This window comes from Leptidea sinapis, chromosome 26 (assembly GCF_905404315.1).
Source record: "Leptidea sinapis chromosome 26, ilLepSina1.1, whole genome shotgun sequence".
NCBI classification, from domain to species: Eukaryota; Metazoa; Arthropoda; class Insecta; order Lepidoptera; family Pieridae; genus Leptidea; species Leptidea sinapis.
In genome coordinates, this window is record NC_066290.1 from 11603663 (window position 1) to 11725558 (window position 121896).

The 121896-nt window shown below is 35.1% G+C and overlaps 1 protein-coding gene across 3 annotated transcripts; it reads left to right on the forward strand.

Annotated features, from left to right (window-relative positions):
• Positions 1 to 11808: 11808 nt before the first annotated feature.
• Positions 11809 to 121579, forward strand: LOC126972449 (glycogen-binding subunit 76A). 3 transcript variants are annotated; one of them, XM_050819226.1, is made up of 2 exons: positions 11809 to 11947; positions 118987 to 121579. In XM_050819226.1, the coding sequence occupies exon 2, from the start codon at positions 118993 to 118995 to the stop codon at positions 120607 to 120609; it is 1617 nt and encodes a 538-aa protein (XP_050675183.1). In that variant the 5' UTR covers positions 11809 to 11947; positions 118987 to 118992; the 3' UTR covers positions 120610 to 121579. The 3 variants fall into 3 exon arrangements, with proteins under 3 accessions (XP_050675183.1, XP_050675182.1, XP_050675181.1); XM_050819225.1 differs by lacking the exon at positions 11809 to 11947 and adding an exon at positions 30861 to 30981; XM_050819224.1 differs by lacking the exon at positions 11809 to 11947 and adding an exon at positions 76776 to 77044.
• The last annotated feature ends 317 nt before the right edge of the window (positions 121580 to 121896 follow it).

Consider the following 121896-nt stretch of genomic DNA (forward strand, 5'->3'; position numbering starts at 1 on the left):
CTCCACAGTGCGGTTTTCAAGGAACATTCTTCCACTTACTACAAAATTGTGGAATGAGCATCCTTGTGCGGTGTTTCCTGGACGATACGACATGGGTACTTTCAAAAAAAGTGCGTACACCTTCCATAAAGGCCGACAATACTCCTGTAATTCCTCTGGTGTTGCAAGAGAATGTGGGCTGCGGTGATGACTTAACACCAGATGACCCGTACGCACATTTGTACCCCTTCTCCATAAAAAGCATGACTCATTCACTCAGAATAAATGGGCCTTACCATGTAAATGACCTGTTAAATCGACCGTTCTTGTGGGAACAAAAATAATGATCCATTATATAGGTACTAAAAACTAATACCTAGGCCTCGTTCTCAATCAACTAGTGATGCTGTGATCTCCAAAGAGAACAGTACTTAAATGATGATTAAAACTGCACAGTCATCAAACCACTGACTTGGATGAAATATTTTTAGAGCCTTCCGGTAACTTTACTACGTGTAATTTATTTATTATATAGGTAGTAAGCCGCCTTTGAGCACAATAACTACATTGGTAATGTCTTTTAATAAACTTGTTTTTTTTTTTTTACAAAAAACTCTTCATCCTGGATATCTAAAAAAATCCTGTATACTGCACCGACCTAACACTTCATCATCTTCGCATATTTTTTTTTTGTTTTTTATGGAATAGGAGAACAAACGAGCGTACGGGTCACCTGTTGTTAAGTGATCACCGCCGCCCACAATCTCTTGCAACACCAGAGGAATCACAGGAGCGTTGCCGGCCTTTAAGGAAGGTGTACGCCCTTTTTTTGAAGGTACCCATGTCGTATCGTCCCGGAAACACCACACAAGGAAGTTCATTCCACAGCTTTGTAGTACGTGGAAGAAAGCTCCTTGTAAACCGCACTGTGTATCCTAGCCTAATATCCTAGCTTGTGGCGTGTCGTGCGAAGGTGGAATTAGGCGGCAGGAATCAGGTTGAACAGCTCTTCGGAACACTCTCCGTGATAAATGCGGTAGAAGACACACAATGAAGCGACGTCTCTACGCAACGTAAAGTGATCCAGCCGTTCACAGAGCACTGGGTCCCCGACAATTCGAGCTGCTCTGCGTTGCACGCGGTCAAGGTTCTTTGAAGCCAATTTGGCTTTGCCCTCCAAATGGCCACGAAATTGGCAATCGCTCGAGATTTCGAGATCCAGTATTCCGATACTAGGCGAGGCTTTAAGGGAAGTGTTGTCGAAGAGCGGTGATACGACAAATGGGGTTGTTTTAGTGGTAAATACGCAAACTTGAGTCTTCTGGGGGTTAAATTGGACAAGGTTCAATTTACCCCATTCCGCGACCTTCTCAAGAGAGGACTAGAATATAGATAGATAGAAGACACAAGTTTCTCCCGGTACTGGTAGACGATTTCCCGAGAGAGACCTGCATGGCCCGTGTATACTGCATCACCAGTGCTGTCGTCTGCATAGCAATGAATGTTGGAGGTGTCCAACATATCATTGATATGCAGAAGAAACAGCGTAGGAGATAGTACACAGCCTTGGGGCACTCCAGCATTCAGGAGCTTTGGGTTCAAGCAATGTCCGTCGACAAAGAACTGTATGCTGAGCCCAGTGAGTAAGCTGGATGTCCACTTGCACAAGCTCCCGGGAAGCCCAAATGATGGAAGTTTTGAGAAGAGCGCCTTGTGCCATACACGATGTATCGCCTTCGCTATATCCAGGCTAACTGCCAGGCCTTCCCCCTTGCTCTCAATAGCCGCAGCCCATCTATGTGTTAGGTATACCAGAAGATCGCCTGCCGACCGACCATGGCGAAAGCCGTATTGTCGGTCGTTGATCAACTGGTAACCCTCTAGGTATACCAAGAGCTGACGGCTAATTATGCTCTCCATGATTTTGGAGAGCAGAGAGGATCGGATGGACAAGGGCTGACTTCCATGAGTCAGGCCTTTGGAATAAGAGTGCCGGAATAAACGCGTTAGCACCGGCGTCAACTCAGGGGCACACGTTCTAAGCACGATTGGAGAAAAACCATCCGGCCCACTCGATTTCCTGACGTCCAACGAAAACAGAGCTCGCCTAACAGTTTTCTGTCTGAACTGTACTTCAGGCATAGAGCTCTGACACCACGGGATGGTCGGCGGTGTTTTTCCGTTGTCGTCAAGAGTCGAGTTGGAAGCGAAAAGAGCGCACAGGAGATCGGCTTTCTCTTTTGCTGCATGGGCCAGGGTGTCAATCCTCATGTGCTATGGCGGCATGGACGGCTGGCTGAAGTTACGAAGAGCAGCTTTCGACAACGACCAGAACTTGCGTGTTCCGGTCGGGTAACTGGAAAGCTGCTCGCCGATACTGACGACGTGTTTTGACTTTGCACGGGCGATTTTCCGCTTAAAAAATCTGGAGGCACGGTTGTATTTCCTCTTAAGAACTATGCAGCTCGGATCCTTTGTGCCCAGCGCCGCAACCCAAGTTCGATACGCCTGTTTTTTGCAGTCAGATGCTGCTTTAACTGACGCATCGAACCAGGGCTGTGATCTGCCACCGATGGGTACTACAGAGTTTGGTATAAAAATGTCCATACCCTGTAGCATCACATCGGCTACTGCAACGGCGCAGGCACTAGGATCATCTGAAGGGAAACAAACCTTGCCCCAAGGGTAGGATGCAAAAAGGAACGCATCCTATCCCAATCCAAACGCGGCGGATTGCTGGTGGTCTGCGACGTTGGCGTCGGATAGGCACTACACTTTGGTATTTGGTATGTTTTATGGGATTAAACAAATACGATTAACTTAGTTGGAAAGAGCGCTCGCACGGAACGCGAGAGGTCGCGGGTTCGAGTCCAGCATCGTTCATAAAAAAAAATATTTTCAGTTTTTTTTTGTGTAATTAATCCCGGAAGTGAGAGTCATTACTTTAAAACATAACAAACTAGTTTACATTTGCAAGAATCTCGTGTAAATTTTGCTAATATACAAACATTGAGGTTGAGCAGGTTATCAACTGTAAAGTAGATCCTGTAGATGAAGCCACAACCTCGAGAGTTGAACAGAACAATCAATCAATTTTATCAACGATACAACAACGGTTGGCTCAGTTGGAAAGAGCGCTCGCACGGAACGCTAGAGGTCGTGGGTTCAAGTCCCGCATCGTTCATAAAATTTTGTTTTCAGTTTTATTTGTGCATATATTCTTTTGTTATGACTTATTTGTATGACTTAATATTGGATTGTTTAGGTTTTTTCATGATATGAACGTCTACATTCTATGAACAAATGAATACAATAGCATAAAAAATATATAAATCTCATTCAAAATTATCTCTTTTGGCGATCATACAATCCTTTGAACCGTAAAGAGCACTTACTAACTATTGAAACACGCAAATCATCACTGTTAATTTTAGAGATTTGTTAAGGGACTCCAATATATCATCAATCATAACCAAGCGGATTCAGAATGAGACTAGATGACGGCTGGCTTCAGCCCTGGTGAAGTCAGAAACGTTCATTGGAGTTACTATTCCTTGTCCTCGATCGAGCTTTATGACTCGATTCTGAGCCTTGTTGAAAGGAACATTCTTGATTCACGGACTAGTAAAAAAAGAAGGACTCCGCACCGTGATATTAGCAAGTGAAGCACCTTTATGCTAGTGTATGTGCGGTTACGGGGGATACCAGTTACACAATTTTTTGTCCCTTAAATAATCATATATCCACAAATACTTTTATAGTATTGTTTTTACACTTTTTCACAACGCAAGACGGCATTTTTAAAATATTTTATTGCGACGCAAACTGATGTGTCACAGACGATGGCAAATCTCATAATGGCGGCCGATCGGCTTGTATTAGTGTAGGTGTATGCGTGGGGCTATGTATTTACACGTTTACCGGCTTGTTTTGGTGCCTCACTGTTATGTAAGGTGACACGGAGTCCTTCTTTTTTTACTCGTCCGTGTCTTGATTATGGACAATATGGTTCTGTTAAGACCTTAATATTATTATTTTCGTGATTAATCACGTTCTTATCAGTCTTATCTTATGCCGATTTTTTTGACACCTTTCTGGAAAAATATGACTCAGACACTCCTTGTTAATTCTCACTCTCCTATCAATTCATAAGCTTCTACAGAGCAGGCTAGCGAAACTCTCTAAGAAAATAGCGCTTCACTCGATTGTATGAAATGTGCAGTCATTGACAGGTTGACAGATGACGGCTATAATTTTTTTAAAAAAGGAGATAGCTGAAATCCACCAGGTTTTAAGCAACTGTTCAGTTTCAAACATACTTCGTGGTCAATCGCGATACTGTAATTACTACTATTTCAAACTTATTTCAAATGACTGCACGTTTCATACTGAACTGAATTCAATTTTTACTTAGGCAGTCCCGCCTCGTATTACGTAGTATTTACATCCTCTTTGCTATAGAGCTTTGAGTAAAAACAATGATATTTAAAAGTATAGATAGGTTATGTAGACAACATTCGGTGTTTGAAAATGATACACTAACGCATACATGTTTCATTTAACATTGCAATAGCACACTACATTACGATTGCACGTCAAAGAAGGATAGTTAATGCAATTATCACAAATGAGAAAGAGATAACTCTAATTTGCTAATTGCTTCGTATTTGTATAGAAAAATACAGTTAATTCATCAGATATGACTTTTTTACCGTACACCGTGATATATGCTTAAATTACGATTCATTCATGAGTTCATGTAGTAAAAGCTATAAAGTAGTAAAACTGCATTGAAATTAGGTAGATAATGTGTCATTGATTTTATAAAAAAAATAATTTAATATTGATTATATTTAGCCATATTGATGATATCAATTATTTATACATAAAATAATAAAAAACACACAGACACCAAAACAAAACCGAAAGGTATCTACAGCAAGATTTTTACAATTTTACTAACGACGGCTCCCAAAAAGTTTTAAGATAACAATTATCATTTCTTGTATCTTATATTATTATGAATGTCTTTTTGTTGAGGGTTTTTTACAATAAGGTGATGGGAGAAGAAGAAAATGATCCATTGATTCTTCTGCAGTTAGCAAGGGATATACTGAAAGGGATAGTGTTACTGAAAAACTCCTACGTAAACAAATTTTCACTCACAGTCTACATCCGCTACCTACCCTAAAATTTGTTTTAGTAGTTTGATAATTCAGCTACATATATACTTGTTAATTAAAAATTATTACATTTCGTATTACATTCACTGCAACAACGAATTTTTACATCATTTCCTAAAATATTCTACCTCGATCAACCCGCAACAGACAGCATCAATATTTTGTCTTTTGTGTACATTAATCTATGATCGGCTTGGCGGCGTTCGGCGTTGTCATGGCGACATATATATATTTATTTTGTTACATAAATAATGAAATCAAATAAAATTTTCTAATTCATGATTTCTTAACTGTGGTATGTAATTCTATGATTTTTTTACTTTCGTAATTAGTGCATCTTCCCATAACACAAGACGGCATTTTAATGTTGTACCTATATCAAATTGTAAGCAATTCTGTCAACAACAAACGCGTGTGTACCGTTTTCGTATCGAGAGAGCGACTACGACCAAAGGAACCAATTGACTCAATTTAGACCATTAATTTTCGGCGCGCCAGTGACATATCTACCTCTTTTAATACTATATAATATCATTAGTGAAAACGGGGTCATTCCGATTGTTAAAATGTTGCTAAAATACTTAGTAATTTTTTTGTCACCAGTAAATATTTTTTGTGTGTTTTTCCTTTGTAGGTTCTTATGGTTATGGTTTGTAAAGTGGCTTTGTTACAGTTCAGTGCAGCCCTGTTTCACTGTGACCAATGTAATAAATTATGATAGCTACAGGTAGATAACTGTAGCTCACTGATAACATTGATTCTTTTCATGAATGTTATTAAAAGCAAGTTTAGTTCTTGTTATAGTTTTTAATGCATGTTTTCAAATTCAAATTCAAATATTTTTATTCAAAATAGGATGTAACATCACTTATTGAAAGTCAAAAAACTACCACCCATTCCAAAATGAATGCCTCAGACCTGAGAAGAATGGGCGCAACAAACTCAGCGGGATTTTTTTTTCATCGAATAAATATGTTTACAAAGTAATATTGTACAATTAAACTTGTTATTTAATAGCCTGAGGGCGGTCACTCCATTCCCAATCTGTGGTATCATTAAGAAAGTCATTTATGTTATAGTAACCTTTACAACACAAACGTTTTTTAACAATTCTTTTGAATAACGTTATACTTTTGTTTTGAACATTTTCTGGGATCTTGTTGTAAAAGCATATACATCGCCCCACAAAAGACATACTAACTCGACTTAGCCGAGTAGTAAGCATCATAAGTTTATGTCTGTTCCTGGTGTTAACATTATGGTTATGACAGTTTCTGGCAAATTCACTTATGTGCATATGAACATACATTACATTATCAAGATTATATTGAGAAGCAACAGTCAAGATGTTAATTTCTTAGACTTGAATTTTGCTCTCAATGATTCTTTAGGACCTAGGTTATAAATAGCGCGAACAGCCCTCTTCTGGAGCACAAATATTGTATTAATATCGGCAGCGTTGCCCCATAGCAATATACCATAGGACATAATACTATGGAAATAACTAAAGTATACTAGTCGCGCCGTATCTATGTCAGTTAATTGTCTAATCTTTTTAACCGCGTATGCTGCAGAACTAAGTCTGTTCGCCAATCCTTCAATATGGGGGCCCCATTGTAATTTGTTCTTTTCATTCATTTCATTAATTGTTATGTTCTATTAAAGTTGGTTCAGCTATTTACTAACGGTAAATATAAATACTTAATGGGGTTTCAAATTGAATGTGAATATTTTATATTTATTTTGTTAGCAGTTGTCCCGAAAACTGGTAACAATATAATACTGCCGATTACTTCAAATAAATTTTTGATTATTAATTACAGTGAGAGACACACGCACACATAAATATGCACGCATGCAGACACATTCACAATTCATTATAAAAAAAACAATTGTGCACGCACATTCACGCAATATGCATCCTAGACTAAAAAATCAAAGATGCATTAATTATTACTAATTCACTTTAAAAAAACACACTCATGTTTATTTTTCTTTATAATAAAAATAACACAAACATGCATGCACAAAAAAACAACGTATCATGTATTATATATTTACTAAAAACAACACGAACAAACTCACGTTCATAAACATATATCTATGTCGCAAGTATGTTGTCAAAGCCGTGATATAACAATTTCACTAATGATATTATAATAAAATATTGGAATTTGAATTTATATCTTCTACCGCGAAAAAGTGATAAACCATAGACTAACCAAATACCTAAATAAATTTCAGCTTCTTTCTAATAATCAGTATGGATTTAGAAGTGGAAAATCCACCGAAGATGCTGTACTGGAACTTTCTAATACGGTTATTAACCACTGGGATAAATAACCACATAAATACAAAACACTAGGCATATTTTTAGACCTATCCAAAGCCTTCGACACTGTTTCCATACCCATTCTTCTCTCAAAGCTAGAACACCTTGGTATTCGTGGAACGGCACACAGTCTCTTCAGGAGTTATCTTACAGGTCGTAAACAAATAACAAAGCTTGAAAGTTACCAGAGCAACCAGGACACTCTCACTTTCGGTGTCCCCCAGGGCAGTGTCTTGGGTCCCCCACTTTTTCTTATATACATGAATGAGCTGTGTCAGTTATCCTTACCCAACTGCAAAATTATAGCTTATGCCGATGACACAGCTCTAATTGTTCATGGTAGGGACTGGACTGATACTTGCCTCAATTCTGAGTATGCCTTGACCACAGTTATGAGGTGGCTGACCAAAAATCTCCTTATTCTAAACGTCAATAAAACCAAATTTATCACTTTTTCTAATACAAAATCTAGTCAGCCTTCTACACTTCTAAATATTTTTTGTGTGTTTTTCCTTTGTAGGTACTTATGGTTATGGTTTGTAAAGTGGCTTTGTTACAGTTCAGTGCAGCCCTGTTTCACTGTGACAAATGTAATAAATTATGATAGCTACAGGTAGATAACTGTAGCTCACTGATAACATTGATTCTTTTCATGAATCTTATTAAAAGCAAGTTTAGTTCTTGTTATAGTTCTTAATACATGTTTTCAAATTCAAATTCAAATATTTTTATTCAAAATAGGATGTAACATCACTTATTGAAAGTCAAAAAACTACCACCCATTCCAAAATGAATGCCTCAGACCTGAGAAGAATGGGCGCAACAAACTCAGCGGGATTTTTTTTTCATCGAATAAATATGTTTACAAAGTAATATTGTACAATTAAACTTGTTATTTAATAGCCTGAGGGCGGTCACTCCATTCCCAATCTGTGGTATCATTAAGAAAGTCATTTATGTTATAGTAACCTTTACCACACAAACGTTTTTAACAATTCTTTTGAATAACGTTATACTTTTGTTTCGAACATTTTCTGGGATCTTGTTGTAAAAGCATATACATCGCCCAACAAAAGACATACTAACTCGACTTAGCCGAGTAGTAGGCATTATAAGTTTATGTCTGTTCCTGGTGTTAACATTATGGTTATGACAGTTTCTGGCAAATTCACTTATTTGCCTATGAACATACATTACATTATCAAGATTATATTGAGAAGCAACAGTCAAGATGTTAATTTCTTAGACTTGAATTTTGCTCTCAATGATTCTTTAGGACCTAGGTTATAAATAGCGCGAACAGCCCTCTTCTGGAGCACAAATATTGTATTAATATCGGCAGCGTTGCCCCATAGCAATATACCATAGGACATAATACTATGGAAATAACTAAAGTATACTAGTCGCGCCGTATCTATGTCAGTTAATTGTCTAATCTTTTTAACCGCGTATGCTGCAGAACTAAGTCTGTTCGCCAATCCTTCAATATGGGGGCCCCATTGTAATTTGTTCTTTTCATTCATTTCATTAATTGTTATGTTCTATTAAAGTTGGTTCAGCTATTTACTAACGGTAAATATAAATACTTAATGGGGTTTCAAATTGAATGTGAATATTTTATATTTATTTTGTTAGCAGTTGTCCCGAAAACTGGTAACAATATAATACTGCCGATTACTTCAAATAAATTTTTGATTATTAATTACAGTGAGAGACACACGCACACATAAATATGCACGCATGCAGACACATTCACAATTCATTATAAAAAAAACAATTGTGCACGCACATTCACGCAATATGCATCCTAGACTAAAAAATCAAAGATGCATTAATTATTACTAATTCACTTTAAAAAAACACACTCATGTTTATTTTTCTTTATAATAAAAATAACACAAACATGCATGCACAAAAAAACAACGTATCATGTATTATATATTTACTAAAAACAACACGAACAAACTCACGTTCATAAACATATATCTATGTCGCAAGTATGTTGTCAAAGCCGTGATATAACAATTTCACTAATGATATTAAAATAAAATATTGGAATTTGAATTTATATCTTCTACCGCGAAAAAGTGATAAACCATAGACCAACCAAATACCTAAATAAATTTCAGCTTCTTTCTAATAATCAGTATGGATTTAGAAGTGGAAAATCCACCGAAGATGCTGTACTGGAACTTTCTAATACGGTTATTAACCACTGGGATAAATAACCACATAAATACAAAACACTAGGCATATTTTTAGACCTATCCAAAGCTTTCGACACTGTTTCCATTCCCATTCTTCTCTCAAAGCTAGAACACCTTGGTATTAGTGGAACGGCACACAGTCTCTTCAGGAGTTATCTTACAGGTCGTAAACAAATAACAAAGCTTGAAAGTTACCAGAGCAACCAGGAGACTCTCACTTTCGGTGTCCCCCAGGGCAGTGTCTTGGGTCCCCCACTTTTTCTTATATACATGAATGAGCTGTGTCAGTTATCCTTACCCAACTGCAAAATTATAGCTTATGCCGATGACACAGCTCTAATTGTTCATGGTAGGGACTGGACTGATACTTGCCTCAATTCTGAGTATGCCTTGACCACAGTTATGAGGTGGCTGACCAAAAATCTCCTTACTCTAAACGTCAATAAAACCAAATTTATCACTTTTTCTAATACAAAATCTAGTCAGCCTTCTACACCGATTGAAATTCGTGCGCATACCTGTCCAAACCGACACGGAAACTGTGGTTGTCAACAAATAGAAAACACTGCTACTATTAAATATCTTGGAGTTACTCTTGATAGCAATCTGAAATGGAAGCAATATATTGATTTAACTGTAGCTCGTGTAAGAAAACTAATATATATATTTAAAAAGCTCAGAGCCGCAGCCGATTTCAGCTGTTTAATAACTGTGTACTTTTCGCTTGCCCAGTCTGTTCTAGGGTACTGCCTTACGGTATGGGGTGGTGCCGGTAAAACAGCCATGCTAAGGGTCGAGCGTGCGCAGAGAGCAGTTCTGAAAGTGCTAGCAAGGAAACCAATCCGATATCCGACAACCGATTTGTATACCCTTTGCCAGGTCCTCTCAGTTAGACAGCTATTTATATTTCAAACTGCTCTTCGCAAACACTCCGAAATTACCTTTGACCCTAAATGCTGTACCACACGCCGCTCAAATAGGGTATGTAATATTGATTCACGTAGAACCATAGCTGCAAGTCGCCATTACAAACACATAAGCTCTAAAATTTATAACAAAATCAACAAAAGCTTAAACATCTTCCCACTGACCAAGAGGAAATGTAAAGCGAAACTTGACTCCTGGTTAAAAACATTAGATTATGAAGATACAGAGAAACTTGTGGATGTGTAAAATATTCATCACTCCCTCACACACCTAAGAAAACCACACACAGCACAAATGTAACAAACTTCACTTACTATATACGTATCTCTAACACTCACCCACACACTTCACCCAAAACTAAACACATAATATAATGATAATGATGTATATATTTCAAATCACATGTCCTGTACTATTTTTGAATATCTTTTATTAATTACCGTACTCTGTTTACTATTTAGATCTTTGTGCATGGAACATCATTCCTTATTGTATTCGGAGAAGGGCGTTGTTAGCTGCGCTGCAGTTTATACTTTTGCAGTTATCATCGTTTTTACTTGTTTGTATTATCTTTGTTAAATTGTTCCAAATAAAAGTTTTATTATATATTTATTTATTATTATCTTTAAATAAATTCCACGTCTAAATGTGCTAGTATTATATTTTACCGTTTACCACCAATTCGGAAAAGGTGAGCAATGAGATGAAGTGGCAAGACATTTCTTGCGAGTGCCCCTAAATTAATTTTTTTTAAGAAACACTTTTTTGTAATAGTACCTAGTACGTTTTTAGACTCAGATCAAATTTCCTGTGACATACAGATACACATACTTGAGAGAGAATATAAGAGAGATCCTATAAGCAGAGAGTTTACACTCAAACCTGCGGAATCCTAAACATAAGCATTACAAATGTAACATTAACGGATTATTACAAAATTAGATACAATCATTATGTATATTGTATGTTAAAAACTACAAAACGAGTTGCTTCAATGAGTTTAAGTGTATTCATTAATGCAGCAATGAAGAATGAATAATGCGCACTTTTCAGTCTGAAAGTAACGTAATAATAGTTATAAGTAACGTCGTAATCGAATGGTCGTAAATCGCAGTTGTGCGACGCATGCGCAGTAAGCCGGCGACCGACCTTCTCGTGTCCTCGCATCGAACAGTCGCAGAAGCTTCGATGGTGTTCGTGTAGGTAAATAATAACACTCTCACTTTCGTCAACACGAAAGTTTGTTAACAGTGTGGTGATGTTAAAATATTAGTGGACTCTATAAGTGACATTTCATTCACGCTTCGGGAGTTGAAAAGGTAAAATTAGCATTTAAAATAACAGTGGTATAAATATGCTGTTAAGTGTTGATGATACATTGAGTAAGTAATTGGAAATATACATTTAATTATGTTTATGTAAATTTAATTTACAAGAATGTATGCTTTGAATGCGTGCATTGATAAATTTCTCTGTTATCAAAACTGACCTTGAACCTTGACCTATGTCAACGTACGCTATTGACTCCATTCATTCGCATAATGGTAATATTATTTCTGCTATTTTTAGCGCAGCGGTAATGAGCAGTAGAATATTTTTGTGTCTAGACTAAGAGGATTATTATCGTTTACTGATATGATAAATTATAAAAAAGAAATAACTGGAAATAAAAAGTAATACTTAGTTACAAAAACTAAAAATTACGCCTAATAGAAACTACTAACATGTAGAAAATAATTAAACAATTTGTTATTTTAATTTAAGTAATCCCTTTTATTTCTTCTGTTTCATCTTATATATAAAACTCTCGTGTCACAATGTTAGTTACCTTACTCCTCCGAAACGGCTTTACTGATTTTTACCAAATTTTATATGCATATTCAGTAGGTCTGGGAATCGGCTACTATCTATTTTTCATCCCTCTAAATGTTAAGGGTCCACCCCTATATTTAATTTTTTATTTTTTTGGATGTATTTTTTTTTTATTTTTTTATGATACAGCATTAAAAAATACATACAACCCTAAATTTTCAACCCTCTACGATCAACCCCTATTTTTGTATCGCGATTTTTATATTATTCTATTCCATCCACAAATCCGCTATAGGGTTGCAAGATTGCAATGGATCAATACTTACAATAATAATTGTAGTACGATAAATTTGGTAGGTCTGAGAATCGGTTGCATCTACTTTTTACACCCCAAAATTTTTTTTATCACTTTATATGGCAATACAACGTTTGCTGGGTCAGCTAGTAATATATAATACCGTTACTTTCTTTTTCATTTTGACAGTCAAAGACAGCATGTGATATAATGAAACATTAACTTTAAATATGCTTTCTGCAACTGGCGGCAAATATACGTAGATATTATATAAGCACCAAAGTTTATGGATATTATTTAACCCCCCTATAATATAATTTTTAAATAACTACCAACTAGGAATAGCGTGATAAACAAAAAAAAAGTGAGTGTTGGGTTTTTAAATAAATTAAGTAAAATATTTATTTAAATTAATATAATATTTTAAAAAACTGCATCAGTTATCCAGCGCTGCACATTACTGCAGCACAATGTCAGCGTGTGTATGTGTCAGAGACTTGTATTTGATCACATACAACAATTATGGTTGCTTTTATATATATAGATATATAGATATAGTATTGTTTTACTGTATATTTTTTGTCAAATTCATTTCAGTGTTTTAAACTGTGTGATCAAATAAAATAATTTCCTTTCATTCTTTCTTTAATGTTTCTACATATATTTTTTTAATTCTGACGGGTTAAAGTTATGATTTGGAGTCAACTTTGTGATTTTTTTCTATCGAGGAAATATTGTGACATCATACTTCCACGTCATTCAGTCGCTAGATCATATTCTGAATTAAAACATATTATTTCTACATGATTGATATAGAATTGGATCACTTGCCGTTGCGTAGAGACGTCACTTCATTGCGTATCTTATACCGCGTTTATCACAGGGAGTGTTCCGAAGAGCTGTTTCACCTGACCCCTGCCGCCGAATTCCACCTTTGCATGTAACGCAACAAATTAGGATATCATCCCCACCGTCTGGATGTGTGGCGGTCCTCCACAGTGCGGTTTTCAAGGAGCTTTCTTCCACGTACTACAAAGCTTTCGAATGAGCTCTCTTGTGCGGTGTTTCCGGGAGGATACGAAAAGGGTACCTTCAAAAAAAGCGCGTATACCTTCCAACGCTCCTGTGACTCCTCTGGTGTTGCAGGAGAATGTAGGCAGCGGTGATCACTTAATACCTCGTGACCTGTACGCTCGTTTGTCCTATTTTTCAATAAAAATAACCTTATATATAAACCGTATAGACCTGAGTGAATTAAAGATTTTTTTTTATTTTGCACAATGCGATACATTTTGGATCTACTATATTGCCAATCTTGCAAGTTGCAGCATCTCCCGTAGACTCACTGCTTCTGTCACGTTTATAATCCCGGGTTTAGGTGTATTCTGGTAAAAGAATTATATAAAAGCAAGGTCGCAAGTGCGTGTGGTGTCGCACCAGAATAGCACCACCCCATCTCCTTCCGTGGGTGTCGTAACAGGTGACTAAGGGATACAAACAACGGAGGCAGAGCAGCAGCATCCTTTCGAGATGCACCAATACTTACTGCGATCGCCTACCCGTCTGCCAACCATGGTGATTATGGCAAAAAAACCCCATATTGGGGGAGGCCTTTGACCAGCAGTAGTCCAAGTAGTACCTACCATGTGTCCAATTTCGTTCTTGAACAATTCTGTAAATTAATATATTGTTTTACCTCAGCCATGTGGTCTAAGGCACACTTGTTTCGCACACTTTTTCATTTAATTAATGTCTCCTTCTTATTTAAAGTTCTCTGGTTACTGTAGTTTCTCCCGACTACGTTAAAAATTTACGAACCCAATAAGACAATAACTATTGATATTGAAGGATTATAAACTCCCTAAGCATATTAAGTATATATTTTTGGTTAGAAGAAAAAATAAATTAAATAATTCTCTTATACCCTTACACTTAAACCCGGGATTATAAACGTGACAGAAGCAGTGAGTCTACGGGAGATGCTGCAACTTGCAAGATTGGCTATTGTAGATCCAAAATGTATCGCATTGTCCAAAATAAAAAAAATCTTCAATTCACTCAGGTCTATACGGTTTATATATAAGGTTATTTTTATTGAAAAGGAGGACAAACGAGCGTACAGGTCACGAGGTATTAAGTGATCATGAAATCTAGTTTATAATTTTTAAAATAAAACAATAAACACAGAAGAGCTACTTGATAGATTTCAATTAAATCTTCTAAGTTTTATTCCTTAGACACTTGGCCCTTATCGAAAAAATATTGCGATATTATTATGTTCATTTGATATAAAGTTATTAAAGTTTTAAGAAACGATGATTTTTATAAGCACTTGCTCAGTTATGTGTGTACGCGGAAGAAGTCACGGGTAACAGCTAGTCATAGATAAACGTAACATAACAAAATAACAATTACAAATCTAACTAAGTTTTTTGGCCACCGTTGACCAACTGTGGTCAACGGTGGCCAAAAAACTATAGAAAAAAAAATCTACTCTGTGGCTAACAAAATTCGGAGCACCCTAAAGATAGATTAAATATGATGCTAGCTGACCTGACAGACGTTGTTCTTTACATAATAAATAAAATACTGTTTTTTATGAATTTCTCAATAATATTTCATAATATCAAGAATTATTACGTAAAATTTGCTCCCTGCTGTTATTATAATTAAATTGTTTTACAGCAGAACTGTCAAACCGTGCGTCAATAAATTCTCTCATACAAAACAAATATTGGAAATAAAAATAATTATGGGTCGCATATCTCTCAGGTTGGACTAAACTGCACTTCATGAAGTCATCCCCAATCCGTTCATTAGTTTAGGAGTTCACTGGAAACAAACATCACGACACTGGACTTATCTATACATTTAAATAAAATTGGAGTGTCTGTTTGTAATATTGAAATAACCATTTTTTACTACATGTATATACACCAAAATATATTTTTATTTTACAATTTTTGTCTGTCTGTCTGTTTGTTCCGGCTAATCTCTGAAATAATGGACCGATTTTGACGGGACTTTTATTGGCAGGTAGCTGATGTAATAAGGAGTAACTTAGGCTACGTTTATTTTAGAAAAACATTGATTTTAGAAAAATAAAATAATGTTGCAATGTCCAAGAAACGGTCTAACTCTAAAAATAATTTATATGGCAACACAACGTTTGCCGGGTCAGCTAATACTAGCTAATATATACATATTAAGATTGTTTGATACAGGTTGTAATTTAAGGCGAAGAGTAAGCAGAAAACACGCAAACATGGTGTTTTTAGACAAGTTTTGTGGTGAAAGTATAGCATTTCGAGCTATGAACACTACTTAATCCTGTTACACATATCCTTAAGTCTTATTTGTAGGTTGCTAATGCTTGCTGTTGATTATAGTTAACACTGCCGAGCCTTTTTGAACTACCACTTTTCTTCGAAGTTAAACAAGTTTTTTGTCATGGCGTGATGCATATTTTTGGTACTTCTCTCAGAAAAGTTTTTCTTATAGCTTGTACTTTTTGTGGAGGTGTTTCATTTATTCGGATTAGAAGTGACAAGAATTTTGATAATATTGGCTTTGTTACATAGATGGCGGGCCGGCAGCGGTGAACTCATATCGCTCAAGGTCACTGGCATTTATTGTCGCCTTAAATGACAAGATCCACCAACGCAGCACAAAATAATTCAGATGAATGTATATTTGCACACTTCATGCAATATAAAGTATTATTATGTAAAGTACCAGCGATTTTAACTGTTCTTGCGTGCCAATATTATCTGCACTTATGTCATTTACCGTTTTTCTCATGAGAATTGCATCCACTGAGTTTACTAGTTGAATAGTTCTCAGAAAAATATCTACTTGAAGTACAAAATTAAATCTAATAATTGCGTAATGTGTGCTTTGAATAGCTTAGGGTTATGCTTTAGGTATAACTTAATTATAATAGTTATTGTACACTAGTTCTTACCGACATCGCAAGGGTATATTTTAATACTTGTTTAAGCCGAGGCACTCTTTAAATAATGTTTGAAATAAACATTTATTATACAAGATGGCCGAGAAGTTGACGTCCAAAGCTAAAATTTGAAAGCCTCATGGTGTTGAGTATCCGAATCACCCCTATGTATGTTCTACGATTTTGCGTAGTTTAGGAGATGGTTTTTTTCCCCTTTTATCCGCTTTTTTCACCTAATTGTGGTTTAGGACTTTTTCTAATTTTTTTGAACACTTTTAGTTAATTTTATTGTTGATAATTATTAACTACAGTTGCAATAACCACATAAGAAACTATGAATAGTTAAGACAATACGAAACTAGTTTAGAATTGAGTCGTAAGCTGTTCAAGATAACTGCTCCAGCTAAATTCATGAAAATATTCAAGGTATCAAAAAAAAAAAAAAAATGGGAGCCCATGGCTTCTAACTATTTTTAAAATCTTCCCAGAACATTGGCCCATAAAATGAGCCAAATTCAAATCTTAGCTTTTGACGTCAACTTCTCTGCCACCCAATATGCATGGCGGCCTGGTATGAATTCGTCATATCAGTTTTATTATTCTTACAAATTTCGTCAGAAATATATTTGGCTTTTAAGATACAACCCGTAGACAGACAAATGGATGACACGCGCTTAGATAAACAGTGGAATCATAATGATTTTCGTTGGTTGTACTTCAATTACGGAAGTCGAAGTATAAGAATTTAAAATAACGCCTTACTAAATTTCAACAGCAAAGTTTTGCTCATCAACTTTGACTCTACGATGTTTGATAGGAGATTTCTGTGTAAAATAACAAAATTTTCCTCTGGAATTTGTAATTGGAAATGACAAGATTTTTATTTATTTTTTCTATCCTATTATACGTTAATTTATTTTTTATAAGCATATTTACAACTAGTGTTTAGTCAAATTGAACAAGGTTTATTTTACCCTATTCCCTGACCTTCGCAATAGAAAACTCGATTAACAATATACACCATTTTTCACCTCTTTCAATAGAATTAAACAGCCTAGTCAATGCTTATCTATATAGAAATAGAAAAACACTTTATTAGCAATAAAAAAAAACAAGTTTCAATAGTATAGTAGATACTTATAATTTCGGAAAAAAGGAGCTGTGACATACGACAGACTTGACAAATCTATAAGGGTTCCTTCCATATTTTGCCATTTGGCTACGGAACCCTAAAAAACGTTAGAAAAAGTTGTGAGGCACAATTTACACGGTTTATTTATAATCTTCAGAGAGGATAAACGAAACAGTGGAAATGCTACTCATGCCACATAACTATATGCATATCATGCAACGGTCCTAAATCTGACGCTCTCGTGTTACGCTAAAATCTGACATTTATACGGATAGAATCCCGCGCGGCCATCAATAGCTTATTTACCTAAACTATTTTTATAAATAGTGTTATGCTTATGCACTAAATCGTCTTGAGTCCCACTTAAATATAGAAGAATTAATTAGCTTTTAGTGTTAGACTTCAATGATGTCTTGATTAAGAAAACAGGTGACATTTTTGGCGTGCATCGTGAGTTAATCTGCCAAGTTCGCTTTATCAAGATTACATTCGGAATATCACATGTTTGGTTGTTATATATATTTGCAAAATGATTAAGGCCCCGGCACTCTGAGCGAGGTCCCTGTTTCGAATCCCGATAGGCGCAAACATAACATCATCATCAGCTAGAAGACGTCCACTGGACAAAGGCCTCTCCCAAAGATCACCATTACGATCGGTCTTGCGCTGCCCTCATCCAACGTATTCCGGCGATCTTGACCAGATCGTCGGTCCATCTTGTAGGGGGCCTATCAACACTGCGTATTCCGGTACGTGGTCGCCATTCAAAGACCTCACTGCCCCAAAGGCCATCTGTCCGTCGAGCTATGTCATAGTTCACAGCCACTTCAGTTTCGCAATCATTTTATATTTTAACCATAGATAATTAATACATCTGGATAGAACCTCTTGCTGCTGATGAAAACAGGCCAGATTTATTACACAATGGAAAGAGCGCTCGCTCGGAACACGAGAGGTCGCGGATACGAGTCCCGCATCGTTCATAAAATTTTATTTTCAATTTTTTTTTTGTGTAATTAATCCCAAAAGTGAGGGTTATTTTACGTTTACTTACGTTTACTATAACAAATTGTTCAGGTTTATTACTTTAGCGTGCGTGATAAGCTACGTCTTACACTCGCGATTTGAATGTCACTTTGTGTTAGGGTGCGTGCATTGCGCATAATAGAGGTTAACAGTCAGCCTCAATTTTTTTCGACGTTATCACAGCTGTCACAGTCTATGTAGGCGTAAATATGATCTAAGATCTTAACATATGTATACCATACCTATAACGGTTAAAGAATTTATTTCTCATAATAATTTACAAATTCACTATTAGAGAACACAATTTTATAATTTAAATATAAAAGTAAATGCCGGTAAGCTTAGTTTAAATATAGTAAATAAAAATAAAAATTTAGTAAAAAAAAATAAAATTAAAATAAAGTTAAAATAATATACGACGAATATGGATGTATGTTCTATGTTTATTATATAATTTGTTTAAAGTGTCTCATTAATATTTTTTTTGGAAGAGGAGGACGAACGAGCATACGTGTCACCTGATGGTAAGTGATCACCTCAGCCCATATATCTTGTAACACCAGAGGAATGTTTATAACACTACAAGAGTGTTGCCAACCTTATAAAGCACTAGCTGACCCGACAGACGTTGTTCTGTTCATATTAAAAAAAACTCTTGCGGATGGAAATTCGTAAAATCCGTACTTAGCTGACCTCTACTCAGCGAAAGGAATATTCCTGCCAAATTTCAATTCTCTACGCCTAATGGTTCCAGATATATCGTGATGAGTACACTATATACGTGGAAATCTCTTATATATATATTGAACCTACCTACATAGGAGTGCATATGAATTCGATAACTGAAATCGAACTGGGGGCATTGAGGTGAGAGCCTACGATACTACCGAATGCATGCTTTAACAATTTTGCTCTGTGCTTCACCGGGGCATAAAAATAATAGGTCCCAGGCCCAAGAGTGTCGTATGAGGCGACTTAAGGCATTCGCCATATGTGAGGCTCCTTTGCACAGGATACCGGCTGGATATGGGCACAACGGCGCCTTTTCCTGCCGTGAAGCAGTAATGTGTAAGCATTATTGTGTTCCATTCTGAAGGGCGCCGTAGCTAGTGAAATTACTTGGCAAATGAGACTTAACATCTTATGTCACAAGTCAGTCAAGCCGCTCAGAATTTTGGGTTTCTCAAGACGATTTTTCTGAACATATATTAAATTTTTATAAATGTACTGACAATGAACTTAAATAATATTTATTTCTTTAAATTTTTCTTTGAGTGACTGTCTATAACCAAGCTGATATATAGCCCATACTAAAATACGTATTTGCATGTCTGTCCACACAACCAGTGGGAGGCTCCTTTGCAGAGGAAGCCGGCTAGATTATGGGTACCACAACGGCGCCTATTTCTGCCGTGTGGCAGTTATGTGTAAACATTACTGTGTTTTGGTCTGGAGGGCGCCGTAGCTAGTGAAATTACTGGGCAAATGAGACTTAACATCTTATGTCTCAAGGTGACGACCGCAAGTGTAGTGCCTCTCAGTATTTTAATGTTTTTCAAGAATCCTGAGCAGCAATGCATTGTAATGGGCAGGATGTATTAATTACCATCAGCTGAACGTCCTGCTCGTCTCGTCCCTTATTGTCGATTGCTAAGTTAATTGAAATTATACGCATAAATTTAGACGTACTGTCACTGGCACCGATAGTATTATAATATCTGTAACAGTAAGTAGTCGTTCACGTGTACGTCTGGGTGAGTAGCGGGTACGCGGTAGACCGCAATACATCTCAATTTCATGTTGCTTTGTTTTATCTGCTTTTACATAAATGGTCTAATATAGGTAATAGCTTAGTCCTTAGATCATCTATATTTCTAGATAGATTATGACTGCTGTGAAAACGTCGAAAAAAATTTACTTGAGAACTAACCTTTAAGGCCGCTATTCCAAGAAATCGACAAATTTGCGTGCTGTCAAAAACTACCATCCATTCCAAAAAGTATGCCTCAGACCTGAGAAGAACGGGCGTAACAAACTCAGCGGAATTCTTGTTTTCAGAGGGACTGCTGTCAAACGAGATTTCCAAAGGTCTTGAAACGCCGGTATAACTAAAACAATAATAAAATGTAACTTTTACGCAAATATTTAATGTAAAAACAAAATTGCAATTACACATGTTTTAAACCAATAAAAAGTGTTTTACTGAAAAGTTTATTAATTACTTATGAAAATTAAGAATATTTATTAAGTAAAACAAATCTTATAACTATATTTACAATACTACGACTACATAAAATTAAAACTATCATTACGTGGAAGCGTACCAAGAATACTGGCAGCATTACCGCGTTGGATAGCAAGGCTGATCCGTTGACCGAAATAGCTGCCAGCGCTTGTAGCCTTATTGAGGCGCGAAGATAGTATTTTGAACATTCTCCGCGCCTCTGGGCCCCACGGGCGAAGTGTCTCGACACCAAACGGCACAAAGGTGTATGACTCACTGAGACCAACATATTTGCGACGCTTGCTGTCTTCGGCAGTCGAAGCAGCAGCCCCAGCACCAACTGACGTAACTTGGACATGAGAAGGAGCCAGAGTGTCGACGCAAGTAGCGTCCCACACCAGCGCCCTTCCCCGTGCCCACGCCACCAGCGTCATTCCATCAGGACGCTTGCCATCGCGGCGGGTAATACCATTTGGCTCTAAAACAGCTGGTATATTAAGAGCGGCAAATGCCCTGCGGATGACTTCATTAATGCTGGCGTGACGACTGATACGGCCTGCCGATTTTAGGCAGGATTACCCGTGGCGTCCAAGAACATCTACCTGAACGCCACATCTACATTGATGTGGTTCATTCAGTTTTATACCTAGCCGGAGTGATACGCATATTGACAATGTCATATTGTCAAGTAGCGTTCCAATCGGCGCAGAAGGCAAGGCTTGTAACCAAAAGCCCGACTTATTTTGTGTCACAGCCAAAAGACGAGCACGCTCTGTTATGTCAGTAGATGAGATCAAAAGATCATCAAAGGCTGTCTTACAAAGAAGTGCGTCCCATGCTTTTTGACACTTTAAATCGTCTGGAAAATTTTGAATATTTGCAATATTTAGCCAAGCATTGTTAGCTTCGTTCAAATACACAATCTCTGAGTTACCTGGTACATGATTTACAATTCTAGTAACCAAAGACTGCGCACTATGAACTGAAGATAGAAATGCTGGTAAGGGCACGCCCGAAACTTTGCGAGTACCCAAACCACCAAACCGTATCGGTAAAGAGGCTTGAGACCGATCTGTAAACGCGTCAAATCAATCACATCAAGCAAATTTGGAAATTTCCATAACGGGCTAGACCTTAAGAGGTACGTAAATTTTTTAACAAATAAACAAGACTGAATAATAGTTAAGGCCATATGAGAATTAATTTTCAATAATCTGTCCGAAACCTTATTAAGTTTTTTAATGTGATCGTTTAAGATCGTTGGAATTGAAACAGGAAATAATGGAGCTCCAAGAAGGTGAAGAGAATTCTTATCCAAAATCTTATCTTTTCGCCGATAAAAAGCTCGCATTTCGAAAAATTTTACTCAAGGCCGATTGAGCTAAAACTTTCTATTACAACTTTCAAATCATCTAAAACAGAGTCCACTTCACCACCCAAAGTACCATCATCCAAGTACCAAACATTAAATTTTGATTTTAGTTTTGTTATGGCGGAATGAATGGCAAGGCTAAATATTGCTGGACCAAGAGGGTCGCCTTGCTGACAGCCAACGGAAGACCAAATATTATGATTTTTGAATAACAATTTGGATGGTTTACTATAACATTGCCAAATATAATAATAGATTGAAGGAATTGAATTTTTAACTTCTCTCAGCAGAGCTCCCCTGTCAACAGAGTTAAAAGCATTTTTCACATCTAATTTTAGAAAGAAATCACCAGAGTTCCTCTCCAAAAAAGTTCGCGCAGCGTGGACTGCAGCTTCGCAACCACTTTTGCAGCCGAAACCCAACTGAGTTGGAATGAATTTAGTTGATAGTAAAGGAGAAATATGTTAACAACAAATTTTAGAAACAAGGCGTCGAAATGTGCAGCCCACGGCTATAGGACGAATACCACCATCTTTTTTCTTAAGAGCACATATATTCGCACCATATAAAATTTCGGTAATTTCGGTATTAACTTTTCCAGAAAGCATGAGATTTACTAAGAGAACAATGTCCTCAAGCAAAGCTCTACCCGCATCCCCCGTGGAAGGACATCCAGATCTTTAAGATGCTGGGGTGTCAGTCCATCGGGGCCGCCGGCAGAACCAGCCTTAAAGGACATTATTGCTTTTAGTACATCACCATCATTAGCCTGTAGATGATTATCGGAAAAAGATGGTTCCGGAATAACACAATTAGCATCTGGTGATGGGTGTTTACTTTGTAAAGCCAAAAGTATTTTATTTGAGTCGGGTGCCAGGATATCATTTGAAAAAAGTATAGATGCAGCACCTTTCACGTCACCGTCATTAACTTTCTGTTCTACTTTTAGAAAAAGGTTGAATTTTGAATTTTGGTTACTATTTAAAATATTGCCAAAGATATTTGGATCAGAACAATTTGATTTTATTTTCTGTGTGAGTGAACTGTGGTCATCTTTTTTTAAAGTTGAATATGCGAAAACAAATGCTCCCAACTATCTTTTGAATTTTGGTTTACTGTAGATCGAATGACTTTGGAGAGTGCAGTTGCAACAGTAATTTTGGAATTCGCTTTACTAATGGAACCGAATTCTTTAATTTTCCTAATAATTCCGAAAAATTTGTTGTAACATGATATGCGTTATTTGTCGAAGGCAAGGTGCTATGACGTATATCCGAAACTAACGCGGAACGGTGCTTTTTACCGGTGTGAATTTTTAAGCCTCTTGCACCTCTAAAATAACGTGTAGGAGAGCATAGGTCACATTTCACAAGATCACTGGCTTGGCTACAAACATTGTTTATGTTTTGATTATTATCACTCATTAATTCACTATTCACTATTGGTCTATTTAACAGTCACTTCACACACAAGCTCAGCTATTGGTCCGCGTATGACACGAAGTGCGCGTTGCTATGTGCAGAAGACAAAATCTGAAAACAATAAACTTATGAAAATAGTTTTAAACAAGCAAGGTGCATTCAATCATTCAAAATACAATTACCAATACCCATATTGGGAACAATTAATTTCAATGATATTTCTTCAACACACTTGTTCGTAAAGTGAGCCTTAGTTCTTAGTGCCATAAACCAAATTGTCGAATGTACAAATTTGAAAATGCTCATAAAGAGGCGTATAGGACGTTTAGCGTTCGGGATGTGGGCTATTACATACTCGAGCCTTTTCTTTACCTTTTCCGAATTCGTGTGTTCTCTTTCCCAACTGTCAAAAATAATGTCTTCTAAAAAGAAAAAACCAACCACGAAGTTTTTACAATAAAAAATTAATAGAAGTTTTTATGATTCATGCAAATATTTCTAAAAAGAAGCTAATAATTTTTTTTCAATATCAGATTTAATCATTTGATTCAATAAGTTCGTTTAGATTTCATTTCATTTTATCTCATTAATTTTCATTTTCTTTTCATATGAATAAAAAAAATCTACTAACGACTTGGCTGTATGGGTATTTTGCCTACCCAGAATGGGTGAAGAAAACAAAAAAAATCTTTGCTTATATTATTTTACGGTTGGCGCCATTTTCCAATAATTTTGTTGAGTTTATTGTGTTTTTATTAATAAATTTTCAGTGGCTTCTTTATTGTTAAAAAGAAACTGTATTAGCCGGTAAAATTGAAAATCATCGCAACTGTTGAGTAATTAGGGGTATTAAAATACGAATGTGGGTGTGATAATATTATCACATGAGTGTATTAATACCTAATTGCATACAAGACCGAATCTACAACCATAATATGAATCCTCTATAAAAGATTCTGAAACAGTTAGCTTTTTTTATGGAATAGGACAACAAACTAGCGTAAGGGTCACCTGGTGTTAAGTGATCACCGCCGCCCACATTCTCTTGCAACACCAGAGGAATCACAAGAGCGTTGCCGGCCTTTAAGGAAGGTGTATGCGCTTTTTTTGAAGTTGCCCATGTCGTATCGTCCCGGAAACACCGCACAAGGATGCTTTGTAGTACGAGGAAGAAAACTCCTTGAAAATCGCACTTTGGAGGACCGCCACACATCCAGATGGTTGGGATGATAACCTAACTTGTGGCTTGTCGTGAGTCGTTTTAGCTTACTGGTAACATTAAAAAAGCCAATCCTAGTAACCGTAATATCATCCAAAGGAGTGTTATTATGAAAACGGATGATATAATTTTGTACTGAATTTCTATACAACACTCGTTTGGATGATGTAATGGCTCTTAGGACATTGGGTGTTTCAATGTTGGCAATAAACTAACTGTTTTAGAATCTTTTATAGAGGATTTAAAGCATGGGTGTAGATTATATTATTTTACACGTGTGTGTGTGTGTTCGGGTTTTGGACCTAAGAACGATTTAATAAGGCTGACTTTACGAGCGTGTTGAATAAATAATAGTTCTATGACGCTTGTAAGGCACGGACTAGTAAAAAAAGAAGGACTCCGCGCCGTGATATTAGCAAGTGAAGCACCTTTATGCTAGTGTGTGTGCGGTTACGGGGTATACCAGTTACACAATTTTTTCTCCCTTAAATAATCATATATCCACAAATACTTTTATATTACTGTTTTTACACTTTCACAAGGCACGACGGCATTTTTTAAATATTTTATTGCGACGCAAACTTATGTGTCACAGACGATGGCAATTCTCATAATGGCGGCCGATCGGCTTGTATTAGTGTAAGTGTGTGCGTGGGGCTATGTATTTACACGTTTACCGGCTTGTTTTGGTGCCTCACTGTTATGTAAGGTGACACGAAGTCCTAATTTTTTTACTCGTCCGTGTTGTAAGGATATTTCGTATTACGATTAACTCTTATATTATACTTGATAATAATGGTAAACAAAAGCTTAATTAACCAAACAAACTGCTTACCTCCTGCCATATTCTTTGAGAGCTTTATTTCAGCCCACTGTACGATCAGCTCTCCATCCCTCGTACCACAAAACTCATAGCGATAACTAAGCGACAGTCGCGACGAAACATTTACTAATATTTATCAAGTCTCAGCGAACACAATCGTATACTATTATATATTCTTTGACACAATATCTAGTATATAAAATTCTCGTGTCCCGGTGTTTGTTACCAAACTTCTCCGAAACGGCTGAACTGATTTGTATTAAATTTTGTGTGCATCAATCGATGCCATTGCCACCAAAGGCCAACAGCTATTTTTTATACCCCTAAATGATAAGGATGAACCCACCCCTAAATATATTTTATTTATTTTTTTGACATTATTTCCATTTTTATTTTATTATGATTCAACAATGAGGAATACAATATACAACTTCAAATTTGCGCCCTTCTACGATCTACAACTATTTTTGTATCGCGTTTTTCATATTATTCTGTTCCATCCACGAAACCGCTATAGGGTGGCAAGATGGCAATCGAATACAATAATTGTAGGTCTAAAAATGTGCAACCCATTTTTATACCTCAAAAATTTTAATTATTGAATTATTGTTCAGTAGCGGTGAGGAAAACTGATGTGATGTACTACGGACGAACTATGGTTATTAACTTTTAATGATTTTAGAAACTTTACACGTCAACTTTGAATGCAGTGTTGCGTATATTAAAACGACAAGATGGTGTCTCTCAGAGAAAAATCTCAGCAAGAGTAATATAATAAAATTCAAATTGAAGTTGAAATTTATAGAGGAAAGGGGGTGAGGGGAACAGTAATTTTCCAATGTCAAAGTCATTACACAGATGTTGCCACCCAACAATTTTTTTTGAAAATACTTTATACGGCAAAACAACGTTTGTTGGATGAGTTAGTAATATTGTATATTTTGACGACCCTTATTGTAGTCATACATATATTGATACCTAAAATATAAGTTGAGTTTATTTACGGCATATTATATAAAAGCTCGAAAGTTGAGTCCGTCAGTTTACTTAACAATTAAGAGTATGTTCCGATATGCACTGCGATCACTGTACAGTGTGACGTCAATTTACTATACTGTGAAGCCGTTCCTTTATAGCCAGTTATATTGGTAACTATTTTAAACGGAACGCAATCCCGTATACTTTCAGCCGCATTTTTTGACTAGTTCATTAAAAAAAACTGTTGTTGGAGTACTGTCAAATTAAATATATTTTAACTAAGACTTTAGGCACTCGAGTGGTTTTGACTGATCACGTGATCAAAGTACTGCGAGTACCTTACCTCGAAAACGCCAGTGCTCACAGTAGAATATGGCGGCGATTTATGACGTCATATATTTCACTAGGGTACTGCGGCAGTAAACTGGCAGTCCATAAATGAACGAATTTTTCTACAGTGATAGCACTGTGCAGTACTCGCAGTGCATATCGGAACATACCCTAAGTTGTGTGTGCAATTATGTGCCAACTTTTAAGCGTGGAGTACAAACGTTGACATTTTATTTAACATTGGCATGTAAAATAAATTGACGTCGCGAATTCTCACAACTGATCTCTGCAGATATTTAAATATTGATTTTAACAGAGTGATAGACGTTCGTGTACAGACAAAATCTTGAATTTCTGATCCATTTAATGTTCACAGTCCTTTCAAATATTTAGAGTTGAGATACAAATTGCATATCTTATTTGCCCACTAACTTTGTAATTTAAATTAGTTATATTTTTAAAGTGATACCTCACTCCAAGGATTAATACAAAAATAAAATTTGAAAAACAAAATTTTATGAACGATGCGGGACTCGACAACCTGAGAGTTGAATAAAGGATACAAGATTTTATGACGATACGTCACTCAAACGGTTGGCTCAGTTGGTTAGAGCACTGGCACGGAACGCCAGAGGTTGTGGGTTTGGGTCCCGCATCGTTCATAAAATTATGTTTTTCAATTTTTATTTCTAATTTAAAGCTCGTTGTACGATCGATTGCTTATAAAACCATTAATTTAACAAAATTAAATTATGTATTACTGTAGTGCAATAAATATTCATTGAAACTGCACCGCTGCATAAAAAATCCATAGGACATGAGTGTGTGCCCAAATAAGGATATACTTTACTAGATTTTAGACGGTTTTTAGATTAAGGCTCCGCTGCACCCCAACTAGATACCGAAGGCGTAGTCGCAAAGTGCGGCAACTAATACTGTCATTGCCCAAGTGGGCGTTCTCGAATCAGTCTCGAACAATGTGTGAAGTTGACGTGCCACTTGTTCTGTTAACTTTGCTAATAATTTAAACTAAAATGCCGGGTAGCGTATTAAAACTTTGTAAAAATAATACTACAATAATAACAAAGACACTAGGATCACATATCATCAGTAAGTATTTAATAATTTCAATGTAAAATAACGCGAAGCGTATGTTACAAAATTTGAAAGATGCCATTGAGTGTCAAGATGCCACGCACATAAGCATCTAATAGTTGCCGTAATAAAAAAGCTATTGTTTTAAGGTTCTTCTAGTTCGGTATCTAGTTGGAGCTCAGTAGAGACCAATGCTTAATCTAAGTCTTTTACCTTGTATTTCCGTGAAAGGTATTACCGCGTCGCTAAGCAACGCCCACGCAGTTCCAATCTATTATCAATATATGCAACTTTATTCGAATTTAATTCAATTTAAACAAAACACAAAGAAAACTATTAGCCGCATTCCACGAATAACAACTGAAATAAAATTAACTTAATTCAGCTGCAAAATTGTAATGTTTACGTGTGCCAATTTTTCAGATGAACCCGCCTACTGCTCCTCAGCGAGATGCTATTTTTAGTAGGATGTGACATTGTTTTAATGAGGGTATCAAACTGGAAAATTTCCATACTGTTAACCCCGAGGTGATAACGAGAGAAAGTACATTTCGAGCTCTGGCCTGCATAAATTGCATTACTGATAATTGTTACTAGTTTTAATTGGAATGTCTAGTCTTTGTCTACTCTATGTTAAGCGTGCGATTGTATTCTAACTGCCTTATTCATTATAAAACGCTTTTCGAAGGTATAAAGCTATATAGCTTAACTTAACTAATATTAGTTAAAACGTGTTTTAAGCCTATCGATCGTTCGATAAAATTCCTTATTCATATTCGTTAGATAAATCTTCCATAACAAATACGTCTCTATAGTACGCAATGTTGCCATTTCGTACAAAAAAACATGATTTTAACTAAAATGAGAAAATGGAAACAGACATCTTTTCAATGACAATTATTTGTCAGTTGTCAAAAGTTCAAACTTGAAAAATCAAAGTTTTGTAGTCTGTCGGTTGTCAATCTATGACGGATATCCAACATATTTGAGCGGGAAGCTATTAAATCACATTATATAACGAACAGCTGATCGATGTCTGCCATGTTTTTTTGCATTCGAGTGCTTAAAATAGGTTTATAGAGGGGTCCTAGCTACTATAAGTCACTTCAGCTTTATCAAAGCGATAATGGGCGTTTTAGCTCTAATATGCGATTATGAATACCATTTTTTAACAAGCGTATATTAGCGATGTTTTAAATCACCGCTAAGTCATTATGAATAAGACATTAAAGCTTCTCGAACATTCCCTTTATTTTCTAGTGATTCTTATTTAATTAACTAGAATTTTCTTTCGCTAACGCGAGTGGAACTGTGTTTTTACATTAGATTTTTGCATAAAAGTTACATTTTTATTTTAGTTAACCGGACGTTTCAAGACCTTTCTAGATCTCGCGTTTTCAGGGGGACTCACAATTACACGCGTTTTAATCCTTTAAAAGTGTTTTATTCAAATAGATGTTATTCTTTTACTAGTCGAAATTATATTAATTAATAATTAATCCCAAAAGTTACGTATATCACTAAACAATAACAGCTGTTTAAATTTGCAAGAGCGATATCTCAAGTCAATTTCCTAATATTCAATAATTGGGGTTGAGCAGGTTTTCAACTGTAAAATAGATCCTGTAAATGGAGCCTCAAGCTGAGAGTTGAAATAGACATAACAAGATGTCGGTCGATTTGTCACTAGGATGGTTGGCTCAGTTGGAAGAGCGCTCGGACGGACTGAATTTGTATAGTCGTAAGTTGATCTTCTTGTGTCTTGTTTTTCATAAGGTTATTACAGTAAAAAGAAGTAAGAAAGATTCAAAAACTACGTCACATTTTAACATAGACGGGTGTTAACTAAATATGACATTTCTGAACAGGGGACAGGCGCTTCAATAGCTTTGTGACGTCATATGCTAAAATCTAAAAACTCTATCTAAGGTCTATTATTTAAAACTAAATTCTATATAAAGAAATCGATGCAAAATGTAAAACTATTATTTTGAATAGAAGTATTTCATGAGCATTACTTAAAACACTGTAAAATACACTACTGTATCGTAGAATTTTTTTGATTTCATTCTTTTTTTATGGAAATAAGGGACGAGACGATCAAGACGTTCCACTGATGGTGACTAAATACGCCCTGCCCATTACAATGCAGTGCCGCTCAAGATTCTTGAAAATCCCAATAATTCTGAGCGGTACTACTATTGCGCTCATCACCTTGAGACATAAGATGTTAAGTATCATTTGCCCAGTAATTTCACTATTAGCTACGGCGCCCTTCAGACCGAAACACAGTAATGCTTACACATAACTGCTTCACGGCAGAAATAGGCACCGTTGTGGTACCCATAATCTAACCGGCATCCTGTGCAAAGGAGCTTCCCACTGGTATGACACACTCCCACAACAATTATAGATTCGCTTTCGTTTTCTGCACGGTTCGTTTGTCTATACTCTAGTATATTGTGAGACAATGGTTTATCATACAGCATGACGTAGGAGATTTAAAATCTTCCCGGACAATGCGGGCCCTCGTCTCAGCTAGTTGTCACTTTAGTATGAGGTGTCATATGGACGGTACGTGCTCACATCTCCGTAAACTGTGATAAAAATACTATCGTTATATTGTTGTTTAAAAGACAATTGGTGCTAGAGTGACTATGACATGGATTTACGGGTAAGAATGATTTATTTTTGAATATTTGATTTGAAAACTATTCGGGATTACAATCACCGTCTTTTGTTTTAATTTTTTTTTATGATAATAAGAGACGAGAAGATAACCTTCAGCTGATGGTGATTGATACACTCTTCCCATTACAATGCAGTGGCGCTCAGGATTCTTGAAAAACACCAAAAATTCTGAGCGGCACTACAACTGTGCTCATCACCTTGAGACATAAGATGTTAAGTCTCATTTGCCCAGTAATTACACTATATGCTACGGCGCCCTTCAGACCGAAACACAGTAATGCTTACACATTACTGCTTCACGGCAGAAATAGGCGCCGTTGTGGTACCCACAATCTAGCTGGAATCCTGTGCAAAGGAGCCTCCCACTAGTGGGACACACTCCCACACTTGACAATGGTTTATTATACAGCTCATCCTCCTACTCGCGTCGTATTCCTCATTGCTGAGGGTCGTGTTTTCTGTGAGGAGTCAACTTTTTGACAATAGTTCGCCATCTGTGTCTGTCTTTGGCTACGTGCAGTGCGTCATGAAGTCCGATATTCAGAGATGTGCGGATTTGGTCAGACAGTCTTATAGAGCTGCGACCTTTGCGACATCAGTTGTTCGAGGTTGTGGCCATCTTTTCTTTCTTTTTTATAAAAAAGGAGTTTGGAGTATACTCCAAAAATTTTAATTATCGATTTTTTTATTACTTCATATGGCTATACAAATTTATGTGTTTGGTCGGTCAGGTAGTAATATATCAATATCAAAAATCCCGCCCTACGGACATAATACTAATAAGGCAATGAAGTGTATCTATGTAGAAATCATACTGGTGATGGGAAGTGAAGAGCGCGGGGTGAAGAACTAGCGATTTATGAATTAAATTTTTTGTTGAACGTAGTATGTCAACGATTTACTATTTTCATCGGATAAATTATTTTTGAAGTAATAGTTAGGGACAAATTATCAGAGTGAAATTTTACTACAATACACGCAGATTCTAGCCATTCTATACCTTTAGTATCATACTTCAGCTACCAAAACTCAAAAGCCTCTTTAACTCATAATATGTCTACTGAACCATAAGCAATGGACGAGAGTCAAATAAATTTCAATAAGTATGTATAAGTTATAAAATTGCAAAAAAAATAATTCCTTTCTAATTGTACAAAAATAATTTAATTATATTTAAAATATATAACTACACACACTTTTGAAGATATACTTCTTTAGGCGCGTTATGAAAAAATGATGAGAGTGACGCGCATCTTAGAAAAGATGCGCGCGCATCACTGCAACAAAAGTGACAGGGTGAAGTTGGTTCCTAAAATTTTCTGACGTTTGAGACATTCATTATTTTTTTTGGTTTCTTTGTCTATTATAAGGATAGGCAAAGGGTTCAAGCCCGTACAGCCGTATTCGTTATTTTCATCACTGTAGGTGTGTGAGGTAGGTAATCAACAGTGCCCAGTACGTTATAAATTATGCCCCGCGGATAGTTTTTTTTTATAACCGATTTAAAACAAACTATATAGCTGTTTACTCATTTGAAAGTAGAAAAGAAATCATGAACTATTTTCCCGTAACATTCTAGTTTTAGGAAAATTATTAAAGTAAGCGTTACTTTGCGGAAATCCACAATTATCCAAGTATTTTGAGTTTTCTTTAGTGTTAATTCCATCAATATTTGCCCTTAAACAATTCGACACGTGTTTCTCCTCTACACGAGGCATCCTCAGGAGATGTTGACTCGCCAAATTCAGTTTCGTGCCAGAGATTGGCGTTTAAGGACAATTACTGGCGGAATTAATACTAAAGAAAACTCAAAACACTTGGATAATGCTAGTATTAAGAAATTTGCTAGCGAATGCTATGCGACTTAAGTAAGAAATGTATTAAATTAGTCAAATTTTCATGAGGCATTATAATCTTCAATTATTTCAATCGTTTATGATTAGTAATAAATATTATTCCATGTTTAATATCATTTTTTATTAATAATAATTATAAAGTATTTATTCCGTTACTTTATACAATAAAAAGTTGAGGATTGTTAATTATTGAAACATGCATTTTTTTCCACGGGAAAATAATTCACTACCTTTTTTATGGATTGTAACACACCAAATTTATATTGACGTTTAAAGAATCCCATTATCTCTACAACTGACCATAAATCATTAATAATCGGATTAAAATCGGCTCTAGTAAAAACGGTACGATCAGGTTGAGCTCTGATGAAGTTAGATGTGTTTATTTCCTACCACGTTTGTATTGCTTGTGTAGAGTTTTCTGTGGAACCATTAGCCGAGGTTGGTTTAAGGATTTAAAAAAAATCCTGCGTACAGAGTACACATGTGAGAAGTGAAACGTGCATTGTACATGAACCTCTAAGCTGCATATGAAGTCCTGGTACATGTTGCTAAGATGACACATGATTTCAACGGCTATGAATGACATTACTATCACCGCTGCCATATTTATGTTCTCCTGGTGTCTATATAATTATGTAGTAATAAACTGAAATTTAGACGAGGTCTATAGATATATGCTAAGTCTATAGTTGTAATGTTGCTTGATAGTAAAAAACGAGAGAGAAACTGAAGCGATTGTTGTTATTCGTATGTGAACAAACCTTTATTGAAGTGCGAGGAAACTTCATCCTATCAATGGCGTATCAATCTTCAGATTATGCCGAAAGATTCTTATAATAGCTATATAACTTTTACCATACATTTTACCAGTGGGAGGCTCCTTCGCACCGGATGCCGGCTAGATTATGGATACCACAACGGTGCCTATAAATACCGTGAAGCATTACTGTGTTTCGGTCTGAAGGGCGCCGTAGCTAATGAAATTACTTGGCAAATGAGACAACTTATTACCAAGGCGCAGTTGTAGTGCCGCTCAGAATTTTTGGGTTTTTCAAGAATCCTGATCGGCACTACATTGTAATGGGCAGGGCATATCAATAACCATCAGCTGAATGTCCTGCTCGTCTCGTCCCTTATTTTCATAAAAAAATATATATATTCAGTTATAAATGAATATCAATGAATTGCATTCTTAAAGTTGTTAATTGCTGTTATTAATGCAACTTATCGGAGTCACATGTTATGGATATGTAAACAATATGTAATAATAAACACACCAATGTTTGTTTTGATGTCAGCTGTTGTGAAATTTTCGTTATTACTTTCTATTTTCAAGAATAATCAATTTAAATGTTTATTTTTCTCTCAAAGTCGGATATCTTATTTATATAACTAGCTGACGCGACAGACGTTGTTCTGTACTAAATAAATAAATGCTGTTTTTCATTTATTCGTTAATAATATTTCATAACATCAAGAATTCTTTCGTAAAATATGCTCCCTGTTTTAATGAATTTTTTTCACAGCAGAACTGTCAAACCGTGTGTCAATAAATGCTCTCATAAAAAATATGTCCGTACAAACAAATATTGAAAATAAAAATAATTATGGGTCGCAAATCGAAATAATACTATCCTATCTCTCAAGTTGGATTAAACTGCACTCCATGAAGTAATCCCCATTAAAATCCGTTCATTACTTTGGAAGTCCATCGCAGACAAACAACGTGACACGTAATTTATATAATATACTAGCTGCCCCGACAGACGTTGTTCTGTAGATTATAAAAATAAAATATACAGTTTTATAGGAATTTGCCAATAATATTTCAAAATATCAAGATTTATTTCGTAAAAAATGCTCCTGTTATAATGAAATTGTTTCACAGCGGAACTGTCAAACCGTGCGTCACTAAATTCTCTCATAGAAAATATGTCCATACAAAACAAATATTGAAAATAAAAATTTTTTTCACGGTCCCAAATCGAAATAAAAACTATCCTATCTCTCAAGTTGAACCAAACTGCACTCCATGAAGTAATCCCCATTAAAATCCGTTCATTAGTTTAGGAGTCCATTGAGGACAAACATTGTGACACGAGATTTATATATATTAAGATTAAGATAAGACTAGCTGACCCAGCAAACGGTTGTATTGCCGATATTAAAATCGCGATACAAAAGTAACTGTTGATAGTAGATGGGTGAAAATTTGAAGTTGTATGTATTTTTTAATGCTGACTGCTTCATAATCAAACAAATTAAAAAAAATGTCAAAAAATTAAAAAATTATAAAATTTCGTGTGGACCACCCTTAACATTTAGGGGGATGAAAAATAGATGTTACCTACCCAATATGCACTCAAAATTTCATGAGAATCGGTCAAGCCGTTTCGGAGGAGTTCGGTCCCGCACACCGTTACACGAGAATTTTATATATTAGATTAAGATATGAAAATGACATTTCTGTGAGGCACAATGACTTGTAAATTATTGAATGTTTCGGGATACACGTATTTATGGACCTATATCGATACAGACATACAGCATATTGATTCTTCTGCATTTTAGTTAGATCACACCGAAATAATTTTTTTTTTTAATCGCTAGACACTTTTGTTTATTTATATTATCGAAATAGATAGGAATGCTATTGTATCACATTAAATTACAATTGCTGACCCGACAAACACTGTTTTGCCATTTAAGTACTCAGCGCCCGCTCATTGTATGAATTGTCATATGTAATGAAATGTCATTGACTGAATTATTTCTATTGCGAATATATAGTTATTTCTAGGTCAAAAATATAAGTACCGAAAAAGTAATCGCCTTAAATTATATACTAAAATCTACTCCGAAACACGCCGCATTATTTTATGAGTATTATTCCGATCGGTTTCAGGAAAAAAACAGCTCTCCATTTATTAGTCTATGATTATTAGGCTAAAGATTAGCATGGCTTAACATTGCACAAAATAGAAGGTTCGGTTCGAAATCAAACTAACTAGAATGGCCATAAGTTCCGTTACAAATAAAATACTTTTATTTTTTATGGCATAATATAATTTTATAAATTGATGTCTTAGTAATAAATAAAACAAACCTTTAATCTTGGCTTTAATTAAGGTCTTTAATCTGTCTGGCTACGAATCTATGGCACGTACTATTTCCATGGTATATAGACACTGCATGTGTTAAATATTTCTGATGTCTTCGCTATGTCTTTTAGAGCACGTCGTGTCATCTGAAACTGAAATAAATGTTTATTGGACTCGTTAAGAATCTTTTTATATATAGCGCACGGTATGAAAAATAGATGGATAGTCAAGACACGCACATTTTTTTAGCTTTTTAGTTCTAATGCCCACTCCATATTCACGCGAGATCTTCATCGATAAACTCGGCAAGAATCTCAGTGAAATTCTCGGCGAGAGCTTCTTTGGTACACAATCGCAAGGTTCTCAATACAGTTCTCACCCTCAATGATGATGGACGCAGAAGTAGTCTGCGACAAGCTTATTTTTTTTAACCGACTTCAAAAAAGGAGGAGGTTCTCAATTCGTCTGGTTTTTTTTTGTTACTTCAAAACTTTCGACTGGGTGAACCGATTTTGATAATTCTTTTTTTATTTGAAAGCTGGCGCTTCTTGTATGGTCTCATTGTAATTTGGTCCAGATCTGACAATGGTATCCATGAGAAAAATCATAATAGTCTTAAATTTGCTATACATACGTATACCAAATTGGATGATAAATTTACGAATAACTCAATATCGTGCCAACCGATTTCGGTGATTCTTTTTTATTGGAAAGGATATACTTCAAAGATAGTTTTGTGAGAGTTTGGTTAGGTTCTGATAACGGAATCCATGGCAAAGTAACGGAACTCTTCAATTAAGCGCTTATGTTCATTGCATTGAAAAATTTAGTATATCTGCACAAATTAAGACAAGTTGTTAGTTAGTGTACTTCAAATTCACTAAAAATAAAAAATAAAAACTTTTAACGAAAACAACCGACTTCAAAAACACTATTCCAAAACATATATCTATTGTTTATTCGTATATGCACTAAAAAGTATAAAAGTAATTGCGTATTTTTATACAATCTAATTCTAGTTACGATTATTGTAATTTATGGAATCGGTGTCCTTCCGCCTCTCACTTCCTCACGACTAGTGTCTTTTAAGTCTGTTGTTTTTTTGTTAAATATTTTTTTTGTTACTCAATTCTATGTGTAAAATTATAAAGGTGCTAAAACGTCTCCACGGATATTTAGTTTATTTTTATAATCTTTAAAACTTATATTCCACAATATCGGTTCTGTTTGAAAATATTGTAGGAATGTCAATTCTAATACGTTCGTACAAACCCGGCTCATATTGATACTCAGTGAATACCACGCAAAAATAGTTATAATCAACGAGACCCTCGGTACGGACACTGAGAAACATGCGAGTGTGGAGTCAATGGAAGTTCTCGTCTGTTCTCGCATTCTCAGCTCTTTTGTCTCGCGCTAAAAAACCAACAAAATTGGAGAACAAGGCGAGAACTTGCGAAAAATATGTGAATCTGTTTCACATTGACACGTGAATGTGGAGCGGGCTTAACAGTAAGCGGCCTTCCCGATCATTAATAGAGATCGACAGAGTGTGTTGGTATATCTATCGATGATTCGGTATGTGTTTATTTATTACACTTTTTGATACCACATTAATAAAATATAACTTAACTACTAACATACATAACTACATCAAATGGTGCGAATGGCGGCCTTATCACTATTTAGTTATCTCTTCTAGGCAACCAATTCGGTATACGAATGCAGTTACGATTGATACCACAAAAACCGAGCTATTGTATTCTTTTGACTATAACCGACGGCTCCATAACCACTTTGTGCAAGTCAGTCAATACAATTTTGTTTTCTTTAAGATTATTTCCCCATTCCAGTATTGTGATTATATAATAACCTCGAATAATTATGTAAAATGGCGGGAATCGATATTGTTACTGACATAATAAACGCGTTCCAAATTCAAATTCTGAAAAATAAAAAGTTTTTAAGTTATAACAATATTTATGGTCAACCTAGTTATTTACAACTTTAGTCTAAGTTAATTAGATTTATCAATCGACTTGTTTGTTTGTTTCAACACTTGGTTTATGACTGACTCTAGGAGTCTTCTTGTTTATTACTATCTAATTAATTACTCAAACACATTGACTTATTTTTCTCAATAACATTCAAGAATAATTATCCAAATGTTATGAGTTTTTCTTGGGTGTTGATTTTGCTATGTATAAAAGAGAATGTAGGTGTGTATGTGTAATTACCAGTAGGAGGCTCCTTTGCACAGGATGCCGGCTAGATTATGGGTGCCACAACGACGCCTATTTCTGTCGCGAAGCAGTAATGTGTAAGCATTATTGTGTTTCGGTCTGAAGTGCGCCGTTGCTAGCGAAATTTGCTGCGCAAATGAGACTTGACATCTAAAGGTGACGAGCGCAGTTGTAGTGCCGCTCAGAATTTTTATGAAAATACGGGACGATACGAGCAGGACGTTCAGCTAATGGTAATTGATACGCCCTCCCCATTACAATACCATTGGGAGGCTCCTTTGCACCGGATACCGGCTAGATTATGGGCACCACAACGCCGCTTATTTCTGCTGTGAAGCAGTAATGTGTAAGCCTTACTTTGTTTCGGTCTGAAGGGCGCCGTAGCTAGTGAAATTACTGGGCAAATGAGACTAAACATTTTATGTCTCAAGGAGATGAGCGCAATTGTAGTGCCGCTCAGAATTTTTGGGCTTTTCAAGAATCGTGAGCGGCACTGCATCATCAGCTAAACGTCCTGCTCGTCTCGTCCCTTATTTTCATAAAAAAACCTCAGTATAATATATACTTAGTTGCTTAATTAATCTATTCTGTTTACGTTGAAGTAATTATAAGTTATTTGAATAACACCCACGGTAACTTAGTTTTATACTTAACTTAGTTTAATACAAAGGTTATCTAACAAATACATATAATCTTAGTGTCCTCTAATAAAATAATGTGTAGACTAATCAATTATATAATTATGTTAATTGGTTTTTTATCCTATTTATTTGTTATTGTGGCTACTTTCTTATTTGAACTTTGACTTGGACAATTAGGTACGTAAGTTATCTGTAAAAACAAGTAAATCCATTGAACAACATTATATTACGAATATAATAATAATATATATTGACACACTTTTACACAGATTATCTTGCCCCAAACTAGACATAGACTGTACTATGGGTACAAGACAATGATATATTTAATACAATATTATTACTTAAACATACATAGATATCCTACGGCAAAATATATACGGCAACAAACACCCATATTCATCATATAAATGATTGCACCTACCGGGATTTGAACGTGGGACCTCTAGCTTAGTAGTCAGTCACTGACCATTCGGCTATATAGGTCGTCAATTATTGCTTAGTAGATATAAAATGAATTATTTATAACCATGTTATGCCTTCGGTAAGGCAGTACGCGTTTAACCATTGATCATGCCGGTCCCAGTTACCATTAACCATTCGTCTATAACCATTACAGGGCTGGTCCGGGTAATCATTTTAACCAATAAATAGTAGAGATCCGTGTATTTACCATTTAAACCATTAAGATAGTAATTTAAAAAGTGTTATAGATTAGCTTAGTACCGTAAATGAATAAATATATATCTACCCCATGGGTAGGAATGCAGTCTCCTCAGCTCTCGGATCACCTTATGTTAAGTGATCACCGCCGCCTTCAACTCTTGAAGAACCAGATTAATCACAGGAGCATTTGCTGAAGGTACCCATGTCTCATTCCACGGCTTGATTGTACGTGGAAGTAAGTTCCTTGAAATACGCACTGTGGACGAACGCCACACATCCAGATGATGGGGATGATATCCTAATTTGTGTGTTCAGTAGTTTTCGCACTATAACCGAATAAAAAAAGGGCTCCCCATTTATTAGTAGATACATATAGATTTGAGAAAAAACATAGCTTACGTTGTCATGAGGTAAACTACCTGTATATTGAATTTTGAGAAATGATTTTTTTTATTATTATACATATTATTCCGGAATATGCTTTTTTATTATGAGTACATACAAGCACACAATATTAAAAAGTAATCTTGCATACGTATTGATTTAAAAAAATATTCGACATTGATTTAGATCAATATTTAATAAAAATAAGAAAATTATATTTTTTTAAATTCATTACCTAATACTTTTTATTAATTTCAAATTATTTACATATGAATTAATAATTAATAACACTATTTATATAAAAAATAATAAAATAAAACTTAAGTAATCTAATAAAATTAATTAATTACAAATAGTAGTAGTACTAAATATCATTAAGAACGCTGTCGGCAGGTAAGGTGCCCATGAAGGTGGCAAAGTTACCTCTTTGTAAGGCCAAACTTATCCTTTGACAGAGGTACGTAGTACCAGATCTAGGGTCACCTGTTAAATCGGTTAGACGCCTGGATAACTCTTTTATGAGTTTTTGTGCCGATGAACCCCAAGGACCCAACGTCTCCACTCCAAAGGGAACTAATATGTATCCATCACCGAGTGATGCATATTTCCTCCGCTTTAGGTTTTCGGCAGTTTCCGCCGCTGCACCTCCCGCCGTTGCACCTCCCGCTCTATATGTATGTTCAATATGAGTGGGGGCTACCGTGTCCACATAAGTCGTATCCTACACCAGTGGCTTTCCACGACTCCAAGGAATCAACGTCATGCCATCAGGCCTCTTAACATCATCACGTGAAATTCCATTCGGCTCTAGGATAGCCGGCACGTTGACGGTAGTATAGGCCCGACGCAAGACGTCGTTTAAGGCGGCATGGCGGGAGAGATGGCCCGCACTGCGGCGGCAGGATAAGCCATGGTGACCAAGGCTGTCTACATTGCGTCCGGCACATATGGGGAACTGTTCTAGGGATACCCAGGCGTAAACCAACTGCGATTGAGAAGCTGAAATTATCGAGAAGTGTCCCTATGTTAGTCGGAGTGGAGTAAGGAGTGGCCTGAAGCCAGTACCCTGAATCTCGTTCGCTAGCAGTAATAAAACGAGCCTGATCCGAAATATTGTGACTTGATAATAATATCCTTTTGTGAATTAATTTGCACTGTGGCTCATCCCAAAGCTTTTGTGATCCCATGTTGAAAGGGAAAATTTCACTTGGACAGGCAACTTTCCAAGCATTGCTGGTAAGTATATATTTGATATTTTTCTGATGCCAATTCCACCAAAACGTATAGGCAGTGAGGCCTGGCACCAAGAAATATCAGACATTGAACAATTTGAAAAAAATGTTTAATGTAACGTTATCAAGAATTAACACGTTTATAAACTTGTTATAATTAAACCTGTACGTCATATTATTTCATTGTAAAATGGTATATTAAACGATATTAATGTATGTAAAAGATAGTTAATGTATTATAAACTATTATTTATCTTGTAGTTATCGCTTTCTTTATTTTAAATTAAAACATAAAGTGCTTGTTTACTTTACTTGATTGATTAATGTTATTGTTATAAGAACAAACATTCCAGAACATTCTTTAATGAAGGGTCTTTTGTTTTTGTTTTGTTTGTGTGTCTTTTGTGATATTCTTTCTTATATACCTTTCATTGTATACATTTAACAATTACATAACTTTATTTGCCTTTACATATTATGTATTTTTTAACTTTTTGTACGACTTCTATATATATATAATGAAAATGGTCTTTGTTTGAGGCTCAATCACGCCTAAACCACTGATCATATCGACATGAAACTACCACCATTCGATGCGAAATTTATCCTAGATAGTTTATGGCTACTTATTTTTCAAATTCCAACGTTCCTTCATTAATTCGTTTCCTTTTAAAATTCACCCAGCGAAGCGGGCGGGAACGGCTAATGTATCTATAATATAATAATATTGAGACACCTTTACACAAATTATCTCGCCCCAAACTAGGCATAGCCTGTATGTACTATGGGTACAAGAAAACGATATATTTAATACAATATACTTACTTAAACATACATAAATACATATAAACTTCTATGACTCGGAAACAAACATCCATATTCTTCATATAAATGATTGCACCTACCGGGATTCGAACCCGGGACCTCTAGCTCATAGTCAGGGTCACTAACCATTCGGCTATATGGAACGTATGGCGTGATTTTTATATACATGCTGTAACTGCCTATAAATGTAATTATATGATCCTTAGCACCTAAGACTTGATTACTGTTAATGTATCACATGTTAATTTGTTGGTAGTTCAGAAATAATTAAATAAATAAAAAAAACAACCGACTTCAAAAACACTATTCCAATTCCTATTTTGAACATAAATATTTGCATTTCAATAATTATTAATCGGTTGTCAGGTCGTCTATTTGTCTATGGTGTTGTTAACGTTGAATTCAACCATTCATAATAATATATGTTACCGCAATTCAAGTCTACCTTCCCATAGCCATGACTAAATTCAAAAACACTTTATTCATGTAGGTCACAGAAATGACACTTATGAATGTCAAAAAAAAAAATAAAAATATTGTTTCTTCTTGAATTTACCGCTACTTCGTAAAGGGTTGAGATAATGAGAAGAAGTAGCAAGAAACTCATTGCCACTCTTTTAAGTCAAGATTTACATTTTAGTTGTTTTACAAATCATTTCAATTACAATATATGCAAAGTGACGCAACAAAAATACTCAAAGAGTTAATGAGTATAGTAGATGCATCAATCCACACATACCGTACATAAATAGAGGCATTATGTGAGCATTTCATAAAATAAAATATATAATAACTTTAACTTTAAAGGAAATAATAATAATAAAAAAACACATCAAGCAGACGTCCAGGCCCACGAGTAGCACCCGTTCACGAGCATGACGCATGGACAAGCCATCGCCTCCCTCGACCATATTTTAGGGAAGGGAACGACCCGCCCCACGTCGCCGCCACAAGCAGCGGTATTTAAGCGAGCATGACGATACCTGTCACGAGAAATCTACCGAATAACAAAACAATTCAAGTTCATCTACATATTATGCAATACTTACTAAATAGATGACTAGATGGCTCTAGTACTGGAATGTACAATAGTTTTAAAACACGCTATTGGTATTTATTGCAAATGTGTACTTAATTAAATATCAAATAATTTGACATCACACTTAAAGCGAATCTGCGGTGGTACCCCCTCCGGCTTCCTTCGGCCCCTTCAAGTGTAAACTATAAACATGTCTGTGGACTGTGGTACAATGTCACACAGTTGCGTCCGTTGTATAATTAGCCTTGCTCATGTGTGGAGGAGTATTCTGTGACGTGCTGGTCACGAGGTGAAACGGTCACGCTTTTTGCGTCATTCTCTTGTTGCAGACTCGTTTTCAGTGCTACTTTTACTTGTAACAGGTACAAATCATTTTGCTGTTTTTCAACGGCAACTTTTTCTGCCGTGAAGCAGTAATGTGTAAGCATTTTTGTATTTCAATTTGAAAGGCGCCGAAGCTAGTGAAATTACTAGATAATGAGACTTAACATGTTATGTTCGGATAGGGCTATAGGCGCTATTTATAACCTTTTTTTTTATGAAAAAACGGGACGAGACTAGCTGGACGTTCAGCTGATGGTAATTGATACGCCCTGCAAATTACAATGCAGTGCCGCTCAGGATTCTTGAAAAGCCCAAAAATTCTGAGTGGCACTACAATTGCGCTCGTCACCTTGAGACATAAGATGTTAAGTCTCATTTGCGCAATAATTTCACTAGTTACGGCGCCCTTCAGACCGAACCGAATAACTTTAATAATAATATATCTTAGATAATTTTTCGTCTACATAATATATTCTCTTGCTGTTAGGCAATGCATGATAATAGGCCAGGTTTATTACTTTAGTGTGCATGACAGCTATGTCTCACACTCGCGATACGTCAGTAAATTTTTTTAGTGATGATAATAGATGTTATCTGTTCACAACTATTTTTGACGTGTTTACAGTTGTCATGGACTACCTATGTACTTTGTACCGCTACGTGTTTCTGAGAAAACAGACATACATACACACCGAAGCCATCCAAATTTAATTCCTTTAGTATAAAAGTATGTCACTATAAAATAAGGGACCTTGAAATTATAATGATGGTTGTTAAGTATTTTTGGCAAGCTTTCTGGTTTAGTGGTTATGGTGCCCAGACTGCAGAACTGAAGTATTCGGGTGTACACACGCCTGGGACTATTAATTCTTGTGTGATGAACATTATAGTTAAGATTTGCAATTGCGATTTCCACTATTCAAACAGTACAAATCGCATTAAAATCCAAGTAGGTACCTAAAAGACAAATGTCTTTATTATAAACTTGATATTAAAAAAAAACACTTACACTTAATGATTTTTAGGTTGTTTTGACGTTCACTTTCTTGTCGTATTTCTCAGTATTCCGGTTAGATCATTTAAAACTAAATATACCGTTGTAATCTAGAGTTTATAAGGAATTAATCAATATATGTTTCTATAATAAACACCGTATTTCGTGGTGGACCCATTCGTCGAACAAAAAAAATGTCTCCTTTAATTTTAATCATATAAGAATCGTCATGAAATCTGGTGCGCGTTTTAGGATACATTGCCAAAATCTGTGGTTGCCAAAAACGCAATTGTTTATATTTAGTGGCCACACCTCTCTTTATATAAAAACAATGGCCACACCTTCTTCAGTTATTAATAATGAACGCTATAAATCTTATGTAACTATTGACCTGAGCAATGCTTTTTGAGTGTAGATATACACATCGTTAAGATGGGAGCTGTGATCGTTCACGAATCTTGATTTTTTTTTCATAAATATCAGGGACGAGACGAGCAGGACGTTCAGCTGATGGTAATTGAAACGCCCTGCCCATTACAATGCAATGCCGCTCAGGATTATTGAAAAACCCAAAACTTTTGACAGGCACTACAACTGCACTCGTCACCTTGAGACATGAGATGTCAAGTCTCATTTGCCCAGTAATTTCACTAGCTACGACGTCCTTCAGACCGAAACACAGTCATGCTTACACATGACTGCTTCACGCCGTTGTGATACCCATAATCTAGCCGGCATCCTGTACAAAGCAGCCTCCCACTGGTAATAATACCTTATGATTAAATTATATCTTCGAAGAATCATTCTAGAACCTATACTGGGGTTGCCTGGTTTCTGTAGTGCATCGGGAATATTCGCAACGGCGCGAGTAGATTTTATTTACGCAACTATGTCCAAAAGTTGTGGTTCACTGGTGCGTAGAATGTGATGCAGCACCACCTGCATCCTGAAGATGGTTGGCCTTCAGATAAATGAGTCACTTATCTGTGATTATTATTTACCTAATTTATATTTTAAAACTTAATTATTTATGTTACTGATCTGTGGTTTTGATTTTTTTTACTTGTATAGCGGATTATCTATATTAGGATGATAAATTTAAATTGTTGATAGAATAGTTAATAGATATATATATAAATGATTTATTAATAAATATTCGTTATATTATGACCAGTGGACCCAACAGACGTTGTCCTGTACACATGTTTTAAATTTGAAAAATCGGTCCAGCCGTTAGGAGCAGTTCACTAACATACACATGAGCAGGAGAATTATATTATATGGGCGGAATTGAGAATCTAAACCAATCTCAAATTCACTGAAACAAACAAAAAAGTCATCAAAATCAATCCAGCCGTTTAGGAGGTAGTTTAATTGTGAATCTAAACCATTTTCGAGTCCACCTGAAGACACACACCAATCTCAAATTCACTGGAACACACAAAAATATCATCAAAATCGGTCCAGCCGTTTAGGAGGTAGTTCAATTGTGAATCTAAACCATTCTCGAATCCACCTGAATACACACAGAAAGTTTCATTAGAATCGATCCAGCCGTCTAGGAGGAATTCAGTGACATACACACGCACACAAGAATTATATATATAAAGATAATCATACAATCTTATTTATGCATAAAATCCTAACTTTTATCTACCACTTTCTCCACCTTCATCTTGATGTATGGTCTTCGGAATCAAGATAATATTACTATGTACTTGGTCCGTTAATGATATTTTTGTGCCAAGTTTTATCGTTATACTTTTGAGACAACCTAAGACAGCTGTGCCGCAATCTGAAAGATCATAATATCCTGTAATAGGTTTATGAACTCCATTCATGCCATCGTTTGGTCTCGGGTAAACTATTGCTCTAATATATATCTCTATATCTATCTGGAATATTGTTTTAATTCACATTTTTTTTCTGGTTGTACTAAAATAACATTTTAAAAGGTGAGACAAAACAGGAATAAAAATCAAAATGGGACGAAACAGGAATATGGGACGAAAACCCGGGACGAAACAGGAACAAATCCTCTGCTGCTCTACCTCTAATGGAATGGAGAAGTACTGACTCACATAATATTAAAAAGTGGTTTGTTAAGATTAAGTTTAGAATTTAGATATAAATTTCTAACTAGTTATATCCTTGTACTAGAAAGAAACTAAAACAACTCTCTATATTCTCCATTATTTTAAAAATACCAAAAAAATCATGGCTTTACCATTTACTGAACACATTTTTGAAAAAATAATAAAAATAAAAACATTGTTCTAATTTACCCACATGACTAGAGAATAAATGGCAAATTTCGATCAATTCACATTTTAATTTATAAATCGCTTGTTCCTCACCCCGCGCTCCTCAGTCCCCGCCACCTATATCATTCCTTTGATACACTTTCATTAATAAATATTATGTCCATAATTTTAGGTCGGATTTTTGAAAGATTTAATATCTAATATCAGCACAGTTATTTTCCAGGACAAAAACTGACTTTATCATTATTACCATCTCTTAGCTATTCCATTTTCTATCTCTTATTTATTAAAAAAAAGCTAATTTGAGTTAGAATTTCTATACTTTGATTTAAGAAATGAATTACTTACATGGGCAAAAGAAATATTTGTATCTCTTAAATCTGTTGTAAATTGATGGCGACTCAATTTAGAACCAATTCTCTCTTGTTTGTTGTTATTAACAATGACGCAATGGCGCAATGCGCATGCGCAATGCGCATCAAGTGCACCAAAATGGCGGACGTCTAAAGTGTCTGCGTCGGTTGATTATTTTTAACAATGTTTTTAATGTTACTTTGAGAACTTGCGTTGTTTAATTTTTGTGTTTTGTAAAATTGTAAACTATTGTATAAGAATATGAAATGTATGCATATTCTATTGTTGTCATTTATTGGTATCACTGAAGGTCAGGCAAGATTTGCAGGAGCCGCCCTGCGCGACAAACAAGACCGTTATCGGGTCGACGAACTTACAAAACTATTATATATAGAATACTGTACTATTTATAAAGACCAGATTTTATTGGCTTATAAATATCAAGCCAAAATATTTCTTGGTGCAAGGATTGAAAGATTTCATTTTAAATGCAGCTGTTAGTAATCAATTTGGTGAATTAGTAGAGATTTTAAATTTAATTTAAAATCTCGAATGTGTTTATCGTAATTTCTTTTTTTTCTTTTATGATAAAACTTAAGTTTTAACATTTCAATTAAAATGTAGCCTTAGGCTAATGCGCAATTTAGTTTTCAAATTAACTTAATTTACTAAGTAGAGTAAAACTAAGAAACCGTAAAGTCTGATGCAAAATTAAATTTTTTTACCACATTAGTCCTAAGTCTTTCGACTCAGTTATTTAAATGAAAATAACACCTAAATCATGTATGATCATTAGTAGCAAAAATCTTTCGCAACCCACGGTGGAGAATTTTTGAGTAATTTTGATTAACTTTAGTAAATTTTTTTTTTACCTCGTTTTAGATATAATTATTGTTAATTAAGTAGAGATCTGCATTATTTTTAAATGAAATAAAGGTAATAAAGCATTCTATAATATTTAAAGAAGGTTAAGGAGTTTTTAACCGACTTCGAAAAAGGAGGAGGAGAGGAGGAGTTTTTGTCTTTATCCATTACAAACAAAAATACATACATAAAATTAATCTGTAATTTAATTTTTTTATTAGGCATAGCCACTACATGCATGTACTACAAGTACAAGTTTATATTAATTATAAACTTAAGTTTATATGATGTTTATACAAAAAATATTGAGGCGCTATGATATGGGAGTCAAAAGAAATAAATTAATATAATTTATTAAAAAATAAGGCATCTTGTACTAACGGTACGTTTTGCGCAATTGACAGCTACATTTTTTTGACAGTGACAGTAATTTTTTATATGGATGTTCAGACACGATCAAAATATCTATACCTACTCAAATAAGTAATTCAGTAGTAATTCACAATAAGATGATTATCGTTTTTTGATACGAAAATCAGTAGGTATCTTTAAAAGATTCAATACTTGCTTAAAAAAAGAATGAATTGTGAATCCTCAATAATTATTAGGTGCTGGCCAACCTTCCACATACCTATATATTATTATAATATCTTTTAGCAGACAGTAGCTAGGCACAGATAAAAGATACAAATTATTGATTGAACAATAGATATTGATTAAGAATATTAGGTTATATTTTACTTTTATGTATATCTTTTTTCTCCCACTTACTTACGATTTGCTTTTTTCTTAGTTTAGTTACGTTCTACAATTATTAATAAGTTTCCATAACGTACGCCACTTCTTTCAGTGGGTCCCAAAATACATGCAAACTCGCATCCTCCTTTACACGCCCAAACAATTTTTACAACGAGTTATAATTAGACTCATATAAACCCTTTCACAGTTATTTTTTTAAATGATAAATGTATTTATTTACTGAATGATAGTCTTTTAGTCACCACCGAGTCATAAAAATATATCCGTTGATACAGTGGATGCGGCATTTCGGAAATCTATTTAAAAATAGTTTTGTTTTAACGTCGATGGCGTTTTGCCAAACAGTTCCGTTTGTAAGACTTTAGTGACGTACATTTATGTAATGATGAAATTTATTATCGGATGCTCAATCATTTCAATATATTAATAATATCATTTGGATGGATTACTTTCTCCCATGTGTTGGATACAACATGAAGATTCAACATGAACACTGAAGATTCCTATAAGATGTTGCTAGGTTAGCTGATTACGTAATAACCTAAGATAGAAGGACCCCTAAATTTAATAGGATTAGAATATAATTTTATTGATGATCATAAATTTAATGTGAAAAAATCTTTATGAAATAAAAAGTGTAAAAGACAGAAAATTATGTCAGCCAAAGTTTAAAAATTATTATGGAGGTCGTCTAAGTGTATATTACTAAAGGTTTTTAATGTACAATTACTCAGGCAAATACCAAAAATGAGCAAGTGTTTGTGTACCAGTGGGAGGCTCCTTTGCACAGGAAGCCGGCTAGATTATGGGTACCACAACGGCGCCTATTTCTGCCGTGAAACAGTAATGTGTAAGCATTACTGTGTTTCGGTCTGAAGGGCGTCGTAGCTAGTGAAATTACTGGGCAAATGAGGCTTAACATCTTATGTCTCAAGATGACGAGCGCAATTGTAGTGCCGCTCAGAATTTTTGGGATTTTTGAGAATCTTGAGCGGCACTGCGTTGTAATGGGCATGGCGTATCAATTACCATCAGCTGAACGTCCTGCTCGTCTCGTCCAAAAAGTCTTACTTTTAGAAAATGTGTAAGTTCTTAATATAATCTGTATATAGGTATATATTTATTTCATTTGTTAAGTGTTCATTGTACAAAGTATTGTTTTAAATAAGAGCGTTATCTCGCCATCAAACGTTAAAGTTTCACGAGTACAATATGTTTAGACTTATCTTTGTATACTGTTTTATAAATAAAACAATAGTAGGGACTGAATAAATTGATTGACATGGATCTCCCAATATTTTACGGTAGAAGAAATGAGTTTTTTTTAATGGAATAGGAGGACAAACGAGCGTACGGGTCACCTGGTGTGATCACAAGTGATCACCGCCGCCCACATTCTCTTGCAACACCAGATGAGTCACAAGAGCGTTGCCGGCCTTTAAGGAAGGTGTACGCGCTTTTTTTTAAGGTCGTATCGTCCCGGAAACACCGCACAAGGAAGCTCATTCCACAGCTTAGTAGTACGAGGAAGAGAGCTCCTTGAAAACCGCACTGTGGAGGACCACCACACATCCAGATGGTGGGGATGATATCCTAATTAGTGGCGTGTCGAGCGAAGGTGGAAGATAGAACTTCAAAAAGGAAGAGGTTCTCAATTCGATTTTTTTATGTATGATACCGATTACGCTGAGATTTATGATCTAATTTACGTAATTCTTCTTTAGTTCGATACGCAATAGATGCCATTTGAACCCATAATTTTTTTATATAATTTGCCCCAGTAGTTTTCATTGTACTTATCAATTTTTGATTACGTGGATGATGTTATTGTGTTTTAGGAGTTTTCATTCAGGTTGATTATGTATTATTATTATTAATTGACACTAAAAAGTAAAAACAAAACTACGCTTAAAAAACCGACTTCAAAATATATTTTATATTTTATACTTTTCAGTTTCTGAAGTTTTTTTTTAAACATAGTTTTTTTTTACAAGTTATGTATTTCATGGCATAAATCAATATTTGGCAAATAGTTTAGGTAACACAATAAACTTACCACCTTTTATGATGTAATGGCGGGAAGCGAACGTTCTAGAACATACAACTAGCATTACATCAGTTATATAGGTATCCATTTACCAGTTGTAACTGGTTTACTTGAACGAGAATTCCGTCTCGACTCCTGTGCGTAGTTAAATACAAACGTGTTTATATTATGCAGTGTCTTTTTTTAGTCAATTTTAAAAAGGAACGATTGTTGGTACCTATGTTATAATTGTATATTATAAACTTTTAAAAATTACCCGAAGGAGTAACAGAAACTAGCAAACTAGCAAATTCTTTTAAGGCGACACTATATGCCAGCGACCTTGAGCGATATGAATTCACGGCTGCAGGTCCGCAATGTATGTAATAAAGCCGATATTTTCAAAATTCTTACTAATCTGAATAAATGTACCTACACAAAAAAGTACATGCAAATTTTACATATTATATTGTAATTGAAATGATTTGTAAGTCGATGGAAATGTAAATATTGATATAAAAGAGTGGCAATGAGTTTCTTGCTACTTCTTCTCATTAGCTCAACCCTTTACCAAGTAGCGGTAGATTCAATAAGAAAAATATTTTTTTGACATCCATAAGTGTCATTTCCGTGACCTACATGAATAAAGTTATTTTGATTTGATTTGAATAACTTTTCTGAGAATAGTACTAAATAAATGTGACGCATGCCGAGAAAAAACTTGTTTAACTGCAAAGAAAAGTGGTAGATCAAAATAGCCCTGGAGTGTTAACTATAACCAACAGCAAACATTAGCAACCTACAAATAAGACTTAAGCCTATGTGTAATATGATAAAATAGTGTTCATAGCTCCAAATGCTATATTTTCACCACCAAAACTTGTCTAAAAACACCTTGTTTGCGTGTTTTCTGCTTACCCTTCGCCTTGTAAACTCTTTAATGATAAAAAAAAAATGATTTTTTTTTTTTTATGGAATAGGAGGACAAACGAGCGTACGGGTCACCTGGTGTTAAGTGATCACCGCCGCCCACAATCTCCTGCAACACCAGAGGAATCACAAGAGCGTTGCCGGCCTTTAAGGAAGGTGTACGCGCTTTTCTTGAAGGTACCCATGTCGTATCGTCCCGGAAACACCGCACACGGAAGCTCATTCCACAGCTTCGTGGTACGAGGAAGAAAGCTCCTTGAAAACCGCACTGTGGAGGACCGCCACACATCCAGATGGTGGGGATGAAATCCTAACTTGTGGCGTGTCGTGCGAAGGTGGAATTCGGCGGCAGGAATCAGGTTGAACAGCTCTTCGGAACACTCCCCGTGATAGATGCGGTAGAAAACACACAATGAAGCGACGTCTCTACGCAACGCCAAATGATCCAGCCGTTCACAGAGTACTGGGTTCCCGACAATTCGAGCTGCTCTGCGTTGCACGCGGTCAAATGGATCGAGCTGATACTGGGGTGCGCCAGACCAGAGATGACAGCAATACTCCATGTGAGGCCGGACCTGCGCTTTGTAGAGCGCTAGAATGTGGGCCGGCTTGAAGTATTGCCGTGCTCTATTTATGACGCCCAGTTTCTTTGAAGCCAGTTTGGCTTTGCCCTCCAGATGGCCACGGAATTGGCAATTGCTCGAGATTTCGAGACCCAGTATTCCGATACTAGGCGAGGCTTTAAGGGAAGTGTTCTCGAAGAGCGGTGATACGGCAAATGGGGTTTTTTTTAGTGGTAAACGCGCAAACTTGAGTCTTCTGGGGGTTAAATTGGACAAGGTTCAACTTACCCCATTCCGCGACCTTCTCGAGAGACTAAGATGTATCGTTTGATAAATTTTTATATTTTTTCTTGATTTGTTAATTTAATGGTTTAATCTATTTGTATCTACCTATATAATATTCTCTCTTTATATTATATTATATTTAAGTATATTTAATTTTTTTTATCAAATATCGCATTTTGTTTAAAAATATCCATGTAGCCACACGGACTAGTAAAAAAACAAGCCGATTAACGTGTAAATACATAGCACCACGCACACACTTACACTACAACAGGCCGATAGGCGGCCATTATGAGAATTATCATCGTCTGTGACAGATCAGTTTGCGTCTCAGTTAAATATTTTAAAAATGCCGTCGTGCGTTGTGAAAAAGTGTAAAAACGATACTATATAAGTATTTGTGGCCATATATGATTATTTAAGGGAGAAAAAATTGTGTAACTAGTATCCCCTGTAACCGCACACCCACTAGCATAACAGTGCTTCACTTGCTAATATCACGGCGCGCAGTCCTTCTTTTTTTACTCGTCCGTGTGTAGGGCAAATCTAGTTTATAATGTTTAAAAATAAAGGAAACTATAGGTTTTTAACTAATGTTAAGTATGAATTGTAAAAAGTTTTGTACAACCATTTGTTTCTGAAAAAAAAAGAAGAAACCCTATTATTATAGCTTCCGTTAGTCGGTTCTGAAGTCTGTAACACCACTATAGACATACAACAATACTTAATCTAAGATAATAAGACAAATTTTCATCATTACATTTTTTTTATCAAATCAAATTAAAATCACTTAATTGATTCAATTCAAGAAAATTATACTTACCTATGAATGCCAATTTTTCTTCTTCTTACCACCACTTCGGAAAAGGTAGGGCTTTAATGAGAAGAAGTGGCAAGAAACTTATTGCCACTCTTTTGAATCAACATATACAGCTTCATCGGGTTTCGAATTATTTTAATTATACTGTATAACGTAATGAAATGAAATAAAATGAAATTATTTACTTTGCTTTGGAAAAGGGTATGTCCAGATCTTAAATATTACAATGTGTCCTCTAACCAGCTTATATTTAAAAGCATGCAAAAATTTAACACTTATTTAAATATTCATTAATACTATAAATATTATTTTCAAGCGGCCATTTAAACAGTCTTGGTATAAACATTTTCTTTGACAGTATTTTCAAGTTATCAGCCAATCTATATAAAAATGAATCGCTGTTCGTTAGTGTCGCTAAAACTCGAGAACCGCTGGACCGATTTGGCTAATTTTGGTCTTAAATTAATTGTGGAAGTCGAGAGAAGGATTAAAAGGTATATTAAAGGAATAAATATGAAAATACTCGGAATTAAAAAAAGCACAACAATTTTGTTTTTTTTCCCGTCGTTTAGAAATCAAATTTAAAGAATAGTTTAAAATGAATAACTAGTTAGAATTCTTATATCTTTCTAACTTTCTCAGGAGGTAAATAATAAACTTAATTTTAGCTAACTATACTTGGTAGATTTACTACACTTGTTAACTATCTCAGATTATTTTTATGTAGATTGATAAATCTTAGGTTTTGTTAAACTAAGCTAAGGTTTAAGTTTTGTCACAAATTAAAATTCTTAAAAAAACATTATTTTATTTATTATATACAGAACAACATCTGTCGGGTCAACTAGTTTGTTATATAATATTATACACATGTTATGGCTATTTTTAAGAAAAAGTGTTGTTTTAGGACAATATTTCAAAACCAATCTATGCGGCTGTCTTGTTGCTCTAGCATTCACCTCAACAGCTGACGTGAAAAGATATCTGTGGTTACACACAAATTTGCAAGCCTCGAAAATGTACATACATGGTAGATTTAGCAGATTATATTTTTTAAATAGCGTTTTGTAAAAGTGCCTAGGCCCTCACACATAATTTGGTGTGTCATACGCACCTTCTGGCTGTACCAGTTACTGTTTTACCAGTGGGAGGCTCCTTTGCACGGATGCCGGCTAGATTATGGGTACCACAACGGCGCCTATTTCTGCCGTGAAGCAGTGATATGTAAACATTATTGTGTATCGGCTTGAAGGGCGCCGTAGCTAGTTAAATTACTGGGCAGATGAGACTTAACATCGTATGTCTCAAGGTGACGAGTGCAATTGTTGTGGTACACGGAATTTCACAAGAATCTTTAGTGGTACTGCATTGTAATGAGCAGGGCGTATCAATTACCATCAGCTGCTCGTCTCGTCCCTTACTGACATAAATAAAAATCCTTAAGTCAGCAAGCACTAACTACATACAAAACTCTGTTCTGCAACATCTGCCTCGCTATAATTAAGCTTATTATAATTTAAATATGTTTGTTTGGTCCAAAGTACCTACAGCTAAAAAAGAATAATAAATGCATTGCGACTTAAAAATAACTGGAAAACATAAAAAAACACAAAAATAATAGGACAGGTAGCGCCGAGTGGTAGTTAAAACCTGTATTCTGTCAACCTTCTTACAGCTCATTTAAAACATTGTAGACACTGGTATGAACCGCTAAGATCGCGCGGTCGTTCTCTAACAAGATGGACCGACCAAATTAAATACTCGTCACTAAATTCTTCACGGTTGTAAGATAAGCGCTAGATAGAAACTGGGGGAGGCAGATCATTACCACGATCCTCAGAGATGAGGGATCCCATAGAGAGAGCCACTGGTACACTCTTTCTTCAGCCTACCACAGGATGCCGGGTAGGTGAGTAGATATATTTCAGATTTGTACGGCATTAACTTTTTATAAATTATTGCATTAAGTACAATTATTATCTATGAATAAAATACTTTTATGTTTTTACAAATCACCCCCCGGACCACGGAAAGAGAGGGTGTTGCAAACCTCGATTTTTTCCCTTTGTCGCATGATTTTTGTACGGCGTTGTGGAATAATGGTCTAATCCATGCTGTATTGAAAGAGTATGAAACTGATGTCGTACAGACTGAAATGGCCAAATTTACCCTGGAAATTGTCAGAAAATCAAAAAAAATTACCGAATTTGTGGCGCACCATTTTTTACGGCACTGCGCGCTTTCTTATTATTTTTAATAGATCTATCGATGGTAAAAATGCCGTTAAAAATATATGACCAAAATGTACTCTGCCTGCACTTTTGAATTCTCACCAGCACTCAGTTTGACAGCTTACAAGTGACGGCATAGAACTGAATCTTATTATTTTATACTCTTATATCGTCCTATATACGTCACCTGGTCGTTCATATGACCCACCCATTTTTTTGTGTATGGGCCTGTAGTCCAATACCAGAGCGACGCGTTTTTCTTTCGCAAACCAGAAATATTGTTTCGTTTTCAATGACACCGTAGCTTGTAAGATTGCCATGCCATTGGTCTTTGTTTGGGGCTCTGATCGTATTGATATAAAACTACCACTATTCGATGCGAAATTTATAGTAGATGGTTTATGCCTGCTTATTTGTTTATTGTGTTCGTAAGATGAATAAAATTTAATTTATTTTCTTTTAAAATTCGCCCGGCGAAGCGGGCGGAAATGGCTAGTCTATCTATATATACATATTTATATAGTGAAAATGGTCATTGTTTGAGACTCTTTCACGCGTAAACCGCTGATGGTATCGACATGAAATTTATCTTTTCTTTAATGTTATCTAGGTTTATGGCTACTTATTTTTTGAATACCAACGTTCCTTCCTTTTAAAATTCGTCCAGCGAAACGGTTGGGAACGGCTAGTATATATATATATATATATACTTATCGTCATTTAGTATCTTCATATACTTTCATTCTGTGGCGACAAGCATCTGTTTTTTGGCTATTGTAGTAGGAGTGACAGTTCAAAACGCGATGACAATGACAGTTGCTTATCACTGACATATCTTTTATTTTCGCAAGGGTATATAATGGATTGATTCGAGGTTGACACTGTTGATCTTGTTACGACAAATTGATCGGACGTGTTTTTTTCTATAAAACGAACTAACAAGAATCAAAAATATTTTTGCTTTATTTCTGAGTCGGAGGTATAATACTACTATGAGCTAGTGAAATAACACGGGTAATGAAACTGTCTCAAAGTGATTAGCGAAATTGCGATGCCTCTCGGAATATTATTGTCAATCAACCCTAAGCGGCAATGCATTGTAATGGGCAGAACATGGTTTTCTCATTGTTACTTTTTCCATTTGATTTGGATAGGGTTTAAAATCATATATTGGACGCCAAAAATTTGCAGTAATTCGTAATAATGCGCTTCAGAGAGAGCTTCCTGAGAAGCTCCGGCACAAGAAACTCAGCGGGCTTGTTTTTTCCATAAAAATATGGTTACAATGTAATATCGTACAATAACAATATTAATTATATTTAATTGCGGCTATTGCCCGAGTTGTTCGCTCCATTCCCAATCTGTGGTATCATTAAGAAAGTCATTTACGTTATAATAACCTTTATAACAATTCTTTTCAATTTCATAACACATTTGTTCTTATTAAATCTTGTACACTGTGATCATGTTGTAAAAGAGTTCCTACTTTTTTTTAAGACAGTAAGGGACGATACGAGCAGGACGTTCAGCTGATGGTAATTGATTCGCCCTGCCCATTACAATGGAGGATGCGTAGATGAAGTAAAGCGCCGTATGACGATAGCAAGACCTGCGATGGACAAATTGAAGAAAATATGAAAGAAAAGAAAAGAAAATATGAAAACAGAAACATAACAAAAGTTATGAAAATCCGGCGCGAACACTTGTTTTTCTCATATTTTATGCTGCAGAGACGTGGACTTTGCGACAAGTCGAGAAAAAGAAAATTGATGCTCTGGAGATGTGGTGCTGGAGGAGAATTCTGGGAGTTTCATGGACCGAGTTTCGCACCAACGTCTTCATTCTCCAAGAAATTGGCATAAAACAACGCCTTTCGGTGTAAACACAGAGTCGCATACTTAAGTTCTTCGGACACGTCTCCCGGCGCGAGAGTGAGTCCATTGTGGCCTTGTCGTGCAGGGCGAAGTGGAGGGTACCAGAGGGCGAGGGAAAAGTGGCGAATGCTCGTGGGGCGAATCACATCTGCCGCTCAGGATTATAGAAAAACCCCTAAAGTTCTGAGCCTGCAGTTCTGATTGTAGTGCCTCGTGTAGCGCTCGTCACCTTGAGACATAAGATGTCAAGTGTCATTTGCCCAGTAATTTCACTAGCTACGGCGCCCTTCAGACCGAAACACAGTAATGTTTACACATTACTGCTCAACAGCAGAAATAAGATTAGCATTTAATAAATCTATGCCATATTACAATTAAATTCAGAGCACATTCTACATATAGGATAAAAATATCGTACAACTCTCTACGCTCCTGTGACTCCTCTAGTGTGGCAAGAGAATCATGTGGTGATCACTTAACACCAGGTGACACGTATTTTATCCCCCTCTTCCATAAAAAAAACGGGTAGCACTTCGGCCGTGTCAGCAGAGCTGAAAACTTGAACATTAACGTTGTGCATTTTTGAATATTGGAATTGCTTTATTTATCAATATAACAGCATAAAAGTACTCGCATTTATATGTGGTTAAATACAATATTCATTTATTGCCGTATCGAACAATACAAGCACAAAAATGACAATTTATATTACATAAAAAGTTTAACACTTCAGAACTATTACAATTATTTTACATTTAAAAGTTTATCTCTCAGAAGAATCAACTTTCATCCATAATTTCAGTGACTGTCTTACGAAATTACGATCAGGTCACGTGTCCTGACGCGAGTTTAATATTTAAGGCGAGGTTTTTCCAACACTTTAGGCAAAAAGCGCATTATAACATAAAACCCATCCCAAGAAAAGTGCTCAACGCCGCTAAAGAAGCTATTCACTCCAAAATAGGAACTCTCAGACCTGCGATGTTTGGACGTGTAGGTAAAGGTGAGACAATCTAAAATTAAAACCAAACACATTAAGGCTTATCATGTCTGTTCTCAATTTACTGTTATTCTATAAAGTATGAATACATAATCTTAATTGACAGCTAGCTAAATTGATGACTTGATATTTAGTCTAGATATAGTCTTAATAAACCTTGCACTATCTGTAGATAGTCTAAACAACAACTTGGTAAGTCTGCCTATATTGTATAGTTAGTTATTCTAGGTTATTATAAACATCTGCAAATGAAGGGTATGTTCCCATAAGCACTGCGAGCACTGCACAGTGCTATCACTGTAGAAAAATTCGTTCCGTTATTGACTGCCAGTATACTGCCGCAGTACCCTAGTGAAATATATGCCGTCATAAATCGCTGCCATATTCTACTGTGAGCACTGGCGATTTCGAGGTAAGGTACTCGCAGTACTTTGATCCCGTGATCAGTCAAAAACCACTCGAGTGCCTAACGTTATATAAACAATACCTACAATTTAATCCCAAATATTTTTAATTTGACAGTACTCCAACAACAGTTATTTTTTAATGAACTAGAAAACTTTAATACACTCATTTGAATGCTGCGTCAAAAAATGCGGCTGACAGTATACGGGATTGCGTTCCGTTTTAAATAGTAACCAGTATAACTAACTATAAAGGAACGGCTTCACAGTATATTAAATTGACGTCAAACTCTACAGTGGTCGCAGTGCATATCGGAACATACCCTTAGTCTGGCCATAAATACAATAAACAATAAAAAACATATTACATTTGAATTTCGAATCTGTCATTTTTATATGATTCTTCATTGAGTTTTCTCATTTTGGCGCCAATACATTGTACAATATTTTGCGATATTAAAATGGAGTGGGGTGATAAAGAGAACCGAATCGCTGTGATTGCATTACACAGAGTAGGTATGGAGCCAAATGCAATTATTAAAACTCTCCATACGTTTGGTATTAGTAAAATGTTTGTGTACCGGGCTATTAATGAGACCTCCTCTGTTTGTGACAGAAAATGATCTGGCCGTCCACGTAGTGTTCGTACGAAAAAGGTAATCAAAGCAGTAAGGGAAAGAATTTGAAGAAATCCTGCCCGAAAGTCAAAATATTTTATCTCGGGAGATGAAGATAGATGACTTGGGACATGCAGTCTTTATAATTTTATTGATAACTGGCTTCAACGTTTAAAAGACTGTAATGCAGCCAATGGGGGACCACTTCGAATAAGCTTTTTATATTTTAAATCGTTTTATATTTATGTATTAAACTAACACACTGTAAAAGTATTAAATGATATTTGCAACAGATTTTTTTTTTAATTTTTTCAGTATTTGTAGCAAGATTAGGTATGATAGCTGTGTGAATATGTATTGGCATTTATCATTTTTAGATGTAATTTAGGGGTAGTAATCTTAATGTAAACTGGATGAGCGAGGAATTCCCATCACAAGTCTTCTTGGGAATTCATTAGAATTTACTGGGAAGCCTTGGTAGACATAATTGGTACTTATTGCAGAAATAATTGACGTACAATAAACAGGTACACTCACATTCACGTTCAAAAATTGTCTAAAGCAAAACACTGCCTACGAATAGACGTATCAGGCAGAGTTTTCGTTCAGTTGTATTCTGAACACTTCTTCGATATACTCCCCATGATAAATGTGGTATAAGATATCCAATGAAGCGACGTCTCCACGCAACGTCAAGTATCTAGCCGTTCACAGAGCACTGGATCCTCGACAATTCGAGCGACGCTACGTTGCACGCGGTCAAATGGTTCGACCTGATACTGGGGAGAGACCTGATCAGAGATGACAGCTTTACTGTATTTTACGGCTTATTTCATCACAGAAACTTTTCGAACTGTGGATACAAATTCATAAATTACTTTTATTCGAATCTCGAAAACGAAGTTTAACATTTTACATAAAGCGAACAATAACAGTTTAAAAAAAAATCGCGAACAGTTTATGTGTCACGTTGACATCGTCAGATCTAGACCAAATTGCAATGGGACCACACGGGAAGCACCAGCTTTCAAATAAAAAAAGAATTATCAAAATTGGTTCACACCATCGAAAGTTCTGAGGTAACAATCATAAAGAAATATACCTACGAATAGAGAACCACAATTGCTTGGATGACACACATACAAACATTATAGAGGTATAGTCTTTGACAAAAAAATCTAATTAACTTCAAACTTAAAAATTAAATGAATTGCGGTCGAATTTCGACCTCTGGGCGACCACTAGTAATAATTCATTCATCATCATTAAATTCCTGTATCCCCTAGCTGGGGCAGGGGGCATCCACAGTGCATCTCCATCGCGAGCGGTCCTGAGAATCTCTTTTAATTTCATTCCAGGTCTTTCCGATGTCCTTCGCTTCGTCAATGACAGTCTGCCGGGTTTGCTTTGGACGGCCACGTTTGCGTTTTCCTTGAGGGTTCCAATCTAGGGCTTGCCTCGTTATATGGTTGGGATCCCTCCGAAGTGTGTAGCCTATCCATTTGCGGCATTTTATTTGTTGGTCGATTGGGACTTCACGACAGCGTTGCCAAAGATGATCGTTGGAAATTTTGTCGGGCCAGTGAATACCGAGGACATTTCGAAGGCAACGAAAACCTGAAGTTGATGAGAGATGGGCTTGGTGACCTTCCACGTCCACACCCATACATCAATACGGTCTTCACGTTGCACCGGAATATTTTGAGCTTAACTCGCTTAGTATCTAATAATTAGACAGCGACAATCGAAAATCTTCACCTTCTTTACAACATAAATATAAAACCTTAAACTTTAACAGCACAATTAATGCCAATAAATTATAATGACATAAAAATACACCGGAAGTTAAAAGTCGTAACGACTTTCTTCTATAACTGTATTAGAACGAGAGTTAGAATTATATTCATAAATAAACTCTCCCATATATATAAATGATTTAGTACATTTCGATGGCGCAACAGAAGTATTAAATTGCTTTAAGATAAGGTAGCTGGCTCTATTTCTGTAACGGTTTCGAAGCGGTTTATTTTCATACGGGTTGGGGAACTCGAGAGACATTCGATTATTCAACCTGTATACCATTATCCCTTTACGGCCGTTCCCAATATTCAGTCTATCTCTTACTTGAGATAAAAATCGTAACTATCGTTGACTTTTCTGTCCAAATAAACTTATCGACGATAACTCACCTTATCCGTAGACGATGTGTGTCAATAGAACGACTTATATTTTACCAGCGATAGAAGGTAAGCTATAAAAGTTTGTACGGAAATTGAAATTCACGCGTCCCAATATAAGGCGATAAGAATAACTTATCGGGTATATTGGGACAGCTACAGATTATTATTAATTTATCTCTATCTGTAGATAGTATATTGGGAACGGCCGTTAGTTAATCGTATAACTTTTAAGATACAACATTTCATTTCAAATCATCTACAAAACAATTCTAAAACCTATCTGGGCGTATGGATAGCGAAAAACTCGAATATACTGCAAATATAACAAAATACAGCTGATAAGGAACCATATTATTAGTGGAACAGTGGATACACAATTGTAGACAAAAACGAAAACGCTTGTTGAGGAAATAGAACATAGAGCGATGGAATACAACTTTAAGATCAACACTTTTGGGCTTAGAATAAGGATTGGTCTCCGCTGCGCTCCAACCAGATAGTTTTATATAAAGTAGGTTATTTAAGTTTAAGTAAGTCAGTTGTATTTAGTATATATAATATTATATTCCCTGCGAGATAGAATTAGAAATGAGGAGATCCGTAGGAGCAGCAAAGTTACCGACATAGTCCAAATGATTGCGAAAATGAAGTGGCAGTTGGCAGGGCACAAAGTGCGACGGACAGATGGCCGTTGAGGCAGTAAAGTCTTCGAATGGCGATCACGTACCGGAAGACGCAGTGTTGGTAGCCCCCTACAAAATGGACCGACGATCTGGTCAAGATCGCCGGAATACGTTGGATAAGGGCAGCGCAGGACCGATCGTCGTGGAAATCTTTGGGGGAGGCCTTTGTCCAGCAGTGGACGTCTTCCAGGTGATGATGATGATGATGTAATATTAATTATATATAATTTAATTAACCTAGCTATCGTATTAGGTTACCCTGTAATGATAGTTTTAAGATGTCTAATAAATGAATAAAACAAAAGTCATTTACAATCACGTATGAAACTCTCCTGGTAGATTTAGATAATCTGTGTTAGAGAAGAATCCCTCATTGCAAGTTATCGATAACTAAGTTATACAAAACAATATTCATTAAAAACTTAAAAATAATGAGGTTAAATGCCACGTCAGTGTCCACGCGGACGAAGTCGTGGGCACCAGCTTCTATCGTTAAAAACGATATCTTCAGTTTCAAAAAGTATTTCTACTTCTAAAATCTGTTGTAATACTTTACAAACTATACTTACTAGCTGATGCCCGCGATTTCGTCCGCGCAGTTAAAGGGTTTTTAAAAATAATAAGCAAGTTTGGAATTGAATATTATCTAATGTCCTATTCCAGTTCCGGTTCCCGTTTTCGCTCCCGTTACCAACATATTATATAAATCTTATTTCGAGGAAGATTGCTATGGCAAACGAAACCTACTATTGTTATAGCTGATCGACGTGAATTTCAGTTTTTCACAAATCTCGCGAGAACCATCGATTTTTCCGGGATAAAATGTAGCTTATGTCCTTTTTCAAGCTCTAGTCTATCGCTGTACCAAATTTCATTAAAATCGGTTCTGTATCTCCAGTGTAAAAGCGTAACAAACAAACTTACATTTACATTTATAATATTAGTAGGGATTTATACGGAAGTTATGGAGACTTACTGCATCAATTGACTGTTCTAAATTTTTTTTATTAAAATTTCACACTAAATATTTAGATCCAATTTCCTACGCCTATTGTGTACGACTCTTGGAATGTCATTTAAGTCTATACCTACCGAATTGTATTGCAATAACAAATTTACCGACTATGCGATAAATCTCTGGAATGTTGATTTAACACGTCCATTGCCTATTCCGAACCACAGGTAGAAAGTAACCGTTGCGTTAACTATTCAAACTATTCTATACAATGCATATTGTCGTGGCCGTTTCTAAATAAGTATTTAGTTTTACAATAACATTCAAGAATGCTTCGCAGTCCCAGTCTAAACAAAATATAAAATTGATGCGTAGGTGTTTTGTCGTGTAGGACGTAGGTATATACTTTGAAACTGCATTGCGCACCTATGCTACTAATGGGACTCTACTTTTTTAACCGACTTCAAAAAGGAGGAGGTTATCAATTCGATCAGTATTTTTTTATGTATGTACACCGATTACTCTGAGATTTATGATCAGATTTACTTAATTTTTAGTTCTATGCAGAATAGATGCCATTTGATCCCATAAAGATTTTACATAGTTTGGCCCAGTAGTTTTAAATTTTTGTTTACCTCGATGATATAATTGTTTTTTGTGTACGGCTTTTTTAGGAGTTTTCATTCAGAACTGAAGCTAAAAAGTAAAAAATTAAAAAAAAAACTACGTTTAAAAAAACCGAGTGAATAGTTTCAAATAACTAAATTTAGTTATTTGAAACTTCTCAGTTTTAGAAGTCGGCTTTTTTAAACGTAGTTTTTTTTATTTTTTCTCCTGCGCATGAAACCGCTAAAAATCCGTGTTGGAGTCTGTATCTTACAAAAAAGGCAACTGTTCGAAAAGGCTGTTAACAAAATGATTCATTTATCATCTCTAGTTTTATTCAATCAATATTTACCTAATTGACCTCTAATAGTGTCAATTATTTTTTAAGTTTTATTTAAAACGATATTGTTAATTACGTGATAGCTATTTCGTTTAATATAAAACATCGTTAAAAATATTCCTAACATTATATTAATGTATGTTCACATTAAGAATTCTGTAACACGTATTTAGTTCTAAGTACTTACTTTAAGTACCCTAATCCCTTAAGGAGTTGAGACAGTACAGTGATTTTCGTGAGTTGACCGCTCGAATTTAATGACGAGTCTAGTACTTATTTTCACGATTTTCATTTCGAGTTCACTCCTTAAGAATCGATTTTCATATAAGGTGCCCGGTATGAGATAAATATGGAGAGTAAAACCTACTAATCAGATGGGATAGTAACGTTTTTCTCATTTAAATAAAAACAGACTTTGTCTCCTTACAAATAAGGCAATAATTCGCATTGTATTTTTCTGTCGGCCACCTAGCGTTACTTTTGAAAATTATTTTATTTTGGCTTGAGCAAAATTATAAGTGTTTATTATAATTGTTATATATTAGTGTTTATTATAATATAATGTTTTTATTTTTGGGTTTATGCAAAGGTGAACATGATTAGATCTAGATCTGTGTCTACGAGTAGATCATTCTAGACCAATTGTCATTGAATTCTAGCACTCGTAAACTAAAAAGTGCCCAAATTAACTTACATTCCTGAATTCTCTACTGTATAAATTGCCTATAGGATCCAAGTCTGCTGGATAGATTTTGATGATGTTTTCAGACAATATTCGGAGAACTATATTTTTTATATCGGCTTTACGGCCGCCAGTCGATTCCAATGGCTTCAGAATGCTTTAGAGGCACAAAGTTCTTATCGCGAGCCGATTCTTACACTTTATCGAAACGAATATTATGTAAGGTGTTGGAGTTGTGGGCATGCTTTGCAACTGCTCAGGTATTTCTGGCCAATTTGCGTACACTTTGGATGTGCCTGTACTTTTTTGTTGCGTCCGTATCAAATACTCATATCAAAATATATCTCGCTCTAATACACCCAGGGTCGGCGAAGCCAGGTCGTAGAGTTTTAGTCAATTTCTCACTTCATCATCAACATCAGCCGGAAGACGTCCACTGCTGGACAAAGGTTTTTCCCAAAAGATCTCCACGACGATCGGTCCTGCGCTGCCCTCATCCAACGTATTCCGGAGATCTTGACCGGATCGTCGGTCCATCCTGTGGGGGCCTACCAACACTGCGTCTTCCGGTATGTGGTCGCAAGTCCAGGACTTTTGTGCCCCACCAGCCATATGTCTGTCGAAGTACGTGCCCTACCCACTGCCACTTTAGTTTCGCCATCATTTGGGCTATATCGGTAACTTTGGTTCTCCTATGGATCGTCTCATTTCTGATTCGATCTCGCTGGGAAACTCCAAGCATAGCCCTCTCCATTGCCCTCTGAGCGACTAAGACCTTTCTCATCAGGCCAATAGTCAGCGCCCACGTTTGCATACCCTAAATCATCACTGGTAAAACACACTGGTTGAAAACCTTCGTGTTCAGATGCGGTATTTGGGACAAGAAGATTTTAGGGAAATTCCCGAACGCTGTCCATCCGAGTTGGATTCGACGAGTGACCTCTGTCGCGGAATTCGACCTGCCTAACTGGAATGTTATTTGTTTGTCCGAGGATGTACTCTTCAACAATTTCAAGAGTACAGTTCCCAATTGTTATAAGAGTAGGCGCGACATGGACATTTGACATGATGTTCGTCTTGTCCATGTTAATTTTGAGACCTACTCCTTGTGAAGCTGTATTGAGGCCATCGAGTATATGTCTCTGCCATGATACCAATATCGTCTGCGAATCGAAGGTGAGTGATTTATTCGCCTTTGATATTGATGCCCAGTCTGTTCCAGTCCAGAAGCTTAAAGACGTCTTCCAAAGGCCAAATTGTATAGTCATATTTAATTAACATGAATTTTTTGGATTGCCTCCCACTATTCAATCTAATTGAAAGACGTATTCACAACAAACAAAAAGAATTTTAATGAGCCATTGCAGCTGAACATGTAGATAAATATCTATAAATATCTAAATACACATACACCATGCTAGTAACCGACGCATTTATCAATCATAAAAGAGAAATGACGTCCAACTTGCTCTAATCTAATTTAAAATCCGTTTCTCCTGTGACACGTTACAAATTGATATTTACGACAAATCATTTATTATTATTTAGCCGCCGGAATGCTGGGATCTTGAGTGTTGGTTTAAACCATATAGAGATATTCACCAAGAGAACATGCATTAGAAAGATTCTTATGAGAAAAAAAGTAATTCTCCTTTGGCGTAATAAAACAAAAATCCTTAAAAAATATATAAAAACATGTGTGCAGTTAACGTAGTAGAAATGAAACCTTTAATACTGCTTCAATTACTGTTTTTGGTCTTGTTGTTGAAACAGTGCGACTGCTGCACATTTTCAAATTAAATTTGGCGTCTGAAAACTCAATCAACGGAATCGCTGTATCAGATGCAATAGGGTTGTCAGGTTATTTTTCTAACCGACTTTAAAAAAAGAGTTTTGCAACGAAGTTCCATAGGGGGCGTTGCAGAGCGTAAAAAAGTAAAAAGCGTAGATTTTTATGTATAGTGTATGTATGATGGCTATACAGTGTATAATACAATATTATAGTCTTCATAATGACTGTTATGTAATGTTTTTACACAACATTCTATTGAATGTTTTTCTTGGAAATATTTTTTTTGGAATGTTTTTTTTAATTTGCGTTGAAATATTTTATTCGAAATATTGACGGGAAGCTTTGAAATATGTGTTTTTAAACTTTGTCCGTTGAAGTTTCACTTCTACCACAGTCTTAAGAAACTCTTCCCTGCAGTCATGCCACGAATGTCTAGACGGGGCAATTATTGTTTTCGTGTTTTCAATAACGAATATGACATCTATTTTGAGATCCGAGATAGCGGATGTTACTTTTACAATAAAATCTAATTGGGTATCATTTTCGAGATTTTCAGGAGTGTCGAGATTTTCAGGAGTGTCGAGATTTTCGGGAGTGGAATTACAAATATGACACCCATTTCAAGATCCAAGATGGCGGATGTGACATTTTCAATAAAATCAATATGGGTACCATTTTTAAGATTTTCGGGAGTGTCGGTGAACACATAATTTTATTTCAATCTTCGTTTCTTTTAAATCCAGCATTATTGGCTTCAACACCCTCGAGAACCATGAAAACAACACCCATGATAAAAAAGTTGATAATTTCATGTAGCTCTAACTTGGGCTTACATTCTGGCACCACTATCTATTTCAGCGAAAATCTTGATAACTTTTTGCAGCTGCCATCTTTAATTTTCATTTCGGCAGCACTAGCTGGTATTGCTTTCAACACTCACGAAAACCATGACAAAACACATGTAGGTAAGTTTAGTACTTTTGTGCAAAACAAATAAATATAAAAAAAAACATCCTAGAAAACCATTAAACTGTACTCATAAAAAATGATAATAAATATTATTATTATATTTTAGTGTAAATTTTAATTATGTTCACGAATTTATTATAATCGATCTCACGGACTTCTAATTGGAATACCTACCAACTAATAATAATAATATAACAATAAATCATTCTTATATACTATACTACTTTATAGTTTTAAAAACGAAAACTGGAGTTTTGATGGAGCCGAGTTCGAATAGCCGTATCCCACGCAATACGCTGGCATTTTTAAAAAGATCGCGGAAACAAACAACAACTTGACACTCGACTCGTATTAACCGCGAAAACTGCTTCGGGGCCTTGTCGATGAGCATGTTTGTGTGTGTCATTTCGATCGTTTGTAGGGAGTTTCCGTACTGGTACATATGTCTACTGTGCCCTAAGTTTCGCTCTGTATACCGGCCAGAATTGAACAGATCAAGTTAATGAATATAAAATAAGTTTTAAAAAAGTCTGTTGTAGTTATAAATATTTATTATTGCATACATACATGTAGGCTATTGTACCTGCAATGAATTTCTTGTTGACCATGTTTATGGTTCTCTAGTACATACATATGTATATCCATTGAGGTCGAGCGAAGGTCATGGTTAAAACTTGCTCGCATCTTACGAGCCTGTAGAGTTTCCTTAGCGCCTATGACACATAAAATGTAGATAGATTATAGACAAACCAACTGCTATTAATAAGTATTCTTAATATTATGCGCTATTTATATCTAATTTATAAAATTCTCGTGTCGCGATGTTTGTAGTTAAACTCCTCCGAAACGGCTTGTAATGAAATATTGTGTGCATATTGGGTAGGTCTGTGAATCGAACAACATCTATTTTTCATCCCCTTTAATGTTAAGGGTAAATTTTTATTTTATTTTTTTGACAATTTTCTTTTAATTTTATTTTATTATGATTCATCATTAAAAAATATATACAACTTCAAATTTCGCCCTTCTACGATCTACAACTATTTTTGTATGGCGATTTTTATATTATTCTCTTCCATCCACAAATCCGCTATAGGGTTGCAAGATGGCAATCGAATACAATAATTATTGTAGTTCGATAAATTTGGTAGGACTGAGAATCGGTTGCATGTACTTTTTATATCCCAAAAATCAAAAATCTTTTAATTACTTTATATGGCAATACAACGTTTGCTGGGTCAGCTAGTATTTATATATACTTAATGTAACCAACAATTACAATTGCAGGTATCTACGACATGCCTTAATAATTTTCACAAAATAAATATTAGTTTAATAGAAAAAAAACATATATGCTAACAAGTAATAATGGTTAAATGATTTAGTATTAAATTATTATAGGACTAAGAAATGTAATTATTATGGCAACGTGCCACGTACACAAGTATCTAATAGTTGCCGTAATAAAAACCGGGAAATTCCGACTACCATCATCCAAAGTCTTGCCGTCCGATTGGACTTTTATCAGTCCACGGTAAGACTTTAGAAAAGATGATGGTATGCCGGATAAAGTGGCACGTACTACCGACGCTTAACCCGGGCCAATTCGGCTTTATGCCTCAGCAGAGCACTGAAGATACCCTCTTTGACTTGATCGAGCACATCAGAGCTGAGGTCAGGGCAAAAAGGCATTTGACAGCGCCTGGTAGCATTAAACATCAGCTGGCCGCCCGGAAGTGCCCCCGAAATCTGTACTCCACCGTGTGCAGCTACCTTAATGACCGTGAGGTCAGTATTCGATACGCGGGCGCCGAGTGTGTGAGGCCCACGACCAAGGGGTGCGTTCAGGGATCGATCGGAGGGCCTGTATTCTGGAACCTCCTGCTCGATCCATTGCTGGACGCTCTCCAGGAAGAGGGCCTACGCGTTCAAGCCTTCGCCGGCGACGTAGTGCTCGTCTTCTCGGACTCCTCTCCGGAGAGTATCGCGCGGACCGCTAACTCCGTCCTCCGGCGGGTCTATGACTGGGGCTTGGACAACAAGCTTCGATTTGCTCCACACACGACCAACAGATCACAATGGGCGGCGAAAGTATAACGATGGTCACAGAAACCGAGATCCTGGGGCTGATTATCGACCAGAGGCTGTCTTTCAAACCACATGTCGCCGACGTTTGCCGAAAGGTAACAGCCATTTATGGCCAACTGTCAAGGGCGGCTAAGACAACCTGGGGTCTGAACCCAGAGGTGGTCAGGACCATCATACAGTACATCGCCGCTGTGGAGCCAATCGTACTCTACGCTTCAAGCGTCTGGCTCCCAGCCGTAGATCAAATTGGAGTGCGGAAGTTGCTGGACGCAGTTCAGCGGGGGTTCGCGCGGAAGATCAGCCGGACCTACAAAACCGCCAGACTGAGTGCGGCGCTGATCCTGCCAGGTATCTTGCCACTCGACCTGACGATCCGAGAGGTGGCAGAATTGTACCGATATAAAAGGGGTGAGGACATTGATGTTATGGCAGACAGGAAGGCTGAGCAGCGGCTTAGCTTCCTGGATGCTCCCCATCCAGCCCTCGCTCCTGAGGTAGAATTCTGTTGACTCGAGGAAACACAGGCCGAAACCGACGTGGTAGAGGTGCAGGATGACCCGGAGACCAATCTTTAATCTAATATAAATGTATTACGAAATTAAAAAGAATTGTTTAAAGACGTTTATGTGGTAAAGGTTTACTATAATTTTTAACTTACTTACTTAATGGTAACACTAATTGAGAATTGGCCGTCAGACTATTGGAATCATCAATTTGATTGTATCTAAATTTTATTTGGAAAAAGAAGAAGCAACCTGAATCTCTTGCAGCCGTTTCTCTGGCTTGAGTTATTAATTTCCGAGTGGGTGATAGTTTCTGACTTTTAAAAAGTGATTTCATATACTATTTTGAATAAAAATATTTATGAATGAATTTGAATTAGTTTATCAATAACCAAAAATCTTAGATAATTTCTATGTCTAGATAACCGATGAAGACAGGCCAGGTTTATTACTTTAGTGTGCGTGACAAGCTACGTCTTACACTCGCGATTTGTATGACACTTTGTGTTAATGTGCGTGAATTGCTCAAAACATAGGCTAGTCCTAAACACAATTTTTTCGACGTTTTGACAGCTGTCATAGTCTTTCTAGACGTATAAACGATCTAAGTCAAAAACCTGCATTTGGTTTTCTAAATACTTATCAGCCTAGCGAAACTCTCTCCCAGAAAAAGCCATTCACTCGATTGTATGACGCGTGCAGTCACTGATAGATTCATAAATGACGGTTATAATATTGTAACAAACTGAGATAGCCGAAATCCACTGCGTTTTAATCAATGTTCGCTTTCAAACTTAGCCGGATTATACTTCTTCGCCAATCGCCATACTGTTATTACTAATATTTCAAACATAAGTCAAATGACTTCACGTTTCATACTAAACTAAATTTCAATTTTTGCTTAGGCAGTCCCACCTCTTATTACGTAGTATTTACATCCTCTCTGATACTTATGTTTTTTGTAATCGCGTAAATTAAATATATTCTTGTTGATAATGTGTGTTGGTTTGAGCTACTGGCCTCGTTGCGAATGCTCTAAATAAGTAGCAAATAACTAACAGCGAATATGACAGTAATTCAAACTGTAACGTTCGACATTAAAATTTTGTTTCATAACTTTTCATGCAGCTATGAAGGCGAAGAGTAAGCAGAAAACACGCAAACATGGTGTTTTTAGATAAGTTTTGTGGTGAAAGTATAGCACTTCAAGCTATGAACACTACTTAATCCTGTTACACATATCCTTAAGTCTTATTTGTAGGTTGCTAATGCTTGCTGTTGGTTATAGTTAACACTGCCGATCCTTTTTGAACTACCACATTTCTTTGAAGTTAAACAAGTTTTTTGGCATGGCGTGCCGCATTTTTGTGGTACTTCTCTCATAAAAGTTATTCTTATAGCTTGTACTTTTTTGTGTAGGTTCATTAATTCAGATAAGTAGTGAATAACGAGGATTGTAAGCATATAAACTGTTTTCCACGCAAGAATTTTAAAAATATTGGCTTTGTTACATAGATGGTGGGCCGGCAGCCGTGAACTCATATCGCTCAAGGTCGCTGGCATTTAGTGTCGCCTTAAACTTGCCAGCCCTATTTTGCGTTATTGAAATGAAGACTTCTTTATCAGCGCTGGGCACTTTTTCGTAGGTGAAAATCTTACAGGTTCGTGTCAACAGATAAATAAACAATTAAAAAATAAAAATTTATAGTTAGACACTCTTTGGATGGGTGAATTCTCGTGAGTTAGCGTCACCGTTGTGCTTATAGCAGTATATCTGTAGCTATACAGCTGACGTATTGTGCAACATTACTGTGTATATCTTATAAGTGAAATTGAATGGATTTAGTGAATAATGTGTATATACTGTGCATTGTTGAAATAGTGTTTTTGTTTGATTAATATATTATTGTAAATACGTTTTAAAAATAAATTTAAACTAGCTGCCCCGACAGACGTTGTTCTGTAGATAATAAAAAAATACTGTTTTATAGGAATTTGCCAATAAAATTTCTAAACATCAAGAAATATTTCGTAAAGAATGCTTCCTGTTGTTAGAATGAAATTGTTTCACAGCGGAACTGTCAAACCGTGCGTCACTAAATTCTCTCATAGAAAATATGTCCATACAAAACAAATATTGAAAATAAAAATATTTATGGGTCCCGAATCGAAATAAAAACTACCCTATCTCTCAAGTTGGACCAAACTGCACTCCATGAAGTAATCACCATTAAAATCCGTTCATTAGTTTAGGAGTCCATTGAGGACAAACATTGTGACACGAGATTTATATATATTAAGACTAATAATATAATTGTTTTCAAACATCATGAAATTTCAAATTTTAATACTGAAAATTCTAAGTTTTCACTTCGGCAGTCTCGATTCCAAAAATTAAAATGGTATCTAGAATCGTAACTAGAATTAGATTAATTAATTAGATTGTATAAAACTCGCAATTATTTTTATACTTTTAAGTACATATTATAGATCTATTGTTGAAGTCGTATGTTTTTTTGTTAATTTTTTTTTATGCCTTAGTAATATTGGATAAGTTACCACCAAACATATATTAAAACCTCCGAAACACGCTGCATGTTATGGTAGAAGTATTAATATGTCGATACATTTTGGGCTGCCAGACACAAAATTTTGTGGAAATCCATAATTTGACGAGTCAACATCTCCTGAGGTTCCTTCGTGTAGAAGCGAAACACGTGTCGAATTGAATAAAGACAAAACTTAGCGGAATTTACACTCAATAAAAATCACATCATTTGGATATAAGTATTATAACCATCGGTTCAGTAGTTTTCGCAGTATAATCGATTTAAAAACATACTAAGTTTAAGAAATCCGACTTCCAAAACTCAAAAATTTAATTTAATAAATTTGCATAAGGTGCAGGTGTATTTGAGGAGTTTTTGAAGTCGGTTTTTTAAACGTAGTTTTTATTTATTTTTTACTTTTTAGTGTCATTAATAAGGTAAACTATAAGATCTCGTTGCTTTTTATTGTCATATATTAAATAGTATTTTTTTTTAGTAGCTATGGGTAGGCCTACAAAAGGTTCCGCTTGCCTTAAACAATATAGGGGATCTATATTTCACATTCTTGTGAGACACTGAAATATCGTGGAGAACGTTTGTTAGGTATGAATGACAGGTAGCTTAAGACCCCCTTATTGGCAAATGAGTCAATCGAATTGAGAAAGAAAAAAAAAATTGAAATGGAGGAGGTCCTTTTCGAAGTCGGCTAAAAACTTGGCTCTCCATTTACTTTTATGTGACTGTGGAACCTCTGTTTGTGGTTGCGGTTTTCCTTTGAAAATGCAATTTGAACAATACTCGGAAAACGTTCAAATATTGACTCCATATGACGTTAACATTCAGTTTTATTCTCACTGTCTCATTTGCTCTACGCACGAAGTATTTTTAAATCATCCGTCACTCGTATTGAACGCAACATCCGGCCGGTATAGCAGGCAATACAGACATTCATAATATTAAGCGCGTACACCTTACTTAAAGGCCGGCAACGCTCCTGTGATTCCTCTGGTGTTGCAGGAGAATGTGGGCGGCGGTGATCACTTAACACCAGGTGACCCCTACGCTCGTTTGTCCTCCTTTTCCATTAAAAAAAATATTATTATGCCCCAGGCGGTGATGACGGGCGAATTGTGACGTAAATGGGCTCCTACTTATATTTTTTTTATGAAAATAAGGGACGAGACGAGCAGGACGTTCAGCTAATGGTAATTGATACGCCCTTCTCATTACAATGTAGTGTCGCTCAGGATTCATGAAAAACCCTAAAATTCTGAGCGGCACTACAATTGCGCACACAGTCATGTTTACACATTACTGCCTCACGGCAGAAATAGGCGCCTGGTAAACTGGTAACTTGTTTATAGTATAAACCAAATTTACCAAATTTCATAGTTGCAATTCAACACTTAAAATGCCCTATAACTTTTTATTCCCTTGAGAGTGTCGAATAAACGTTTTTTACTGGATTTAACAGCTTTTTTACGATAATTTAGAAGTTTGATATTTTCACAGCTTCAAGAGACTATAGACTTAAGTGATTGGTTTAATATCAACTCGATATCCCAATGCGTTCCCTAGATAAAGGGTCTTGACAGACAGACGGACGTATAGCCAATGAAGTGATTCCGTGGCAATTTTGATTCGATTTACGAATTCCTGTTGAATTTCGAATGCGTGACAGCAAAGAGATTAAGTATCTACATAGAGTGGCCAATAGCAAATTTAAATTTAAATTACGAGCTCTATATTCCTACTTATATTATAAATGTGAATGTAAGTTTGTTTGTTACGCTTTTACGCCGGAGCTACTGAATTGATTTTGATGAAATTTTGTACCTCTAGTCTATCGCTGTACATACTACTATTACTTATGCCCTTTCCCAATAGTATTACGCTGTACATACTATTGGGAAAGGGCATAAGCTACATTTTATCCCGGAAAAAAATAATGATTTCCGCGGGATTTGTAAAATTCACGTAGATGAGCTATAACTATACCAATAGTAGGTTTAGTTTGCCATCGCAATCTATTTCGAAAACGGGAACCGTAACTGGAATAGGACATGAGACAATCTTCAATTCCAACTGCTTATTATTTTTAAAAAGCCTTTATCTACGCGGATAAAGTCGCAGGCATCAGCTAGTGATATATAAATATTCTTAAATGTATTTAAAGTGACGGTTTATTTATGGGAAAAATGCAAAGACGAACAACACGTTCAACTCAACAGTACAATGCAATGCCGCTCAGAATTCTTAGCTCGTCTCATTATCCAGTAATGTCAATAGCGTGTCCTTCTAACCGAAACACAATAATACTTGTACATTACTACTTAACGGCGGAAACTTTACGTAAACCAACTAAAAGAGTTTTTTGCGCCGCTGGAAAAATGGACCATTATTGTCCATTTTTAAAAGTCTTTATTACAATTTTTTTTGTTTTTTGCTTGTTTATCAATCTTAAGTTTATATTTATTTTTTATGTTATGTCTTTGTATAAAACTATTTAATAATACGTTTCAAAATAAAAAAAAAATATTTTTTTCTTTCTTTCTTAATTATAAAATGTTAACACTAAATATTTTCATATCTGTCAAGACGAAACTTAATTTACTCCTAGGGCTACCTTAGATTCCTTTAGAATTCTTTTTGATGTCATTTCTATTATAATAGATACTACTACCGCTTCGGAAACAAATGGCGCTCTGAGAATGAAGAAGCGCGGCGCAAGAAACTCTCGCAGCATTTTTCTGTCATTACTATTGTTATAAAATAATCATAATAATATAGTCCCAGGCTGTCGGATCACTTAGATATTCAGCTGTGGAGTAGTAGGATTTACGATAGAGTAACTGTTTAATAAAACATTTAAATTTATTCATAGATAATGCCTGAGCAGTGGCTGGGGTTTCGGCATATCGATAAAAGTCCGGACTTTTTAGTTGATACTTTAGATTTAATATTAGTTAATGTGTACTATTATTATTATATTCCATCTAATTTAAAATAAAATCCGGACTAGAGTCTAAGAGCCCGGAGATGTCCGGATTAATCCTCAGGCTATTAAATGATAAGTTTAATTGTACAATGTTACTTTGTAATTGTTACTTTAATTGTAAAACATATTTTTGATGAAAAAAAAACCCCGCTGAGTTTGTTGCGCCCATTCTTCTCAGGCCTGAGGCATTCATTTTGGAATGGGTGGTAGTTTTTTGACTTTCAATAAGTGATTTCACATTCTATTTTGAATAAAAATATTTGAATTTGAATTTGAATCCGGACGGATGGTAACCCTACGAACTCTTAAATTTGTAACATCTTTAGCTAGGAAGAAACCAGGTATAATTTATAAAGAAGACTCCAATTGATAAACGTTAAGGACGTGGGTTCGGTACTTTTTTACCCAATTCTACAAGTGCCCAACAAGCTTAGTAAAGTTATCAGTGGGAGGCTCCCTTTCACAGGATGCTAGATAGATTACGGGTACCACAACGGCACCTATTTCTGTCGTGAAGCGGTAATGTGTAAGCATTATTGTGTTTAGGTCTACAGAGCGCCGTAGCTAGTGAAATTACTGGGCAAATGAGACTAACATCTTTTGTATCAAGGTGACGAGGGCAATTGTAGTGCGGCTCAGAATTTTTCGGGTTTTCAAGAATTCCGAGCGGCATTGCATTGTAATGGGCAGGGCCTATAAGTACCATCAGCTGAACGTCCTGCTCGTCTCATACCCTAATTTTTATAAAGAAAGTTAACACTTGAATATGCCCCATTTTTTGGTTGATTTGTTTTTTTAATCACATAAAGATCTCAAAAGCTACAACGGGTTCAACAAAGATGTAATTTTGTATTACAATTTCGTCAACCTACTACTCTGTTCATGTAAATGGTGTGCAAGGCGCCAAATCACGTGGCATGCGTGTGATGATCACGCGCGGATTGCATGAACCTTATTTATATACATTTTAATACCCTTGTACACTGGACAATCACCGGGATCGAAGAATTATCTCTTATTGACATAATTAGTATTAAGTAAATAGGTGGAAGTAAAAGTAATGATTAGATGGGTAGGTATTAGGTATGTTTGTTACGAGTGTATTCGTAGTTCGTACACGCAAGGGGGACGCGCGCGCGCCGGCTCATTCGTAACAGAAGCGTATCGTGAGTGGTCGCGTCAAGTCAAATTAAAAATATTTTAAACTACCCCCAAATTGATATTTATTTTACATAAATTATTATAAATTGTGACACAGTGGTATATTGAAGTGCGGTTTAAATGTAATAACTAGATAAAAGTGTCTGTGGTTTAAATGGATCACGTTTTTAGTAATAAAAACATAGTGAGTTCTCCCGTTAATATGTCATTGGAACATCAAATACCGGTGCTTATCCAAGAGGTAAATATATTATATATTTTTTTGATTTTTATTTGATTTAATAGTGTAACATTTTCATAATAATTTAGTCTGAATGTGTTATGTTTTGGTTGTCTTGAGATTTCGATCTAGATTAAAAAAATAGTGATGTATCAGTAAACTAGATATCGATTATATTATATACTAGCTGCCCCGACAGACGTTGTTCTGTAGATAGTAAAAAAACAACTGTTTTATATTTCAAAACATCAAAAATTATTTCGTAAATATGCTCCCTGTTGTTAGAATGAAATTGTTTCACAGCGGAACTGTCAAACCGTGCGTCACTAAATTCTCTCATAGAAAATACGTCCATACAAAACAAATATTGAAAATAAAAATATTTATGGGTCCCGAATCGAAATAAAAACTACCCTATCTCTCAAGTTGGACCAAACTGCACTCCATGAAGTAATCACCATTAAAATCCGTTCATTAGTTTAGGAGTCCATTGAGGACAAACATTGTGACACGAGATTTATATATATTAAGATTTATTTAATTAAGGCTTTGGTTAAAAGTCCTTAGACCTTATTAGGTATCGTCCGCTAATTTTCGAGATTTTCTATATGAATAATTGATCACCTTTTTAAGTAGTTTGCGAAATAATTATACTAATTTTTATATTTTTTTTATAAATTCCAGTTAGTTCTAAGTATTTTAGTGACTTAAATTCATTATGTATTTATAATTCAAGAAGGATTTTTAATTCGCTGTTATGAGATGTCGATCTCTAACGGGGCATGTCGTTAATAAATTTTAAGTTTGAGTTTATTTTTAAGTTTATGCCTAATAGTTTATATAGTTCCCAATATATTTTGATATGATGAATATATGAATGTAAATAAGTGCAAATTTTACAGTTAAACTAGTTTCTAATACAAAACACAGCTAAAACAAAGCTAAGAAACATCGAGACTACATTACGAATACAAAATACATATTTATTTTCTTGTTTTTGAATCAGCGGGTATTGAACCCAGACCGCGTCGCAACCATTATATAATATTACAGCTGTCATTGGACAAATAGACTCATAAATTGTCAAATTTATACCTTTCAATTAAGGGTAAACTTGAGTTCGGAGTAGGTACGGATTTCGGAGCGCGCGCATGTCCAAAAACGTTGGGTGATCCAATTCTTATAAATAATCTTTTTATTATTATATACTACTAGCTGACCCGACAGACGTTGTTCTGTAGATAATAAAAAAAAAACTGTTTTATAGGAATTTGCCAATAATATTTCAAAACATCAAGAATTATTTCGTAACATTGCTCGTTGTTGTTATAATGAAATTGTTTCACAGCAGAACTGTCATCACCGTGCGTCAATAAATTCTCTCACAGAAAATATGTCCATACAAAACAAATAATGGAAATAAAAATAATTATGAGTCCCGAATCGTAATAAAAACTACCCTATCTCTCAAGTTGGACTAAACTGCACTCCGTGAAGTAATCCCCATTTAAATCCGTTCCTTAGTTTAGGAGTCCATCGAGGACAAACAACGTGTCACGTAATTTATACATATTAGATTTAATCATTATATATAATTAAAATTTTAATAAGTTGTTTTAATTTTATTTGTTTATCAATTAATTAATATTTTAAAATAGGTACTTATATTATATAGTATGATGTATTTTCAATATATTTTATTAATATTAGATTGCAGTTTCTTAACGTTTAGTTTGCGGTGCGCATGCGCATAAACAAGTCTGTAATTAGTGAATTTCATAGTTCACTTATGTGCACTTAAATTAATTATAATTTAGTTGTACATTCTTTGGTGCTTATGAATAACTTAATTATTCTTATTTATTTAAGGATTTTGTAACATTTTCTTGCCGTAGTAGTATGGCTGAAATAAACGGATCAGTAATGAGTAAATTTCGAATTAGATTAAATATAATATAAAATGTTAGTAATTAGATTTTATTACCAAGTTTACTTTGTTGTTTATTTTCTTCTTAGCTATGTTTTAAATATTTTTTTTTAAACCCCTGAGACCCAGACCCCTAAAAGTTTTCGGATGTTACAAACAAGCTACGCCTATAATAACACATGACTGGACCTACTTAATCTTAAAAAATGAATCAATAAATTAAAGTCAATAATTGAATTTAGATTTTTTTTTCTTGCATCTTATCTCATATTTTTTTATCTTTTTTATTATTCTTATTGGGGAAATGAGCACTTAAATCTGTAGATCTATTTTTTTAATGACAATATATCATGACGAGACGAGCAGGATGTTCAGCAAATGGTAATTGATACGCCCTGCCCATTATAATGTAGTACCGCTCAGGATTCTTGAAAAACTCATAAATTCTGAGCGGCACTACAACTACCCTCGACACCTTGAGACATAAGATGTTAAGTCTCATTTGCCCAGTAATTTCACTAGCTACGGCGCCCTTCAGAGCAAAACACAGTAATGCTTACACATTACTGTTTCACTTGGTACTTGTGGTACCCATAATCTAGTCGGCATTATGTGGAAAGGTGCCTCCCACTGGTAAATCTAGTAGTAGTAGTAATAGGTAGTTCTATTGTGCCCTACATGTGCTCGGATACACGCTCCAGTGATTACTATACTAGTTGTGATGAAGTGATGATGAGAAATTTATCCCTTACATAATCATGGTTCTTAATTGTATCTAAATCACAATCCCGAAGGCCTTTGACTTTAAAGAGCCGCAGTATCCTCAGGGGACAAAAGTCGGGTAGGTCATCTGAAACCCTTTGATACATTCTATTATTTATGACAATAAGTAAACTCAGTTTTTGTAAACGCGTTCAAAATATATTGGTCAAACCGCTTTGTCTTTAATCGAGATAAAAGCTGGCATTTGAACTAGCTTAAGTAAAACTAAGTTCTATTAAACTCAGTTTAAAATGTCGTTGCTGAAATCGGGCTAAGTGTTCGGGCGCTCACCTCTTAATTTACATTTATTGAAATGTAAATGGCCCTAACGAAAGAAAGAAATAAATTAATACATAAATACCCGGTTTTTCGAAGATTTCTCATGGATATATTAATTCTTATCATTATGTATCATTTAATCGTTTTATTTTTGTTGGTAACTTGATCAAAATAAAGTTGAGAAACATATTAAGATTTTTATTTTATTAGGTATTGGTGAGCTTTGAGGTTATTATTTTTATTTAACTTTTCTCTGCTACTAACTAGTAACTTCTTTGATTAACGCGAGTGTTACAAATTTAAATAAAATATTTTTTTTTGGATTAAAACGCAACCGCAAAAAAAACGACGAGTTAAATAAAATAATAATAAAATTGTAACTTTAACTCAAAAATCTAATGTTAAAACACAGTTACTAATATACGTGTTTTTATCTTTTAAAAAGAATTTTATTTTTCTCTAACGTTTAAAATATTTCTCTAGACTTACGGCCGTTCCCAATATTCAGTCTATCTCTTACTTGAGATAAAAATCGTAACTATCGTTGACTTTTCTGTCCCAATAAAGTTATCGACGGTAACTCACCTTATCCGTACACGCCGTCTGCCAATGGGACGACGTATAGCTTACCAGCAGCGATAGAATTTTGTATGAAAATTGTAATTAACGCGTCCCAATATAAGGCGATAAGCATGACTTGTCGGGTATATTTGGACAGCTTCAGATTATTGACAGCTAATTACTGACAATAGAAGGTAGTAATTGATCCCTATCTGTAGATAGTATTGGGAACGGCCGTTAAGGTATTAATCCCATACGTGTGGGGTATCTAAGGGTAGGACTTTAAGAATGATATTGACGTCTCTAATATCATTTTTTTCTAAACTGAATAGTTTGCGCGAGAGACACTTCCAAAATGGTAAAATATGTCTCCCCAACTTCTAAAATAAGAGAATGATAAAACTATATGATGTACATTACCATGCAAACTTCCACCGAAAATTGGTTTGAACGAGATCTAGTAAGTAGTATTTTTTAATACGTCATAAATCGTAAACCTACAAAATACGCCTACTAGAATTAGTTACAAGCAATCCCTTATTTCTAGTGTTATAATAATGAAAATCACTATTAAGAGCATAGAGAGAGATAGTTTGTGACATCCCTATTTGTCCTCCGTTCCATTTTAATAGAGTAGATATTGTTTATGCATCTAGATGTTACGGTCTATAAAGATGGTTGTCCAAGTGTGTAATCATATTGATAAACGACTACCGGTAAATTACAACCACAGTGCATCTATAATACTAGTCCTTTATAATCTATGGCCACAGAATATACGTAATAATGCGTATTCTGTGTGGCCCTAGGATGAAGTCTATACCTGGATGTGACATGCAAATAATTATGCATGAAATAGATTACAAGATAAAAGAGCCGCTAAGAATAAAAAAGACTGTAATAATATTTTATGTCCTTGTCAGAGTTTCAGTTTTGTTTTTTGCCGCGAAACCTTGTTATGAAACAGTAATTTCTTATACGTTAGGCTGCAAAAGTCATACGAAATCAGAAACTATAACCATTCATACGCATCTAAGCATATACAGCATTAGAATGCGTTTGTTTTTTTTTGTTTTTTAATATTTTAGATAGACTTTAATAAAAGTAATTAAATTATTAAAAAAAGTGCGTGTGTACTTATGTATGCACGCAAGAAGTTATACTTTTTTGGCTTAGCGAAGCAAAAAATATTAAAATAATTTAATCCTCGTGCTATTCTACGTTTTTAGAAAGAACAATTTTGTAAAAATGATGGCTTTGACAATTAATTATTAAATAATGAATACGGCTGTATGGGCTTGAACCCTTTGCCTGTCCTAATAATGGACGAAGAAACCAAAAAAAAATTAACGAATGACGCAGACGTCAGAAAATTTTAGGAACCAACTTCACCCTGTTACTTTTACGTGTTACAGTGATGCGCGCGCATCTTAAAATTTCACTCTCATCATTTTTTCATAACGCGCCTAAAGAAGTATAACTTCAAAAACGGACCGCATTGCATTTTTAGTCTAAAAACATATAAAAATCACCTGATTTGTCAATATATTCAGAATCATGGTTCAACTGAACCCCCCATTTTTAGGGTAATTGTAATTGTTACATATATGGGTCGTTGCCCCCTCGAATTGATTAAGTATGTGTTCTATGCTATCTGTACCACCCGGAAAATGCAGTCTGTGAGTGTAAACTGAATGTTTATTTATCACAGCCAATAGTGGATAGACCATAAATTAATACTTATAACACACGGAATATAACTTATTATAGATTAGTTACCTACTTCTAGCTGAGATGTCATTCGTGATAACCTCTTTGGAAATAGTTTGTGAAGGGATACTATTATCATAGTTGAGTTTTAATACAGTTGAACAAAGCAAACAAGATTTTATAACGTTACTAGAACGCCGGGCCGGAGGTCGTGGGTTCGAGCCCCGCATCATTCATAAAATATTGTTTTTCAAATTTTATTTGTGTATTAATCCTAGAAGTGAGATTTACAAGAGCGTCATCTCAAATAAATTTCCTAATATGCAAATATTGGGGTTGAGCAGGTTATCAACTGTAAAGTAGATCCTGTAGATGAAGCCACAACCTGAGAGTTGAACAAAGCAAACAAGATTTTATAACGATACGTTACTCAAACGGTTGGCTCAGTTGGTTAGAGCACCGGCACGGAACGCCGGAGGTCGTGGGTTCGAGTCCCGCATCGTTCATTTTTTTTTTTAATTTTATTTGAGTTTAAATACGTTGAATACTTATTACTGTGGTGTAAAGGAAGCTTAAAAATATAAATACTGAATTCTTAGATAATTTATGTGTCTACTGTACGACAACCGATGAAAACAGGTCAGGTTTTACTTGAGTGTGCATTATAAGCTCTATTTTAGATTAAAAGTAGCAGCTGTTTCGATAGTAATCATAAAAGTAATATATTCCATATGTATATTTTTTTACTAAAATAAAGGAAGAGACGAGCAGGACGTTCAGCTGATGGTAATTGATACGTCCTGCCCCAATGCAGTGCCGCTCAGGATTCTTGAAAGACACAAAAATTCTGAGTTGACAACTGCGTTCGTCACCTTGAGACATAGGTTGCTAGATCTCATTTGCCTAGTAATTTCAGTAGCTACGGCGCCCTTCAAACCGAAATACAGTAATGATTAAACATGCTTCAGGGCAGGAAAAGGTGCCGTTGTGGTACCCATAATCTAGCCGGCATCCTGTGCAAAGGCGTCTCCCACTCGCGATTTGTTTCTTCTCACTTTGTATTAGTGTGCGTGCATTGCTCAAAATAGAGGTTGACGTCTTACGTTTTCCACAGCTGTCATAGTCTATCTAGACGTATAAATGATCTAATACTGAATTAAATAGTTTTAAAAGTATAGTATTGTAAAATCGTTTATAACCACTGACGAGTAAAAAAAAGGACTCCGCGCCGTGATATTAGCATGTGAAGCACCGTTATGCTAGTGTGTCTGCGGTGAATCATTAATGTGTAAACATAATTGTGTTTCTGTCTGAAGGGACTTGAGCTTCTTGTGACAATAGGGCTACTTTATAATTGAGCTAATAAAATTATACTATCTAGTAGAATACTATATATATTTACCAGTGGGAAGCTCCTTTGCACAGGATGCCGGCTAGATTATTATGTCTAAGTATGGTCTGAAGAGCGCCGTAGCTAGTGAAATTACTGGGCAATAGAGACTTAACATCTTATGTCTCAAGGTGACGACCGCAATTGTAGTGGCGCTGAGAATTTATGAATTTTCCAAGAATCCTGAGCGGCACTGCATTGTAATGGGTAGGACGTATTAATTACCATCAGCTGAACGTCCTGCTCGTCTCGTCCCTTATGTTCATAAAAAAAAATATAAAGTAATTTTACTACTTGCGTCCTTCAAATCGAAACACAAACATATCTTGTACTTTACTGTTTGGCAGTAGAAAACGTACAATATTTTATTTGGTGTTGATTTACGGCCGTGCCCCATATTCTATCTTAGATAGAGATAAATTACTACCTTCTACTGTTAGTAATTAGCTGTCAATAATCTGAAACTGTTCCAATATACCCAATAAGTCATTCTTATCGCCAGTTCACTGTTGCAATTTCCATACAAACTTCTATCGCTGGTAAGCTATACGTTGTCCCATTGACAGACAACGTGAACGGATAAGATGAGATACCGTCGATAAGATTATTGGGACAGAAAAGTCAACGATAGTTACGATTTTTTATCTTAAGTAGGCCACAAACCGAGATAGACTGAATATTGGGAATGGCCGTTAGTAGATATTGTCGATTGTCATTGACCTCACATTGAGAATCTTAAAATAACTGACAATGTGATTGCAAGGTCGATTACACCATTACATATAAATATATCACAAGTGATATTGTGTTGTGATAAACTGCTACTTACAATCTCCGAAATTAATTTGTAGATCTATAAGTTTAAACTGGCATTGCTTGAGGCGGTGTGGTGATGTGGGTCGTTCCCTTCCTTAAACTATGGCAAGGGAAGAGACTGGCCCATGCGTCATGCTCGTGAACGAACGCTGATTGTGATATCTGGAGGAGCCTGTAATCGTGACCTCTGTTACATTTTTGAAGTTATACTTCTTTAGGCGCGTTATGAAAAAATGATGAGAGTGAAATTTTAAGATGCGCGCGCATCTCTGTAATACAAAAGTAACACGGTGAAGTTGGTCATTCCATTATTAGGACAGGCAAAGGGTTCAAGCCCATACAGCCGTATTCATTATTTAAAAATTAACTGTGGGAGCCATCTTTGCAAGATTTTTACAAAATTATTCTTTCTAAAAACGTAGACTAGCACGAGGAATAAATCATTTTAATGATTTTTGCTTCGTTAGGCCAAAGAAGTATAACTTCTTGTGTGCATACATAAGTACACACACACACACTTTTTATTTACCGGATGTGTAAATTATTGCATGTAGCTTCTTTACTAAATAACGCTTTTTGGATATTTTATTCAGATTTTGCTCAGGATTCTTGAAAAGCCCAAAAATTCTGAGCGGCGCTACAATTGCGCTCGTCACCTTGAGACATAAGATGTTAAGTCTCTATTGCCCAGTAATTTCACTAGCTACGGCGCTCTTCAGACCATCCTTAGACATAATAATCTAGCCGGCATCCTGTGCAAAGGAGCTTCCCACTGGTAAATATATATAGTATTCTACTAGATAGTATAATTTTATTAGCTCAATTATAAAGTAGCCCTATTGTCACAAGAAGCTCTTAGAAATCGACAAACAAACATAGACTTCGTACTTTCATTTCAAACATTATTGTTCGTCACCTTCACAACTTTCAAAGAAATGTTGCAGAGACAAGGTTTCTCTAAAATGTTCTTGTTTATTATTACCGCGACGTCTAGGCCACTTTATTATTAGCTTTTCCGACGCCTCTCGCTCATAAATCTTCGTTTGGTCCATTTATATATAAACAGGACGCTGCATCGTCGTCTTTTGTTTGTCCACATTACATTTTTTCGAAGTCATGCCACGGACGAGTAAAAAAAGGAGAACTCCACGCCGTGATATTAGCAAGTGAAGCACCGTTATGCTAGTGTGTGTGCGGTTACAGGGGATACTAGTTACACAATTTTTTCTCCCTTAAATAATCATATATGACCACAAATATTTATATAGTATCGTTTTTACACTTTTTCACAACGCACGAAGGCATTTTTAAAATATTTTATTGAGACGCAAACTGATCTGTCACAGACGATGACAATTCTCATAATGGCCGCCTATCGGCCTGTAGTAGTGTAAGTGTGTGCGTGGGGCTATGTATGTACACGTTAATCGACTTGTTTTGGTGCTACATTGTTATGTAAGGTGACACGGAGTCCTTATTTTTTTACTAGTCCGTGAGTAATGCTAGTCTTTTGGCGCGTTAGGGAAAAAATATCGGAGTGAACTTTACGCGCGCGCACATCGACAACCAAATTCCACCAACACTCTGACGTTAGATGGTCAATTATACCATTTCTATCATACTTCAGATACCATAAGGCTCTTATGTAAGTCATATGCCTACTGAACCACAACCAATGGACGAATATTAAAAAAAAATAATATATTGTATACGTAATAAAAAAAAATACCAGTGGGAGACTCCATTACCCAGGATGCCGGCCAGATTATGGGTACCACAACCGCGCCTATTTATTCCGTGAAGCAGTAATATGTAAGCATTACTGTGTTTCGGTCTGAAGGGCGCCGTAACTACTGAAATTACTGGACAAATAAGAAAACATCTCTAGGTGACGAGCGCAATGTAGTGCCGCTCCGTTTTTTTGGGGTTTTCTAGAATCCTGAGCGGCATTGCACTATAATGGCCAGGGCATATCAATTACAATCAGCAGAACGTCCTGCTCGTCTCTTGCCTTATTTCCATAAAAAAACTCCTCTGAGTACTTTAACTGCCTTACAGGTGTAACGAGTAATAAATTCTGGTAATAAACACTGAATACTGAAAGTATTTATGGTACAGTAAAATATGACTCACGTCACGCGATAGCATAAGTTTATTATCATTGTCATTCGCTATATTTCTATGCACGCATCTGGGAGATAAGATAATAATCAAAATTATTTCGCGTCGAGACACTCTGCCCAGAGGCGCGGAGAATGTGCAAAGTACTATCTACGCGCCACAATAGGGCGAGGGTGCAACTGGAAACCCAAGTGCTAGAAGCTATTTCAGTCAACATATCGGTCTAACTATCCAACGCGGAAATGCTGCCAGTATTCTTGGTACACTTCCCCGTAATGGTTACTTTAATTTAATCAGTATTGTAATTATAATTATAAGGATTGTTTTGTTTATGTGCTTTTACAAAATTCACACACAAAAAATGCTGTAGGCGTTATGGTTATGGTTGGTTAAGTGACTTTGGTACAGTTCAGTGCAGCCCTTATTTCACTGCGACCAATGTGATCTATTGTGATAGTCACTGTTAACTTATAGGTCACTGCTAAGATTGATTCTTTTCTTTTCGGTCGAAAAATAGGATAACAATGTTGTTTTCAGTTTTATTTGTGTTTGTGTTGTTGTTTTAAAACATAACAAATTGTTTAAAATTTTTTTGGAGTTTACTCCTTTAGAATCGATTTTCATATAAGGCGCCCGGTATTAGAAAAATTTGGAGAGTAAAACCTACTTATCAAATGGCATAGTAACGTTTTGGTCGGCATCATTTCTCGCGCACCTTTCACTTTCTTGTATTTTCAAGCTTTATTATATTATTGAAATTGATTTATTATTATACTTTCATAAAATTAAGTGAAAATCCTATAAATTATGGAAGAAAGTGGTGTAAATAATAGTGCTGGAAAATCTGATAAGCACGTGGGTTCTAAGTTAGTTACAATTCATACATTAATATGACATGTATTGTATATATCAACATGTGTGCTTTGTATTTATTAAATATTGAATTATCAATATAGTTCATACAAATTTATATGAGCAATGCACATAATTAAATGTTTAATTTAATATGGAGAGTTAATTAAGGCATTTCAAGCCAAATAGACAATTTTTAACCTAACCTAAGCTATTATTGATTTTTTAATATCTTAATTTTTTTTAAGTTATTATGATTTATTTTCTATGAACTATTTTTATAGTTTCAGTTATGATAATTAATGATTCGATAATATAATTACATTCAGGTAATCATGTGAGATCTTCTTAAATGTAAAATATTTGATATATAATATTTCGCCGAATAGTCGTAAAAAATGTAATAAAATAAAAATATATATATTCTTTAAGAATTTTCATTAATGCGTTTATTTACCCTTACATATGATGTCGATCTTTTTTAATGAATACGCTTTTAGTAGCTTCTGCTGTATGTATGTTTGTAACCGACTCCATTGGACTTGATTTTGTTTAGTACCTGTTTAAAGACAATCGTTCTTGAGGAGTAAACTCCAGTCGTGCGTCGGAGCTGACACACACTTTTTCATGAAACTGTATCTTCTCTAGGCGTTTCTCGTTTCAATGTAAATTACCTTAAAAATTGTAAGAGCTACATAAATAACACATCAATTCTGAATTTGTATATAGAGACTAATATATACCTTTCAAATGAAAGAGAAAATTCCAAATTAACCACGGAATTCTGAGCTGATAAATATAAAAGTACCTACACACGACACGATAACATAAACGCTTGCGATAGACACGCTCTTTTCGAACAATAGTCACCTTTTTCTGTTACAATAAATAGTTTAATGATTACAATCGATTATCTAATACAAAATTACTGAGTATAACGTAAATAAGTTCTTATTTACTCACGTATCAAATGATAATTCTGGGTCTTTTGTTGCTCAAGAGCTGGATGAACAAAATACATGACTTTCACATTTTCAATTGATTTTTAACAAAACGAATGAAATGTATGATTATTTTACTTTATTTACTCACCATATTAAAATATTTTGACCGAGTAGACCGACTCGGTATCACCCAAGCTGACACAATTCACACGTACAGTGCGACGTTGCCAACTTACTTGAGCTATCCTTATTACTCATGCAAAGATTACGATAAATGGACAAAAATGACAATACATAGAGGAGTATAAAAGTGGCAACAAGTCAAAGCATGTTATAGCTCTCTCCAGTGTAATAAATAATAATTGGTCCGAGAAGCACATTTCTCTCCTTGGTCGTGTGTTTCCGTGTGTTCAACTGTCACTGTCCGAATTGGGTTCTACGTAGGTGACACTGAAAGTTTTGCGTAACTTAAAAATACTACATTTTATAACCAAAATATTATGTTTATTGCTTTTCAAAATACTCTCCTTTACATTTTAAACAATTGTTACTAACCACATATTATCTGAAAGCATGTTTTCTACGTGCTGATTGAACGCTATCACTGCTTTGCAATTGGTAAAAGTGAAACCTCTAATCAAATCTTTGATTTTGGGGAAAATATAGTAATCACAGGGTGCCAGGTTGGGGCTCTCGTTGCGTACGTAGTACTTTGATGTGTGATAAAAAACAATTGACAAATGATTTCCCGCCAATTGTTTTTTTTATTACTAAGAAGGTTGCCACGTTTAAAAAAATATAACATTTTAAATTTGAATAGTTCCGATTAGCTAGAAGTGCAAGACTTTTACCCCCTTATTCATAATAGTCTGCTAAGCTCTAAGTCTAAGTCTTAAAGCATTGCTAATTCTCACTCTGTCTTCTTCTATTGACCTAAGTCAGAATGAGAAATAACACTCTTTAGCAGCCGTTTTAAGTTAGGGGATCATTATGAATAAGGGGGTTAATGTGCCCCATGTAAATTCAACATACGTAACCTGAACTGAGTAAATGTTTTACATTGCTGCTTATTCACCAAGAATATATTAAACAGCTGGAATAAATGCGGCAATGTATACAGGATGGTTTTTGAGAAGGGCGGTGATGGCCAAGTCGCAAACTTCGAGACATAGAGAAAAGTCGTGAAACGAGTCATGCTCTCGATTTAAAAGAAACCAGTAACTGCATATTTAGTTTTCTAATATTTCTTGAACTTTTGACGGAAATCGACCCGAATGATTTATCAAAAAAAAAAAATACATCCTGTATTATCGAAACAATACACTCTGTTGCTGATAAAGATCAATTTTTGCTATTGCTAAAAATGAAAGGAAATAGCAAATTTTATTATTTTTACACGGAAGAAAACTCACCTCCTATTCAATATTTTTGTTAGAAATCTTACAGAGCAGTGAGTGAAACAATTAAATATAGGATGTTATTTTATTTTAAATCATTCGGATCGATTTTCGTCAAAACCTCAAGAAATTTAAAAATCTAAATATGCGGTTATGGGTTTCTTATAAATCGAGGGCATGACTCCTTTTACGACTTTTCTCTATCTGTAGTTTCCTTCTTGGCCATCACCGCCCTTCTCAAAAAGCCACCCTGTAGATATACCAGTAGAAACTTATGAATGAGTTATTTGTGGCGTATTCCATATTTTGGTTTTGTTTTTATACAGCATGATTTGTATATATGCATAGAACGTCATTATCGGCCATTCCCAGTATTATGTCTATCTCCGGTTGTGGCCTACTTGAGATAAAAAATGGTAACTATCGTTGACATTTCTATCCCAATAAACTTATCGACGGTAACTCATCTTATCCATACACGCTGTCTGTCAATGGGATGACGTATAGCTTACCAGCGATAGAAGTTTGTATGGAAATTGCTATTCACGCGTCCCAATATAAGACGATAAGAATGAATTATCGGGTATATTGGGACAGATTCAGATTATTGACAGCTAATTACTGACAGGTAGTAATATAACTCTATCTGTAGATAGTATATTGGGAACGGCCGTAAGTTAAGTTGATTGATCAAGTTATCAACAGAAGAGAAAGCCATGCGTAGGAAGTGCCTTTTAAAAATAAAAATTCTTATGATTATCTCTACCATCTATGCAGTAGCTGCAAGGCCCTATGGCGTTCTATGATTTATTGATTTGAAACGTTTAGTTACAAATAAACCTGTTTCTGGTTCGAGTTAACTTTAGTCAGAGCATTAACATATTTCTGTTCTTCAAGAGATGCCGCTTTTAATCCTCTTTCGAGGTGTCTGTCATTTTATATCGTACTTTTAACTGATTATCTATTATATAAAATTCTCGTGTCGCGGTGTTTGTAGTTAAACTCCTTCAAAACGGCTTGACCGATTCTCATGAAATTTTGAGCGCATATTGGGTAGGTCTGAGAATTGGACAACATCTATTTTTCATGCCCCTAAATGTTAAGGGTGGTCCACGCCATTTTATTTTATTTATTTTTTTAATTTGTTTTGATTATGAATCAGCATTAAAAAATACATACAATTTCAAATTTTTACCCATCTACGATCAACAGTTACTTTTGTATCGCGATTTTAATATCGGCAATACAACGTTTGCTGGGTCAGCTAGTAACTTAATACAATTTAAGGCGACACTAAATACCAGCGACCTTGAGCGATATGAGTTCACGGCTGCCGGTCACAAAGCCAATATTTTCAAAATTCTTGCGTGGAAAACAGTTTATATGCTTACAATCCTCGTTATTCACTACAAATCTGAATAAATGAACCTACACAATAGTCATTGTGGTGTGCATTGGCTTTCTAGCAAGCACTGTAGATCTAACAAGTCGTAGTTGAGGGATTCAATAGAAGTTTGTTTATAAAATAACGGAACCAAATTAAACTAAATTAACTTTAACACTATATTATTATACAAATGATTTAAGTTTTCTTAAGTGTTAATTCCGCCAATATTTGTTTTTAAACAATTCGACACGTGTTTCGCCTCTACACGAGGCATCCTCTGGACGTGTTGTCTCGCCAAAATCTGGCACGAGACTGTCTCGTGTCGAATTGTTTAAATACAAATATTGGCGGAATTAACACTAAAGAAAACTTTAATCATTTGTATAATTATGGATTTCCGCAAAATAACGCCTACTACAATCATTTTTTTTTTACTATTCTTATTTAGGTTTCATAACGAAGTAGGCAATGCCTATATGATATGCATGCCCCTGTTTAAGAGAATACATAGACTTACAATATACTAACGTATAGACAAAGTGTGCGAGAGAGTAAAACATCTCTTACGGAGATATAGCAAGATAGAAAAGGAAAGCGAATCTATTGTTACTGTAACCGATTTTAATTGACACGTCGTAAACAGTCAGCCAAGCTTGGCATTAGTTCCTAACTATCTTCTAATATATAAAATTCTCGTGTCATGTAGTTAAATTTGAACTCCTCCGAAACGGCTTGACCGATTCTCATGAAATTTTGAGTGCATATTGGGTAGGTCTGATAATCGGACAACATCTGTTTTTCATCCCCCTAATGTTAAGGGTGGTCCTCACGAAATTTTTTTTTAATTTTTTTGACATTTTTTTTTAAATTTGTTTGATTATGAGTCAGCAATCAGTCAAATTTTCACCCATCTACGATCAACAGTTACCTTTTTATCGCGATTTTAATATCGGCAATACAACGTTTGCTGGGTCAGCTAGTCTTAATCTTAATATATATTATATAAATTACGTGTCACGTTGTTTGTCCGCGATGGACTCCTAAACTAATGAACGGATTTTAATGGGGATCACTTCATGGAGTGCAGTTTAGTCTAACTTGAGAGATAGGATAGTATTTATTTCGATTTGGGACCCATAATCATTTTTATTTTCAATATTTGTTTAGTATGAGATTTATGAGTATTTTCTATGAGAGAATTTAGTGACGCACGGTTTGACAGTTCCGCTGTGAAACAATTTCACTATAAAAACAGGGAGCATTTTTTTACGAAATAATTCTTGATGTTTCGAAATATTATTGGCAAATTCTTATAAAACAGTATTTTTTTTATTATCTACAGAAACCGTCTGTCGGGTCAACTAGTATAATTATATAAATTACGTGACACGTTGTTTGTCCGCGATGGACTCCTAAACTAATGAACGGATTTTATTGGGGATTACTTCATGGAGTGCAGTTTGGTCCAACAGTTTTTAATTCGATTTGGGACACATAATTATTTTTATTTTCAATATTTGTTTTGTATGGACATATTTTCTATGAGAGAATTTAGTGACGCACGGTTTAACAATTCCGCTGGGAAACAATTTCATTATAACAACAAGGAGCATACGTTACGAAATAATTCTTGATGTTTAGAAAAAATATTGGCAAATTCTTATAAAACAGTATTTTTTTTATTATCTACAGAACGACGTCTGTCCGGTCTGCTAGTATAATATATGTCGTAGGTGTATTGTCAAAGCCGTGATATTATAATATAACGTTAGATTGTCAATCGACTTCATTTCTTACAATTTAACGCCCTGGTTTTAGTGACATTGTAATGTCATGGGTACACTTTTTTTTATGAAAATAAGGGATAAGACGAGCAGGACGTTCAGCTGATGGTAATTGATACGTCCTGCCCATAACAATACAGTGCCGCTCAAGATGATTGAAAGACACCTTCGTCCACGTCACCTTGAGACATAAGGTGTTAAGTCTCATTTGCTTAGTAATTTCACTAGCTACGGCGCCCTTTTTTTTAAGGAAAAAGGAGGACAAAAGACCGTACGGCTCACCTGGTGTTAAATGATCACCGCCGCTCACATTTTATTTTATTATTATTAATTAATTAAAGTTTTATTAATGAATTTCTATTCTATATTTTTTGTTAAATACCGTTTGTTTCTTTTTTACACGCTTTTTATTAGCTTCACCTGTATGTATGTTTGTTTGTAACCGACTCATTTGAGCGTGAATTGGACCCACTTTAAACGGCCAGATTTCGTTCAAACTTCGTAGATTTATCGAGGACCGATGACAATACATTAATTTGATAAAGTATTCTATTTTCCAATCTGCAAAATAAGATTTTTATTGTTTTTAGTTCGGTTTTCTATAAAATGCGTGTTTTTTTAGTATTTTAAAGTTTTATGTGTGTATTATGTATATGTATGTATGAGCATGAATGTATTTTTCCTATAGCCAATAAATCCAAGAACGGGCAATAATAATAAATTTTGTTTAACACTTATTGACAATATCAGCTGTAGCCTTATGCAAAGGATGTCAGCGCTCGATAAAAATGATCCAATTTACTATCTTGAGAGACGAGGGCAAACGAAAGGCCAGATTGTATTCAACCTTAAGACATTACAAATATAGTTATAATTTACAAAGCCAACTACATTATAAAACAATAATAACATTATTTATTTCAATGTATAAAGTTAATGAGCCACTGTTTTATTTATAAAATGATAGTGGACTTTCACTCGCGATAAGAAACTGCATAATAGGTAAATAAACAGAATTTTATTATGATGAAATTGCAATATAATACTAAACATTCTTGTTGTTGTATTACGTATTGGTCTTACCTATGTACCTCAGTATGGTCAAAGTCAAAGTCATAGTCATAGTTCTTTATTTGCCAGAAACATTCACAAGTTGTATCGTCGTAGCAATGCAGTGCCAATTGTGAAAATTTAATATACGTTCACAAAAATCGTCGCCTTTTTGCTCTTAATAGTGATTTTCATTATTATAACACTAGAAATAAGGGATTGCTTGTAACTAATTCTAGTAGGCTTCATAAGATACATAATAGCTTTAAGGGTAAATGTATACACTTCTATAATAAAGTCCCAGCCACTGTTCAGGCATTATCTATAAATAAATTTAAATGTTTTTTTTTAAATGGCTCTGTCGTAAATCCTTTTACTCCACAGCTGAATATCTAAATGATCGGACAGCCCGAGACTAGATTGTGATTATTTTATAGCGATAGAAATGACTGTACAATATTGTATATTTTTATTGAAAAGAGCGCAAAAAAGAATGCTGGGAGAGTTTCTTGCGCCGCTTCTTCTCTCTCAGAGCGCCTGTTTTTCCGAAGCGGTAGTAGAATCAATTTTGATAGCCTTTTATGCCTTTTAATAAATAATATAAAAAATACCCCGGTTGCCCGGTTGAATAATAACAATTCTTTGCAATTGTTTAAACAATTTCGGTTTGAAACAATATGGCACGGGGTTGCCATATGCATTGATATCATCAGTAGAGCAATTTGAAGAGATCGCATAAAAATAAAATTGAGTTTTTAGCTCCTGGACTAAAAAATGAAATTATATAAAAAACGTATAGTATTTAATCAAATCTTCTGAGCGGATGCAAAAATTAATAAAACATTTTCAGAAATATCGCACACACGATATATATCGGGCTTACTAATAGTATTTGTGCATTTGACGTAATTCCGCTCGGATATTGGACGTAAAACGGGACATAAAAATGGTATTTAGCAAATGTTCTACAAATTTTATTGCAGCTTACTTTTATTCGTTACATAATGCGGCATCTGTTAGGCTTAGATCATTAACGGCCGTTCCCAATATACTATCTGCAAATAGAGATAAATAACTACCTTCTACTGTCAGTAGTTAGCTGTCATTAATCTGAAGCTGTCCCAATAATACTTGGAATTTAAATACATACGTATCAAATCTATGGATAGGTCTTCAAAAATGATATTGATGTTTCTCATATAATTTTTTCTAACCAGAATAGTTTGCGCGTGAGACACTTCCAAGGTGGTAAAATGTATGTCGTCCTCCATAAGAGAATGATAAAACTAAAAAAATACATGATGTACATTACCATACAAACTTCCACCGAAAATTGTTTTGAACGAGATCTAGAAAGTAGTTTTTTAATACGTCAAAAATCGTATTATCAATAACTTAATTTGAAAAAAAAAAACACTATTATTAAAACCGATCAAAGTAACAACGAACTAAAAGAACTTTTATATTATGTTACTTGCCGCTACGGAACCCTTCATGGGCGAGTCCGACTCGCACTCCGCCGCTTTTTAATAATTATTTTTACTACCTTACCTTATTACCTTCTTATTAATATTTCTATGAGTACCAAGCAAATCAACCAATAACTGTTCATAGACAGTAAACATAACAAAAGTACCACTTGGTAACCAAAAACATCACAAACACTTGTGCTATACTAACTGCAGCCATGCGTGATGAATGTTTACAAATAAAATATTATGACGATTCTATTTCTTTTGATTGCTTGAATCCGTTGCTATCAAATACAAACAATACCCGTCCAACGCTATTTACTTGGCACTATTTATAGATGACTTGACGAATTCAATTGGCTTGAGTGCTCTTTGTCACTAGAATGCCTGACATTATTGCATTACTCGAAAAATTTCTTTTATTATTTACTAGTTGTGCCAGCGACATGTTTATTTTTAATGTAAACCATGTAAACAGGAAGATAGCTTTTTTCTCCACGCAGCAGTTTTGATCAAATACAGCCTAAATGCATGAATGAAAATTTGATGAAAGTATGTCCAGTATTTCCAGAGATAAGTATACAAACAAATGGACAGACAGACAGTTTTGTTTTAATATTAGTATTTTTGAAGTTCTTTAGGCGCGGTATGAAAAAATGATGAGAGTGAAATTTTAAGATGCGCGCGCATCACTGTAACACAAAAATAACTGCCAGTGACAGCAAAAGAATATGTCTGCAAAAAGCACAAAACGGTATCTTCCATAAAGCAGCTGGAACTATAATAAGGGCTGGTTTAGGCGTTGGCTTGCAAACTTATTGTTACCACCGTGCTTTAAATTGCCATTACCAAGTCTCCTAGAATGTTGATGAGCTGTAAATCCCTCGATTATTACGATAAAAAACACTCAAGTCTTCATGATAATACAAGATGAGATACAATCTGTCACTATAGAAGACAAAAATATGTCAATAAGTAATTTTTTAAAATTTTCCTCTTTATACTTCGAAATTATATTTGTCCGGAATAACACCTATCCTCTTTTGAAGATTAAATTGGTGGAAATGAACAATGATAGTTATATATCGTACCCGCCTTCGCCTTATTCGACTTGAAGGATTAAAAGAAGTATGGGATCAAAAATTGTTCGGATGGACCGATTCATATGAGCTTTGTTTGAGAAAGAATGATCGTCGAATTATTCAACGCTTTATGTAGGATTTATGATAAGAATACAGAACCTTTTTAGAAAAAAGCGTAGAAGCAAAACAGCATGAAATAATCTTTAATAACATCAATAACATAAAAGATAAAATTTATGTTTGTTGATATTTGCATGTTTTGAAGAAATGCTTATCTGCGCTACAATTGCTTGTTATAATTTATGATACGATCGATTTTTAAATATTTGAGTTAGGTATGTAGGTAAATATTAGCTTAAAGTTAATGTTATGATTACATTCAATTTAAACCTATTAGAAGGTATATTATTTGAATATATCGTTTGGCGTAAATTAAAGAAAAACTTGTCTCAGCGATCTGTCCCATTATAGTCACAGGCAGTGATTTCGAAAATCACCAATGCGACTATCAGATGTTAATTTGAAAAGGAACCATCCCTATTACAACGTGCGAGGCTTACATTATCACACTGTGTAGCTAAACTGAACTCTATATAGCACTTGCGTTGGAATCCGGGACTTGGAAACGGAGGCCGAACCACAATAAACTATGTAGAAAACTAGTTGTGTGGGAGTTGTTCAACAGGATCAGTTACTGTACAATACAGCTTTGCAATTATACTGACATTTAGACACATTTTGAACCTTAAAAGTAAATTACTATAATCAGTTATTATAAACAATAAGAAAAAAATCGAGTATACAGCTTTCAATCATAAATCAATAACGGAAACACTTCTATTTATAAAGTACAAGCGCTGACCCGGCCGACGTTGTTTCGTTGTTGAAATGTCATTGACTGAATTATTTGTATTGGGAATTTATTGGTATATCTAAATCAAAGAAATATACGTACCGGAAAGTAATCACCAACAATCGTACACTAAAACTTTCTACAAAACACGCTTCATCATAATGATAATGAAAATGTATTCGCCACGTAATATTAAATTTTGTAGTAATAGGACTTGGTGCAGACATAATGCTAGAAACGAAAGAAACAGAATTATAGCGGAAAATGTTGCGTTGCAGAGACATAAGCTATAGCAAAATAAACAAATTAAGCAAAAAAAAGTAAAGTCAGTTTACTGACGATAGTTAAACGTGACAACGTCTTAAGAAAATACTGATGGAATGGTAGCATTTTTCAAAAAAAAATTTTAATTTCATTTGTTTAATAGATTTGTATGTATATAGAGAAGGAGGTAATTGGAAATCACAATGAAATTGATCAAGTTAGATTTATTTGTACGCATAAATACAATTATGTCTATTTTTTTTACAATTTAATAGTTTTTACAAGTATAAATGTGCGTTGAGCAATTGTTTTACAACTTTTAAACATGTGTAATATTTAATTTCTTACAATCTGTGTTATTCTGATGTCGAACGCTGCCGAACGCAAAGGCCGATTGTGCTTCTTTGTCGCTCGTTCCGCGCTCTCGCTTGCACTTCAAGCCTTACATGGAACGCCTCAGAGCGAGGTAACGCCGCATGAGTCATGTTTTTTCGTGCGTGCAGCCGGCTCTATCGAATTATAAGACGTTGTCACGTTAAAAAAACCACCCCACAAAATTATGACAAAAACAGCCATGGCGTATTTTAAATATATCTGCGCCTAAGAAATCAGGAGCGATAGAACACGTAGGCAGACTAGAATTAATTTCAATACAATGCTTCGGGCTACTATTTATGATCCTGAAATACGAGTAACATAGTTTGGTTTTGTGTGTGGGAAGCCATGCATAATTCAGACTGTAATTGTGATAAAATTGTTTGGAACTAGTTTACAACCTAAGTCTGGAGAATGGGTTTAATGTCTCCTATTCATAGGTCGCCTATAATCAGCTTGATTGTTATAGAAATCATTAGAAATATATTTTCTGTGACTGGTGATTGCGTTTTAGCGTGTCTGTATCAGAATGAGCTTTCTTACTGCTATCACTGTCAAAGTTCAAAATTACAATCCCGTTAAATGCTATTATTTATCACGGACTAGTAAAAGAAGGACTCCGCGCCGTGATATTAGCAAGTGAAGCACCTTTATGCTAGTGTGTGTGCGGTTACGGGGTATACCAGTTACACAATTTTTTCTCCCTTAGATAATCATATATCCACGAATACTTATTATTGTGTTTACATGGCATTTTTAAAATATTTTATTGCGACGCAAACTGATCTGTCATAGGCGATGACAAATCTCATAATGGCGGCCGATCGGTTTGTATTAGTGTAAGTGTACGCATGTATGTACACGTTTACTGGATTAATTTGGTGCCTCACTGTTATATTTTTTTACTCGTCCGTGTATATTATAAGCAATTTAATCTTCAATTGCGACAGTATTATATTTTAACATAGCAACACATTAGACATATTGTTTGTAGTTCTTACTGACGTATTTAACTTAACTTTTTTATGGAACATGACATGTGGGAGGTTAATCAAAGAGCTGGAAAGTTTGGTAGCACTGGATCTAGTTTAAGGAAATAACTATATGTATATGTTTATTAATGATTGTCCAATCAAATCGGATTCCAGACAAAGATAAACAAACTAGCGAATTCGATTTAAATCAAACAGCATAGATTATTTTCATTTAATTCTCAATACTGTATCCACTGTTACTGTGTCCGGCCACAGAAATTTTAATCGGGAAACCGGCCACCTTGTTTTATAGGCGAAGAAAGTGCCATTGATTTCCTCAGACCGGTTTTTATGTACTGCTACAGAATTCCGACTGTTTATACCATGGGAATCCAAGTGCTAGGACACATTTCAGTGAATACATAAGATCAGTTAAGCACGACTTATTTGGATTATGTTCTTGTACACCTCCATGCCCATGACCGATACATTTTTGAAGTGAAATTTCTTTAGCAGCGTTGATCACTTTACTTGAGATGGGTATAAAATGTTAAACTCGCGTCAGGGCACGTGGCCTGATCGAAAATTCGTAAGACAGTCGTTCAAAGTATGGATAAAAGATTTATACTTGTAACTAATTATAGTTCGGCTATTGGATCATTGGACCAGTGATTGAATCATTTTGATTGCGAAGCTGAAACTCTGTAATATAAATTGTCATTGTTGTGTAAACGATAGCGCAATAAATGAATATTATATTTAACCAAATTACCACCAAATTACCTAACCATTCCAAATTATTCAAAAATGCACAACGTTCATGTTTATATTTTCAGTTCTTTGCCGGCACTCCTTGAGTGCAACCCGTAATTTTTTTCAAAAGATTTCTATTCGTCAATGACAGATTGCCAAGTTTGCGTTCGATGGCTTTGATCCTCTTTTTTCTTAGGCTACCAGGGCATTTCTTATGATACGGTTGAAAATTCCTTCACAGTGTCGTATTTAGATAATTTTAGTAGCGCATATTATAATGATACAAATGATTTAAGTTTTCTTTAGTGTTATTTCCGCCAATATTTGTTTTTAAACAATTCGACACATGTTCACTAAAGTCTTCAGTCTCGTGCCAGATTTTGGCGAGACAACACGTCTTGAGGATGCCTCGTGTAGAGGCGAAACACGTGTCGAATTGTTTAAAAACAAATATTGGCGGAATTAGCACTAAAGAAAACTTAAATCATTTGTATAATTATGGATTTTCGCAAAGTACCGCCTACTTCAATAAATTTTCATTTTAGAATGATTTGTTTTGGAAACATCTGTTTTAATGAGGTGAATTTTTAAGTTTAGTCGCAGATCTTTTGCAAAATTGACTATTTAAACTTCAATGGAGTATAAAATATCTTCGAGAATTTTTTCTTCTCTATGGTATAATTCTATATGTCTATTGCCAATCTATCGTGTAATACTATCTTTTTGGGCTCGGCTATTAAACCTTCCAAATTAAAAACACGATTTTTTATTGTACATTTTGTTTAAAGTAGCTAGGATAGGAGTATACTTTTAAACGGATCGATTTTAGTAATAAACCAAAGAGCTTCGCCAGATGATCTGAAAACCTCTTTAGTAAATGAAGTAAGTTCTCATGTATTATATACTAGCTGACCCGGCAAACGCTGTTTTGCCATATAAAGTATAATTCACGCGATAGTTTTATAAGTAATAAAATATTGCCTATATTATAGCCTGTACATCATTTTGTTCTATTGTCAATAGTTTTTGCAGCGCACGCAAAAATAGGATTTTCATTTTACACCTTGTGTTACAAAATAGCAATTTTATTACGGATCCCTAATTTTGAAAAAAAAAAAACATAACCTATAGCCTTCCACGATAAATGGACTACCCAACACTGAAAGAATCATTCAAATCGGACCAGTAGTACTAGAGATTAGCGCGTTCAAACAAACAAACAAACAAACACTGCAGCTTTATAATATTAGTATAGATTATTATATTTGTATTTATTTATTTATTTATTTATTTATTATTTATATGTTTATATTGGGTATTTGTAAATTATTTCGTTTGTAATGTTGATGATATAGTTTCTTAGCACCTAAATGTTTATGCTTTTGTTTTGTTTGTTTCTACATAATTAATATTTGTATGTAGTTTTAAGTTGTTTCCTTTTCCTTCAAATTTAAATAATATTATGTATTCCAACGACCTTTTGTACACGGTAAAACTCGAATGAGTTTACGTATGTACAAGAATCTTCATATCTATAATAATATGTACTTTGATAATGAGAAATAAATAAAATAAATAAAATAAATAATATGCACTTCCAAGATGATTAATTACATTAGATTTTCTTAAATACAATGCCTTTCCACGAATAACCTTAAACCGAATACACAAATAGCACAGAAATATATGGAGCCGCAGAAAATATCAAAATTCATAAACCTGATACGTCCAATTGAAACAGAATATTTTTAGCGCGGCGCGGTAGACCGTAGAGGGCATCCAGCGGTCATTTTCTCGTATCACTCTGTTTTGTCTCAATTTTCTTACATCTAGGTATAACGTCTATAACTTGTTTTGTATGGGTTTTTGCCAAACAGGTAAAGAACAACATCATATATACACGTTTATGTATCGCGATTTTAATATCGGCAATACAACGTTTGCTGGGTCAGCTAGTAATATTATATATTATTTATAGAACAATTGTTGGATTGGTTACCCCTATACCATGAAAATTTTTGATTTAATTCGCATGCTGATCTTAATTTGATGACCCAGTGGCTAGTGACCCTGCCTACTGAGCTAGAGGTCCCGGGTTCGAATCCCGGTAGGTGCAAACATCTATATGATGAATATAAATGTCTAGTTATGGGCAAGATAATTTGTGTGTGTGTATCTAGTTGAAGCGCAGCGGAGACCGATTAGATCAAAGATTGTGATCATAATACCTGCTTAGAATTTTTAATTTTTATAATTTTTAGGATGGGATATATTAATTCTATAAACACTGTTATAAGTAAAAAGTATCCTGAAAATGTAAAAAATATTAAACAATCCTATAAACCAAATTCAAGAAACAAAGAAAGCGAGCTTGGCGAAATAAATATATATCTTAGAGGAAAAATAACAATATATAATATCATAAGTGTACTTGATTAAAAATACTTGAAACCGATAATCTTAAGCCTTTGTTTATCAAGTAAAAGACAGTTCTACGCTTGCAATGATAAACAAACACTAAATTCCGTTGCATTGTTCAATCAAGCCGTGATGAAAAGACTAAAAAATAGACAGAAAATAGTAAATGTGATTTTAGATCAAAGATTACACTAGATTCAAAACTTTTGTCTCCTCCAAAAGGTTTAGGAACCTTAAATAATTTCAAAAATAATATTAACAAATTCACTCCATCCCAATATCTGCATTCTCCGACCCCCAAATGGTTTTGTCTGAATGTCGACATTTCATAATACTTTATACTATAGACATCAATAATGATAACAGACCCGACGTTAAAAGTTTAAAATCATACGTTCAAAATGCATTTTTAAATTAAGATGGTTTCAAATAAACTGATATTAAAAATTTCGATTTTAATTTCAAGTTGTCTCTTTCTTTCCATAGAGTTACTCGAAACTATCAAATGAAAGGAGAATGATGTAAATACAACTTGCTCTTCAATTACATTTTACTCTAATTATTTTCATTTACAGCTGGAAGGCCCAATAATTGATAATTTTACAATTTTGGCAAACTACCAAACCAAACGTTAAATTCCAAAAATGCCTGACGCATCTGAAAGATGAGTCGCAAATTCCACAGACTATATGTACCTACAAACACATTATTTTCAGATGCAATGACAATGTATTAATAGGCTTCAAGAAGCCACGTGCTTGGCACTGATCGGCTGTTTTGAGAGTTCTTCAAGATCAAATCCCTAAACTGGACTTGGTTGCGTAGAATTAAAAAAATATTACGTTTTGCGCGGTGCAATTTGTTATTGGATCTCGATCGATCCAGTTTTCAATATTTATTGCTTTTGCCTGGTTCAGTTATAAAAATAGGTAATTAATACTTGCTCTATCACCTACGTATTGACTCATCACGGTATCTCTGTCGTAGAGGCGTATAAGGCGTAGAGACTTGAAATTTGGTAAGAATATTCGTTTCGCCGAGTAGAGGTCAGCTAAGAAAGGATTTTACCAAATTCCACGCGCACTAGTTTTTTACAACGTCTGTAGGGTCTCCATATTTGCAAGTTTTCCTGAGATTTGTCGGCAGATAATAATATTTAGCTATCTTTTGGAAACTCTCACTAAATTTTGCTCCGGTGGTATCGTGCTCCTAAACGATCTTCAATTGTTCTATCAGTGGATCTTAAAGAAAGCCAGAAATACCTTCAAGCATAGAACAAACCGTATGAACTGATATCAAAAAGAATTCCAAAGGAATAAATTTTGAGAAAATGAATGCGTTGCATACCTTTTAAACTCACATTTCTAAGGTCTGTATTCCTGAAGGCGTCTGAGTACTTGATCGATTGTAATTTATCTTTTTTATCAAATCAAAATCAAATGTTTTTTTTTTGTATCTTAAGCAGACATTAACATTATTTTCGCAAATAAAAAAACTCTTTCACCATTACAATAATAATAATAGCCTTTAATAAAAATTTTAAGATAGTTTTAGATTTATATTGAGTTTGCAGTAGACATCGCCACAGATTGTTCTGCTTTCCCATAGGCCTCCCCCAGGCTCTTCCAGTGTTCTCCGGTCATGGCATGATCTGCTCTACGTCATACCAGCGGCATCTTTTAATTCGTCGCTCCATCTACGAATCGGTCTCCCTCTCTGTCTTTTTCCTTCTCTAGTAAACCATTCTGTTACTATTTTGGCCCATTTTTCTTGTTTGTCTCGTATTAGGTGTCCTGCCCATTGCCATTTGATTAGTAGTTTGTGATACGTCTGCAATATTTGTCTTTTTTCTTATTTCTTTTAAGTTTATTCTATCACTTTTCTTTATCCTTAGTATATGTACTTCTTTCTATGTTATGTTAAAAAGTTTTTAGTTTGTTGAGATTATCGTTGGTTAGTGCCCATGTATGACAACCATATGTAATAGGTGGGAGTATGCAGGTGTTGTAAACAATACTTTTGAGTTTTAGTCGGGTTTTTCATAATCTCTTTAGGTCTGTTATTTATCATATGAAGTCTAAAAGCATCAATTTCCACTCGTGCCATTTGCCTATCTATACAAAAACATATTGTATAGTAACTACAATCTTTAGTGAAACTGATAATAATTTTACGAGTATTGACTATGAAACACGCTGCGTGGTCGATCACGTATTTACTATTTACGTCTACCTAGTAACAGAACCACCGTAACTAGCGACTGCTGATTTGACATCTTCATATAGCTATTTATAGCAGCAAAAACTTTTTTATTTTAAGTGATATCCCACATTTTTGGGTTAAATAAAAAAAATTGTGTCAAAATTTATAGACGATGCAAAATTCGAACTCTCGGAATAAGTAAAAATGAATGGGACAAACTATACAAATTATTAAAATGTCATAGGTACTGTAAGTGTTCAAAGTTTCACTTCAATCCGATGTTTTAAAGTGGATTCCGTTAAAGTACAAAAGCTATTAAAAGCGGGTAAAAATAATGTTATGTCAAAAGGTTATATAACATAAGAGCCTTTAATTTTAATTATTGTTATTAAAGTGTATCTTAATATAATCCAGTTTCCTGATGTTTGTTCCCAGTGAACTCCTAAACTAATGAACGGATTTTAATGGGGATTACTTCATGAAGTGCAGTTTAGTCCAATATGAGAGATAGGATAGTTTTATTTAAATTTGGGACCCATAATTATTTTTATTTCCAATATTTGTTGTGTATGAACATATTTTCTATGAGAGAATTTATTGACGCACTGTTTGACAGTTCTCCTCTGAAACAATTTCATTATAACGACAGGGCACATATTTTACGAAATAATTCTTCATGTTATGAAATATTATTGACAAATTCATAAAAAAAACAGTATTTTATTTATTACTAGCTGACCCAGCAAACGTTGTATTGCCATATAGAGTAATAAGAAAAATATCAATAATTAAAATTTTTGTGTTATTAAAATAAGATGACGACAGATTCTCAGATCTACCAAACATTAAATCGTTCATAAAATATACCAACTAAGAAAGCTTAAATTAAATTTTATTTTGTACCTCCTGAGAAAGTTAGAAAGATATAAGAATTCTAATTAGTTATTCGTTTTAAACTATTCTTTCAATTTGGGTGACACATCAAAGAAAAATCAAAATTGTTGTATTTTTTTAATTCTTAAACCTTCTCTGGACTTCCACAAATAACTCAAGACCAAAATTAGCCAAATCGGTCCAGCCGTCCTCGAGTTTTAGCGAGGCTAACGAACAGCAAATTCATTTATAATATATATATATATATATACATGTACAGAACAATGTCTGCCGGGTCAACTAGTACTAACATAAATTTAAGTTATTTTACTAACATACTATCTCGTATTATGTCTGGATCTGTGCCTGAAATAAAAGAAAATATTGTTATTACAAGGCATTATTTAGCCTTAGAATATAATTAATATCAAATGATATCTCATATATCAACTATAATAATTATCATTTCTAATCACCGAATAGTTATAGGTACATAATAGTGGAATTTATGAGAATATATGTGAGTGTGCCTTGTCCTACAGTCGGATGATTATTCAAGATTGATAAGCGGTCATTAAACTCAATGATAACACTATTCTCTAGGGCCGCATGTATTTGCGAATATTTTATCAACTTTCTTTCAATAATCGCATATTTTTTCCTTAATTTATATTATACTATCTATATATTAAATAAATTCTTAGCAAAGTAAAAACTGTGCATTGAATATTATTTTAATTGTAGATTCTGAGTATGTTTTGCAAAACACCGAATCAAAATAAGTACTTAATAGATTTTTTGTTTGTTTGTCCATTTGTCTGCATGTATATCCGAACAAAACACAAAAACTTCTGATAGGAATAAATTCCAATTTTACATGAAATATAACTAGAGTTCTGAACAATATATTATTTACACGCACACATTTTCACACACACACAGATATTTCCAGTCTTCCTTTTTGTCAGCTTTAAAGTAGGTATATAATTTTTGTAATTTTGTTTGTAGTAAATAAAGGTATATAGTTATATTTTTGTCTATATGTATATTACATATATTGTTAAATACTCATTGATTTAAAGGAAATCTTTCTCACGATCTCTACTTTTCCGAACATATCATATGGGTTCAGTAACGGCCGTTCCCAATATACTATCTACAGATAGAGATAAATTACTACCGTCTACTGTCAGTAATTAGCTGCCAATAAATAACCCCAGTCCCAATATACCCGATAAGTCATTCTTATCGCCTTATATTGGGACGCGTGAATTTCAATTTCCATATAAACTTCTATCGCTGGTAAGCTATACGTCGTCCCATTGACAGACAGCGTGTACGGATGGTGAGTTACCGTCGATAAGTTTATTGGGACAGAAAAGTCAACGATAGTTACGATTTTTATCTCAAGTAAGAGATAGACTGAATATTGGGAACGGCCGTAAATTAAACATAAAATGATATTCAAAATAATTAAAAAAATATAACTTTGACTTTGAATATTTGAGTTAGTGTCCTAACGCCCATATATCCATCCCAACATAACGAGGAAAGTTGACAAGAATTTATTTTAGTTGCTTACTTGTAAAAGTACTTATCTATTATTTATAATATGTGAATATTAATTAAAACGTCGACTTTTGTTTGAGTTCCATTATAATTAAGGATATTTGCAAGTTAATTTATGGCTTGTTTGTTTAACTGACTATTTTAGTCACTTTCGTCGGTCATTGACATATAAATTAGTTGACTATTGCCATAATGAAACAATATCTTAACACGTGAAAAAATTAATGTAATTTAATTTAAATGAAGGTTAATGAACTTAATATTCACCACCTAGATGCTAGCGGATCAGACATTGAAGAATTGGGGGCCTAAGATGGGGGGAGTGATTTTTGAATTTAAGTGATCTTATATTCGAAAAATAAATAAATAAGGATTGTGTGGTTTTATGAAACCACGGTAAAAGTGAAACTTTTTTTCACATTATAGACATTTAACTAAAAATTGTATGAATAATATTCCATTAAGGGTATAAAAATCGCTTTATCAATCTTAATTTTATATTTGGAAAATTTGAAGGAATGGGAAAAAATAACAACATTTACATTAAACACTGACAAAAACAAACAAAATAGCGTGGAGCACTGGCACAAATGAGTAATAGTCTATACACTACACGGTCAGCTACTGCGAACTATAGGCGCCGCCCGACCGTCACGCGACATGCAACACACAGACGAAAAAGTTTGAGACGATGTAATAAAAGTTTCACTTTAAAAATAAATAAATTTTTCGTCATACTTTTTCTTGGAAGGAAGGAATTTGATTAGTGTTTCATGAAATCAATATGACACGTTGTGACACGTCATAGATTATACACACAACATAGACTAACAAAAGACTAGTGTCAAAACCTGGAAAGGTTCGAATCGCGGTCCGCCTGTTATCGTTCGCGGTTCCCCGCCAAATATCTTCGAATTTGCTGTGCTTCTGTAGAAAAAACTAAAAAAAACTGGCTCAGGTCCATCGCGTCGGTGCATCAATTTTAGGCCTTGTGTTTTATAATTATGAATTTTATTTGGAACGATACAATAAATAGTTAGCAATTAATTATTATCAATTTTTTTTATTCTTATCATCATGATCATCATCATCAGCCGGAAGACGTCCACTGCTGGACAAAGGCCTCCCCCAAAGATTTCCACGACGATTGGTACTGTGCTGCTTCATCCAACGTATTCTGGCCTACCAACACTGCGTCTTCCGGTAATGAAGAGTCTTTAGCCTGATAGTGCGTGTCCAATTTTGATTGTCAATATGTACGTTAGCTTAAACACTAAGGAGCTTATGCCAAGCGCGGCTAACTGGTAACTTGTCAATCAAAATAAGTCACAGTAACAATCTAACAATAGATTCGGCTTTCCTTATCTATCTTGCTGTTTTAGTTAGAGTTAGTCTTCAGCCTAGCAACACTCTCTAAGAAAAAAGCGATTCACTCGATTGTATGAAACGTGCAGTCATTGATAGATTCATAGATGACGAATCTTGTAAAAACGAAAATAACCGAAATCCACTAGGTTTTAAGCAGCTGTTCGCTTACAAACTTAGCCGGACTATACATCGTCGCCAATCCTCATACTGTAATTACTACTATTTCAAACTAAAATTAAATTTTTACAGCCAGGCAGTCCCTCACTTATTACGTAATATTTACATTCTCTTTGATTCTTTTCTCGCTAGCACTGTCACAGTCTATAGTACAATAATCTAAGAGAAAAATCTTGTTGTCGATAGCTACTTTATTGCACGATGTTATGTTCCTCTATTTTTTCTTAAAGTTGAATTATATTAGGTCCGATTAAGACCTATGTTTTTACTTAAAATCACAAACATTTTAAATTTATCGTTCGATATCACAAATATTTTTCCACCTTTACTTTATAATGAAGGTCATTTTTGTTTACATGTTTTAAATACGAACAGAAAGTCGATCTCCAGTAAACACGATTTATCAGTAGTAGGTTATGTTCATTTGCTGCAATGTCAACCGCGTGAATGAGTAAACATTTTTTAAATTAATTTTATATTAGATAGAATTCTTGATGGGGGGTTCAGTAGATCGACAGATTGATTGAAAAGATAATCTCAAGCCAACTGCTTACCCATATTAACGCCCATAGGTTACTTTATATGAAACAGTTTGGCTTTACTAGGGGACATTCATGATTCAATTACGAATGCAGAGCTAATCAAGTATATTCTAGAAGCCTGGGAGGAATCATTGAATGCCCTTGGTATCTTTTGTGATTTATCTAAGGCTTTTGATTGTGTTCAACATTCAAAGCTGGTCTAACAGATATGTCGCTGTGGCATACAAGAAACGGCACTCGAATAAATATACCAGAATAATAGAATTGAGAAAGTCAATGTGAATGGCAGGAAATCTCTTGGGATTCGTCACAGTATGGGGGTGCCACAAAGGTCTATTCTTGGACAGTTCTTCTTCCTTATTTACATAAATATATATATATATATAACCGTTTTTTATTATCTAAAACAAAATTATTACTAACTTGTTGTTTTAATTTTTTTTTAAGTAACTAAATGTTTTAAATTTTAGTTAATTCAACTGTAATGCAAATCTGCTGGAAATAAAAGGCTTTTTTATCATTATTTACATATCTTATAATTAGGTTAATGCAGCTCATTTTAATTACAAAAAGTATATTGAATGACGTCCACTCAATATATCTTTAACAGTCACATAATTTATTGTTGATGATTAATGCAATCGTCATAATTCTGTGCTGAAGAAAAGGGCTATTCTTCATATAAGTGATAGTGACCTCACGGTAGTACTTGATTATGTAATATATGTACACGAACATTCTAGAAGTTATGATAATATTAATACCAGAAACAAATATGTACTTGTTATCGGCTTGGTCGCGTCAGTAATTCATTCGCTGGGTGAAACTGTATCATAGAAGCGGTTACTACATAACAACGGGATCATGCAACAAAATATGTTGCACTCCTTGATTCCGTGATTATTCTTTACTCGTAATAGATAGCCATGCGACAATTTCACAACATAAGGCTCGGTATCCACCAAAGCGGAGAGGAGAGATGTCTCATTTTTATGTAGAATTTTGTGCAGCGTCGAGCGATCAAGCGGCGCGGCAGATCGGAGATGCTTGTAGGCGGGCCTTTCGTAGACATCACTTGACTGATTTCGAGCTCTCACAGCTCACATCTCCGCTATGCACAGCTCATATCTCCTCTCGGCATTGGTGAAAAAAGCCGGATAGCTCCTCTCTGCTTTGGTGGGCCGAGACCGGGTTTAACATTGTCTGCAGTTGCAGTTAACACTTTATTTAAGTAAATTTTCCACCTTTTAATATTTCGAATAAGTTCAGTTACTTTTTGAGACATTTGCACAACTACTAGTTTTCAGTAAATTGTTTATAAATATTTTTTTAATTATCATCCACATGCCACAACCCTGGGTCGTAAAAAGGATAGGGCAGTCCCAGGCCCAAGGGTAAGGTATGAGGTGACTCCCTCAGTCACCTCATTTAAAATTCCCACTTCTAAAAGCTTTCAGTCTTAGTCTTGCTGCCGTCCTATGACGACAGCACGAATTAAGTACTACACTCGCATAGAAAACCGGCGTGAAGTTGCGGCCTAGTTCCACATAGATTAGTGCCGAGGACCGAAGCCCGTCCTACCCGTCCCTGCACCAGAATATATCAATGGTCCTAAAATACATTTTACCAGAGAGGAGGGTACCAGAGTTGGAGAACGCATACATGCTGTATCGGAGCGAATGACCACTGAGTTAATGTATTTTTGGAGACTGCTAGAAAATAGTGTTTTATTGACGCGTACCTAATTAAAGAATTATATGTATCATGTTCACCAGGAACAGGCATAAGCTTATAATGCCTACTACTCGGCTATGTCGAATTAGTAAGTCTTTTGTGGGGCGATGTATATGCTTTTACAACAAGAACCCAGAAAATATTCAAAACAAAAGTAAAACTTTATTCAAAAGAATTGTTAAAAAACGTTTGTGTGGTAAAGGTTACTACAACATAAATGACTTTCTTCATGATACCACAGATTGGGAATGGAGCGACCGCCCTCAGGCTATTAAATAATATGTTTAATTGTACAATATTGCTTTTTAAACATATACATATTGACGAAAAAAAACCCGCTGAGTTTGTTGCGCCCGTTATTCTCAGGTCTGAGGCATTCATTTTGGAATGGGTGGTAGCTTTTTTGAACTTTCAATATAGTCACATCCTATTTTGAATATTCAAATTCAAATTCAAAAACACTTTATTCATATAGGTCACGGAAATGACACTTATAAATGTCAAAAAAAAAATTGTTTCTTATTGAATTTACCGCTACTTCGTAAAGGGTTGAGCTAATGTTCTCATTAGAAGAAGTAGCAAGAAACTCATTGCCACTCTTTTAAGTCAAGATTTACATTTTAATTGTTTAACAAATCATTTCAATTACAATATATGCAAAGTGACGCAACAAAAATACTCAAATGTCAAAAACTGAAAGGCTTACACGAGTAAGTCAAAAAAAGTAAATTAATACTTATAAACGCAAGAGTTATTTAGTATAGTAGATGCATCAATCCACACATACCGTAAATAATAGAGGCATTATGTGAGCATTTCATAAAATAAAATATATAATAACTTTAACTTTAAAGGAAATAATAATAATAAAAACACACCAAGCAGACCTCCCGGTAACAAGATCATCCAGCCACGATAAAAATATTTGAATTTGAAATTTTGAATAAACACCTGAAACACCTTATTTTAAGCATTGAAATGAACATTCTTATAATAGACAGTAACCGCCTTCATTAGATTGCATTGCGCTGTCTGTTATAATTTATGTCTAGCATGTGATTCAATGCATATTTTATGCATTGAATTGTCTAAGTGTGCAAAGATGAATTTATTTAATATCCGGATACGTTTGGAGACTACTGTTTGATAGACATCAAGAATGGTTAATTTTGAAGTTATACTTCTTTAGGCGCGTTATGAAAAAATGAGAGTGAAATTTTAAGATGCGCGCGAATCACTGCAACACAAAAGTAACAGATTGAAGGTGGTTCCTAAAATTTTCTGACGTTTGCTGCATGAAGTAATTTTTTTTGTTTCATCGTCCATTATTTGGACAGGCAAAGAGAGGGCTCGAGCCAATACAGCCGTATTCGTTAATATTCAACAATTTTTTTCACGATTTTTACAATATAGTTCTTTCTACAAACGTAGAATAGCAAAGGCATCCACAGAACATGGTCCTCCTCGTGTAGAGGCGAAACACGTGTCGAATTGTTTAAAAGACAAATATTGGCGGAACTAACACTAAAGAAAACTCAAAACATTTGGATAGCTTAGTTAAATTTTTTACGAACACTAGCTTCTTGTCATTTGATTTATAATAATGTCACAAATCGAATTCTATACATAAAGGGAGTGCAATATTATAACTTATTATCTATTCAATTGGAACAATCAGTTAATTGAGCTCAATTTTCGCTGGGCAATAAAAATGATTGTGCCGCTGGTGTCTTGGAGGACGAACCGACAAAAGTCATGTTCTTTTTATTTCATATTGTGTTTTATTATTCCTCAATCAGTCGCTTTGTTTATGTATTAAGAGGACTCTAAACTCTATCAAGAGGACATTAAATGAAAATTGTTTTGAAAATTCAAGCAAAAAATGAATTCTTCTATGAAGTACCTACAAAATATGAGAAGAATGTATTTTTTTTTAAATTAGATAATATTAACCACGGACTAGTAAAGAAATAAGGACTCCGTGTCACCTTACATAACAGTGTAGCACCAAAACAAGCCGATTAACGTGTAAATACATAGCCCCACGCACACACACAGGCCGATAGGCGGCCATTATGAGAATTGTCATCGTCTGCGACAGATCAGTTTGCGGCTCAATAAAATATTTTAAAAATACCTTCGTGCGTTGTGTAAAAGTATAAAAACGATACTATATAAGTATTTGTGGCCATATATGATTATTTAAGTGAAAAAAATTGTGTAACTAGTATCCCCCGTAACCGCACACACACTAGCATAACGGTGCTTCACTTGCTAATATCACGGCGCGGAGTCCTTCTTTTTTTACTTGTTCTCCATTCACCATTCACCTAACTATACTTTTACTCTAAAAATTATCAACTATTTAAACCATTCACTTCCATATTGTCAATCAGGTGTTGTACTTATTCCTAAATAGTAAATTACATAATGATTTCTACTATGTCTAGTTTTATTAATTAATAACCTCTTCTTAGAGCAAATGAAGTAGTTGTAACATCGCCTTGATAATCTGGTTTGGAAACTTGATATCAATGAGTTGCCTCATAATCTAAGGACAGCGGTATCTATGTATCTCTTCTTAACCTTTTGTACTATTTAACTATAGACCAAGTATAGTAACTAGACATCGGTTTGGCGTGGCCAACATCAGACAGATAATATCCTTTATATATAGGTACATAATATAAAACAAGTGTTCTTTCACTATCACTTTTACATCGTAAAACACAACATCGCACCATATTTCCTGCGATTCTACTTAAAATTATGACTGATGTTGAATAAATAGTCGATATTTCACACGTTTCACAACAATAATACCTTATTTTTATAGACGCAAATAAAAGTAAACAAAATATCTATGCAGCGCTGTCAGGTTTGTTTAGCACACCGGGTGTGCTGACCTTGAAAAAATCCGCACGCATGGCGAAATCAAAAAATCTAATCACTCTATCACATTTCTTTACATAAGACACGCATAAGTTTTTCTTTTTCTCGTGTGAGTGAGACGGAAGTTATCAATTAGTCTAGTTACTATACTTGGTCTATGATTTTAACATTGGATGTCAAATAAAAATACAATTTGACTTTTCTCTAAGCTATCTAATTTAGTCTACCTTGATCCATTAAGTACGTCATTATTTCACGTCTTTTGCTTTTTAGCTTTTTTTTTTCCAAATTTATTACGAGTTTTTTGCTCTATATACAGTATCTTAGCCAAGTTATTAATTACCATCGAATATATAAAAGTGCTTACATCAACTCATTACGTTTGAATATGTTTGTTGCATCACTTTAGACGCTAATTAAAATAATTTTGTAACCTCCACTTTTCCTCATTAAAGTTGAACCTTTCCGAAATGTATAATATATATAACTTTCACATTCATAAGTGGCATTTCTTTGATCTAAATGATTAAAGTGCTTTTTGATTTGATTTGAAATAGAAACTATTTGGTAATTATAATAATGTTGTCCTGTACACACGTCATAAATAAAAAAAAACGGTCCAGCCTTTAGGAGGAGGTCACTAACATACACATGAGCAGGAGAATTATATTATATGGACCAATCTCAAATTCACTGGAACGCACAAAAAATCATCAAAATCGGTCCAGCCGTTTAGGATGTAGTTCAATTGTGAATCTAAACCATTCTCGAATTCACCTGAAGACACACACCAATCTTAAATTCACTGGAACACAAAAAAAATCATCAAAATCGGTCAGGCCGTTTAGGAGGTAGTTCAATTAATTGTGAATCTAAACCATTCTCGAATCCACCTGAAGAAAGTTTCATTAAAATCGATCCTGCGTTTAGGAGGAGTTCAGTTGCAACAGACGCACAAGAGAGATATATATATTGAGATACTCAGGTATTAATTAGCTCAGGGTAACAATTTCCTACGTGTCCAAATAAAGTTTATATATACTTTAGAAGTCCACCATAGAACAATCTCGGGTTAGAGCCCAGAAATTGAGAAATATACGGACACCTAAAACACTCCCTATCCTACACATCAATACTGTGTTTCGGTCTTATGGGAGCCGTAGCTAGTGAAATAACAGACGCGACACACAAATGAAATATATGTGAATATTAAGATAATCACACTGTAGGGATTCATCTTAAATTCCAGCTTAAATTATCAGCCTCCTTGCCGATACACGGCATTCAGCATTTATGTCAAGACAGTTCACATACATAGCCTTGCGCATTCAGTTAACGCATTCCAACATATTTTCCTAAAAAAATGATATCTAGATAAAGAAAGACATGATAATCGATGACAAGAAAGACAAGAGATGAACTCATCTTCATCTCTACTGCATATAAGGCCAAAATTGTCTCGACATTTGTAATTTAGAACAATGTTCAAGATAGTCTGCTGTCCCCACGCTGTTTCTTCTGCATATCAATGATATGTTGGATACCTCCAACATTCATTGCTATGCAGACGACAGCACTGGTGATGCAGTATACACGGGCCATGCAGGTCTCTCTCGGGAAATCGTCGACCAGTGCCGGGAGAAACTTGTGTCTTCTATCGAGTCCTCTCTTGAGAAGGTCGCGGAATGGGGAAAATTGAACCTTGTCCAATTTAACCCCCAGAAGACTCAAGTTTGCGCGTTTACCACTAAAAAACCCCATTTGTCGTATCACCGCTCTTCGACAACACTTCCCTCAAAGCCTCGCCTAGTATCGGAATACTGGGTCTCGAAATCTCGAGCGGTTGCCAATTTCGTGGTCATTTGGAAGGCAAAGCCAAATTGGCTTCATAGAAACTGGGCATCATTAATAGAGCACGGCAATACTTCAAGCCGTCCCACATACTAGCGCTCTACAAAGCGCAGGTCCGGCCACACATGGAGTATTGCTGTCATCTCTGGTCTGGCGCACCCCAGTATCAGCTCGATCCATTTGACCACGTGCAACGCAGAGCATCTCGAATTGTCGGGGCCCCAGTGCTCTGTGAACAGCTGGATCACTTGGCGTTGCGTAGAGACGTCGCTTCATTGTGTGTCTTCTACCGCATTTATCACGGGGAGTGTTCCGAAGAGCTGTTTAACCTGATTCCTGCCGCCGAATTCCACCTTCGCACGACACGCCACAAGTTAGGATATCATCCTCACCATCTGGATGTGTGGCGGTCCTCCACAGTGCGGTTTTTTCTTCCTCGTACTACGAAGCTGTGGAATGAGCTTCCTTGTGCGGTGTTTCCGGGACGATACGACATGGGTGCCTTCAACAAAAGCGCGCACACCTTCCTTAAAGGCTGGCAACGCTCCTGTGATTCCTCTGGTATTGCAAGAGATTGTGGGCGGCGATGATCACTTAACAACAGGTGACCCGTAAGCTCGTTTGTCCTCCTATTTCATAAAAAAAAGAAGTTAATAATTTCTAAGAGGGTAACGATATGAACCTTCATTATAGACAACATAAAATCAACACTTGTCTATAACAGTGAAAATATTATTTGAGTTTATCATAAACAAAAGCAACCTAAGACCCATTCTTATTTTTTTTATTAACGTATTCTTTATTTTTTGACCAACCTGGTTCATATTTTATTACACGATTGAAATTTACAATTAAACAATTTGTTATTTTTTTTAAGTGATAACCCTCACTTCTGGGATTAATTACATAAGTAAAATTTGAAAACAAAATATTATGATCGAATTTATCAACTGTAAAGAAGATCCTGTAGATCTAGCCACAACCTGAGAGTTGAACAAAGCATACAAGATTTTATCAACGATACGTCATTCGAACGGTTGGCTCAGTGGAAAGAGCGCTCGTACGGAACGCGAGAGGTCGCGGGTTCGAGTTTCGCATCGTTCATAAATTTTGTTTTTAAATTTTATTTGAGTAATTTATAATTGATAGTAAGTCGTAATAGTAATTACAAAAATGTATTTAATATAACAGCAAAAGCACCTACCAATCAATGCGTTTGCGGATTATTTTCTTAAGACCTATGTTGGAAGTTGAGGTTGGAAACTAGATTGTCTTTATAAAATACTAACTCCGAAGGGTATGACGAGGTGTGTAGAAAGGTTTTGAAGGCAAGTTGTGGTGGTCTATTAACTGTTCTGACATTTTTTATTAACTTAGCTTTCGCCGGTGGTACATTCCCAGATTTACTTAAACTATCAGTGATAAAGCCTATTTTTAAGAAAGGTAATAAGTCTGATATTAACAATTATCGTCCAATAACATTAATCTCAAACTTTTCAAAGGTATTCCTGAAAAATGCATTCGAAAAAGATTGATGGAATTTTGCCTCAAATTTAATGTAATTAGTACTGCTCAGTATGGATTCCAGAAAGAGAAGTCTACGACTCAAGCAATGTTTTCAATACTACAGAATATCTTCTCTAATCTCAATAAGAAAAGCTGGACAAGTGGGCTATTTTTTGATCTTTCAAAAGCTTTCGACAGAGTATCTCCTCCTATATTAATTAAAAAACTTAAACATCATGGTATAAGAGAGGAACCACCCTTGAATGGTTAACTTCATACCTTTCAAACAGACCTCAATATGTTATCATCACGAAACTTGATGAATATAACGAGATGAAGTCATACGCATCTGACCATTAATTAACTAAATACGGGGTTCCTCAGGGAAGTGTTCTTGGCCCGTTTTTATTTCTAATTTATATTAATGACATTATAAACATAACAAGATACAAACGTGTCCTCTTTGCAGACGATATTTGCATAGTTGTGGCTTCTGACAAAAATGCCTCCGTAAGTGATCATGAAGCTGACATAAACATGACGATGAATTTAATTAGTCAATGGATTAGACATAACAACCTTAAGATAAATCTTTCAAAGACAACTTATGTTCAATTTAACGCAACTAAATGCGAAAGCCCAATTCTAAATGATAAATAGAATACCACCACTTTTAACACAGCAAATCAAACAAAGTTTTTGAGATTGCTCCTGGATGACACCATTAGATGGGAATCACATATTTCTAACGTTTGTAGCAAGATCAACAAATTTGTTTATGCTCTTCGACAAATAAAAAAAAATACTTGTTTACAAACAACATTATTAGCTTATCACGCTTACGTTGAATCTGTTTTACGTTACGGATTGTTCTTGTGGGGTAACAAAGTACAAAGTACACATATTTCTAGGGCTTTTATATAAAAATGTGTGAGAGCTATTTGCAACGTGCCACCTGATGAGTCTTGCAGACCTCTGTTTGGAAAACTTGGACTATTACCACTTGCTTGTCTTTATATCTATGAACTGTGTGTATTTGTGAAATTCAATAATGATTTATTCAAGAATGTTTGTGACACTAACCCTCAAAAAAACCGCCGGGATTCAAATAGACTAATTTTCGACGAAATCCCACTGACCTTGCAGTATGGCAAAAGTTGTCTTGCTATGAGTGTCAATATACAATAAACTGCCCATTAATTTAAAATTATGAAATAAAAGGCTTTTTAAGAAAAAACTTAAACACTGGTTACGTGAGCGACTATTTTATACGACAAATTAATTTCTGAACGCGAGTAATGTGATTACATGAAATGTGAAACATTTGGTTAATAATTAATTAGATAACATTTTTTATTATTATATCCTGTTATTATTTTATTATTATGTGAGTCTGTAAGTCTGTATTATTTTTAATTATTATGATAATTAATATTTATTATTTCTAACATGTAGACATATATCATGTAATCTTGTTATGTGTTATTTACCTTATACTATTTACTGTATTAAATTATTTTGCATGCCTAGTTAAGCCTGGCGCAACATGTGAAACTGTAAGATTTTATATATCATCGTAACATGGTATGTTACGATGGTATAACGTATACGCAAATAAATAATTTGATTGATTGAAAAAAACTTAATTATGGCTTTGCGTCAATAAATATTCGAATGGTTCAAAAATCAATCGGTTTGCGAATGAATTTAGAATTTTGTTGCAGCCGCCCCGTACGCTACGCTTCAAGGACGTGCAAAGTTATCGCATTATTGTATAAAAGAATTCCACTCTTGCCTCGACAAACATCCCCGATGCCCCGCAGAATCGTGGCAGGCGCAAAAGCACCCTGAATGCATTATTATACTGGACCCGCAGAGCGATGTACCTACTGTTTTTACTTACCTATGTTCTTATCTATATATATCTTCTATTTGAAACCGGAGGACAATAATACAATTACACTGCTATTGCGGCTGAATTTGATGTCATAGCATTACCTTTAGTCCTAGAAGAACTATACTTATTGTTAGTTATGGTAGTAATAACAAAATCTAACTATGATTTGTATTATTTACAGACGCAGATGAGTGGAGACCGCGCCGGCTCTCAGTGCGGGCTGTCGTCGCTGCTACCAATGTCTTGCAGAGGTCGAGCTGCCGCCTTCGCCAGGGACCTCCATTCAAGGCTTCGCAACCTTGGCGCCACTCAAGATGGAGACTGTGAAAACAGTTGGCTCACTCAAGAAAACGGCACACACAAACCATCAACGTCCACGCAACGAGACCTCGATACCTTCTACGACTTTGAACTGGAATGCGAAAGTCCGTCTAGTCCCGTTGATGAATATATTCCACCCTTCCAAGAACGACTGCCAAATGAATCCGAGCCGCGTTATTATGATATCGACCAAAACGACCCAAAGGAACAAACGAAATTTAAATTACGACATCCCGATAACGGGAAAAATGGTTTTTTGTTCTCAACAGCATTTTATACCGAATCACCTATTAAACTACAACCTGTGCCAAAAGAAAATGGACATAATGATAAACCAATGTTTACCCCTATAACTTTTGAAGGCTGTGCACGACATAATAGTTTTGATGAAGTGGATTGCATTATTAGACCATCACAATTAGAAAATGAAAGAGTCACATTAGAGCCTCTATGCTATACTACAATTATTGATAGTGATTCAGAATTTGAATCTGCAAAAGAAGAGCCTTCACAAGAAGAGGACTTACAAAATGGACAACTCCTAAATAATGACTTGAATGAGATGGTGGAAAAGATATCCCTGAATGATGTCGAAGATATAGTTGAAGATGAAAATATTATTGAGACAGTTACAGCCACTGACATCAATATCATAACTAATGCAAAGACAGAAAAGGAAGAAATTGATGCAAGTATTAGTACTGAAATCGTTAAATCCGAGAGTTCTCTTGAAACAGAATTGCCTCAACCCGAAATAGAAACTACTATTTTAGCACCAAAGGAAGAAGAGGATATAGAGGATGATCGGCCACAAAGGGTACGGCGATGCTCCTCATTAAAAACGGGAAAAACTCCGCCAGGAACACCAGGTCGAAAGAAAATTGTTCGATTTGCCGATGTGTTGGGACTCGACTTAGCAGATGTCAAAACATTTATGGACGAGATTCCTGTAATCCCTAAATCTGCTTATGATGATCTCGCCGGATCTGATGTGCAAAATTCTCCTCCGACGCGACCCTCTCAGAGGCTTGGTGCTCTAACATTAGTTCCTTTATTCCAACTCCCGCACGACGTAACAGACAAGCTGGAAAGACATCACGTTTGTCTCGAAAGCGCTCGGGTTTGTGATGGTGTCCACGTTACGGTTTGTGGGTCGGTTCGTGTCCGCAATCTAGATTTTCACAAGACTGTTCACATCCGCTACACAATGAATCGGTGGAAGACTTATACGGACCTGCAAGCTACTTACGTTCAAGGATCGTGCGACGGTTATTCAGACCGCTTTCAGTTTTTGCTTTATGTTCCTTGTATTTCATCAGGTCAACGATTAGAGATAGCTGTGCGATTTCAATGCAAGGGTCAGCAGCTCTGGGATAATAACTGCGGGGCTAACTATTGCTTTGATTGTCTGGCTCTGGGTGCATCGCTGACACCTCCATCGCCTCTTCATCCTACTATTGACTGGCATCCTTCTTTTTATTGACTTCAGAAGATGATGGACTAAGAAAACGTTTAATTCCTCGGCGGTGCGAGAAACAAGGTGGTTTTATCCTGCAGTTAAGGAAGGATGGAGCGTATGGTGGCTCGTAGGTAAACCTGTTGCTGTCACATTCCCGTCCCTGCTCCCGCTGCGAGTTCCTGAATGAGACAACTATCCCAACCTATGAAGCGTCACATATGAGGCAACTTTGTGATATTGTAGATTAGGAGTAGATTGTATTGTAGCGAGTGATTGACTCGCGAGGAGTGCCATTTGTAACCATAGTCTTTAACTGATTTGAAATATATTTTGTACTGAATATAGATAACGTCCGTGTGGACAATAAAACTCGAAGAGTGAATTGTAAAGGAGTTGCGTGGCCGGAATGTACGAGCTACCAGCACTAATTCTTGTTAAGTTGTTGATTTATGTATATACGATGATGAACTGAGATCGATTGTAAAACTAGGAAAACTATAAGACCTAAATAGCAATACAAAAATAGACTATTAATTATAATTATCCAGAGTAGCTATTAAATAATTGAATGGTAATATGATATCAATTATTTTTATTGTTAAAATGTTTTTAATTCGAAGTTTATAAATAAATGTATTTAATGTTAATCATTATTACTTTGATTGATACGAACAATATTTTATATTTTTATAACCAAAAATCCATGACATCGAAATAATCTTTGAAATTAAATTTTTTAACTGATAATTTGAGATTCTATTAGGTATATGAAAAGACTAAAATTAGGATAAAATTCAATAATAAATTATTTTCTACTTTTAAGCGATCAATATTTATTAAGAATATTTTGTACCTGAATTCTTTTACGCGGCCATATTATATTTTATACTGAAATAAAATTAATTTTGTCTATGAACTGTACTGATTGAATTTTCATTATTGACTCCTGTTATATATTATGTATGAAAGTCTATTAAATATTGTGCATAATAGAGTTCTTGGTGTTTTATTTAAGTTTCTATTAAAAAAAAAAGCTTGATTTACAAGAATTACTTTAAATATTTAAGTTTTCATGTCAATGAAGCGCAAAAAAAGAAAGCTGGGAGAGTTTTTTGCGCCGCTTCTTCTCTCTCAGAGCGCCATTTGTTTCCGAAGCGGTACAAAGCGATACAAAAATTAAAACAAATCATCAATAAATTAATGTTTGTTAGTTAAACTTCAATATTTTTTACTATATTAATACTAATACTTAATTATATAATTTAGGTGAATATCATTAAAAATTTTCACCTTGGGGCTTATTCGACTCCG

Bases quoted from the DNA above. Each gene is read 5' to 3' on its own strand.
- LOC126972449 (XM_050819224.1), top strand. From the start codon at position 76,958: ATGGATCACGTTTTTAGTAATAAAAACATAGTGAGTTCTCCCGTTAAT. The intron at 77,045-118,986 runs GTAAATATATTA...TATTATTTACAG, and splicing joins TACCGGTGCTTATCCAAGAG to ACGCAGATGAGTGGAGACCG.